Raw genomic sequence first — 144,179 nt, 5'->3', positions numbered from 1 at the left:
CGAATAACCCGACAAAAAAAATGCTCAAGTGCTTTGATTTTTATTGCAAGGCAGCAGATTGGAAGAGAAGATGCTTGTTCCAAATAAGGTGCAGCAAGTACACCTGAAAGAAATATCAACTGCTTAAACAAAATTGATGGTAGAATCTTATTTAAAATGCTTTAAAAATGGAAGTAACGCCTGTAGTCCCCAACCAGGTTGTCCTCATGAAATAGCAGGGCCTGCTTCACGGATTTGCGTGAGGGTCGGTGATGTGTCTTCTTAATCTTCCATAAAGAGTGACTTCAAGCTGGCTTATATGGCTTGAAAGCCATTTAAAGCCATCTTTAAAAAACAGAAAGGTAAGCAGTGAGTATTTGCGTTTATTTAGCTCTCTATGAGCTTAAGGAGGTTTATAAATTGGTTTCATCTCATTTAGCATCTTCATTAATAAAATGGCAGAGCGTGTTGTAAACAACATGCTAATCACATCACATAATGCTAAAATAAGAGGCTCTGATGGCATTAGTGAGAATGGAGATAATACAAAAGACAGAGAGGATGGAAACACTATAAGAAAATACAATAACAAGCTTTGAAAATTATGACAGGGAGAGCACAGGCAAAGTCTGTGAAGGGAAGGCTGAGCTGGTGAGAGCAGGCGTGCCAGACCAGCCCTGCAGGTGACACTAGACAGCAGTTTGGAGGAGGTTTCACAATGTGTTGGAGTAGCACAAAAAGTACGTAAAATTCAGGCTGCTGCTGTGGCGTTTCTCTTCTAATACAGCAGAGAAAGCCACTTGAGCTAGCTAAATCTGGTTCAGTTTTCATTCCCAGAAGACATGCAGCACGCTGGCATAGATTGGAATGAACTGAAATGAAGGGTAGAAAGAGAGAAAAGGGCTTAAAGGTTGCAAAGAAAACATTAAACTGTTAAGAGGTTTTGAATTTTCCCTTTTACAAAAGTTACGAGAGCAAAAGTTTGGAAACATTAAATAAAACATGACGGAGAAAAATGAAGGAGGGGTTGGCAATGGGTGTATTTCTTGATGGAGTCAATTCATTCCGGCCAGAAACCATTCAGTCTCTTGCAGAAGAATGGTGGCAAATTAGAAATGAGTTGTGGTTCTCTCCACTAGTCCCAGGGAGACTGGCTTCCTTTTGCAAAGGCCTCCTGCCAAATGGTATCTCCATCAGTCGCAACAAAAGAGTCGAGGTCTGGAAGGAGAAGACAGGCAGCTTCCTTTCAGAAGCACGTGCTCTCAGTAATTCTCAAATTATATCATGAACAGTATTCATCATGAGAACCGGGGGCTCATTATCTACATTTTTCACAAGAATTCTGACCAATGTTTTAAAAATGTGTCAGTCAGAAAGCTGACACTCAAATCATGTTCAATCAGCTGAGGTGGAAAGCCACAAACTTCACTGTTCAGCAGAGAGCATCGCTGCCATTAGACTTCGTTACTTCCTCATCCCACCAAAGCTTCCTTTAAATCATGTTGTCCCTGACTCTATGTCAAGGCTTTCCAGCTCCTCTCTCTCAACCAGTGCTTAAGGTAATGGCTGCTACTGACAACTGCCTTGATGACGGACAGTTTCTAGCCTAGTTTCTAACAAATATAACAACAACTACTATAGCCCCAGTAGGGTCTGTGTGCACTTTTTCCTCACTGCTGCTGTTATTCTCTGAAACTTTGGAGTAGTCATGTTGTAATATGAACCACTCTGCTCTATGCAGAGTGAGAAATATAAAACTTCATTAATAACTGATTTTTTTTCCCCCTTTCTGAAGTGCTAAAACCAAAACAACATACTTCTCATTCTTAATTTTATGCACTCAGATTTGAAAAGGGTGAATCACAAGAATTAAAAGGCAATGCAACTCTGCCTTTTGAGCCAAGACAGAAAGCCTCGTACGCTCCATAAATCTTGGGATCCAAGTAGAAAACAAAGTAAAAGTGGGACTGGGCGTGCTCAATCCAGCCAGCACAGAAAACAGTATCAGAGAAGGTTCACCATCATATATCCAGGATCCCCCACTCCTTAAAGCCTCTTCCTCCGGCAGTTACCCATGGCATTTGGAATAAGCACATGTACTCGGCTCATCCTTGCATTGCAACCGGACTGCCTCTTGCATGGCACCTCCAGCTTTTGCTCGGCACCGAGTAGCGTGTCCAGAACCCCTCCCTGCCAGGCTGTAGCCCACAGGATTTCTTCTGTGCTCTGTTTTTGGACTGTGTCTAGCGGGTACAGCCCAAATACAGCAGTAGAAAAACCAGAGCCCCAGCGCCGTGGGCATCGGCGTGGTCCTCCGAGCCCGAAAGAGCGCAGAGGCCATGAGCCATCCCACCTGCGGTCGACTTCCTGAGAGCTGAGCACGCACCCAGGCGTTCACGCACCCGCGTGCATGCACACACGGTATGACAGCCGTTCAAAGCCACAAAAAGAGGTGATGCATGGGTGTTGCTGGTTCTGATTGCTTTCCTCTCAAAAAAAGGACCATTTTGTGCACTGTTCTAGGTACTACATCGACAGAATCGATGGTAAGATTCATCCTCTTTATAAATCGAAACAAGATTGTTTTCCTAATTACACTTACATCACTTTGGTTTTTAAATTTTCATCACAAACAGGGCACATATTCTGGAATGACATCAAGGACTCTCTGATGACGTAGAAAATAGGCAGATATTTTTGCTGCAATATTGACTTTTGTTGCTGGTGTGCAATAAAAAAAAAAAAAAAGCTGTTTTCATCACGCCTCTGAACATAGGAGATTCCAAAACACCCCAGGAAGCAACAAGAAATTGTTTATGAACTATAACTGCATATTCATAATCAGAAAAAAAAAGACAGAAAAGTAAATAAAATCCATTTTTAATTACTGATCTTTACTTTTCTTCCAAGCTTTTCTGACACTGGCTCAGCCTCCCCCACTCTGCCTCTCCTTGCACTGAATGCTGCCTGATCACATGGCCACAAGTCAAAATGAGACCAAATGACGCAGAAAACTAAAATTGAACTTTAACCCCACCTCCTCCCCCCAGTTATTCCCCCCCCCTGCACTGGCAGGAAAAAAAAAAAAAAGAAAAAAAAATCCAAATATGAAGCAGAAGTCATTCCCCCACAAATACTGAAGTCAAACAAAAAATGAAAAAAAAAAGTACGTTTAATTTGACACAAAGACTTTTCTTTTTGCAGAGTTCTGCCAGGCAGATTATCTGCAACTAGAAGAGCATTTAGAATGAAGAGCAGAAATAGAAATGTAGGGGTGGGGACTGCTAGCTCAGAAGAGCCTTTTGTCTGGCGATACTGTGACTAAAGATAATCTTTGTTTATCTTGTATGTTTAACTTGTGTCTTGTATATCCAAAGTGTTAGAAAAAAATGTGGAATTACAAGTGAGTAACTGAACAAACCCATAACACAGGGTATAATTTCTAGGAATGGCGAAGGCAGGAAAAACAAACTCAGCAGTTGTTATACCTTTTTTTTTTGCTTTATAATCTCTCCCAGACTTGTGATACAATAACATTACAATTAAAGTATACTTTGACTAACAATTTCACAGCAGAATGAAATTAAATTATGTCACATTACTAATACAGAAAAGCAGAGCTGCGATGCACCCTGGCTATGCAAGTACAGCTTAAAGACAAAACTTTACAGAGACGAAGGAGTAAGCTCAAGGCTGCTGAAAACTGAATAGGATTTAAGTATTTAGTGTCACCCAATCAGTGAAATATGATTAATGAGTCTGGAGGAGTACACTGCTTTTTAGTCTCCAAAGCAAGGCGGGCATGGGGGGAAATGTATTTGAGCTCTTCAGCAATAAAAGCCACAGCAAAATTCTGCACAGCTAAACTACACGTTCAATCGCAGCTGCTTATTTCTCCTCTGTGTGATTAGAGCCTCCCATTTCCCTCATTACAGGCTTGATATTATTGAAGCAAAGCCAACAGCAAGTTAGCAAACCAGCAGGGGAGCAAATTGATTATACAGTTAGCTGTAGAAAAACTGAAATTCTTTATTAAGGGGAAATGAAATACAGTTAATTTATGCTTCAGCTGAACCCCTCCCACACTACACTTACTCTGCTGGTACTCTGAATTTTCTCTGAAGCTACAAGACAGCCAAGAAATTATGGAAGCTTTATTGATATAAAAATAAGTCAGGCCTTCAGTATTTTTTTTTAAAGGATTTTTCTATTACTAATTACCATAACTCACTCACTGTATAGGACAACACGGCATTAAAGCTAGAAAGAAAGCAAGGTGGAAAGCATTTGGGTTTATGTAGACTAGAAGACTTTGCTATCTGTCTTTAACTGGTGTTATGGAGGCAGTCCACAAATAAATGTAAACATTGCCTTATCTGTAAAGCAGCAACTCAATTTTTGTGGTATTTCAATTATAAATCTCTTTCCCAAAATGAAGAAAATAATCCTTTAGGACCAGAAGTCATTTTCAGAGAGTAACAACAGGCCTGTTACTTTATTTCTGAGAACAGTAAGTTAAGCAGACTGTGAGATAAAGTTTGTTTCTAAAATAAGACCTTGAAGAAGACACCACCCGGCATCACACTTGCCCCATCCCAAGCGATTAGATCCAAGCAGTTCAGATCTTCCCTACAGAGCTGAGCAGCACTGAGAGCTCACGAGCAGAAAATTCCTCCTGCCCCGCAGCCTTTTGCTCTCCAACCCCAAATGCTTGCCCTTGGCAAAGCCCTGAAAAATAGGGCTCTGGCTGGGACCTCACTGAGGAACGTCCCCTCTCCAAAGGGCTGTCACCTCCCACTGCTCTCAGTGGGTCCCAGGCCACTGGCCGCCCTTCCCAAACACAGTCGCTGCTTCTTTTAATCTATTTTTCACCATCCCTTTCCATCCCCTGGCAGGACAAGGGATACATCCTTTTCAGAGGGCACCTTGGCTTCTGTCCCACAGGGCACGAAGGATGCAGTAAGTTGTGGAAGATAAGCACATCTTAACGCAAGAGAGCCCACACAAGAGGGAAACGCTTAATGATACTGCTCCACAGGAAGGGAAAATACCATACAGCATGTCTTTAATAAAAAGCGTGACTTAGGATTCACAACCTTAATCAACCTGCAAGGAGGAGCAGCCCTCTAATTGCTGGTGTGCCTCAGGTAGACCTTCCTGTGTTTCATTAGCCTTTCTTCTGCCTTCTCCGCATTTCTGATGCTTTGTTCCTGATGTAACATCCCTGTAATATATTTTTTCTCCCAATTACTTATGAGTGCTTTGGGATTTCTCCCTGGTTTTCAGACAAAACTTCTACCAATTTCTACACCTGTCAGTGTCTTTTTGGCTGAAAACATTGTCCTGATTTTGGCTGGGGTACAGTTAATTTTCTTCACAGTAGCTGGTATGGGGCTATGTTTTGGATTTGTGCTGAAAACAGCCTTGATAACACAGGGATGTTTTCGTTACTGCTGAGCAGTGCTTACACAGAGCCAAGGCCTTTTCTGCTTCTCACCCCACCCCACCAGCGAGGAGGCTGGGGGGGCACAAGATGTTGGGGGGGGACACAGCTGGGACAGCTGACCCCAACTGACCAAAGGGATATTCCAGACCATATGACGTCATGCCCAACATATACAGCTGGGGGAAGAAGGAGGAAAGGGGGGATGTTTGGAGTGATGGTGTTTGTCTTCCCAAGTCACCATTACGCGTGATGGAGCCCTGCTTTCCTGGAGATGGCTGAACACCTGCCTGCCGATGGGAAGTGGTGAATGAATTCCTTGTTTTGCTTTGCTTGCATGCGTGGCTTTTGCTTTACCTATTAAACTGTCTTTATCTCAGCCCTCGAGTTTTCTCGCTTTTACTCTTCTGATTCTCTTCCCCATCCCAACACGGGGGGAGTGAGTGAGCAGCTGGGTGGTGCTTAGTTGCCGCTTGGGGTTAAACCACGACAAACATTCAATGGTCTTATTAGAATAAAAGCAATCAAGCTTGATTTGCACTACCCACTTCAGCAACATTAATACTTAAAGAGAAACAAAAATACATGTTATGCTTTTATTTCCTGTTACCCTCCTCCCCCAAGAATTGGAGGAAATGTCTTCTTTTTCACTTGCTGCTATAATATCCACTGACTAATCCAAGGAAGTGATAATAAATGCAAGTGAAAGTTTGCACAAAACTTAAAATGCAGAAGAGCTTATTTCACTGAAGAGTGGTTGTTTACCAGGAAACGAGATGTGCGCAAATTGCCCTTGTGACTGCTTGAGACATATACTCATTAAAGATACCATTGAAGTAATATGGAGGAGGAAATAAATTGTTTGAAAGGATAGTGCCAAGACTGGCAAATCTAAAATTTACTACACAGTCATATGGTAGCTATTTTGGGAGCCACAATCACCTCTTGGAAAAATAAACACATTTCCACAGAACAGCAATTCCGTATGTTGCACTTGGCCATCTTGACTGAAGCCAATGGGGTAATGACTTTACAAGTGGCAAAAAACAGTGCCTTGGCAAAAGCGATCCCTAGCCTCATGAAATATGGTACTATTTCGTTCAAGGAAAAAAAAAGTTATTGAAATGTGTTTTACCTAAATCTATACCTAAACATCTATACATGCATCCATTGCTTATAAGAAAGTTTCTACAGGAGAAGGACAGTAAATCTACAGTACACAAACTCTGACATAATCACTGACATAAAAATGCTGCTTTTGTGGTGATAGGTGGTTTTCAAAAAGAAATCAAACCTAACTGCTTCACAAAAAATTGAGACAGATTTCCAAGAAATTCTCAACGTCATTCTGAACAAATTCTTTCCTGATTTATAGCAGCTATCTACTTTAAACAGTATCGTTCATATATGATGCAAAAGCAGCATAAAGAAACTAAACAACCTAAATGCACAGAATACATCGTAGCTGTGACCAGAATGTATCCAGAAAGCATCCAGAAAGCCATGTGTGTATGGGTATACACATACACGCACAGAGTCTTTTGATAGACTTTTCGCCAACATTTTGTTGTGTTTCCTTTTGCTTTTAATTTGTTTTGTGGCTGTTTTTAACATTTATTTATATACATATTAAAATTAAGTTTTTTACAGAAGCTTTCCATTTTGCAAAAGGAGTATGGCAAGGGACTGTAGAAGAGCTATGGCTCTTCTCAGTAATCTAAGGTAAGAGCCATGGAAAATTCCTGTTGTGAAAATTAGCTCTCACATGGCTATGTAGGCTCTTTAGCCAAGCGGTACCATCTTAAGGAGAGGGCTTGGTGGAATCTAGAGCCTGTGCACCAATTTGGAGAGCCCCCACGAGTTGCAGTAGAGCTGGAAGACGTAGCAAATACTACATGATTTCATGGTATATGACCAAAAAAACCCAAACATGGCACGCGAAAAGCACAGGGGACAGAGCTTTTCTGTTAGGAGCACATTGTTTTTCTGGGGATAGGGCTGGATACACATAAGAGAATTGCATTATAAAATGGATCTGTCCATGTGCAACAACTCTTGACACTGGACTCCCTGTGAACAGTGTGAATCTTCATCTTCAGTATGATGAAGACAACCTGATCCACTCACAGTGCACTTGCCATTTAACCATCTGTAGATACCCCCAGACTGTGATCAAGAATTTGGAGGTCCAAGGTCTGTAAAGTCCTTTGGGTGACCCCATTACTGGTCTTAAATATGAAATAAAGTGCAGTTCTCATACCTTGAAGGTGGGAAAAATCTCTTTTGTACAGTAGGCAACAAAGAAAGGTGGATGACAGCATATAACGAGTGAATGGCACAGCTAGAGCCTCTGTCCTAGCCAAATGCTTTGTGTGTTACACAATATCGTTTCCTAATATTCTCACAGTTGCTTCTAATGCTTTTCTGCTAATGAGCTCCAAATGCTTCACAAAGTTTCAGACATTTCAAAAAATCATTACTGTTTTTGAGTGTATTTTTCTGTGAACCCAAGTTGAAATCCTAAAAGGAGCATTTAAGAAGTTGGCCTGGCAGTTAGTGCAACAGACAGGCATCTCAAAGGCAGCTGGCATCAAGAAGAGCAACAAAAATGAAGGCATGCAAAAGTCCTCAGCAAGTTTCAGAAATCTGTGGCCTGTGAGTCGCATTTCCTGCATCTTTAACAGATAACATGTCATCGTTCTGCATCAGGGAGCATCCGACTGCAGCTGGGAGCAACAGGCAGCACTGATACCAACTACTGCTTTGCCAGGTGTATGAACCCATAGTTAAATAATTTTATCGCTAGGTCATTCTCCAAGTCAGTTGCAGTGCAGGGGAGAGGTGCCTTTCTATCACCTTGCTGACAGCTAGGCCCTCATCAGATGCAAGGCACATGGGATTTCCTTACTGTGACAAAACTGGACCACCTTTTTTTCCCAGTTCACTACAGTTTGAAAGGTCCTATCAGTCTACTTTTCTGAATATTCTTAACATAATCTGGCCTGTAAGTTGATCACCACAAATTAAAAGCACTCTAAAATGAAAGAGAGAGATGGAGGATAATGCTTTACCATTGTAACAACATTTTATTAACATCACCTCTTGAGTGAGGCTGATACACTGCACAGGAATGTGGGCTGTTTTGCTATAAGTGGAAGGTTACCTAAGTAGGGTGTCTCTGCAGAGATGAAGGATGCAGCAAGGAGGTGGAGATTTAAAAAGCTAGATCTGGTTGTCAGAAAGAATCCAGCAATGTAAGAACAGGTATAGGAATTTGGAGACTTTTTTTAGCTTCACACTATGTGCTTTTAGCTGCTATGTTTTTTGTAGCTGTTATACCCTGTATAGAATCAACTCTTCAGCATTTAGAGCACTAGAAGACCTGGGAAACCTTAGACAACTGGAAAACTAAAAAAAAAAACAACCAACCAACTAAACAAACAAACAAACCCCCAACCCCCAACCAAAAAACCCCCCACACCACCTGAAGCAGTATGGCTATGTTGATTCACTTGGAATCCTAGGTAATAAATCCCATCAAATCTAAGATCTTATATGGGGACCCAAATTGGGACCCAATAAGGAAGCAAAGAAAGGTAAAAGGAAAGACAAGAGACATAAGGAAATTTAATGTAGTGATAAAACAAAGGTCTGTGTTAAATTCCCAGATCTACTCTGGGCAAGATGTATTTTGAGACACTATAGGTTCATCTGTGGAAGAGGTGTGATCTCCATGGGGACGTTATGAGGCTTAACACCAGTTTGTTCCATTGGTGTAACTGTACAAAGTAAGATTATATACTTGGGAACAAGGAAGACTCAAACAAAAAAAGCAAAACTATCAAACATCATACAATTTCTATAAGCTTTTGCTCGCCTAGAACTAGAGCCGAGGGCAACTCTGTTCAGTGTGCTTTTGAACAGCAACTGGAGATCAGCTAAGATAGTCACAGTAGTAAAGCAGATAAAAAATGAAGTGGGCAAATCATCCAGCTGACACTTGAACAACATGTCTAAAATGAGCATATCCAGAACTACCTAGTGGCTGGAGGAAAAAATTCCCTGCTTTTGCATTACAAGTCCTATTTTTAGATCACTGGTGTTTTAAAAAGGTTTTCAAGTAGAGCATTTTTAAAAAAACAGTCAGGATTTACAGAACGAGACCAAAACGTGAAGTGCTGGGTGACTTTGTGTGAAGGGAAAGGCTTTGGCACAGACGTCTCGGCAAGGCAGCCTAGCCCAGACTCCTGGCCAGGCTCCAGCTTTGGAAGCTGTCCTCAGCCTCCTCCGAGATGACTATTGGCTCCTCTTCCTGCTCGAAGCTGTTGAGCAATAAAGCTCTGAGTTGTCAAACTGATACTGCTCTTTCAAGCAGAAGTGGCTGTGATTCAGTCATTGGTGAAATAACCCTCCTGATACTAAAACTCCGTGAGCTCTACTGGAATTAAAAGTGCAATTAGAAATACAAAGAATTTGTTCTGCTAAGCTTTTCGGTGAATACTGGTGTGTTATTATCTTTATGTTTGTGATGTCTCATCAGTAACGACTGACCACACACCACTGGAAATCTTTCACTACAAACAGGAATAAGGTTGTGCGCTTCACAGCTGCATTTTAGTAGCATGATCAATATTATGAAATATGGTTTTATTCCTTCATCGTGCCATCTCACTAAAACAAGAGAAAAGACGATGTCCGAGCACAACAGAAGCACGTAACATCATGGGACTGGCAAAGCTGAACTTGAAAGATCCCTCCTCCCCCCACAGAAGCTCTGCGCTGACTGTGCTAACATTTCTTCTTCAGCATCCCTAAAAGTGAACCAGGATATCCTTCGAGTACGAAACTAACTCTCTCTTGCCAGTCACCCACTGTTTTTGTTTTGTTTTGTTTTGGGGTGGTTTTTTTGTGGCTGGTGGGGTTTTTCAGTTGTTTTGCTTTGTTTTTTTAGTTTGTTTGTTTTCCAGGGGGCCCAAAACGTTGCACCTATAATGTTTTATTTTCCAAACCAAATTCAAACTTCTGGTCACCAGCACCTGTACCTCAGCACTGATTTCTTCTGGCTGTCTTTCTTGACTATTCCACTAGAAAGAGTTGCCCCTCCATAACATTTCCAAAATTGCTAAAACATTTCTACAACAGCATTACTCCTTTCCACATTCTCCAGGTGATGCTGTCAGGAACTTTCTAATGGTGTGTTTGTGAATCAAAGCTAGTATTTTATAGAGAAAAACAAACAGTGAAGGACTAGCTTGCCTCTGTCTTTTTAGAAACAAGCATATTCATACAATGAACATGACTATAACAGGACATGTGCTCCTATTCTCTTTTTTTCTTCTCACCACTGCCCTCACTATGAGAATGAAAGCCACACTATGATGCCTGCCACAGTATCAAAGCGACCGAGGACACAGCTCACCGGGTCCAGTGGTGCTGGAGGGGATCCATGTTTTCAGAAAAAATGTGAGGTATTACAAACTACCATGATAATTTAGTTTCCTACAAATGGATTGTAAAAAGAGAGAATAGCAACTGAACTAACCATGTATCTGTTACTGAAGTAAACACATACCTTTTAAGCAACCAAGCTTCCATGAGAAATGAGACAGAGAAAAATAATTAATCAGCAAAACAGCTAGAAGATATAAAAACTAGCTTTCGTACAAAGGATTTTCTGACTAAGGCCAAGTTTCTCTACTATATCTATGTAAAGAAAAGCAGATCAAAACTGCCCAGTCTTTCTGGCCTAAAGCATATTTCTGGCTGGATTACAAAACAGCCTTCTTCAGGATACACCCAGCAGGAAGTTCCAACATTTTTGGTGATGTTGGCTGTCAAATATGCACATAGAGCTTTGTTCATAGGAAGGACCATTTTCTGTTTCTAGGCTCAGACTCTTACTATAGCTTAGATCAAACCCTGTAATAAAACAGTCTAACAGTCGCCAATTCTATCATACGCAAATACTTAAACTTCTACTGAATCCCCGAGCCTAACTGACCATCCACAGCCCTACTTACCCTGAGAACTTTGCCACAGGTGCATTTGTTCCTCATCATTTCATATTTTAGGCATGGCCAAAGTGTAAAATCCAGTTGTCGTGTTCATCTTACAGCAGCAAAAGAACTGCCTTAACATCACAAGCTCACAAGCAACAAATTCAGATATGTTGTTATTAGTTTAAAACCCAGTTTTCAGACAACAGACCTACACGGTTTTGTTAGACGACGCCTGTGAAATCTTGGAAAGAGCATGGAGCACTGCTAGGTGCCCTTGTAAGAACCCAGAAAACAAAACCCCATAGACCAAGCTGCCCGTGGCCCTTCCCTTTACCCCCCCAAAAAAGACACAAGCTCCTCCGGAGGGAGAGGACACTGCTGGGTGTCCGGAGGCTGCACCAGGCTAGCAGGAGCTGCTGCAGCTATGCTGCTGCAAATACATGTCATTTCTCATTTTTGCCAGAGAAGAGAACCCATGAACAGTGACAAGGCTGCTATTAAGAGAGCAATGTCTAAGTATTACAGACCAGCTCTCTAGCCTGCAAACAACAGGAAGATACATCAAAAAAACCCACAAGTGAGAGCCACTGCATGAAAACAAAATGCTAAATCACATGTAAAGAAAAATGACACACGAGAATGGCAGTGTCCTTCATTTGTAACACCACTTTTAAACTTTACTTAAGCCTTATTCATTTGGTAAGTCAAGAAAGCACATGTAAGTCTTTAGGTAGAGCTGGGAGTAATACATAATGACAATATGAGGTTTCTGTTAAACCATATCGCTATCTGCTGCCAGATCACCGAGATTTTTTTATTAAGGGGCTAAATACGGGGGCAGCAGATGGTCATCTAACCCAGACCTGTATCCACCATGTGGATACATATAGCAGCCATTCGGTCATACCTACAAGATCTGAGGATTTTTAGGACTGGCTTGAGGCCACTTCCCAGTCTCAGGCTCACCAGCCCTTACACCTCTTCTCCTCCGGAGAGCCAGTTCCTTCCCTGCAGCAGCCGGGGACGCCAGCCCTCCCTACCACGTTCTCACCACAGGACCTCAAGCTGAACAGCAGAAGACTTCTCCTTCCCATCCCTTAGCAGTTCCCTGACCAGCTGCCAAGTCTCCTTGTTCCTCACCCCTCCTTGCCACACTGCTGTTGCTTTTCTTTTTCAAGCTTTTTATCTCCAATATCTCCCCACAGCAACTAACTGCTTTCCACCTGCCCCCCTGTTTTGCTTTGTTTTATGACTGCTATTGTACAACTGGATGCATGTTCGTTAGCCTGTAGATGGTGGAGGTAACCCAGACGCCCTTCTTAGCCCTTTCGGCTTCCCCCCTGCAGGTGTTTGTACCCCAGCTCAAGAATCACATAGTAAGGTGGCCAGTCTCAAGGACTTAAACTTTTTAATAGATTAACTAGAATATTTTAGGTGTAAAAAAAAAAAAAAACCAAACAAAAAACCCCAAAAAACCCCCACAACCCAAAACCAAATGGAAAAAATGTACCAGCAGCCTGCAGCAGTAAAAGACAGTCGTTTGCTTTCTGAACTCATTTGCTGTCAAGTAAATTATGAAATAAAATTATACTTCCAATTGCTGCCTCCAAGGGAACAGAAGCGAATTGGAGAGAAAAGCATAGCTCTGGAGAATCAGGAGATGCAGCTACAATTGTCAACTCTGCTAGAGAAATCCTCTGACACAAGCAGTATCTCACCCAGGCTGTAGGTTCAGCCCTAATTAACCAGGGTACAGTGGATAAACTCTGTTCAAAACCACTTCGCAATTTTCAGGTGAAAGTTGATGCAGTTGGAGGTTTGTAATCAACTATGTTGCACTTTACGCCTTTTACTTAACGTTCTCTTTATCACGTGCTTCGCCTAGAGATGTAGAAAAACGAAGACAGAAGAGCGATAAGAACGGAAAATAAAGACTTCTAACCTTGTAAATAAGTGCTAAGCCTTTCTAGTGAGAGCAATGGTCCCAGTGACGATAAACATCGCTCCCTCTTGTGGCTAAAACTAACTATTGCTAACTTAGCGGTACTTCAAATCTTTTCATGAAAATTCAGTGACGAAAGGATTATTCGCCTAAATTTGCATCTCAATGCGCAGTCACATACATATTCGCACACGCAAAAGTATGACTATAATAATACACCATGCACAGAGTTCATATTGCATATACATTTTCACCTAGTGTCTCTGTATTAAAAGGCTAAAAAAAAAACCAAAAAAAGAACCCTCCCTCAAAAGGCTGATAAAACCAGAAAAAAAAAACCCCAAACTTACCAGTGATCTGATATACAGAAATCTACAACTCCATACAAAAGAGGCTGTAAGTGATCGAGTTTTTCCACATACAAACACTGACTGAACTGTTGCCCCCTAGATAGTGAAGAGTTAAACTCACAGACTAGCTTGGAAATTAAAGATGTGAAACTACTGGATTCCTTCACAGGATTAACACACACCCTTAAATCTCTTCTCAGGGTGTGCAGAATCCTATACAAGACTTCCTGTGAGCATTTCAAGACTTTGGTGGGTCCAGAGACTTCAACAATTTATTTAATTCACCTGAATGGCCATTATAAGTTGAACGTACAGTGTAATGACACAGTCCCTTACCATGTGTAAGTATATACGAGATGTATTATTAATGCTGTTTAACAGAGCTGTACCAATGCACTCGAATGGCTTGAAGGCCCCTCCCTCGCCCTGGTTTCCAATTTGATAGCAAAACAGAGGGTGCCTCTCATTTTGTCTCAAAGCGGTGGACCCTTCTTTATGCAGATTTGCATAATAAACTTTCAAAAACAGGTCCCCAAAGGCAAAAAATAAAATAAACAGTACTACTTCCAGTCAGGCTGCAATTTAATCAACAGAACAATGGATTATTTTCTATGCTTTCATCGCTAACAAATCACAATTTATATAAAAAGCCAAGTATATTAGAATTTTTATATGAAATATCATTGTACAATAAATTCCTTCCCCAAAACACTGCAGTATGAAGATGGGAATAGAAGACTATGGAGTTACTGAAATTTGTGTTCTCTCAATAGCAAGTTATTTGTACATGAAAGCATTATTTCAATATATGAGTAATATGCTTATTCACAGGAGTAACAGCTAACTCGGGCATTTCCAGCTGATAACAGGAAACGTTCAAATTTATCTAAAATACATAGCTACTGTTATTTGTTGCAAAGAATGGTCCGAGGCCAAGAATTAAAATACCTTGAACATAGGACAGACAATGTCATTTAATCCCAGACAAAAAAGCAAATGTGCACTCTGGGATTTTTCCACCCCACCTTCTGTAAATCTCTTTCAAAATGTTTGTTGCATTCAAGGTGCGAATGTCCTTGAAAGAGAAAAAGAAAGAGAGCATAAAGGTGATATTTTGTGAGCAAACTGCAACTATGTATGTCCACGCTTTCCAGGAACTTGCAGCTGCTCTTTTTCCTCAGTAGTGGCTGCAGCTGATCTCGTTCTTTTAAGAAAACTAGACCCGTCCCTACAGGAGTTTCCCCTCAAACAGCCTCCCCACCCTCCCCCATCATTAAGGAACTGTAACTCAACCTTAAATACTTTGGAAAGAAATTCATTTTCCTGCAGCAAAAGAAGACTGATGCACAAACATTAGAGCAATCTAATTTTAGATCATTCAGACAATACGCTGGATCCTTACGTGCATTTATTTAGGGCTATTTATAGACCTCCAGACAGTGCTGGAAGTATAGTCATCCATTGTGGAGCCACTCCGCTGTACTCCGGTTTGGGAGGGAGGGAGGGAGGCAGGGAAGGAGGAGGCAATCAAGAGTCTGATTGTTCTGGGGAACACAGGTATGGAGGTGTTAGATGAAATGTTCATTTACAGTCTGAACGGAGATCAAAAGGTTCAGCCGCTTAGCAACTTCGCTGCTGCCAAAAACCGTAAGGGCACTGTAGAACTTGGAAGTCCCAAACTGCACCAAATTACAGGCCCAGATACAAACGTTGCTCATAGCTGCAGGCATGGAAAAGGGACCGTGTGCCAGAGTGGGGAAAAAAACCCTGAAAAAGTTTTCAATGCCCTGGGGATGCTTCTGGAGCTGTATAAATGGCTATACTGTACCTCTCAGCCGGAGCGTTGAAGTCAGCAGCTCCCTCATAGGCATGTGACTTCCAGAACAAAGTTGTTCTTCTTGTAGGCGCTTCGCAAGCTCGTCTAAACGTTGGCACTCCACAGTCTCGAGGGCTGGGTTATCAGAAGGCCTCTCAAATCCCAGCCTTTCTTCAGTTCTTTTATTTAACAAATATAAAAATCAACACAACTTCTAGCTTCAGATGAATTTTAACAATGCATCTAGGGCAGTACTTCCAATGCATACATCCAGCAGTTGAACTGTAATTCAGGCTTGGTTCCCCATGGTACCACAGAAGCCTTTGGACCATCAGCTCCAGTTCTCCTGCTCTAAGATGAGAACATATTGCTTCTCCAGTTCTCCTTGTCTGATACACAGATCACCTTTTATCACATTTAGATGCAAGTCCTGCGGCCGTTAGCTATTCTAGAGCAGACATGCTATTTTAACTCATAGTGTCATTCAGATACCCAGGTCAAAGGACTCTGAGTTGAAAGTATGGAAAATCCAAAGTGCTACAGTACAGCATCTTGTTTTCATCACAGTGTGTCTTCAGTAGGAAAATCTTCTTTTGAAGTTATTGGTGATTTTTGACAACCTTTCCCATGAAGCTGAATCACCTGGCCATGCAGAACCCAATGCATTACCAATTTTCTTTAAAGGAGCAACTGCAAGGCACAGCAAATTAAATGTATTTGTAGGTCACAGATCCTTAAGTCAGTGTCCTAGTATCTATGTGAGCTAAACATGATCCACTATTTAAAGACAAACAGGTAGAAAGCTTAAAATAATTAGTCCAAGGTTCACAAAAAGACCGATACAGATTCAGAAACAGAATTTAACTCATCATGGTTTTCAAGTTAACGTCTTAACCATACTATGCAGCAACTCAGTTTGGTATCAGACCTAAATCTGCCCTTGGAAGTATTAGCAGGCTGATGTTGGGGTGATCAAACCATACTGCTCTGAACTCCAAAATATAGCTCCTCACTGGAAGAGAACAACTTCACACTTTATGAAATTGCCATGAACAAAGGTAAGTAACTAATAAAATGGGAAAAGGACAAAACAAACTGGTGCAACAACTAATAAGGTAGCTCTATCTTGAAGATTTTTGTTTCTAAAAGTATGTCCTGTGATTAGTTATGACCCTTTAAGGACTAGCTCGTCTCCAGTGAAAGAAATACTCCCAGCAATGAGGGCAGGCCAGCAACACTCCTGCCAAAAGGGGTTAATTTGTTCCGCTGCCTTTTTTCAAGACCTCATGATCCCAGACCTTTGAAACGTCTAGTGTTTGCTGTTAAAATACTGCAGAACTAAGGTATTATGGCCAGTTCAGGCCATACGCTTCCATACAAATGCTACTGTTGGAAAGCTTTTTCCTGAATCATTTGAAAAATGTTTTAATAGCATCAGCAGGAACAACAACAGAGAACAACCACTCCACGGGCACTAGGTTACAAACAAACCCAACAGGCCACTAGAGAGTGAGCACGGCCAAGGAAGACCAGGCTGTGTTCAAGATAAAGACTTTTGCTTCCATGTTGGCAAGTTACTGTTTATTTTCCTTGTAAGGAACTATTGTATCACTGATCAATGTCCTAAAATTAATAACTCAATATCTCACTCTTCTGGGAATAAAGTTATGCAACTCAACTAACAGGTAAACACATGCAGCAAAACCAGCTAAGACAACATGAAATGCATAACAGAAAAATGCAGTTTAAGATTAAAAAAAAAATCAGATCTTGAAGTCAATGAACTGTTAGCAGCTACTTCCCAATAAACTTAAAATAACATAGAAGCTCAAAGATGAAGCATTTCAGTGAACTAGAAAAGGTACATACAAGATAGCACAGACAATCAGATGTACAGAACAGTTTCTGCACAAGAAAATACTAAATAGACTGGGAACCCTCAGGCTTGAAAGAGAGAGGTCTATGAGAGAGATGAAGAGGGAATGATTATTCACTGCTTGAGACTCACACAAGGAAATCATCAGGTTTATAACACAAGCCAAAGGAAATACTTTTTCCAAACAAGGCATACTTAAATTGTGTAACTTATTGAGTGTTGAGGATGCCAAGTATTTAAATGGGTTCAAGAGGGATTATACAAATGCATGTAGAATACTTCCATTGGGGGCTATAAAAAAAAAAAAAACAAAACCAAAAAACAAAAAAACCAACCAACAAAAGTTTTGATGCAACCAGATGCTTCAGAAGTCCCTAAACTGATGACTGCCAGAAACTGGGTGGATGAAACAGGATGACACTTCTCTCAGTCTCGCGTCCTTTCCCTAAAGAGCCACGAAGGCAAGACACAGGAGCATGTGGTCTTCTGGGTTTGCCCAGGACAGCAGCTCTTTGCATAGGAGCCTTACAGTGGCAGAGACAAGAAGTCTGCCGGGCTCCTCTGTAAGAGGAACCTCCAGGGTTAACCATCGTTTCTCTCAGCCTTCACTGCAGCTCATTTTCATGACTTCACTGACTTGTGGGGCAGAGAAGGGGAAGAGGAGAGAGCAGGAGCACAGAGGGTCAAGAGAACTATGGCACCATTCACACCGCATCTAGAAACTACACCACCGTTTCCTTCACCTTCTAAAAAATTTTCCTCTAGAAAGCTTCTGAGAGTTTTCTTGACAGCACAGACAGTTTACAATGTCTGAAAGTTTTTTTATGGCATGCTATGAACAAAATTTAAATACCAGTGCCAAGAATTAGAATGATTTACATCATTCTCTCCAGGGTGGGGCATACTCTATCCTCTATTCAGTTAGAGGCTCCTAATATTCCCCATGCTGCTGAGCTGCTTTTATCACTATAAATTAAAAGATTTCCACTTCAAATCTCCTAAGTTCTTGAAACAGGGCAGGCTTGGTGGTGGCAAAACAGGGGTACATATTTGAGTCCTGAGGGAATCAACTGCTCCCAGCACAACCACAGCTCCTAGCTCCTGCTGCGTTCCTGCAGGTCTCAGGGCAGCTGTTCACCTCAAAAGCAATAGCCGGAGCAAGAGAAGAGTGCTCGACATCGTACCTTCTCAGTGTAAGTGCTGCAAGTCCTGTGACCTGTTTTCAAATGCATTTCCATAGACGTGGAGTCACACAAATTGACTTTTTGCACAACGTCCGTCTTGGAGGTCAGCGTAGCAATACTGAGCCAGTGATCAGGCCAGTCAGACGCTCAACCTGTCGCCGGCAATTTCATGAATTACAAATCAAAGTACATTCACAGCTCATAACATGATTCAGCTAGTTTACCATCTCTTACCAGGACCACCCAAATCCAGATGTTCAGGAAAATTTTGCCCACACTCCACCAAAGTCCCAAGACATTCCTGAAGGAGAGCCACATTTCTTATTATTCTTCCAAAGCTAGATTACCCTGCACTGCAATGCCTTCCAGCAGCAAAAGCAATCCTACTGGGGCCCAGAACAGCTAAAGCCAGTGCACGATGTTTTTTTTTTTCTAGGCAGACCAGGGTAAAATTACCCCAAAGACAACAACAAAAATTAGCATATCACACTGTTTTCCACTGTCACCCTCAAACTTTCTTCTATATAAAAGGGGGCATATGCTAAAGGAACAAGACATTTCCTTACTGAAGACAAAATCTATAAGCTACAAATTTTAATTTATATTTTCTGAGAAGTTGCTTTAACTGCTGCAGGTAGTTTTCATACAGCTCCTGCAGCATCTAAAGGGAGATGTCCACAAGCAATTCTCCCACAAAATAAGGGTGTCCTATCGGCAGATAAAAGCTGCAATTTCTTTTCAGTGCAGGAAACAATTTTATAAGCTTCTCTAACAATAACTTTGTTTTGAAAGCATTGAAAAATTGGTGGAAATACAGAGAGATTTTCTGTACTTCCCCCTGCCCCAAGGATTAAGCAAAGAAATCAGCATCTGCCACAGCACTGCGTACTTGCCTACAAAACGGAACACAGCCAGTAGATGTAATCTGAGGCTTACTTTGCATTCTCAACGCTGTTTTTAATCCAAGATGTTGTTGCACTTTTGCATTAAGCTAAAGCTTTAATACTGGAAGTCTATATCCTGCTCTCTCAACCAGAAGCGAGGAAGTAGCTTCTGGCCAAATAAGTACATCTTCCAAGGCCCGCAGAATACAACATGGGTTTTATTACTATGCTACCACCAAGATCCAAAACTACAAGTTGTGTCTAATTTAATTCAATGCTCTGTTTTCTGAGTTACAGCAGAGATGCTACTTAAAAGGAAACAAGTCATTTTTGCTGAAAGTGCAGCAAAAACATGGGCCTCTGGATATTTTTTTGCTGGCTACCAGACACTCAAATTCAAACACAGCTGACGCAGACTGTGATGGCCTCTAGTGGCTGTTTTTTTCAACATCCCAAACTCATCACATGATTTGGCTCGTAAGACTGCAATCTGCTCCACTTCCCATCAGTATTTGCTAATCATTCTGAAAGTGGCAGCAGGGCGAGATGATGATTTTGAGAGGTGCAGCAGAAAGATAAGGCAGGACTTGTTACAATCGTCCTAGATGCCACTTATGTATCAGTATCTGCCTGTCCTCACCAGCTATGGTTAAGTCACCTGACAGGTATACCCATTGGTAAGGTAGCTCTGGTTCTTAAAATTATGTGTTTTCCATTGATTTTCTAACCCAATTTCTTTTTAAGCTACAGTTTAAGCTACGTTGTGTAACAACAAAGCCAAGAACTAGATGCGTCTTCATGGAAGACTAATCTTCACTTAACATTTTCTTTCAATTAATTTGAGGATTTACAAGTTACAAGTGCAGGTTTTAAGAATGGTTAAGTAGTTCAATAGTTCCTCAAAAGCAACAAATCTGATGTATCTTGAGCTGAACTGAATACCGAGATCCTTGGATCTCTAGTCAACCTCTCTGCCATGCAGCAAATCAACCCATCGGAAGGTAACATTCATGGCAAAAGTTTCCCCAAAACAGTCTAACTTTCCCTAACTCAGGTGACTGTCCCCAGTTCCCTACCATCTTGCCTAGATCACTGATGGATCAGTGTAGTTGTTTAATTTCAAATTAGATGAAATTTTACTCTTCCATATCAGTGAAGCTGAAGCCTATGAAGGCTTTAAAAGGTGCTTAGCTGAAGAGAGTGGAGACACTTAAATTTGAATAGTAAGCTCCCAGGCCATACCAGACACTGCCCAGTGCAGTTTTTGGTATTCTCCAAGTTCGTGGTTACCTTCTCAAGCTTGAAAGCGCTACTCAAAGTATACAAAACACTGTACAAGCATTACAGCAAACAAGCCCCACCTTCCCGAGAAGGAGGACCCATGCAGTTTCTCAAGTTGACAGAAGGCGAGAAACTCAGAATTCCTGATAATTTTGTGCAAGCTCCAGCTCCAGCTTGAGTTACAAGGCATTGCTCTTCAGTGTAAGATTTCCTGGCTCTGTGTTTACTGGTTCAAGTGAATATCCCCAAACAAAACACTGTATTTGTCTTTGACCAGTATCTCCTGCTAGTGATGCTGCTGGACTGTAAGCAAGGCCAGATGCAATTTACATGCCTCCATTTTTGTAACAGACTATTCAAGCACAGTTTTAATTTGATGCTCTTTATTATGATATCCAGGAAAACAATAACAAGGTGATTGCTTATTACAGCTTCCACAGACTGGGGCTCCAGGCCTAATTGTCCTGGGTACACGCACGCATGCGCGCGCACACACACACACACACACAGACAGAGAAGACAACCCTTGCCACAAAGAACTTACAATCTAAATAAAGAAAACAAAGATAATGATTAATCAAGAAACAAACAGGAGGAATCACCTGTGTGAGAACACAGGATAGTCTTGAACTCCAGACTAGAAGTCAAGCCACGAGTTGAAATTCCTACCCCATTACAGTATTCTTATCTCCACGGGCTGAATTTTCATCTGTTAATCACAACGCAAGATACATTCTTCAACATTTATAACCGACATAAGGAGACACAAAGCTGAAGTTCTAGACCATAATTTGTCAAGTTGTATACAGCAAAACTACAGTCTAGAGATTCAGAGATCTTAAGTGCCCAGTTTCCTAAATGAGAAAGGCAGTAATAGTGAACTGCAATATGGAAAACAAAACCATCCAGGAACACAAATTTCTGCTAAACCAGTCAACACTTACTAATACATTTTTTCACTTCAGTATATCAAATTGCCTAACATGCTTGCATTTGGAATGAAGAAGTGACAACTGTGTTGTGCTGCATGACAATGCCTGACCTTTAATGTTAACCACAATAAATAAGGAGAAAGAATGAATACTGAAAAAGCTATCAAATTATAAAGCTACACTTCAGCTGTTCTGATTCTGCAAAAAGTTTCAAACACAAAAAAAGAAGGAGTTGTCATTTCTGGCACTTGCATCACAGATTTGCCATTCTTGAGTCAGATAAAAGTAATTTGCGGAAACCTAAAATAAAAGTGACAGGACACATAGAAAGAGATCAAGAGCAAGTGTACTGGATTCAAAACTAGGTAGCATGTTTTATTTTTTTTAAACCTGAAATAAGAGTTGTTGCCCTTTGTCTTGTCAACATCAAAAGAACTTCTCTAAAAGGCAGAAAGAAGCCATTGCAGCTGCAGCCCAGCACTCCTCATCAATCATTCACAGAAGGGGAACGGATGGTTGTAGATGCTAATAGCTGTTCCATTTCACCGACAGAAAGGCACCTGCTCTCTGGATGTGAGCTATATCCAAACACTACATTGCAATACGAGTTGTATCGTAACGTATTCATCCTAGAGCTTCAGTTCCCATTAAGTAGGTTCTGATGACACCTGGCATATGGATGCACTTACTTCTTGCATGTCTGATCCAGAAACACTCCAACACTACTTCTATTTTAGTTCTGAAGAGCATGCCAAATTCCTCAATGTGTACAGAACTAGGCTTATCAGATCCTGAACTGAGTAGTTCGGGGAGCAACGAGAAGAGGGGATAACCATCAGACACCCACCACAACAACCTACAGTATAAAAAAAAAACCAAACAAAAACCAAGCAAGGGCTAATCAGTGCTCTAAAGATAATCCACAACTAACAACATGAGAAATTCAGATATGATGAACAGATGATAACCAACGTCAGTCCTTTGAAGAGTCTTATTCTTTTTAAAGGATCTCCTGAATTTTCCCCAAGACTTAATTCTGTAGGACATTCTTACACTCTGCACAAAAAGTAACCCAAGTATTTGCATACCAAGATGACTAATACTACAGCCTCCAGGCATTAAACCACAGTCCCCTGGAATGCAGTATCTCTGCATGCAGGCTCTCATTGGCCTGTAAACGTTACAAATATCACGACCGTCTCTACTTCATGTTCAAGTCCCTTCAATACTGACATTTTCCACAGAGAACAATTAGAACAGCAATGACCAACACTGCATAGGGAGCCTATTGAAGCTGCCAGTCTCCATCTTCTACAACACAGGCCCAAAGGGCTGAGTCACAAATGGAACCAAACCCAAATATGACCTAGTCATCAGCTGGTGAACTTCCTGAAAACAGAAAAACAAAATAAGAGAAACCAAGCAACCCTCTCCTCCACGTACCTAGACAGGCATACAGTGCAATTCTTACAAAGCTCTCTGGAAGACCTACTTCAACACATAAAGGGGTTGTGTGGAAAAAAAAAAAAAAGTCACACCAAAAAAGCCGTAGTTTCTTGGCTGTTAAGGAAAGTAATCTTGGTTTTTTGATCCAAGAGAAACTACATTTTCAGAATTCCTATTTCTACAACATCAGTATCATCTTGCACTGCTCGGAAACCCCAAAACTATGACTGATAAAAGGTATCTCAGTACAGTAAAGCACATTCAGTATTTCCCCTTCCCCAACAATATCTGACAAAAATCCATTAACACTTAAACAGTTTGGCATGTAGGAGCTATCAGAGAGACCAGCTCCCTTCTAGTATTGATGACTGGAAGCCCTTCAATGGTCTCCCAGCTCATACTGTAATCTAGTGTAATTTTCAACCAAATGCGCAGTTGAAAGGGGTAGCTGCCTTAGAGCTTAATTCACCTTTCCCCGTCCATCTTTTCTTCTCGCTTATACATAAATACTCGTGTACCTCCAGGATTACTCTTGGGCAACTAATCCAGCAGAAAAACAAGTAAGCAAACAAGCTAGTTTTCAGCTGCACCAGCTCCTTGAACTAGCTCACCATGCAACCAAAAAGGCTTGTGCTAGACAAGGCAAGGGACAGAACCCCAATTTTGGCAGCAACCTACATTACTTTCAGCTTAGCATGACCATAAACATGCTCTCTTCCCTTTAATATCAAGTTTTTCCCCCCAAAAAAATCACCTCAGGTGCAGTTAGTCAGAAATCTGCAAGGAACAAAAGGACTGCAGATGTCTATTAACCCTTTTAACAGAAGTCCGATGACTTGTACCAAAGCACCACACTGCTTATTACAATTCTGGGCAATGTAACTCCATAAACACAACTAAAATTTTCAAAGAAAAAAGTATTTAGAAAAATATCAAATGCTTACCAGTAACTACTGATTCTTCTGAATGTGTTATCCCAACACATTTATTTACTTTCAGCATATTCTCATGTCAGCAGAAATAGCCCATGCATTTTCTCTGCACAGCAAATCCCTTGATCATTCCTAAGTTTCAGCATGGCATCACCCAAAAAGCAGTATTTCCAAAGAGCCACAGTCATGAGTAATTCACGCAGCAGAAATCAATCTTTGCAACTAGTCAAAAGGAGAAAGTGTCCAGATAAAAACAAAAACTCTGAAAATTAATTTCAGCTGCTCTGCATTCCTTGTTTGTACTTTAAAGTTACATATAATTACTTAGTAAGAGTAAAATACTGGTTTTGATAGTAGATTCTGGCACATAAACCAAACATAGATGGGGCGGAGAAAGGCTTGAAATCATCTGTTGTAAGTCTTGAAAAGTTCTGACAAGATGGGGCAGGGAAGAGGGGTTTTAAGAAAAAAAACAAACCCAACAAACCTTACCCACAGTCTGTATGAATTACTCAATTCGAATCCATCTACACAGACAAAGCCTTCTCTTTTTGGGACCTGGTAACTGACCAGGATAAATTACTACAGCCTAAACAAAAATTATTTTATTAGGCATAGGAATACAGCAATGAGCTCTTCAGTCATTTCCATTTCTGATTTTCCTGCTTCCATAATTAAGAAAACATGATTAGACAACTAATCTTCTTCCAGCTTACTGAATCGCAGATTACAAACAAAGAGCCAAAATGCAGTAACATTTGAAAATCAGTTTTAACCAATTCAAAAGAAGTTATCCAGGCAAACAATAATCTTATGCCAAAACAAGTAATATCAAACTGGAAATAGAAGTCTCAAAATCTTCTAAATTCATGGGGGTTTCCACCCCAAGGCAGAAAAATAACAAATTACTGCTTTTGCCTCATTCAAAATGATAAATATGTATTTTTACTTATGACACAAGAAACAAAAGATACTGGCTTCCAATACTCTATCCAAATGCTAGAACAATTGAAATTATTCTCTATTACTTGGCAGAAAGCAACAACTCCTATAAGGCAAGGATGAAGATTAAGCCATTGTGAAAACAAAAGTGGTTTTTTAAAAGTCCAAAGGCGAAGAATGTCCATAAGGCCAAAAGGGGACAAAAAGCAATGTTAGTTATTTTACTGACATTAGCAAGCAAGAATATACTCTTTTGAAGTTTTTGGAAGTGAACCTGAAGTTTACATTTCAAGACTACTGCACCAAAGAATGAGGTTTACAAGACAGTGTTTGCCTTGGGGAACAACTATTACAATCCTCAGACTCCCGTAAGTCTTAAAGATCTCAAGAAGTACCTTAAATGTCCCCTTCATAATTTGTTCCTCCACCCCTTATGATTTTGACAGCCCCAGTACAACCAGGTATCACAAACAAACTGATTTAGAGTCAAAGTACCAGACTAGAAACTTTAAAAATTTGTCCCTTTTGGCTTAAGGTACAACTTGAGAGCAAGGCACACAGAATCTGTGAAGGTTTTTCTAGAAACATCAGACGTGAAACATGATTTTGTGCAGCGAGTATTCAATGCATGCAATTCCCTCAAAATTTCTGAGTTCCAATTTTCCAGTTTCATGGTCAGATCAGATAGATTCACAGTTTCACCACTTGAGTTTTATTCCTTCAAATCAAGACATGGTATAGCTACTTCCACTGAAGCAGACATGGCATATTACAGGGCATGCTGCCCCAGAGTACTCGAAAGTCAAGCACGTTCAAGTTTGTCAAGTCCACTTCAGGAGCTGTGAAGCAAGTACAGGAACTGTGACTGAAATTAGCTGAAACATATAATAAATTATACTGCAATAACTCTAAATAGCACTAAACGATTGAAGAATGGATAGTTACTTGTAGTCAAGATTTTTGTACTAGAAACGTTTATTCTGTATAGTAAGCAACCGAACTGTAGAAGATACAGAATGCAGATTTATTATTTTGTTGGGTATAAACTCAACTATAATAACAGTTTTTAATTAAAACTATTTTATTTATCAGCTTGATTGCTCATAATTACTCCTCTCAATCAATAAGCAGTCCAATACTTGAGTTAACTTGAAAGACTAATTTAGCAATTTCTTATTAAGACTGAATTAAATCTCTAACTCATTCTCTCAAGTGAAATGGCTTGAATTATACCCATTACAAAAGGGTACAGAGGAAACATTAACTGCATATTAAACTGGAAAATTAACTGGACAAAGCTTCACATTTAATACAATTATGAAAGACAGATAATGGAAAAAATCTTAAACTAAGATTTTTCCAGTTGTGGCAAAGGGCACAATAAATCAATTTTAAGAAGTTGTAGCTTTAAATATTTTTTCATAAAAATATATATAGGAGAAATCAAACTATTTCCTAACAGAGGTGAAACAAAGCAAAACAGTTAAAGGAATGTTTCTCATAACTTGATCCACTTATCTAACAAATTCCCTCTTCACGGAGCATTAATGCCTCCTAAAACAATCACAACAACACATTGTAAGAACCTCCACCCTCTAAAATCAGACAGATAAATTTTCAAAGGTCCAACGCACACTAATTCGCCAAGAAACATACACTTTAAAAGCACAGACAGGAGTTAACAGTGCTACTCAAATCAACTCTTCCTATGACCATACACGCTCCCTTCTAATTTTCAAGTGCTAAAGCTACATCTCAAAAAGGTTTTTTGTTCCTTGTAAGAGATTTCTAACCAACAAACAATAAGACTCTGCAACATTTCCAATTAGTTCAGTTTTGTTTTAATGATATGGGGCAATTCTTAGAGCAGACATTGTGTAGCTATTAACTACAAAATAAGAGGTTTATTGGTGTGGCCTCACAATCCCAATTTGAACTGTAAATTTGAATCAAGGTAATTAACTGAAAAGCCAGAGTATCTGAAAATGCATACTAAGTTTTTACTTCAATTTTGCAAGACTTCTTGAAGAACTTGGAAAAAGTAAAGTTGGTAGAACAGTATATATCACCAAGATTACAAAAACTGGAAAGAAATAATACATTGCAACAGTGATCCTCATTAAGTGAGGTTATTTCATCACAATAAATGTTTAAAAAAGTGTCAATGTTATTTAAAAAGTGTTGTATCTCCCCCCCGCCCAAGTATTTGAAGACAGATAAACCTTTTTCCTAGTCAAAATGGCTTTTAAAAAAAGTTTGTCAAAACAACAGCAATAATCAAAAACCATTAATTGTATTTTCTTTAATCCACAACATCTCTAGTGCTGAAGGGCCATCCATGTAAAAAGCAGATTCTTTGGGGACATTAGTCAATTAACTTAATAAAACCCAGTTTTACGAGGATTTATCCTTCCTGCTACGAGGCGAGTCTGCTCCATTTGAGGTCACTGTTCCATTTATTCCATTTTCTAGAAAAAAGAAGAAAACATTTTTCAAACACAATGAGATGCTTTATATTTTATTACATTTTTGTAGGTCCTATACAAACAGACTTTTAACTTCTTTTCTGATGTATCTTCTTTGTTAAACCTCATAATTATCATTCATAATGCAACAGTATAATGAAGTTTTTAGAAAGTGCAAAATTTAAAGTTTGCTATGATAAAGTCCAGTTTCCTGACATGGCCAGACACTGAAATGTGTGCATTATATATACATCTACACTGAAAATCAGACCAGCTATGAAATTTTAGAAGATACTCTCTTAAAAAGTAAATACTCAACCTGTAGATGAGACTGCCCTGTGAAATTTTGGAGATACACAGTACATACACAATTCCCTGGTACAGGTCTTTTTTGTTTATCCCACCTATTTCATATTTTAATTCTTGCTAAAATTACACTCCTTCACTTACCTTTACAAGCTTTTCATATATATAGGAAACCTTTATATACACATACATTTTTTAAGTATATACTTTAAGATACAGATTTCATTTATGTTCTGATGAAGATATTTACATAGATAAAATGGACAGAAGTAAAACACTAGTTAGATTTGAGATGAGTATGTGTAGATGGAAAGAGTTCAAGCACAAGACCAGGCACCAATCTAAGAATACAAAGCAAGAACATGTTACCAGCTGCAACTCTCTACTTCTATCCCACTTCTGGGCCAACTTAGAGGTCTCAAGAGTTTTAATCTGCACAGGTACCACAGTAACTATTTGATAGCAAAAGTTTGCCCTAGAACAATGACCCACAATCTATGGATTTATAATGCACACAACTTACAGTAAAATGGAGCAGCATGATGCCACTGTGAATTAGAAGTATCCCCTTTATCAGTGTCACCACAACACAAGGAAGCAGAGATGCTGCCTGACAATAACCATATTTATAAAACAGATTGAAGAGCAGAGTGTATAGCCAGCTATAATGCTTGCCGCTTAACATCTCTGCTCTGACATACAGTATCATTGTGACTTCAAGCAACCATTGTGGTTTTTTGTACAAATAACTGGTTAAATTAATGTTTTCCATCTGCAGATGTGCTGCAGATCACCACAGTGTGGCCAATCCACAAAAACAACTGTTGATCTCCCTCTCTCCGCCACTACACCCAAATATGCTCCCATTTATGCAAACAAGCAACTAAAAGAAAAGAAAAATCAGAAACACACATGAGGATGAGACCAGACACGGGCCCAATTAGTCACACAAGAACAGTCATAGTCTATCCAACATATTTGGTTGTAAATGACACCACCATTTTAAGCCTACATAAGGTGGTCTTTGGATACTTTTCAAAACGTTTGTATTATTCGTAAAATCAAGAAGCTTACAAACAATGAGCTAGATCCAAGCCAGCTAATTGCAATTGTATTTTCTTAAACAGTTAAGTCAAAACAAATATAAGTCAAACAAAGAACAAGAATCAGCATGTGCCTGGGCACCCCACCTACATCACCAGTAGGATTTTTCCACTGCCATTTCTTGCTTTTGGCATAATCTAAAAGTAACACATTTTATCGTACCCTCTCTCCCCCAAATCCATCCAACCACAAAAAAAGAAAGAAAAGAAAAGAAAAAAAAAGACTGTTTTCAACAGTTTAATTGCATGTATTACTCTTTCAAATACACTATCTTGCTGCATCCTGTGCAAGTGTTCTGAACAGATAACATTACAGGAATCTTCAAAACAGAAGAATCTGAAATGCCACTAACCTTTCAGATTTTACAGTTCTTTTCTTTCCATTTAAAATAAGGTATAAAATTCTCCAGTCTAAGACAGGCATAGCTCAATTATTTTGTGAATTAAACCACAATTCCAGTTAACTGACTTTTTCACCATTCGTTTACTACTTGCAAGTCTCCACTGAAGTTGGGTAAAACCCAGCAAATTCACCAAATCACATGAATTAAATAGTTTAAGTTACAATTAAAGTTAAGTTAAAAAGCTACTACATTTTTGACTCAGAGATTAAAATGCCATTTAAGTTTATGCTTTAAAAATATCTGTCATAGAAGATTTAAATTAATTCCACAAAAACCATAGTCAGACACAATGAACACGAAGCTCTGATTAAGTAGGACACCTACATAGGAAACTACCTTCACTCAATTTTAAAAAGTCCAACTGGATTTTCTGACAAAAACAAAAAAAACCAACACCACACAAAAGCCAAGTTGTGACAATTACAAATCATCAAAAGGGAGTACAGAAATACTCCTAACCCCATGATTTTAATAAAAAGAGAAACTTGGAAAAAAACCCAAACCCACTGAATTGATCTCTGACCACAAATCTCAGTTCTCGGTGCAAACAGTATTCACACGTTACGTGCAATATATCAAGAAGTGGAACAGGTTGGCAATACGTGATTGGTAGCAAAGGATCATGCTGAAATAAGGTTTTGAAATGACTGAAGCAGTTTCAAAAAAGTGCAGAAGTTACTCAAGCTAGCAACTGAATACACAGAAGTTTAACTGTTGGTACAACAGAAATACTGAAGTGTGGGGATTTTTTTTTTTTTTTTTTTTTTTAAATGGAGGACATTATTTTCCTTGGAGGAAAAAGCATTCAGTACATGCCCTTTCCATAAAAAGAGTGTGACATAATCAATAAGTCAAACCTGGAGTCATTAGTTCATTTCCAAATGCTACACAGGTTTAGAGTAGTAAGTAGTTATTATCTCCCCTTAAAAGAAGTATCAAAATTCTATTTTTAGTAACAACAGTCCAACATAAGCCTATTTACTGGATGGATCATCAAACCGTCTCCTTGCCCTAAAACCTCAGAATTCAGTGGCAATGAAAAACAACCTTGAAATTCATTGCAAGGAGAATTTAGAAGTAATTGATTATAACAGATCTAAAAATGTGTCTGTTCCCCATTTATAAGGGAACAAAACATAAGCATGACACATTTTGCTCAAGTAATAAAATTAAACATAATAAAAATCTCATGTTGCATTAACTAAAGAAATGGTAATTCCTTCATTCAGTCAATCAGAAGAGAAAAAACAAACAACTAATATATAGCAATTTTTTAAAATTACCCCCCCACCCCTAACATTATTCACCAATACTGTCTTCTGTAACCGAGTCATCTCACTTGCAAGTTAAACAAAATGTTTCTTTAGCAATTATATTAAAAAAAAGGCTCTCCATTACCTGGAGTAGTTTTTGAGAAGTCAAGGTAACAGAAAAACTGAAAATACAAACCTCTTTCTTTTCTGGAGTTCTTTCCTTTAGCTGTTACAAACTTCTTTTTCACTGACTGAGGCTGAGAAGAAGAATGCTCTCTCCACCTCCGAAGCTGGAAATTAATGAACTTCCACATCATAAATGCTTGAGCCATGCAGATGGAAGCCAGAACACTGATTCTATAAACAAAACACAGGAAAAGGTTTATCAGTAAGTTTATCTCATTATTCACATTGAAAAAGAAAGCAGAACATCACCTCAGAGAGTTCTTTGTATGTCATAAACTGCCTTTTTATTCAGGTTCCTCAAACACAACAGAGTGATTCCTTCTAGAGAACATGAATTTATAAAAGTTCAGTTTTGTTTGGTGGGTGGGTGGGTGAGAGAGAGAGAGAGAGAGAGAGAGAGAGAGAGAGAGAGAGAGAGAGAGTTCCCCCCCCCGCCGCCTCCTAGTAACATCCATTTTCTAAGCCATGCAAATGTTAGCTCACACAGGGCAACTGGGCTTGGCACAGCTGAACAAAACTAGATATACAGTGAGAGTGAAGTCTTTGCCCCTCCATCAAAACTGGGAAGTACTAGATTTCTTTCCTGTTTTCTCCTTTCTTGGTATTACTCTCAAGGTACCACATATTAACAGCTGAAAATGGTTTAAGAGAGTCTTGCAGTTCCGAATATCAATTCTGCAGGGTAATGCTGATATTGTCTATGTTTTAATAACTTTCTTTTCTGGATTTAATTCATAAAAAGTCCAGGCGGTTGGCTGAACATTCTGCATCACACAGCAGCAACAGGAGCCATAATAAAGGCAGAGAAAGAGGTAGGAATCTTCAACCAGGAAGAAAGATGCTCTGGGCATAACGCTTTGACCTCTATAGATAACCTCACTGCAATTATATCTAGAATTCAATTCACTTACTCTATAACATTTTAAAGTAATCTCTGTAATTGGATATCCCTTTTAATTTTTTTTTTTCTGACAAAAACCCCCAAGTAACCAATTACAGATTTCTCAGCTGTAGACTGTAAATTCCTCAATTAATTTCACTGTGCCTTACAAGTTTGTTATAGAAGCTATTCTTACTGATCCCATTGGTTGCATGAAAACACCTAACCATTCAGAATTACTAGCATTAACACCACACCACTTATACAGTGTATTTAACACAGGTTTACAGCTCATGCTTAAGAACTGTTCCAAGTTTACTATACCTAACAGCCAGGATATTAAAGTTTCCAGTACTGAAATTCAGCTGCTGATCTTCTGCTCTTGCCAGTCCAAAGCCAAAAGTGAGGACTGAGAGAATCAAGGTGAGAAGCCTTCCCAAAACAAAAAGAACTGCCCACAGTGAAAATCTACAAAGAAAAACGCCACAAAGTAAATTTTCTGTTCACAACATAGTACTAACAATGCAAATGGTTACTCTTCATCATGTGAATTAGTATGAAATTTAAGAACTTACCTAAACTCATTATTTTGCACCTATCCTAAACTAGTCTTGTATTTCTAGGACTCAGAGAAGACAAAACCAAAAAAAAAGCCCTGCCTCACAAACTTTTTTTACAAACCAAAAGTATGTTCTGAAAACTAATTTCAGGTCAAAGAAAAATACTTTCCATTACTATTAGAACATAAGCATGTTATTAGTTTCTATAGAACTGGCTATATTAGCAACCTATGCTGCTCCTTTCTCTACAAAATTTTTTTAAATATTAGTACATAGTGTAATATTTTATTTCATTTTACACTACTACTAACATTTACTTAAATAGGCGAATAAGGTAAAAAAATAGTTGTTTTAGAGATATAAATACTAAAACTAGTCTGGAGAACTGTGGCTTCTAAGGAAACACTGTCTGAACTTCCTTGTAATTTTGGTTTCTGGTTAGTTAAATGCACAAGGCTTTGAGACAGAAATCACATGAATTTAAAAGATAAAGACTACTTACCCTTTCTGGTATCTTTCATCACTGAAGTAGAAAAGACGAGATATGTGGAAAAGAAATTCAACGAAGTAATGCAATACCAGAAGAACAAGTCCGAGATGGGTCAGACTATCAAAACAAATAAAACAAATATTTCAGACATTTTGTCAGATGTTTAAGACAGAGAATGAAGCCAGCAAAAGTTTACCATTTACTTACTTCAGGAGATAGGCTCCAGCAATATGAAAAAGATAAAGTCCAATATAGATGATCTGGCGAAAGATATCTTCCTATTAGGAAGAAAAAAGTAATTATGCGTTATACACAATGTTATACGTTATTGCAAACTATTCCCTAGTCTTGGAAATTCTTCTTGGTTTATCAGCTACCTTAACATGGCACCGAATTACTCAGCCTAGATCATCTAATTCCTCACATAACTTAGTGCTTACTTACCACTAATATTCGGTATCTTACACATAAGCTGTTGTGAGAAAATGCATCAATCGTCAAAAAGATGCTTTTTAAAAGGGCCTGGGTTTATTTGATATGACTACTGTGAATTTGTAATAGCTATTAAAATACTTATTTGGTATGTATTACTGTATCATCGGCTAACTTCCTACAGTTCCATGGTGTTTGCTGCCCATCAGATTCTGTCAGATTGCTACGGAAATAAAATAACAGTCTATGAACCAAAATGAAAAGGTTTCCAAGTGTTGACATCTATTTTAAAAATTCAAGATCATCCAAGATTCTGGCACACTGTTACTGCCAAATACAGAGAATAATGTTATTAACCAGTCATGCTAAGCTACATGGTCACCCTTCCAAGTTAGGTTTTAGCCAGCCCCATTAAATTGAACACTTCATAGAGACAAAATAATAAAGAGGAAGAGACATGAATTGAAGTATAGACACACAGCACATGGAAAGCAGAAGGTGCCATCTGTGATCAGAAGAATCACTAAAGTATGCTAGATCACAATAAAAATCTGTCTTGAAGTGGTGTGCAGAGTGCATTCAGTTATGCTTAAGAAACTCCTACTTTTCGGAAAGATTCCCTAAACTTCAAGCAAGGTGATTCAGCTTTATCTTGTATACATGTAATTTAAAAAAAGGCCTAAAAAATTATCTTGTAAGATCTATGCTATGTTATGCAATACTCCATCTCAAAGCCAACAAAAGCACAGAATCAAACACTTGTTGCAACAGCAAACACCACACACATACACAAAGAGCAAGAGAACAGATAGAGAGAGACCTACTCTAAATGATCTGAAAGAAAACAAAAAATTAGTTCTTTCAGACAAATTAGAGAATAGTCAGTACAAATGCTCAGTTTCTCCAAGTACTATCAGGATGAGCCTTTTGCACTTTATCTTCAGAACTGAGGTAATGTTTAAAGCCCATACTACCTGCTTAGACAAAACTGTGAAGAGACTGAAGGCCTACTGGAATAATGCAGGTGGAGGTATACACTACTATACAGAAAGCCGAGTTAAGAACTTCTTTTCTTGTTTACGTCAGCAGTACAGACAACTAGACCTGAGTAAAAGAAGCCAGTTCCTTCTCAAGAGAAGGAATAAGGCAGAGAAGGCAAGATGGCAGAGGTTAAACTGTGGTGAAAGAAATATCAACTATGAACTTGCTATCGTTCTTAAAAAATGCAAAAGTCAGAGGCCAAAATTCCAAGCAGTGACTGACCCAGTGTAACACTGCTATTCAATATACAGCACTTCTGCCACTTGTGACAGCTTTCTTGAAGTTATGTTAAAAAAACCTCCACGCTTGGATATGAAGTGAAATTCAAGAGATATCACTAGCACAATATGGGAACATCAGCTGCAGTGTAGCTGCAAAACATCAGTGTTTATACTGTGTCTCATCAGCATGAAAACAAAGTATCTCAACTATTTTCCCAAGCCTCTTCTAGGCTCTTGAACAAAGACCTACAGTTACATAACACGTACATTCATTCTTGAATAAAGCAGAACTTTGGCAGCAGAGACCAGTCTACTCATAGAGCAACAACAGAATCATAGAATGGTTTGGGTTGGAAGGGACCTTTATAGATCATCTAGTCCAATCCCCCTGCCATGGGCAGGGACATCTTTCACTAGATCAGGTTGCTCAAAGCCCCATCCAACCTGGCCTTGAACACTTCCAATGATGGGGCATCCATGGCTTCCCTGGGTAACCTGTTCCAGTGCCTCACCACCCTCATCATAAAGAATTTCCTCCCATCTAATCTAAATCTACCGTCTTTCAGATTAGAATCACTGCCCCTTGTCCTGTCACTACAGGCTCTGATAAAATGTCTTTCTCCATCTTTCTTATAAGCTACCTTCAAATACTGAGAAGCAGCAATAAGGTCTTCCCAAAGCCTTCTTTTCTGCAGGCTGAAAAACCCCAACTCTTTCAGCCTGTCTTAATAGGAGGGGTGTTCCAGCCCCCTGATCACTTTTGTGGCCCTCCTCTGGACCCGCTCCAACAGATCCATACCTTTTGTGTGCTGGGGACCCCAGAGATGGATTTAGTACTCCAGGTGGGGTCTCACCAGAGCAGAGTAGAGGGGCAAAATCACCTCCCTCAACCTGCTGGCCACGCTTCTTTTGATGGGGCCCAGGATACAGTTGGCTTTCTGGGCTGCGAGCCCACATTGCTGGCTCATGTCCAATTTTTCATCCTCCAGTACCCACAAGTACTTCTCTGCAGGGTTGCTCTCAACCCCTTCAATCCCCAGCCTGTACTGATGTTGGGGATGCCCATGACCCAGGTGCAGGACCTTGCACCTGGCCTTGTAGGACTTCATGAAGTTCACACAGGTCCAGTCCTCAAGCCTGTCAGGATCCCTCTGGATTGCATCCCTTTCCCCAAGCAAATAAACTGCACCACTCAGCTTGGTGTTACCTGCAAACCTGCTGAGGGTGTACTCAATTACTCAATTCTACTGTGTATGTCATTGATGAAGCTATTAAATAGAATTGGTCCCAGTACAGACCCTTGAAGAACACCACTTGCTACTGGTTTCCACTTGGATGTTGGGCCACTGACTGTAACTCTTTGGAAGCAGCCAGCCAGCCAGCCAGTTCCTTATCCATCTAACAGCCCATCCATCAAATTAATCTCTCGAAGTTAGAGGTAAGAATGCTGTGGGGGACCATATCAAAAGCCTTAACAGAAGTTCAGGTAGATGACATTAGTAGCTCTTCCCTCATCCACTGATGCAGTCACTCCACTGTAGAAGGCCACTAAATTAGTCAAGCATAATTTGCCCTTGGTGAAGCCATGAAGAGTTTAAAACAGAAAAGTTTAAGAAGGAAACTGCATATGCAAGATGAGCCTGAGCAAAAACATGCAAAGAGACTACTTAAATTGGTCCAGGAAGGCAAAAAAAGTGTGCTACAAAAAATCTACAGTAAACTCAGTGTTTTGAGAACCCCAACAGAGGGTTAGGGGGAAAAGGATGCTGTTAAAAATTGAGCACTGAAAAAAATCTCAACACACAACTAACCAGAACTTTTGCTGAGGACAGTAGCATTTAAATCAAATCCCAGAGTTTAATATTCCTTGGATTTATGAAATTATTCACTGCTTATATTCTACACCTGTATCATGATTCATGAAGCAATTGTGATTTCAGTGAGACTTATTCAGGCTACTAATTACAAGAAAAAAAAAAAGAGTTTGAAAAGAAAATCTCACATTCATTTGTTCAAGGGAAAATTCTTTTAGTAGATGAGAAACACAGATATATAGCAATTTTACTGCAATTAGAAACACAGGATTTAACTGAAAAGGGAAAAAAAAAAAAATCTATCTTCTCACATGGACATTTGAGCACCCAACATTCCATCAGGAAAAGTGGGTAACACAAGTAAGAACAGGGTAGGAAATCTAGGGTAATACGTTACTCTGGAAGTCCAAAAGAAATTCACTATTCCATTGTTCAAGTTGCTTGCTTTAGAGTTCTTTCAATTTACATTTTGAACTTACTTTTTTAGTTTTCTGGAAGTACAATTCTGGAAAAGCATGAAACCAGTATGCCAACTGTAAGATGTAGAAAAACTTCATTTGAAACCTGTACAATACAACAAGAATTGAAGAATATTAGTTTTCATTAATGAACTTAAAACATTTCAGAAGCTTTCTAGTGAACACATTTAATCACTGTCTCCAAAGAAAGAAAAACATGGATCCTTCCTGCCAGCCAACTCAAAAGTAAGAATTTTTTAAAAACCAAAATCATTAAGATAAAGCTTGCAAAAACTTAATTCTTTAAATAACAGACTACAGAGAGAGAAGTATGTGTGCTACAAATTGATAGAGAATCAAGTTCCTCCATAAATATGAGCAAAAATACAGTAATGACCAATATAGTTTTACAGGCTACTTATTCTACAGATTGTACGTGACACACCCTAAGTTTAAAACACTCCCTCCTCTTCCCAACAATCCTCTAAGGAAGAGGCCTTACGGAATCAGAGTGTGCGGATAGTCCCTCCACAGAGAGGTTGGATCTGATATATAGTTCTCCTAAAAAACAAACAAACAAAAAACCACAATAAACCCTCAGAGATGTTACTTCCTAGTCAGACATAATGAATGAAGATATATACATACACGTATTTAAGTATATGCACATGTGTACATACAAACATGCACACATCTATACACACAGGTGAAAGCTGCAGATCAATATATTTCCTTTCAAAAACCCAAACAAACCGCAAAACCAAAAGACAGCTGTATTGGCTTAGAAAAATAAAAAGCAACCAAACAAACCAAGTGCTTATTCAAGACAGAGTGTCCTTATGAGATGGAGGTTATTTCAGCATCACTACAGCCATAAGTCTTCCCTTGTAAACTGCTGACAAGCTTTGAGCTTAACTAAGAGAAGGGAAGTTTTTTCAGGAGTCATTATGTTAAGGAGAAAAAAAACAAACAAACAAAAAAAAATCATACTCTTCCCGTTTTTTGAAACTAAGCTCATACACATACAGCCACTAGCAAAGAGCATGTCACCTGAAAGCACACACTTACCTGTTCCTACAGCAATCTGTCCACACACTCATTCTCTAGGCTGCCAAAATGCTATGTATGGTGCTTTTAAAACATTTATTTTATGCTAATAAGCCAACACAGAAAACTACAGAAAATGAAGTACCATAATAGAGTTTAAAAGTTTTACCTTATTCAGTTGACAATAAATCAACTCAGACTGAGCAACAGTAACACTATTGGACTTTATACTCAGTTATGACTACAACCTACACAGAATCCATAAACTTGTCCCCATTTTAATATTAAAACCAGCTAAAACCAGAAAAATAAGCCGAAAATGTATTTAACATCATCATAAATAAGTTTTTGAAATCTCACAACATAAACAGAAAAGAAAACATACTTACAGAGACAAGAATACTTGTTCCCCAAACACAGGAGAAAAGGTAGAATGCACTAAGTTGCCCAGACTCATTGAACTTGCTATGCTTTGTTTTTGAAAAGTGCATTTTCCTGTTAATTTTCTGAAATGAAAGTCCATTGTTATTTATATGCTGTAGTACTTAACATTCACCTGTTAACTGCATTAGAACATCTAAAAGTTTCAATGCATGTTTTAACAGTTAAAAGTAAACTTTTGCATTAAAGCTTTTAAGTTAACAGTCTTAAAGTCTAGTTAAAACCTGACAATTTTCTTGATGAAAGGAATTAATGTTTTGTACTTACATCCAGTACGTATTCCTGAATTATAGCATGTATGATTATTGCTACAAGCATGTAAAAGAAAATTGTAGCCAAATCTTTGATGCCATAGTGATAGAGAGAGATTGTTTCTGCAGATTGTTCTTCTAAAAGACAAACAGAATTAACTGTTAGGCACCAATACAGTTTAATGGCTAATAAGTTTGTTACTCGAAGTGAAACCTTTCAGACAGAAGTAGTTTGTAGTCAGCTGAACAAATAGAATTCAAATTAAACTGCCATCATGAGCTAGGTCACTAGATTGTTTACAGTCATCTTCTCCATCACATCACAAACTAAATTTGATTCTGGAAAGATGTACTATAAAAATGAAAACTTAAGTGCACTTAAGAAGCTTACCCAAATGCACTAAAAGGGGACAATAAGTTATGTTAAACTATCACCCTGCTTTGACTAGTAAAGACTGTCACTTACAAAACCAGAGTAAGAATTAATGTGAACTTATCTACCAGTCAGATGGTGTTTTAGCACTAATGATGAATCCAGCAGAACAGAAACATAGTCCCTAACCTAATTAATTAAACCGGAGTTTTACTAAAAATGAAGTCCTTGAAATTTTCTTATTATCTATTCAAATTGACAAATTCACTTACCCTCAGCCTAGAAAGTACAGCATACTAATAATGTCTGAATACACTGTCTCATAACTAACCTCCTGCAAGATACATACCTGTGGCAGGAATGGTAACATTATACTGAAGTGTAACAAAAATGACAGCTGCTTTTGCTGTAATCTGAAAGACAAAAACCAGAAGTGCTATAAATTCTCACCGAAATAAACTATATTAAACTGAAAACATTTGCCCATAGTTTTAGCACGCTTCCCCAGCACGTTTGTCCCCTCCCATAAAACTGATCAACTCGCCTTATCACACCACTTCATTTGACTTTCCAAAGGCAGAACACATTGCGCGATCTCTATAGGTTTGTTTACAGAATACCCAATCTCCTGAATGAAATCTCCTTGAAAATGCTACTTACAAATAGCCTTTTCTACAACATTAAAATGAAAACACATGCGGCAATTCTTTCTCCTGTTCATACTATATTATTACATTAAGAGAATGTAAAATACCATGTAATCCCTAGACCACGACACATGCAGCAATGGCTGAGAATAAACTTCATTTAAAACTACTTTTTAATTTGACAAAATTTGAAGGTCAATATCATATTCATAAATCTGTGGGTGATTTGGAAAATGTGGACAGGAAAGGAGAAAAGGCATAAAGAATGGAGAACCATTTCAGGCCAACTGCATACCAACTCAATACAATTAGCATTCTTTTGACCCCGGGGATCCTTTGGCAAGAAGTGCAAAACAAAAGAAATGAAATTTAGCAGTAGTGGTACTACTGCTTTATGATGGACAGTAAGAAAATGCAGAATGAATAAGGGTTGGGGGGAAGTTTGTTCTAAAGGCTTATTTTTTGGGGGTGGTGGTGGTGATACTATAAAACCCCCAATAAATAAGCAAATAAAAGGAGCACAAGTTCTTATCTGTCAATAAGCATACATTAATTTTCAACTTTAACCCATCTCTGTTGAATCCCAACGTGAATCAACGTGTCTTAACAGAGAGGGAAAAATAACCATGCTTTGCAGTATTTATCATCTGATTGTTTCTCATTGCTGTAAAAAACTAGCACCCCTGTTGCATTTATAGGACCGACAAAAAAAACAAACCCAAACAACCCCCCCCCCCCCCCCAACCAAACTCCTGTTTGAATCTTGGAAGGATATTTTGAGTATCTGAAGATAATGATTAGGTTACCACCAGCATTTATTATCACGCACAAGAAATAAGATTTATTTATTTTTAAAACTAGCGCTTTGTAAACAAGCCCTAGATTTTCTAGGGAACCCTGAATACACAATGGACTGTTCACTCCATGTAACTCCAGAGAATCCAATTAGTTTGCCTGAATTAGTGAAGTTGCCTAGGGCTCCCTATTCATCAAGGGAGCCTTCAGAGGACAATTCAAAACTAATGAATTCTGAACTGCCCTTTGAAGGCTCTGTCAGCTACTCACAGTCCTAATTCAGTTGCACAAGTCAGGCAGTATAAACACCTTACCACACCAGCATTAACCACAGCAGGTGATTTCCAAGACCAATCAAAGCATTTAAAAAAGTGCAACAATCTTCTCAGCCATACCACATCTGTACCAAAGGTGGATGGCCCTTCTACGCTGGGGTAGAAAACACCCTGGATTAAAAAAACTGGAAACAAAAGACTTCAGCACATCCAATCCCTCCAAAATTTCCAACCCTACCAGTAATACTGCTAATACAGTAAGCCAGAAGTAGACATAAAAGGTAATGATTTAAGTCCATCTATTTAACCTCAATCCCCAGAAAACCACCATATAAGGACTGTCTTGGTGATTTTTGATAGTAAACCCAAACATAACAGCTTTCTTGGTCTGCCCCGTTTTTCCTTTTCTTATATATATATTTTTTTTTTTCTTTTTCTCCTAACTCCACTGGCCTCTAGTGCTGAGCAGTGTCAACAGCTGGATGAAGTTATTCTGAAAGCCATCCATATAATAAAAAGGCCCACAACTCTGAACAAATGGCTAAAATACCGAAAGCCAGGAACATTTAGCCAACAAAAATGGAAGTGTCTTACTTTGACGGGACACCACTAAGAACATTTTGGAAGTCACACAGGTAAATTACCTTTCCGGTTCTCTCAGAAGGTAACCGAGAAAAGCCAAAAAGGCACATTTTAGATCATCTGCCTCCAACGTGGGGGCCTAACGAGAGCGCCTGGCCTACAAGCGCGGCCGAGCAGCAGGGCTTTGCCCTCGGCCAGGCCCGAGAGGCCGAAGGGAGAAGCTCCCTCCGGCCGCTGTCAAACCCGGCCCCATCTCCGACCGAGAGAGGAGGAGGAGGAGGCGGCGGCGGGGGGTAACGTCGGCGCCAGCCGAGACACCCGGATCGACCCCCTGTGGGCTAACGGCTCCTCACACCGCCGTCGCGCCGGGAGGCGACGCGCGGCCTCGGGCCCCGCGGACGGCGGCGGCGGGGTCCGGGGGGTGGGAAGGGGAACCCGCCGTGCGCCCCCGCCGCCCCGAGCGGGGGCTGCAGCTACACGTCACCGCTTGTTTCCCTTCCCCGCCGCGCCGCCTGACGGGAGCCGTAGTGCCGGCGGGGCCCAGCTGGGCCGCGCACACAAAGAGCGGGGGATCGTCTGTCGCGGCTGGGCCTCGCCCGCCCCTCCCCGCCTCCCCCGGCCGCCGCGCTCCGACTGCCACGTAACCCCGCCGCCAGCAGGAACTCCCCCCCGCCGCCGCCGCGGGAGGAGGCGCGACGCCCCGCTCCCCGTCCCTTCACGGCGGCGCCGCGCTGTGCGGGAGCGGGGGGGGGCTGCGGGGCACGGCCTCCCCTCCCGGGCGGCGAGTGGAGCCGGGAGCCGGGTCCTGGCGGCAGCCGCGGGCTGCGCCTCCCCGGGCCGAGACGGGGAGAGAGGGCGTTCCCCGAGGGGCCGGGCCCGGCGCCGCGAGGGTGAGCCGCGGGGAGGGCGGCCGCCTTGGCTCCTCCGGCCGTGTGGCGGGGCGGGGGGTCGGCCGGCTCCTCTCCCCGCGCACAGCGGGGGCGGGAGGGCCGGGGGCCGCGCGGCCCGGGGAGGGCGTGGGCTGGCGGGCAGGTGCGCCGGGAGGGACCCCCGCTGGCCGAGGGGCAGCGGCGGCCACCCGCCGACCAGCCTCCCCCGGCGCATCGGGACCCCCCCCCCGCGCCCTCCTCGCCCAGCAGCACCGAGAGCCCCCGGCGGGGGAGGGGGAGAAGCGGGACGAAGCCCTCCCTCCCCCCCTCCCCCTCCCCGGGGCGGGGGCGCCGGTGCCGCCTCACCTCGAACATGAGCCCCAGCAGGAAGATCATGGCCATGCAGGACACGATGTCCGCATGGTTCTGCACGATGAACTCGTGGCTCAGCACCGGCGGGTTCTTGTTGCTCTTCTTGCGGATGGCCATGGCGGGCAGGGAGCTGGGCGACGCCGCCGCCGCCTCCCCGCTGCCAGCACAGCTCCTCTCGCCGCGGCCAGGAAGAGGCGGAGGGGGAGGAGGCGGCCGCGCAGCCGAGGAATGGCAGCCGCCGCTTCGCTTCACCCCGCCCCGGCCGCAGGGAGCAGCCCCGGCCGCCGCCAGCAGCGCCCCTGCCGGCCGGCGGGCCGCCACCCCACCCGCCCGCGGGGGCGGTGAGGGGCAGCGCCCGGCAGTTCAAACCGACCAACGGCGGCGGGCCTGGCGCTTCCCCGCCCCCGGGAGGCCGCCGCGGGTGGCGGTGTGGGCCGGGGCCTGTCAGCCGCGCCGAGCCCAGCCGAGCCGCCTTGGGCAGAGCCGGCCGGCTACTCGCTGGCGGTAGCCTGGAGCCCGCTTCGGGCACCGGCTCAGCTTCCCTCTCCCGAAGCGCCGACAGAAGACGGCCGTGGGTCCCGGCAGGGTCGCGGAGGAGGCGGCCGCGCTCTGGGGCAAGCGGGGCCCGCGCCCTCCCGGGCAGCGGCCGGTCAGAGCGGGCTGGTCCCGCTGCGGTCTGTGCCCGTAGGGCCGGGCCAGGCTCCGCTCCCGCCCGGCACCCCCCGCCATCCAGGTGCAGCCTTGATTTCCTTCTGCCCCCCCCTAAGTTTTGTTGTCGCCAGACCTCGGCCGACGGGACGCTGGGCACCCGCAGGACGGAGTGAGGAAGCCGCGCTCCCTGGGCTCGGTGCGGTTACAGCTGAGGCGCAGCCCCAAGGTACAGCTTGCCCCGTGCTGGCAGCAGGCCCCTGCCATCCCGTCTGCTTACATTATACTGTATAGCCAGAAATAACGTATGTTATCCAAGTAACAGCGAACAAGGAGTCCAGTGACAACGAAGCAGAAGGGAGGAAAAGCTAACCGGCAAGTATAGAAGGAAGAGACGTTAAAAGGGAGGCTAGATGTGGATTAAAAAACCGACCCAATCACAGAAGGCTGTTGCCAGGCTAAAACAGATGAAGAGGTCTGAGAAATCAACACTGATCCAGAAAACATCCAGGCCGAATCGAGCTGTCCTTCAAACCCCCCCCCCCCAAATTCATGCTGTTTTTATTTATTAAAGTTTCTGGCTGACAGATACTCCCAGTGGATGTATGGAGAAGAAGGATCAAGAAAACGAGTAATTTATGGCTGAAGTTTAGCATTGTCAGAACAGCTTTTGCTGCCAGCAGCTGATGAATACAGGGTAGGAGATTAAGATGCAACTATTCGGTATGGCTTTGCCTTGCCAGAATTGAGAGTGTGCACCAAATACATTGTATGAACTGTTTTTAATAGGTTGGTTTCTTCCTACTATATGGAGCAGTGACTGACTCAGGGAGCAGACCGATTACTGTATGACCAGGTTTTTCAACTACAGAACACCTTCATCAGCTGTGAAATGCTCAGAACTTTTGTATGAATGTTGTTGTTTAACCCCAGCCAGCAACTAAGCACCACGCAGCCGCTTGCTCACTTTCCCCCCTCCCAGTGGGATGGGGGAGAGAATTGGAAGGAAAAAGGTAAAACTCATCAGTTGAGATAAAGACAGTTTAATAGAACAGAAAGGAGGAAACTAGTAATGATAGTAATAACAATAATAAAATGACAATACTAATAAAAGGATTGCAATATACAAAACAAGTGATGCACAATGCAATTGCTCACCACTCACCGACCGATGCCCAGTTAGTTCCTGAGCAGCGATCCCCCCCCCCAGGCTAACTCCCCCCAGTTTATATACCGGACATGACGTCACATGGTATGGAATACCCCTTTGGCCAGTTGGGGTCAGCTGTCCTGGCTGTGTCCCCTTCCAACTCCTTGTGCCCCTCCAGCCTTCTTGCTGGCTGGGCATCAGAAGCTGAAAAATCCTTTGACTTGTTGCTCAGTTGTGTTTATACTAACTGAAAACATCAGTGTGTTGTGTTATCAACATTGTTCTCCTACTGAACCCAAAACATAGCACTATAGCAGGTACTGGAAAGAAAATTAACTCTATCCCAGTTGAAACCAGGACAATATCCAGCCCTTATTCTATACCATTTATGTTGTGCTCAGGTCACATACTTTCCAATACATCCTAATCAATCACCATCACCTTTTCCATCCTTTGAGATATATATATATATGTATATGTATACACACACAGAGATATCATTCCCTTAGTCTATGGGCCATCTCTATAAAATGTTCGTCGAGTTAATTTAGTCTCTGAATTTGGGCTCCATCTATCATAGCAGTCTTTCTGGGCAGGAGGGATGGTGCGAAGTCCGCTCAGTCGGCAGAGCAGGAACGGGCTTCAGTGCGGTGTGGCGAGTGGGTGACATTGGGCACAGCAGGAGGATGGTGTGCACTGTTGCATTGTTGCATGCCAAAGTCAGTTCTGGTTCCATTGCTACTGTGCTTCGCTCAGTTTTATCAAAGTTCATTCTTGCTTGATCTAAGTGATTCTTACTGTAATACCATTGATAAAGCATATAACAATTGTAGTAATGATAACATACAATGGCAGGGTTATATAGCAACTAACGTCGTACAATTTAATTCATTGGCTATTCTCACCTAAAATCAAATCCCCTTGAGGCACATAGCGGACTTCGCCATCTTTTTGCATCACCCACCATGTGCACCCAGGTCCTTGAGCAAAAGCAATCCCACAAATGGGTTCGCCTTTGCCTGAGGCAGGAGTAACCCAGACTGTCTTCCCTAACATATTTTTTATGTGTGCTATAGGGACTTTATCCCCTTCTACAGTACGTAAAAATTCTGACTGGGCAGGGCCACCCTGAGTGGCAGATCCTCTGGTGTTGACTAACCAGGTGGCTTTTGCTAAATGTGTATCCCAATGTTTGAAGGTGCCAGCACCCATCGCTCTCAGTGTAGTCTTTAACAGTCCATTGTATTGTTCAATTTTCCTGGAGGCTGGTGCATGATAGGGGATGTGATATACCCACTCAATGCCATGTTCTTTGGCTCAGGTGTCTCTGAGGTTGTTTCAGAAATGAGTCCCGTTGTCTGACTCAGTTCTTTCTGGGGTGCCATGATGCCACAAGACTCGGTTTTCAAGGCCCAGGATAGAGTTCCAGGCGCTGGCATGGGGCACAGGATATGTTTCCAGCCACCTGGTGGTTGCTTCCACCATTGTAAGCACATGGCGCTTGCCTTGGCGAGTGAGTGGGAGTGTGATATAGTCAATCTGCCAGGCCTCCCCATATTTATATTTCAGCCATCACCCTCCATACCACAGGGACTTTAACCGCTTGGCTTGCTTAATTGCAGCACATGTTTCACATTCATGGATAACTTGTGCAGTAGTATCCATGGTCAAGTCCACTCCTTGATCATGAGCCCATCTATATGTTGCATCTCTTCCCTGATGACCTGAGGTGTCATGGGCCCACCGAGCCATATATAACTCACCCTTATGTTGCCAGGTGGATCCACCCGAGCCACTTGGCGGCCTGATCGACCTGCTGGTTGTTTTGATGTTCTTCAGTGGCCTGGCTCTTGGGTGTGTGAGCATCTACGTGACATACTTTTACAACCAGATTCTCTAGCCAGGACACAATATCTTGCCACAGTGCGGCAGCCCAAATGCGTTTACCACTGTGCTGCCAGTTGCTCTGCTTCCATTGCTGTAACCACCCCCACAGGGCATTTGCCACCATCCATGAGTCAGTATAGAGATAGAGCACTGGCCACTTCTCTCTTTCAGCAATGTCTAACGCTAGCTGGATGGCTTTCACCTCTGCAGACTGACTTGATTCACATTCTTCAGCAGTTTCTGCGACTTGTCATACAGGACTCCATACAGCAGCCTTCCACCTCCGATGTTTCCCCACAATGTGACAGGACCCATCAGTGAACAGGGCATATTGCCTCTCATTTTCTGACAGTTTATTATACAGTGGGGCCTCTTCAGCCCGTGTCACCTCCTCCTCTGGCGACATTCAAAAATCTTTGCCTTCTGGCCAGTCCGTGATCACTTCCAAAATTCCTGGGCGACTGGGGTTTCCTGTGTGAGCTCGTTGTGTGGTCAGTGCGACCCACTGACTCCACATGGCATCAGCTGCATGATGTGTAGAGGAGACCCTCCCTTTGAACATCCAGCCCAGCACTGGCAGTAGGGGTGCTAAGAGGAGCTGTGTTTCAGTACCAACCACTTCTGAGGCAGCTCAAACTCCTTCATATGCTGCCAATATCTCTTTTTCAGTTGGAGTATAGCGGGCCTCGGATCCTCTGTATCCCTGACTCCAAAACCCCAGGGGTCGGCCTCGGGTCTCCCCAGGTGCTTTCTGCCAGAGACTCCAGGTAGGGCCATTCTCCCTGGCTGTGTTACAGAGCCCATTTTTAACATCTTGCCCTGCCTGGACTGGCCCAAGGGCTACTGCATGAACAATCTCCCATTTAATTTGTTCAAAGGCTTGTTGTTGCTCAGGGCCCCATTTAAAATCATTCTTCTTCTGGGTCACTTGATAGAGAGGGCTTACAATCAGACTGTAACTTGGAATATGCATTCTCCAAACCCCCACAACACATAAGGACTGTGTTTCCCTTTTATTAGTTGGTGAGGACTTAGATGCTCTTTTGTTGATCGCATTCATTGGGATCTGACGACATCCATCTTGCCATTTTATTCCTAAAAACTCAATCTCCTGTGCAGGTCCCTTGATCTTACTTTCTTTTATGGCAAAACTGGCTTTCAGAAGGATTTGGATTATTTTCTTCCCTTTCTCAAAAACTTCTTCTGCTGTGTTGCCCCATACGATGATGTCATCAATGTATTGCAGGTGTTCTGGAGCTTCACTCTGCTCCAGTGCAGTCTGGATCAGTCCATGGCAAATGGTGGGGCTGTGTTTCCACCCCTGGGGCAGTCAATTCCAGGTGTACTGGATGCCCCTCCAAGTAAAAGCAAACTGTGGACGGCACACTGCTGCCAGAGGGATTGAGAAAAACGCATGAACAATGTCAATGTTGGCGTACCATTTGGCTGCCTTTGACTCTAGTTCATATTGAAGTTCCCAGCATATCCGGCACAGCAGCACTCAGCAGCCGTTGGACTTCATTCTGGCCACAATAGTCAACTGTTAGTTTCCACTCTCCATTAGACTTTTGCATGGGCCATATGGACTATTAAAGGGTGAACGAGTTTTGCTGATCACTCCTTGCCTCTCTAGTCAATGAATCAACTTGTGGATGGGAATCAGGGAGTCTTGGTTGGTATGATATTGCTGCCGGTGCACCTCTGTGGTAGGAATTGGCACTTGTTTTTCTTCAACCCTCAGCAACCCCACAATCGAAGGGTCTTGAGAGAGACCAGTCAAAGTAGACAGCTGTTTAGTTCCCTCCGTCTCCAAGGCAGCTATACCAGAAGCCCACCGATACCTCTTTGGGTCCTTAAAATACCCTCTGCTGAGGTAGTCTATGCCAAGGATGCACGGAGCCTCTGGGCAGTCACAATGGGGCGTTTCTGCCATTCGTTCCCAGTTAGGCTTACTTCAGCCTCTAATACAGTTAACTGTTGGGATCCCCCTGTCACACCAGAAATACAGATGGGTTCTCCCCCTTTATAACTTGATGGCATTAGAGTATACTGTGCACTGGTGTCTACTAGAGCGTTGCACTCCTGTGGGTCTAACGTGCCAGGCCATTGAATCCACACAGTCCAATAGACCCAGTTATCCCCTTTCCTCCACCTGGCTGGAGGCAGGGCCCCTCTAATTCTGGTCAGAGTGTCCATTACTCGCTTTTTGTAAAATTGACTTAGAAGTCCCTTCAAGAGGATCAGAAGTAAGATCAGCTCTTCTACTCTGTTTGGAAACTAGGGCAGCATTTTTCCTGGAAGAATCCCCTTCTGTGGTGGTTTTTCCTTGCAACTCACGTACCTGTGCATCTAGGACTGAGGCAGGTTTTCCATCCCATTTCCTCATGTCCTCTCTGTGGTCACATAGGTAAAACCACAGGGCTCCTCGTGGTGTGTACCTTCTATATTCTCTCTCTTGGGCAGAAGAACGCTCACTCCCAATAGCTGAGATACTGGTCTGTACAGGTGGGGAGTAGGACATACCCTCTTTGAATTGCTGGAAATCCTGGGACAGCTTCTCCACAGCCAAAATGCAGGCTTCTAGGGAGGAAGAGAGATTTTCTTTGTATTGCTGGAGTTGGTGAGCCACTTCATCCACTGTCGGTACCTCTTCGTCTTTCCAGGTCAGTATTGTCAGTGGGTTGGCATAGGACGATGGTGCGCTCCATACAAACTTCGGCCACATGGGTCGGATGCATGGGACTTCATCTGGATCTTTGAGTAATTGTCCGTTGTCCAGGTCATAATAAATCGTCTCTAGCACGGCTAATTCCCTCAGATATTGGATACCTCTCTCCATAGTGGTCCACTTGCCTGATTGACATATAGCATCTTCCTTGAGGGGGAACCTTTCCTTCATGCTTGACAGAAGTTGCCTCCAGAGGCTGAGGGCTTGTGTCCCTTTTCCAATTGCCTTGTCAATGCCACCTTCCCACCTTCTCTGGAAAGAAATCCCAGCTGCTTGCTTCTCTACCTTCTAATTCCAGGCTACCAGCCCATTGTCCCAGCATCAGAGCAGCCAGGTGATAATGGGCTCACCTGGACAACGGCTGAAATCTTTTTGCATATCCTGCAGCTCACTCAGGGATAGAGGTCGGGTGATTACCTCTGGTTCTGCTTCTTCCTCCTGTTCTTGTGATGACCCTGGTTCATCTTCATCCTTCGCTAAGTGAACTAAATTTTTTGTATATTTCTTCTTCTGTATGGGGGCAACTGATACTGGTGCAGGTTGGTTCGCTGGTTCAGCTGCAGTCCCTGTCACGGCGGTTGGAGTGGCCGCAGTACCTGTCACCTTGTTGTTAGATCCAGAGACCTTCTCTTCCCCTTGAGGGTACTGAGTGGTGTTGAACAGGGCTTGATAGGCATGGGCCAGGCCCAAGCGCGTTGCAGTAATTTGTGTCTCCCTGGAATTGTCGGGGTGACAGCATACTTTTTCCAAATGTTCTGCTAGTTTTTCAGGATTCTGCACTTGTTCAAGGGTGAAGTACCAAAACACTGGAGGTGCTCACCGCCCTAGGCATTTGCCCATACTACGCCCAACACCCTGCCACTCATAATTATCCAGCCTTGGGGCAGATCTCTGAGTGATCTTCTTAAATAGTTGTTTAACCCTAAACAAGACCTGAACCACATTCAGGAACATGCTAGTTCCTAGCACTAGGACCATGCTGGTTCAACATCCCAAGGGTATTCAAATTTTTCAAAATTCTCAAATGCCACTCTAATTAGAGTGGAGGAGAAGGGAAAGGGGAAGAAAGGTGTCTCGCCCATAGATTGGCTCCCCGAGGAGGAAAGGTAAATGGGGTAATTATTAATAGTTTCCCACAGATGGCTCCCGAAGTATAGAGCTGACAACAATGCTGAGTGCAAATACCGGATTAGTCCCACGACCGATAACTTCATCATACCATAAACCAGTATTACACAATACATCAAAGTGAAAACCTTAATCCACCTCCCACGGATGATAAGCAGCAGCACAGGGACTATATACAGCAAGTGAGGTAATACATAACAGAACTCTAAAAATGAGCGCCACAACTCTAAGCTCATAAATTGACATTGTGACCAGTGACTATTAAACTAATATAATGAATGCTTGTAACAAATTAGTTTTAACACACTCTGGTCAGATCTGTTGTTATATCAACCCTTCGTGCCCCACGTTGGGCGCCAAAATGGACTGTCGTGGTTTAACCCCAGCCAGCAACTAAGCACCACGCAGCCGCTTGCTCACTTTCCCCCCTCCCAGTGGGATGGGGGAGAGAATTGGAAGGAAAAAGGTAAAACTCATCAGTTGAGATAAAGACAGTTTAATAGAACAGAAAGGAAGAAACTAGTAATGATAGTAATAACAATAATAAAATGACAATACTAATAAAAGGATTGCAATATACAAAACAAGTGATGCACAATGCAATTGCTCACCACTCACCGACCGATGCCCAGTTAGTTCCTGAGCAGCGATTCCCCCCCCCCAGGCTAACCCCCCCCCCCGGCTAACTCCCCCAAGTTTATATACTGGGCATGACGTCACATGGTATGGAATACCCCTTTGGCCAGTTTGGGCCAGCTGTCCTGTCTGTGTCCCCTCCCAACGTCTTGTGCCCCTCCAGCCTTCTTGCTGGCTGGGCATGAGAAGCTGAAAAATCCTTAGTGTAAGCAACACTTAGCAACAACTGAAAACATCAGTGTGTTATCAACATTGTTCTCCTACTGAACCCAAAACATAGCACTATACCAGCTACTAGGAAGAAAATTAACTCTATCCCAGCCGAAACCAGCACAATGAATTTATTAAATTGGGAGACAGGAATACTTGGTATCTGGAGATGATCTGGGTTACTTAAAAATACAGAAAAGGCTACAGAAATTTTTGCTTTCACACCTGGAGTTTTTTTTTTTAAATATAAATAGCAGTCATATTTCAGTCCCAAGTTGGTTTATATCATAGGAATCTCTTCATCCCCTGGCCACACCAGTATTTTGAGACTCTAAAGTAAGCAGAATGTTATTTCAACAATAACAATTTGAAAGTATATCCCTGATGGCATACCGTGTAGTCAGGGATGTAACATACTGCACCCAGAAAGTACATTGGGCTACGATAAAAATTAGAATCCTTTCTGCAAGGTAGTCTTGCATCTATTTCCCACCTCAGCCTTTAAAAGAAATCAGGTCATCTCATCTCCACAGAACATAACAAACAGGACTCAACTGGGACAAGACATCCTTTCCTCAAGCTATAATCAGCGAGTGCCCTGAGCATCTGGCTCGACGTCCTCTCGTACAGGGACAGAGCTCCTTGGTTTCCACTTGGTTTTGTGTCTGTCCTGATGATATAGTGCAAACTACTATACTGAAATGGAAAACAAGGCAACCTGTTGCCTCATCGGAACAGTTTCCACACCTTCCTTTTATTGGAGTTTTCCCTTCTGCTGCATCATGTTTCTTAGGGCTCTTCAGGCAAAGCAGGGTAATATAACACACCCGAAACTGCAGCCCTCAGTCTGCTGTTTGCCAATGGGTTGCTGGCCCATGTTTGCCAGGTTTCTTTCCAGATGTCCACATTTTGAAATACTAGGCTTCAAAATGATTGTGTCATTTAGGAAGGAAGTTGCCAAGTCTGAAATGAGGGAAGCTTCTGGCATCTTCTCACAGAAGCCAGCCCGGTGGCCCCCCTGCTACCAAAACCTTGCCATGCAAACCCAATACACCGTTTCACATGGCAAGACTGTGGAGGATTTGGTAGGAAGCATGTTATTGCACCTGCAGTAACAGATGCAAACAGAACAATGCCCTTCCTACTTGGGAGCCTTTCCTGAATTCACTCGTCATCAAACATGCTTAAAGATATAACCAAAAATGACATTTTAAATGCAGTGTAAGTAAGGAAGTTAGCAAGAAACAGAATAAAAACCCCCAAAAGGTTATAATTGCCATCAAACTTCTTTCCTAGGTCTTAAACCTAATAAATGATGCTGCCTCTTAGGACAGGATCTTCAAATTAGCTGGCAATAAGGCTGGCAACACAATTTGTCCTCAGCTGTTTAAAAAGTTAATGCATCAAATGACATTTGCCATTCTAGCTTGATGAGACAGAAATTGCCCCTTCTCTTGTTTTTATTCTTAACTTTTAATGCATTCTGCACAGATGAATGTATTCAATACAACGGACGTAAACAGGCTAATCCCTCTTTTCATACATACATGGCATATAGCTTACATTACCACTCTTTTTAAATAAACACTCCTTCTGACTTATAATCTCACCATCAACAAGGAGTCTTTAGACTTTTGCAACATGTCATAGCAGATATAAGTATCCTTTATTGTATATACATTTTAGTAACAGTGCAACCTCTGCTTTTAATATTCCAGAGACACCATACACAATCATTAATCACAAGTCTGGTTAAACTGCAATCTCCCTCACTTTTTTTGAGAATGTCAGGCATCTGCTGCAGCACAGCACGGTGCACAGAATTCTCTGATTTGTATCTTCTTGCTTTCTTTGCTGCCTGCAAGTTCCAATGATACCTGAACTGAATTCTAAAGCCATTTCCATATATTTAAAAATGAAGTGTAGTAAACCAGAAGAAAATGCTTCAGTGACATTTTGCCTGACAGGAGATTTCTTATTTGGCTCAGAAAGGTAATGAGACATCACCTCTTCATATGAGTTTCCTGCTGGCTTACGTTCTCAGACCTCATGACAGAAAACTGTGCCATTTCACTGATCTTTCTATTTTCCTGAAGCAAAATGACATCATTCAGAGCATGTGAATTAAGGTTTTTTAAAAGAAAACACTGATAATTATATCTTCATTCCTAACAATGGAAAAGGTAACTATAAATTCATGAAATAGCTACAGGAAAACAATAATTATTAATGGCAAGAAGTCCACGTGAAAGCTTCTGAGTAATTATGGAAAGACCTCAAAATGGCACTGCACATAAAGTTAAAAGTGAGCAAGAGTCATGACGTGGCCAAAAATCAGATAAATGAAGTTCACAAAAAGCATCATTTTAATAGAGCAGAAAGTTATTATTTCCACTCTTCAGGTGTCTGGTTACTACTTCAGAATATGATTTCAGTTTTGGATTGCTGTTCCTTGAAGTACTTTTGTACTGGATTTGGCTCAGCTGATTAGAAGAAATGCCATCAACTTCATAAAATAATGATAATTATTAAGACATGCCTTAAATACCCAAACATATGCATGTTTCACAAATGAAGGTACAGGACTGAATGGTGAAAGGTTTTCAAGGATTTTCAGGGACATATAGTTGTCTTTGGTAGTTTGGGTTGGTTTTGTTTTGTTTTGTTTTTTTTAAGGTTGAGCCAGCATTAAGAAGTGTATATATCATAAAAACTTGAATGCAAGTAATGCAAATATTTATACACTACTCTGAAAGTTTAAGCTACACAGAGAAATGAACTTGCAGTTCAATCTTCAAATGTTATATTTTAATACACTATACAGTATCTTACCACCAAATACAACCTTTAGTTAAAATATTTGTAGTTTAAATGGATTTAATAGCAAAACTTGAAGCTTGTTAGTTATAAAGTGATAGACAAACTTAACTTCATGTGGTGTGTAATACATATCTCAATTTATACAGCTTTTTAATCACATTCTTGCAGAATCCTGTAAGATAAAGAATGCAAGCGTCTGCTCCGACTCTGTGCATTGACACTGATTAGTTAGAATTAATGAATCCTTTGAAAGAATTCCACATTTCCAGAGAAGTCTGGAATTACTTTCAGTGTTTGCTAAATCCTATTGCAGTGAGCAACCACCAAAGATGTGCACAGGCAGCTAAAATAGAAAAGGAATACAAACCCCAGTATTTACATCTGTTAACAAAAATAACTTGGTTTTTAGAATGTACAGATAACTTACTAGAAAATAACTTTTTGGGAAGCACAAGCAAATGAAAACAGGTTTAGAATAACATCTTTTCAATTTTTTTTTACTAGAGATTTTTTTATATGTCTGATTCATTAAGTTTATAAGACCTTGCTATTTGTTTTCTCCCACCGCGATGATAAAGCTGGGTCTTTTATAGCAGAGGTAACATTCAGTTCTTCACACTAATTCCATTTTATTAACTCAGTACCTATCAGGTAATTTTTAAAATTCCCATAAAGAAAAATATGAAAAACATTAGTTAACCGACTGTGACATTGCTTTAAAATTGTGTTACCAATTTAAAAAAAGGAAGAATTAGTTTTTATTTTACATATTGTCTGAGATCATAATTTTATTTTCTCATGCTGTAATGTGCAGATTAAAAATATTCTTGAGCAATCTTGCATAGCTTATAAATTGTTTCTCCATCTGAAGCTGGAAGATGCCTCATGTACTGTTAAGAAAAAAAAGACCAAATTAATCACAAGCTAACACTTAGATGCTATATATAAACACTAGACTATCTCAAACTTAACCTGTACATGCATATGTATGTCTATACATGTCATATTTTTATTAAAACTATTGGAATACTTTGCTTCAGGCCAGTGTTGAGCTTTAATGGAAGGTGATAAAGATTAACTGTTTCACAATGTAACCTAGCAATATAAAGAATGATTACTAAAAAAGGGTTTAATAATCCTATAGTTAAAGCTCAGAATATTAAAATTTCTAGATATTAAGAAATTTGAGTTAGAGTACTTGTCACATTTTCTGAAATGTATGAACTTTAGAGAAAAAAATCTGTGCTGCTGAATTAAGAACAGTCAAATTGTTTTTATCTCTTCATCAGCTGTGTTTTAAAAATGTGAAACAATGACAAAGATATTTATATCCAAACAAGGGAGAAAGCTTATATGCGCATATTGTGCCATGCTCCTCTACACAAGACATTATTTTTCTGTTGCAAGTGAGAAAAATCAAATCTGTAAAGGCAGTATCACACCTAATTGAAGTTATGAAACTTATGTACCACCATAAACTGCAATCCCTAGAATGAAGTGGTGAATTAATGACTGCAGCAGACAGCATATGGCCATAATTTGCATTGAGTAACTCTCTTGCAAGGTTGTAATATGCCTGTCACATTCATTACCGATACTGACAACATCTTTCTTTGGAAAAGAACTTTGTGAAAATTAAGCAGGGAGTGTTATGACTGCAACTCAAGTCTTCCATAATGAGAACAAAACTTGAAATACTGCAACTCAGACTATGGGGAAAGGACATCAATCATATCAAAACCAAATGAACAAGTACAATGAGTACTCAAGCACTTGTATGCTACATGCTCAGAACTAACAGAATCAATTTTATTTAACAGATGTCCTTAATTTGAACTGAAAAACGGACAAAGGTCACATGATGTTAAGTGTTTATCATAGATCTGGATCTAAGCTTGCCCTTAAAAATTTAGCAACTGTTTCCACACTGCAGAGATCAGCACAGAAAAACCCCAAGTGTTCTGATGAGGTTGCTTTCGTCTCCGTGAGCACAAACTGAAGATTAAAACCCAAACCAAACCAAAAAACTTTAAAGGGCACTTCTTGTGCTTCGTGGAAAGCAGGAGCACACAGCTGAAACTAGGACCTCCAACTGGATTAGAAAACTCACAGCAATTCTTCTGAATCATATCTCCTCTAATAATTTCAAGCAGTTGCTACTTTGTGAACAGATACCTGAGTGAAGCTCCCTATTTGCTGTCTCTTCAAAATTCAAAGGTGATTTCTCAGGAAAACTGAGCTATTTTTGTCCAGTAGGCATGAAAAGGGTATTTGGGTAAACAAAACAAAAACCCCCAACCAAAAAAACCCCAAAAAACTGGCTTAAGAAATGAAAGTCACTAGCTCACTCAAACAAATTAATTCCTGGACATTTAAGATGCACACACACAGTCTTTTGTAGGTAAGACTGCAAGTCTACCTTTTGAAGAGAAAGTTAATTTATCCACTACTTCATCTAAACAGAAAATGCTGTTGCTTGAGTTACTTTGGCAGTCAAGGGAAGGGACAAATAGTCAACAGCATCTGAGACCCCAGAGGAATCTTGTGGAGCCAAACTGGAGAAATGTGTAGATCAATAATATATGTTAATAACCAAGAATTGAGATCACATTTAAAAGCTGGTGCAGCAAGCATCACACTGGTAAGCTTCCATGGCATTCTGCAAAATACATGCTTAAAGACATCATTTTCTGAACTTCAGTAATGACTGTATTCATGCGACTCTAGTCTATTTTCTTTGAATAAAAAGCAGGTCATTATTATTACAAAAATTAAGTCTCAATTGTTCAAACAATTAGTACCTAGCAGCTGATTTATCATTAAATAAACAGAAGGTCTAAGCTGGAAAACATACACTTATTTCATGTTGTTATTCAGGTGGGTAAATGCTGAAAATTTGAAACAGTTGTAAATATTTGTGTAATTATTTACTTGTAAGTAGACAGTCCTGGGTGCAGTTACATAATGTACAGAAAGTATTTTCCTTAGCTGCTGGCTGAATAACATTTCCACATGCGCATGCCATTACAGAAATAGAATACCTCACCTTGTTCACTAAAAGTAAAGGCACAATGTAAAAACAGTAAACTAAATATAGTTGCTCTACTTAAGTATTGTACTAATCAGAAATTGTAAAAATTTACACTGAGTGATTTTAACCATCTCTAGAACACATACATACAACAATGTGCATTTTCGAAAGGCAGAAATGTAAAGTGTAATCCCATAAAACGCTATGTACATGCATATTTAGGTATGAATTTCAGAAAATACACAAAGGTATAAACACTAGCATTAGGAATGTATTCCATGGTATGTTTTAAATAAAAATTTAAAGGTATATGCATTGCAGTAATGTGTGGTCTAAGCATGTCACAAATACTTTATAAAATATTTTCTAAAAGTTTGGAAATACTGTATAACCATAGGCTTTTTGTATATAATTCTGCTTCAAATTGTCCAAAGGACAGCTACTGCAACTAACTGCAGGTTTTGGGGTTTTTGTTTGTTTGTTTTTTCCCAGGAAATAATGCACTAAAATATAATGAGAAACAGTACATAGAAAATCAAAATGAAAATGACGCTCCTTCTACCCCTCTATCCACAACTTACACACTTTGCCTTCTTTTTCCAACTTCTTCAAGTGGACTAGGAGGTTATGTTCTGCTGCTCGAAGTAAATTTTCAGGGATGTCCTAAAGGAAACACAAATACGCATTTTGTATTTGTTTAAATATCTCCCAATTATTTTCAATATACAGAACTCATGGTTTATTAACATAGATTTTCCTCTTCTCAATTGCTCTGTTGAACATTCAGTTAGTTATATAATAACAACAAACTGAAATGAATAAATCAATTTTACACCAGTTAAACTAGTAGCCTAATAACACATTTTTGTTTATGGTGCTTATTTTTTGCATTATCCATTTGTATTATGCAAACTTTGGCCAACACTAAGAAGACTGTGCTCTTCTGAGCTTGGTCTGCACTGGGTTGTCAGTGTAGCTGAGCATTTTTAAAGACAAATTTGAAGATGCATTTCTCCACAGATACCTATCATTTCTATTCCATGACAATATTTGCATGGGTTTAAATATCTTTTAACAATCCGTATCTGTAAATGAGTAAACAATTTAAAAATACAACAGCTTCAGGAGGACGAAATGTCTCTTAAAATTTTCCAATGCTCATTAGGTAAAAACCAATAGCATTTCTCAAAATCCCCCTCTCCAGCTCTATCATCCTAAAAGTAAAGCCTTCTTTTTGAAAATGAAAAAGTTCTTCTCCCAGTAACACAAGTCTGGCAAAAAAATTCGCTAGAAAACTAGCTCAATAAATTGTGAATCTTCAAAAAGCTTTGAAAGATTAAATTTTTTTTCATAATATGAAAGCTTTAGTAGTACTGAAAAATTCTTATCATATAGTGACAGGACAAGTGGTTTGTGATTTACACAAACATGTGAATGGCTGTATACTTAAAAACTGTAATCGTTCAGGCAGGAAAACTGCAGGAGCTAAACAGCCACAGGTAATGGAACATCAGCATTGCAAAATGTTCAGCATGACATAGCCATTCTTTTGGAAACTGGAGATCAGCACAACCATGAGAAATGAGTTGTGAAGCTGTTACAGACCTGTTCACAAACCACAGCCACTGGCAACTTTGACATCTTCCTCTGAAGCAAATGCTGCATCTCTTTTATCTCTACTTGTGAGGAGGGGTAACCCTCATACCACGTGTACAAATTACCGAGGTTACATGAAGAATGATGAAGTAGCGAAAAAGTACACTTACGCCTGTCTAATAACACACGCAAGCTACCCAACTTCTAAGCGCAATATCCACCTCTGTGGAACTGCAGTTCATTTGCACCCTCCTGCAGACTTATAAATCAGGAACTAGAAGTTTTAACCCATCTTTCAGGAGACTCCAAACACACTTTGACAAATCAACAATTAACAGTCATCTCATACTTTTCACTTAGAACCAAGCACTACAACTTTATTTTTGCTTGGCCCTATGAAACTGTGCTTAGGACCGTCTAGATAGTGAAATAAAAAGTTTGTAAGAATCACCTGGGCCCCACTCCAATGAAGTGCTTAAACAATACAATTTAAATGCACAGTCATATATGAATTCTGAACAAGCAGAATTTTTTTTTTTCTCTTTTAAAAAGCCACCATGGTCTTCACTCAAATACTTAAACTGTTACATACAATTTTATGAACATAACCTCAATTTTCTTTACTTTGATCTAAAAAATTTTAATCAACAGTTACCTTGTATACTAGCTTTACAAGCTCTGAGGATGTATATGATTTTCCAGCATTCGTCTGGAAAACATTTAGAATTTGCTGTTCACGGGCAATTCGGTGAGAAATGTAGCCTTGGATTCTAGTATTTGCATCACGTACTACTGGGCCATGACCTAAATCAAAACACATGTACCAGAGCACTATTACTTAAATTTGAAATTAAGTATGCTGTTGAATAATTGAATCATTCTTATATAAACTCTAGTAGACTTAAAAGTCATAAGAAAGGAGTAGCACCTGTATGTACCACCCTGTCAGAGTATCCTTGATGTTAAATTGTAGGATGCTCTTTGCATGTTTTTTGGTTGGTTGCAGGTTTTTTTTGGTTTGGGTTGGGGTTCTTCTTGCGCATGAATAGGCCAAAATTAAGTTTGCATGTCTGCATCACAGTCTGCAATTAAAAAGCATTAAGATGGAAAGGAAGAATTAGGATCTGAGACGTCTGAATGGGGAAAGGAAATACTTCAGATGGAATAAGGAAAGCAAGGGAAGACTACTTTAGGCCATTAAAAAATGGAAAAGAGTTCACTGCTGAACGGATTTTAAAGATGAGATTCAGATTATTACCTCTATCTGCCTGTCTCACTCTCCCCAAAGGATATTGATATCAATGATTTAAACCAATACTGGTCTTTGAACAGTAGTAGCTGAGGCAAAGGACACATGTAGTACTGTCCTGTTGTGGGGCTATCTAGCAAACACAGGTGAGGGACGTAACATCTTTAGTTGTGACAGACATACTGTACTTTATTCCCTTAAGAACATGCTTTCATAAATATGATGAAAAAATTAATAGAAGACAAATCAGCGAGCCAACTGGAATGTGTCAGGGCAGGAATAAGCAATGCGCAAGGAAGGTTATATGTAGATCATTTTATGTCTGGCTGGTTAATAAACAAAACACATGGTTTTTTTCTGGACTTAGTGTGGCAGATCAGAAATGTTCAACTTACTGAGAGGTCTTTGAATCAAATCAGAAAAAGGCTTAATTGGTAAAGCACTAATTGTAGAAAAATCAAATGCTGCCTCATGATACACTAAAATGACAGAAGAAATGAAAATATTTTTCAGACATGAGAGTTACATGCATAGAAATTAAACTTAATATTTTACCTATAGAGAAATCTACTTGCATGAATATCTGTCACATGCTTTTTATAGCAAGGTTTCCTGTCTCTTTGCCTGTATACCTCACCTGAAGTAGCAGCAGCAACTTCCAGCTCTGCCAGTCTAAACTCCAAGTAATTTATAAAATGAGTAGAACAGATACTACTGTAAAAAAGCCTAGCTTTCTTTTAGAAGTTATGGGGTATAATCCAAATCAGACAGTTTCTTTTGAGGTTCTCTGACTATTTTAAAAAAAATCATCATATTCTTGGCTTGTGCTTTTGGGTTAACTGACTAAATGGGTTTTTAGTTTTAAGGCTTTTTAAATTAGAGCTTATTTTGCCTGAGAACAGGCAGCTTATAGAAAAAGAGCAACTGATTTTTCACGATTTGAATATTTGTGAAATAAAAAAGTGTCAAAAGAATCTATCCTTCAGCAAGTCAAAATATTTATGCATACCTCAACTTACACACTCACTTCAGCAGATTTGAAATTACTAAACATATTGAAGCTTGCCTTGTGTAAAGACAGTATTATAAATAAAAGATACGTAACATGTAAATATAAAACCATACTGTCATATACACATATATTTAATGATTTCAAATATATTTAATCTGAAGCTATTGGTCCTTACAAAATAAATTACAAATGTAACAGTATCTCTAGTAAATATGTTACCATTTATAAAAACAAAAGTTTAAATTTAGAAAAAACACATTAAGATACACAGAGCAGAGACTGTAATGTAACTGTCCATTCTCTTGCATTGTCTAATGACAAAAGTCACATTAAAGTATTCAAAATTAAGGCCCACACATGGAATCACAAGGCAGTCTTAAAACCCGTCTCTGCTCTTCCAAGTGATTTAATTGACTTAGACTACAAGACCAATGTCAGTACCTGCAGTGGAACCCACATTTTGCAAAGTTAAAGGCATTTCATATCCATTACATCATCTGATCCATAGCCATTGTGTATGCATATACATACATTAAAATGATGTCAGAAACCTTGGGACTAAATCCAGATGCGAACCTTTCCCATTCATAATTTTTCAGGGACAGCAACACACTTAACTTCACCAATAAATAAATTAGTATCTGCATAAATGTAAAGTGTTTCTGAGCACGTGAAATAGATCTTTCAAAACATGACCCTTTTTCCAGTAATTTAGACTTTGTATCAGACAGCTTCGTATTATTGCAGACCTCTGTACAGCCCAGATGATCAGAAACAGCTTTGATTCTCGTAACACCCTGTGAAGTAATATAGATTTTCCTACTTTACAGTAAATTAAAGCACAAAGGATAAAATTGAAGAAAATAATTGGCTCATGAAATCTTGCAGAGATTCCTAACTCCAGTACCATTTTTTTCTGTATTATCAAGGATCATCGTTTATTATTACAGGATGGGGAGCCCTCTGGTGACGAAAATGCCCTTTTCTGGTCCCAAGGATTCTCATTAACTATCGGCTGCAAATAGATTGTCATGAGTATTGTGCCTGAAATAATTTCCACATTAAATTAAAAAAGAAATGTGGAAGGGGAAGAATTAGCAAAATTCAGCTACTCACACCTAGCCAGCAGTCTCAGCTTGTTACAAAAATTCTTGCTCCCTGTCTAATTCTGAGGCTGCAATGTGAGTGCTAAAGCATGGATGGGGAACAGAGAAACAGTTCAAGAATTATGAAGACCTAAAACTGCAATAAAGTCAAAGTACTGAGCTTATATAGAATTTATTGGTAAAGCAAACTACCTTCTGCTATAGTTACCATTTTACTGTAGTACATACCAATAGTATAAACAATTGTTCTGATTGGGCAATAGTTATCTTTGACACAATTGCACGTACATTTTGTGATGCAAGGATAAAAAAAGAAAGTTGGTTCCAAACCATCTCAATACATAGCTACTCATCATTGAAAACGCATAATACCCAACTGGCTTCCTAATTGCAAGTACAGCATGAACATACTTAGAACAGAGTAGCAAACAGTTACAGATAAATGGCACAAATATTCAACCTTGGTGAATATGTAATCTAGATAAATAATGATTAAGGAGAGAGTGAAATACAACAGATAAAATTGGTCAACCTGATAGAATTTGGGATATATGGGGTTTTGGAAGGCAGAAATTCAATCAGAGGAACAGACCGTGTTTTGTAGGTATGTAAGAAAGAAAGTAGAACAGTTGATTGATCAACAGACTGAGATTCTGGAAGCTAAAATATTCTTAGTTTTACCAGTAGTTAAGTCAATAACCATGAGCAAGTCACTACTTCTGTCTATATCAGCCTCCACATCCATGGAATATCTATAATGATATTTTCTTACACAGCAGTTTAATGCTTACATCTTAAAGCACTTAAAGAACACCTCCTTCAAAAGAAGCATATTTTAAGAATGAGCACAAAAGAGATTTGGTAATGCAGGCTAAACATAGATGGTTAATGGAGGAAGACAGAACTGAGAATGCAGACACCGTTGCTCAGATTGACAAGTTGAAGAAGATGAAACAGAAAAAGTCAGAAAAAATCCTGAGATGTAGCTCTGAAAAAGCAAATGAGCTTAAACCTTAGTTACATAACTAATTCTTAAAATCCAGTCGTGTCAAATAGACACATGGTTTATATGAAAAGTAAATGCATTCCCAAGGTTTGGGGGAGATAGAGGAAAAAAATTAAAGCAAAGTCATAGACTGAATGACTTGGCAACTTTCAGAACATGATATTGGCCTCTTGGCTTTTGTTCAGATTTAAGCTAAGTCATTAACTAAGACAACCATTTGACAGTTCTGCAGCTTCCCAAAATGAATTTGTGATTAATCTGTGCTGCAAAGGACAGATACCTCTCTTAAAAAACATTACTAGGTTACTCACACTGGCAGTGTACGTGGGGATGCAAAGGACCAAAAGAACAACTATTATTTTTTCTTCCAGGGTAACATTAAGGTGCATGGATAGAGTAATATAAGAAAACCAAATTTGCTTATGATTCCAACAGTGAAAGATTCTGGCCTCTGCAGGCTTCGGGCACAGAAGCACAAGATTCACCCTCAAATGGAGAAATCTCAGGAAAGAAAGATATCTATCACTGAAAAATTTTCAAGTCTTGCAAACCACTGTGCTATAAAGTCATCTTAGCTTAGCAGTGGACATATATTAAGTAACAAACTTGAACTGTTACATTAGTAATGGTGTTTGATTGTATTAAGAGTTCTCAAATTCTTAGAGATATTTAAAAATTATATAGTAAAACAGAACAGTTAAAAATAGAACCACTTACCTGGATATATTAAATCTAGTTTCATTTGTAACAACCTTTTCAGAGTTTTCATGTAATCATACAGGTCTTCAATTATTGTTGTTCCTTCCCCTAAAATACAGTCACCAGAAAACACAGCATTTTCTTCTTCTAGATGTAAAGCCATATGATCATCAGTGTGTCCAGGTGTATATAAAACTCTGTTTAAAGAACAACAACAAAAAAGCGTAAGTTTTTCATACAGCATATATGCTTCATTTTCAGAAGCTAGGAACAAAGAATGATAAAAATCACTTAGAAAGTAGCTCACAAGAACCAGAAAAAAATAGACAAAAAAGGCTGAAATGTTGACGTAAACAGGGTATCACTTTGTCTAATCCCAGTTGATTTTCTTATACCATGTAGAGAACACAGATCATCATCTCTAACATGCTTTTACTTAGATGACACATCATAATAGAAGTGCACTAAGGGAGCTGGCTAGTCATGTAGAACTTGTGTTATAGAGGGCTTTACTCTGAAGCTTTAAAGAAGAAAAATTGACACGTTATTTCCAGATTGAAATGTGTGAAGTTCTTGACATACACCTTGCACTTAGCAAAAAAGGGTAAGGATGATGTTGCCAATTCTTTTGGAAATTATAAGCTTCTGGATCCAACCCAGATAAAGTTCTGTCTCCTGAAATTTATTTTTCCCTGAAAGCCCCATGACACAGTGGAGTGGAGCTGTCAAATACAACAAGGATTCATGGTCTTTTAGCTGTTCTATATGCAGGTCATTAAACATCTGAATGGTAAGGATTTAGTACCCCACAGCTTGAATGAGTATTGCTTTAGAATGCAGCAAAGGGTGAATGGACAGTTGATATGTCTATAGTAACCTGAGATGCTAAGGAGCTGCACTGCAGTGTCATTTCACTACAGTTTTTGAAAGGCAGAAGGCCTCATGCTGAGGCTGATTCAAACAAAGTAACACAACTCAGACCAGCATCACTGCTGAAATTCATCAGAATCTTCTTATTAATGGCAGATGCATCAAAGCAGTGATCATGAACTGGCAGAGCTGGCGCCAAGCACCGTCTACAGGCCAATGTACTGCACCCAGCCATGTCACTGCAGGGCTGGGAGGCCAGAAGCACAGCACCATCTGATGCAATGACTTCCAGCTCTTACTGAATACTGAGTTCAGCAGAAAGCAGGTCAGCCATTGTCCTGTGGAGGCAACATAAAAATCAAGTTGATGGGTTGCATCTTGCCTTTGTAGGAAGTGGTATCCTCCAGTTCTTGATGAAACTTTACCAGAAAGCTTAACCACTAACATGGAAAAACAAAGGAAAAAGAACCCAACACTGCCTGGCACACCTTGAAAACTTGAAGGTTGCTAACTAAAATTTAACATGCAGATACTGCTATTTTGGAACCAGTGGTGGATCTAAAAGTATCCTTTAAGTGCTTACTGAATTAACCAGGTGAGAACACCTGCTTTTAACCAAGCATAAAGTTTGGCTGCATTACCCCAAACTTCAAAATGTGCCACCCCTATCTTACTTGGATTCAAATTTAACAAGTTGTTTTCCATCTCTAAATTGCTGTTGTCCAAACATGGGCCACTTAGGGTAGTGATAGGTCTTCAATATTCAATATAATACTCTCCATGTTTTCGTTGTTTTTTTTTTTTTTTTTTTTTAACACTAACAAAATTAAATGCTTTTGGTCAAATATATTTTTTATTTTTACATTTTTTCTTCCAATCAGCCATCTGGCACATTCTACAAGTGGGATATAATTCACATTGAAGCTGAGGAGAACAAGCAGAATTTGTCCTTAGAAGAGTAATGCTTTGTTAACGAATAAACTCTGGAAACAGAATGGTCAGATCTTTTTAGTGTGTGCATGTTTGTTTGAGGCAGGGTTGCTTTCTGCTTCAGACTCATTCAAGCTAGCAAGACAGGCAATATGCCCTCTGGGAAGAACCCCCCCCAAATCGGCACCCTACAAGAACCTGACAGGTTAAAGATTTAAAATTTAACATTTTAAGTATTAAATGTTTTAGTGTTTCCTTGGGAAATACTTTTGAAGTAAAAAGAAAGGCATGCTAAATAATCCATCCAGACTACCATAAACTTCCCCCAAAGTGTCATTTTTAATAGTAATTACTTAGATAAGAGTAATGAGAAAGAATGTAAAATCCTATTTGGTTTCCCAGAGGAAATATTTTTCCAGGGAAATATTCTTAATTTCTCTGCTGAGGCTGAAAACCAAAGGCTAATTCCTGATAATCCTCATTCATAAAACAATTTCTTCACATAAACATAACCTGCTGGATCATGATAGCAAGTCTTACATGCGTAAGTGTTGAAAAGATTAGATGTATGGATTGCCAATCATTAGAAGTTAGGATACATATATGTGTCAGAATTCTGAAGAAAAAAAGTGATTCAGCAAACTTGCAGAAATCAGTCTTTACCTGAGTGTGGCTCCTTCTGTCTGTATCACATCTCCCTCTTTAAGATAAAAATATTCACGTCCTCCTTCTATTATTTCTTCACGGTGAGGGACACGAGGAAGCTTACAGATGCGATATTCAGAGTCTATTTAAAGAAAGCAAAGAAAATGATGTTTTGAATTTGTCACTAACAAAGCTAATTCCACAGAAAGGCTACTTTTTGAACAAGTACTATTAATTATTACACAGTATGAATACAAAACTAGACACAAGAAATTCTGTACAGTAACTTTATGTTTATAAAGCAACTTTATTCCAGAGCCACAAACACTGAATAGTGAAAGCCACTGAACCTGAATACCGTACTCTGTACCAGCAGTAGTTTTGAAGACAAAAAACCCACAAGTGAATTAATAACATCAGCAATTATTATATTTTACAAATGTTCCTTCTTGACTCATCAAGAGCCAAAACCCCCAAGTTTCTACAACACCACTAAGATTTCTGCGCTCAAGTTCTGCATGACGATTCATAGAAGCACCATTCAACATTTGCCTAACACTGGATGGAGGCTTTTTACCTGCAACTTCCCTCAGCACCTATCATTCTGAACCGTGCATGAACTGTGAATGCCTTGGCTGAACAGCTATGGATAGCAACCCAGAAAGGTATTTATATCCCTTGCTAGTCTTTACAACCAAGCTCATGGGTTGACAAGACCAAAACCCTCACAGACACCAATGTTGTTTTCAGTGCCCAGGCTTCTTTGCAGATAAGCACCTGGCAACTTTACAAAATCTGATAAAGCCTGTGACAAAGTTTGTGATGAAGTCCAACAACACTAAGAACCACATTACCCATACTGCTTATTCGCTTCCCAGATACTAAAGCAGAAATGTCCCTTACTGTTTATCAACATGAAATACATATTTTTAGATCAGAATTTACCTGCAGACTGCCCTACCCTCTTTCCCCTCATGATATGAGGCCTACGAATTTGTCACCAGTTACTAATGGTCTGTGTAAGGAATCTCAAAGTTATGCATGTTTCTTTTTCAGAAATTAAATTATTTATTGTTTTTACACAAGTGGTAATGGTCAATTTGTCATTACTGTCAATGTAGAACGGAAGGAGTTTCAAGTTTTTCTTTAATCTCTTAATATCATGTAAACTGCTGATGGTAATCCAGGTTCTTATTAATCACACATAAGAAAAATTGACTATGAAGATACGCACAGGTATTGAAGAAAAACTGTAGTCTACAACTCCAATATCAAGATTATTCGTCGCTCTCATTCTATGCACTGTAACAGTATCATGAAATTACATGTAGTTTATATGGAGGTTCCAGAAGAATAATCCAGCTGATTTGCATAGAAGCACTCCGTAAAAGTTTTTTCTTGCCACATATCTAACATTTTCAACAATATCTGAAATCTCTGGCCTACCATTAGAGATGTTTTTGCAGATATCAGGTATTCCACCACTATGATCATAATGCCAGTGAGTCACTAAAATGTCTTGAATTGAGATGCTGAACTCTGACAGTGCCTGCTTTAAACAGCCAATATATTCAGGAGTAGCTGGCTCCCCAGTGTCAATAAGGACTCTTCTACACATGGACGAAAAAAAACAAACAAACAACAGTGAGAGAATTTAGAGTGCTCATGTGACAGTTAAAGAGCGCTAAAGAAAGAACCCAACATTGCACAGGAATGTGGCAGTAATGGACGCCATCTCTTTTCCTCCGTGATACTCTACCCCCGAGACATAACAATTTACAAAGGAGGATAAATAATAAATTTAGCCCACACATTTGCAACTCCCGGACACGTCGCAGGAACCACCGTTTAGCACCGCCGGGGAGCTGCGAGGCCTGAGGCGAGGCCCCCACCCGCTTCCCTCACGGAATGCCGCGCCTCAGCCGATCAGTCCCCCGGCCGAGGCACACACCCCTCCTGCCCAAGCCGCCTCCGAGCGCCGGTCCCGAAAACCTAATGCTGTAATTCCCACCCCCACCTCCTCTTTTTTACCCAACTAAGGGATTTCGGAACAGCCCGGTAGCCACCTCTCGAGCCGGAGGCAGCGCCCAGGCCCCTTTCCCCGCCCCCGAGCAGAGTCGTTACCTGGGCCCGGTGCCCACCAGGTAGGTGTTGGTGCCCTGCAGCGTCATGGGCCCCGGGTTGCAGCCCAGCACCCGCACCACCCGCGACGAGAGCCGCTCGATGCGCGGCAGCAGCGACGCCATCGCTGCAGCGGCACCCCGCCAACTCCCGGCTCGGCTCGGCTCGGCTCGGCTCGGCTCGGCTCCGCTCCCCTCGCACCACCACCACCACCACCACCACCACCGACGGGCGACGGCGGGAAGGCGGAAGCCACTATTCCCCCTGCTCCGCCTCCCGCCGCCGGCCGCGCGGCTTTCCGCCCGGTTGTGAGGCGAACCGGCTGCGGGGCGGGCCGGCTGCCGCCCTCAGTGAGGCGGCTCCTCCCGGCCCACGGCCACGGTTTTCGCTTAAAGGAACACGGCGGGTTTTCGCTTAAAACTCGGCCTCTAGGAACAAACGCTGCGGTAATTCAGTGGAATAAAGGCGATGTTCTCCTTCGACGGGTCGGTGCCTCGCTGCTGCCCAGTGAGAGGCAGGTCCTGCTCTGCTGGCTTCTTCCTAAAGCCGGGAGGAATTTGTTGTAGCTACAGCTGCATATTCTGTCTATTCTGAGAACATGCCCACTTACAGCGTATGTAAGAGCTATATATGCTCCTGTATGGCATATAGGAGCTATCTAGGATTCGGCATTTTTAAGAAAATTGGGGAGCTACTGGAGAGTGTCCAGCGAAGGGCCACTAAAGTGATGAAGGGACTGAAGCATCTCTTCTGTGAGGAGAGGCAGAGGGAGCTGGGACTGTTCAGCCTGCAGAAGAGAAGGCTCAGGGGGTCTTATCAATGTATTTAAATACCTGAAGGGAGGATGCAAAGAGGACCGAGCCAGGCTGTTTTCAGTGGTGCCCAGTGACAGGACCAGAGGCAATGGGCACAAGCTGAAGCACAGGAGGTTCCCTCTGAACGTCAGGAAACACTTTTTCACTGTGAGGGTGATGGAGCACTGGCACAGGTTGCCCAAGGAGGCTGTGTAGTCTCCATCCTTGGAGATACTCAAAGTCATCTGGACACGGTCCCGGGCAGCCTGCTCTAGGTGGCCCTGCTTGAGCAGGGGGGTTGGACCAGATGACCTCCAGAGGTCCCTTCCAACGTCGACCATTCTGTGATTCTGTGAAATTTTGCCACTGGCATCCAAGCAGTAATACCATGGTTGTGAACAGCATTCATTCTAGAATCTGCAAGGTGCTGAAATTCACCTGTTTGGCTTTGCAGTGTCCCCTCTGAAATGCTTGGTTAATTGCCTTTCAACTGGCATTGTTAGAGAAATTAGAGCAGACTTGTTCTTTCCTTAAAGTACCTGTAAAGGAAGAGTAAAGATAATTTAACCTGAAATTAAAGGAAGTAATATTACTGTAGACAACTTTACCAATATTAGAATTTCAAATATTATCTGATTGTTTTATAGCTATATAAAATCCTATATATTACCTGTAACCATAAATGTAAATTTATAGGTTGATCATAGCAATACAAAGCACAAAAAAGTGTTTGGTGGTAGCATATTTTTTGCTTAGATGTTTTTTCATTATATGAAAATAGAGTTGCAATGCTTATATGTGATCTGAGGCCATTTCTAGGATTTACATGGGCAAACAGAACAGTTTCCCACTGTCTTCTGAAGGGGAAGAAATCCCCAAACATGATCTTGATACGCAAACTTCCAAAAGACTTGTTAGATACAAACAACTTGGACTACAGTGTGGAACTGAAAAACAAAACTTCGTGGCTTCGACAGAACTTTGTAACTTCATGAAACTTCAAAGTTTAAATTTTTTGGTTTGCTTAAACACTAATGTGGCCAAGTAATACATGCAATACATGCTGGGAGATGAGCTATTAAAGGCTTTGACATACTAACAAAGGTCTGCATCTTGCCATGCATGACACACTGGTGTTCTCCACTCTAACACTACGTCTCTTTCCTCCTTTCCCCATTGCTGGTTCTCAGTTTGCCACAGATCTACCTGATGCATTTGGCCTCCTGGGCAGCGTGAGGCAGAGGACCGCACGAGGCAGGGAGGCAGCTCTGAGGTAGGCCCTGCTACCTGCCTAGCCAAGCCGCACTTGCTAGTGTTGGCTCACAACTCCAGATTTGCATTTGGCCTCCAAGGTCAGAGAACAAATGGTGCCTTTCAGCTGCCTGGTCAGACAGCAGTGCTGCATCTTCGCTGTGCAGGGACCAACAGCGTGCTTGCCTCCAGGCTGCTTTATCAGTGCTAATTTAGGTATAGTTAGTACACTTAAAATGCTAGCTAACCCTTCAGCTACACAAACACACAAACAGTATGCATTACCTTGCAGTCACCCATTCAGCCAAACAGTTTGCTTTGTGGTGCACAAGAGGCTTGCTGGCAGTACATTGTGCAGGCCTATATTATGCAGCAATTAAAAAAATCTACTCCTGGGCATGGAATTCGATTGCAGCTGTTAATTGCCAGGCATCACAAAAGCCACAGACAGAAACTGCCACAGTACAGATACCGGCCATCCCTATATTTAGGCCTTCAAGCTGATTTCTTTGATTTATCTCTTAAGTCAAAACTTTACTCATTTGAGATATAAACCCTTTAAATTTATTTTTTATTTCCAAGCTCATCAAAGCATGAACTATAGACAACAGAAGGGATGTTTCGGGTCAAAGGAAAGAAGCCTTTTTGTGTGCAGGTATGCTGCTGAAGTAAGCAAGACACCCCTATACACAATATTCCAGTCTCTTCCTAGATCATTTTCCTGTATACTGTTTTATAAGAAACTGTGACTACACCTGAACTTACCTAATCATGAGGTACCCTATTATGCTGATTTTATAGCACACCTGCATACATATTTGGTGGTATGTTCAACCCATTTTCAGTCCTTAGGTAAAGTTTAGTTGCTGTGTCGTTAAAAGAAGGTACTAACTAAGCAAAGGCAAGTTGTGTATTATTTCAGTGGTTTCCTATTTCTAAGAAAATTCTGAAAAGTTAGAGAAGATTTCTGAAATGATTTACCTGAAACTTTACATGTCATTGATAACTCAGAAGTAGTAAGGTGCCAGTCATTTTTAACATCACAAGACTTTTTTTTTTCTAAATTAAGAATTGTTTGGGGAACTGTAGACCTGTTCCCCGGGGAATACTTATTACTAGTGTTACTGTCCTGTAGTAAAAGAATACATTTTCTGTTAGGCAGGAGTTGCGAATCTGTTTCGTCTGTAGGTGGCAGCAGTGGGTGCCTTTGGAGAACGAAGTGCAGGTTCTTATATCTTCATTTCCTGCACAAGCCCATCGGTTTTAAAAGTCTAGTGTTTCTCTTGTAATACAGAGGTTAATAGGCACGTAGTGAAAGTCTTGCTATTATACTCTCTAATGTGGTACAAGCAAATATGAGTGTATAGCCTCGAGTTCTTTTGGTTCACTGACTGTTTTATGTTGTTAAGACAAAATTTTGAGGGGAAAAATATTCTGAAGCAGGGAATGTTAGACTACCAGTAAAAAAAAAGAAAAGCTGAGTTTCAATAAACCTAAAGTGAGATTGCTGGTGATATACAATGTGATCTTTGATGGAGGATTAATTTTCTACAACTATGAGATACATAAAATGCAGTTTGGTATTTCTGAAAATCCCACAAGGTCACTGTTTGCATTTTTAGTACTCAGGAAACCTTTGAGTACTGGCACTTGGCTTTCTTCCCCATTTTCAGCATAAATGTTGAGTGTAAATGCCTCTCCACTGTGGCTATATAATAGCCTAATAGATCTAAGCACAAGCATGTAATTCTGTGGTAATTCGACAGAATCAGCTGCACAGTACATAGAAAATTTCTTGAGATACTTATCTTCATAGACATTGGTACGTGAAAGTCTTGTTGAAAGGACTTTTGGTTGGTAGGTTTTTGTGTTATTTTAATACAATTCTAGCTGCTATTTATAAAACATATTTAAAGTAAGATATGCACATATGTCTTGGTACTTGCAGAATTTATCTTTCAGCTTCATTATGTTTTTATGCTTGTTACCTGGTACAGAGATAAGTAAAGAGACCTTAAACCAAAAAGAAGTGAAGCAGATTTTGCAGAGGGAACATAGGCCACAAGATTCCTACATTAAGAGGCAGCATTGTGTAGAAAATGTAGAAAGCCAGATTAGCTGATTTGTAGGAGGGGATTAGGGGAGATGATGAAAGGACTGGAGCATCTCTTCTATGAGGAAAGGCTGAGAGAGCTGAGACTGTTCAGCCTGCAGAAGAGAAGGCTCAGGGGGTCTTATCAATGTATTTAAATACCTGAAGGGAGGATGCAAAGAGGACAGAGCCAGGCTGTTTTCAGTGGTGCCCAGTGACAGGACCAGAGGCAATGGGCACAAGCTGAAGCACAGGAGGTTCCCTCTGAACGTCAGGAAACACTTTTTCACTGTGAGGGTGATGGAGCACTGGCACAGGTTGCCCAGAGAGGCTGTGGAGTCTCCATCCTTGGAGATACTCAAAGTCATCTGGACACGGTCCCGGGCAGCCTGCTCTAGGTGGCCCTGCTTGAGCAGGGGGGTTGGACCAGATGACCTCCAGAGGTCCCTTCCAACCTCAGCTGTTCTGTGACTGTGAGATTCTCCTAAAAATCTGTATGTTAATGCTGCTCAGAGCATAAATACTCTATGTGAGTTCAACTTGTGGGTTCACTGGATGGGTGACCAGGGGTTCTCGTGTAGCAGGGTACCAGTAGCTCCACTAGTGGTGGTAGAAAACTGCTGACAGCTTGGACAAGTATATTGGAGAAATTCATGAAGAAGCAGGAGAATCTATTACACTGAGGTCAAGTCATTGGCCAATACACTCTTTCAAGCCATGCATTTTCTTCTGTAACTTCCATTAATACCAATGGCAAAAGCATCCATTGACTGCAAAGCTTAAGTATCAAAAGTAAAGACACACAACGAATCTTCAGAAATCCCAAAGTTTTTCAGGTTGGCATTTCGTCCTGTTTATTTCTATGCTAGTCCTAGGGAGGAGCTTAGTTTCTGATGTCTGGAATGAGTCGTCTCTTCCAAAGATAAAATATCCAATGTCCTGTTAACACTAATCAACACAGAGAAAAAAGGTTCTTCCTACCCCATTTGGAAGCAAATAACAAGATGTATACTGAATACCATAGGAATTTTGTCACATTTTAGAGATGTGCTTTCTTTGATGGCAAGTCTAACTAGAAAACGAATAAATCATCCAGCCGGTAATTTAGCTCATGAGCTGCTTGATTTACACTCCAGGAATCAGATACACAAACCTTGTCTCTCTCTCTGTGCTGTAGAGTTTTTGTCATTTTTTAATAATAATAAAGGTCACAGCAATGAGTTTGTGACTTGGCTGATTTAAGATGCCTTCCTTTGAAGTTGTAGGAGCTTAGTCACTATTTGGGCAAATATCTTGCAAAGCCTATTACAAACTTAAAAAAGCTGAGGTGGAGCTATAAGAATTTAAAACTATATATGAAATTCAATATATAATGTATTTATTGTTCTGCTGCTAAATTATGTATATTTTTATAATTCAGGAAGAACATATCTTGGATGACCAAAATTTTTCATACATAAAGAAATTATATTAATCATTGACTAAGATCAGTAGAGATTTTTTAGGATTTAAAAAACATCTGTGTTGTACTGGAGGGCAGTTGCTTTTCAGATCTGGCCCAGATCCATGGAGAGGGGCAGTCTTGTTAAAAGCTTCTAAATGTGGATAGTCTAGTCCACAGTCAGTTTGCCAGTCTTGTCTTGTCTGCATCTACTCTTGCAGTCTCATCCATCGAGGTCCCAGTGAAGTGAAGGCTGTGAAGAACCAGTGGTCCAGTCCATTCCAGTGGATTTTATGCAAGCGGAACAATCAAGTCAGGGGAATACAAGACAGGATGGGCATGATGAATCACTTTTGTTTTTCTCAGCAAATGTTATGGAGGTTTATGCTGCTATCAGATGTTTAATTTGCTGCAAAAGCACACAGTAGCTTAGTCCAATGTTGAAAGAAATATTGTCCACAAAAGCTATATTCTAACAGAGTGCTTGTATTCATCTGATCATTTATAGGACAGAACAGGTGTCATTGTAATTCCCGAGCTGCTGCTTCTCTGAAGTCACTGGGATTTTATTGTGGAGCAATATACAACTACATTTTTAAGTAGTGCATTCATGATGCTCATAGCCATTATGAAGAGCTTGTTGGCATGCACGCAGTAGGCCTGCTATCTTTGAATCATCACTGAGATGATTCTGCACAGGTAGAAAGGCCTCTGCTGCATTTATTCAGAAGGCTGTTACGGATAATGCTTTGCCCCACTGATGTCCTCAGGTGTTTTCCCAATGTGTTGAATTGCAAGAATGAACCATGTGCAATTGAACCAGGAATTCTGCAGTACTGCTTTGGATTCAGACACTGTTTTTTTAGCTTTGGAAAATTAACTTGATCCTTTGAGTCTGTTCTTCAAGTAATGACATGAAAATAGTGGTATTTCAAGCACTGCAAGAACTACTTAGGATTAGGATGTTTCTAACCTGTAAGGGGGAAGCAGGAAGGAGCACAAGAAAAGGCAAGCAGTGATACTATGTTTGCTGTGGTATTTCAAGCACTGCAAGAACTACTTAGGATTAGGATGTTTCTAACCTGTAAGGGGGAAGCAGGAAGGAGCACAAGAAAAGGCAAGCAGTGATACTATGTTTGCTATGAGGACACTGATAGGTTTGTATCTCCTGTCCTAAGTGCTAGAAAAGCTATAGACTGCTCTGGCTGAGGGTATGCATCATCCTGCGCAGCACAGTCATAGAGGCAGAATCACAACACCTGCTCCTTGTACCCCGCAGCTCTTTTAAACATGCAGAAAAATTTTATGTTGAGTGCCAATGGCTCAGCTGGAGCAGACTGTTGCAAACGCCTGTAGTTTTACCAGAGGAAAACAATTTTAATCACTTGTCCCTGGACACATGCAGTCTCTTCATGTATCATTGCACAGAAAAGATTTTGTATATATTTTAAAGTGCATTGTACTACAGTTTTCAACTATAGCCAAAAAGATTGTTCTTTTTTCATAAAACTTTGAGATATATAAATGTGTATGCAAATAAATAAATGAATATGTATGTATAAATACAAACATATACATATAAACAGACACATATATGCATATATGTTTCCATAAATATCTATTGGCTTTTGCTCAAGAGGTCTAACAAACTAAAGTCTAAGTTTGAACATGCATACACAGATATATAAATGTACAGAGGGAAAGTGGTACTTTTTTTTTCTTTACTTTTATGGAGCAAAGTGTGAAATTAATTTATTGAAAGGAATTTTATAATATATTAAACTTAGTATTAAATATAGACAGGGACTTCTAAACCAAATTTTTAGAATAGAATTTTTATATTATATTCATAAGAATGGCAGTTCTTGACCGGTAGCAAATCATTAACTGTGTCACATGGTTTCCATATGATTTTAGTTTCAGTTTGTGTTGTATCTGTAAGCCCTTTAACTCTTCTCTTCTTGGATTGCAAGTCTTGTAAAAGTATGGACGGGAAATCTGCAAATATGCAAATCTACAATTTTTTTAAAGTGAAAAATCTCTGTCCGTGGCCAGTATTAAGGTAAGTCTGCATTTTGTAATAGCATTTTAAATGTATTGTGAGAACTGAAGGCCTTGCTAACCACTTTTTATTGTTTCTGCTTTATCACAAAATGATTCTGTAAAAGTATGTTAGTTTTTAGAGCAGGCTTATATTTATGTTGGCTGACAGACACTTTACTCTTCTTGCTCCTGTCACATTAGATCTCATATGTTTAATAAGAGCAGGGACAATATAATTCTGAGTGATACAAGACACTCCTGTGGCACTTAATTGTACCCCACCTAGTACATGAGACCATGGTGCTGTTTGGAGTGCTATCATGCATAAAATATAGGGGATATTAAGGGCTGAGATCTTCAATGGAATTTCCATGTGCACTTGAGAGCAGGCATTAGTGCTTGGGCTTGGAATTAAGACATCGGACATTTGGGAATACAGATTGGTGAGTCTTTGATAGATTTTTTTTTTTAGGTTACCATGAGCAAAATGTAAACCCTGTGTTTTACCAGCCGTTCAAAGGCTCTTACAAGACTAGATTCCTTATTCAAGATAATTATGAGACTGTGAGCAAGCTGACATGCTTGATAATGTGTGGCTCCTCATTTATCTCAGCTTACCTGATGGCTTCATATACCACCAAGATGTCCAGACAGGTCTGCAGACTGCTGGCATGGCAGCAGTTTGGACAGTATGTGTGTCTGAAGTAGAAATCACCTGGCTCACAGCTACTCTTCATGCTGTTTTTTCAGAGGAGTCTGGACATAGCCTGTAAATCTTCCTTTTTATTAGGAATAATATGATAATGAGATAATTCCTCTTTGTGAAGTGCTCAGATACAAAAGGATAGGGAGGTTGTAAAGAGGGAGGAATCCAGTTACCGTGTTTACTCATTTCAGGTACAAAATTAGAGGCTACTCCTTGCCACTCAATGTCTAGTACAGTATTATTCATTAAATGTGAACCTTGGTATACTGCCTACTTCGGCCATAAATTGCCTATCCAAAGAACTTTCTGTTTGGATCCAGTTATTGACTTACCTTTCACTTTTGTGTTTCTTGCAACAGTCAAATAGTGAACTTGTTCAGTTTTTTTTTTTTTCATCTGTTCTAAAAACCACACATAATGTTCTTGTCACAAAAAAGAATACAGCTTGACGAAGGTGGTACCTCTCAAGTTGCAGAATGACATGATATTCTTACACAGAGTAAATACAGTTTCCTTTGGAATTTTTTTGAAAGAATCCTAGTAATAAACTCTTAAGTTTGTTCATACACAAGTTTTCATATATGAAACATGTAAACACAAAGGTCAGTTTATGCTGGACTTTGTACCAAAGTCCATTTCCCTGAATCTGACTATGAATTGGATATAAATTGCATTGATTTGAAAGAGATTAGTGGTATTTTATTGGAGAGGAGAGGAAAGAACATGAAAGGATTCCAGCTATCCCAGCTGTAAAATCCCCTGATCTTTCTGACCTCTTCTGGGCCAGGACATGAAACCTAAGTAGGAGATAGAACAAGAGGCTAGAAATAGCTGAGGCCTAGATCCAAAAAAATAATGTTTAAACACCCAGAACCTTTTTAGGCTGTTATGTTCCCACTTGTCTTCATTAGGAAATTAAGAGCTTAAGTTGTCTTTTTTTGGATTTGTACCTGGGTCACAGCATAGACTAGCCCAGTCAACACAAGCAAAGAATAGTCATTACCTTTCAAAAGCTTTGCTCATGGGATATTAACCAATTGTCTCATTTCGTTCCCCTGTGTCAGCGTGCCAAAATTCACAAAAATCCAAAGGAGACCTGCCTCCGCATGCCCTTCCCCTGCCCTGAGTTCCCTGGCGCAGCTGTTCCCCATGTATCGTCTGTTGCTGTTTGGCGGTGGCACCAGCCCAAACCCGGTGCTTTGGCATGTCCTGCATCCCATCCTCTGGGATTGCTGCCAGCAGCTTTTTCCTAAGATATGCAAATGAAATAAGGGACTTTGTAATTTTAATAATTATGGCGCTGCAGAGGTGGAAATGAATGAGAAAAGAATGTACTACCTTACAGCTCTTCTGTTTCACCTGACAAATACCACAGATCTACAGAGGAAAGATGTGTAAGGACTACTCAAAGAGGTCACAAGAATCCTTGCAATGTAAATGTAGTTCAGGCTGTGAATTAATTCTATTTGTAGTAGACAATGTGGTTAGGTCATCTATGTGTGGCTACTATTCATACAGCTTATGAGACATTTCCCAAAGAGGTGTAGACTGGTTCAGGTCTGGCTCCTTACAAGTGTCTTTAACAGGAGAGCTGCAATCCTACTCAGCCCTTTCTTGCTGCATATGGAAAAACAAGCAGAAATGATAAAACCACTAGACGTATGCACACAAATGCAGTAACACAGTTGGAAATGACATAATGATGTGTACTCTGATACAGCAGTGTGCTTCAAGGCAGGAGTTTTCTCAGTGTTTTGTGCTGTGCATAGTAAGGGAGAAGAGCTCAGAAGTTAAGTTCTGGGAAGGAATCAATCCTTTTTTTCCATAAACTGGTTTTAAAAACTAGTAGAGGTAAGCTTGTTTCTTGCAACTAGTAAGAATTATCTCAACAGGTGCTTGGTAAGTGGAGAGTCATTGTTGGGAGAGAGGGTGACCTCAGCAGGTTCAAAGGTTCAGCTTCTCTTGGGCTGATTGTTGACAGATATCTCAGTACATTCTGCATTTTGTACTTGCTTGTTTAAATGGTCATGTGAACTGCTGGATATACTTTAAAAGAAAATATTGTTACTGCTGTTCTTCCTTTTTTCTCTTCTTTTTAGGAACCAGTAATGAAGAATGACTCCATCAATTAAAAAGACAATTTACATTTATCTTTTCCAGAATAGACATGTATCAGTGTAGTTAATTTAATATTTAAATCAAGAATCCAGAAAAATGCAAGTCCCTTTGCCATAATAAAAATGCATAACCCAACTTTCCTTTGTATAAAGCACTATGAGCAGGTGGTATCATTAGGAAAAAGACTCCATTGTAGGAAAGCATTTAGATTAATTCTGACTTTCCTTTACATGAAGTGAGGAGAGAATGACAACAGTGACAGTCTAATGCATGATGAAATTTACTAAGCAGAATTTTATTTTTTTAGTTGGTGGAATTATAATTTATGTAGTTGATATTGGAGTGGACTTCTGGGTAGCTAGTAGATATTTCTGTCAAGGACAATATTGTTGGGGTATATTGCTACTGTGTTTTAGAGGTCTTTCATCATTAATAACTCAGGTATTCAGTTATGAGTGGTTTAAAAATGACTGGGAAGGTACCAATACCGGGAAGCTGAAATGGATTTTTCTAGTTCATCTCTTTCAGTGTGGAATTTTTATAAGGTAAGCATATTTTAACAATTATTTTAAAAAGAGAAATAATGTTGCTTTAAGACAGTTCATTAAGAAATGCTTAATATGGCTTCAGAGACAAAACCTATTCTAGCCTTAGCAATTGCTCCATGTAAGCAAACAGATTTTTGTCTGCTTATTCCAGGGGTAAATTATGTCAGGTTGTGATGGAAATGTAGATCTTCTTTCATTTTACCTGTAAGTAATAATTTTTATCATTCACAGCCTAAGTCTATTTGATTAATCAGCCTTTTTATAGGGCATATTTAATAAAAATGCTTGCTTTACAGAGTAATACTGTTGTAACTGATAAATACAAGATTTACACCAAGATTCAGAAGAGACATGAATAGTTGAATAGTTAGTAAGTATACTTGCAGCAGTACTTCCTGCAGGGACTGAGTTAATGGTGACAGGAACCTTTGCTTGCTGAAAGGCACATGTCCAGGAACAGTTAAAGATACCATATGCTTAACATTCTGTGGTGGCTTTTCTATAAAATTATCATTATTATAGACATCATTTATGCCAAGATTTTACCTCCATTTTAAAACTGAGGTGAAAGGTATTTCTGAAAAGTCCTGAACTTTAATTATTTTGGGTATGCAACATGTGAGAAACATGAGTGAATATAGACTTATCAGAGACACTTAATAAAATACTTATTTAAAATCCTCCTTTAACTTCCTATACTAATTTATGGACAGCAATGAAAAATATATTTATGCCAATGTAAAAATTCCCTTCACATGCATGTTTTATTCTTTTTTGTTTTATATATTATTATAACTTGATATTATCATGGATTAAGGAAAATGATGGAGCTTTTACATGTCATGATTAACTTTTGCCTCTCAATATTCTTTTTCCTTTTGTCCATCAGCTTTACTTTCCTTCTCCTCCTCCTCTTACAATCCCGAAGTTTTAGAATTCACAAAGGATTATTTACTGACAGGTTCAACTTTTCTGGTGTCAGGTATTAGAAAAACTTAGAAATACTACATTTTGAAGAAAAAGAAAATCCTTCTTCAATTTTTCTGGATGGTTTCTTATTCACTAACCAGATGCATGGCATGGGTTGTTTCACGTGAGATATACCAAGACCTGGCCACAGGGACTCTGCCAGGTTCTGCCTTTTAGAGGGGATGTCTCAGGGCCCAGTGTGGCACTCTCCTTTCTGTCTGTCCCCAAGGCTTTTAATCTGCAGGTATGTTTGGGAGTGCCATTCTTGTGCTCGTGACTTATAAACCTGCCCCTCTGAGTTTGTTTCTTCCAAAGGAAATTAAAGCCATGGCCTCTCTTTCTGATAACTGATGATAAATGTTAAGCCAGTAACCACGGTGTAGAATGGCAGAAGCTGCTCTTTCAATGTCTGGCAGAAAACCACCCTTCTTCCCCTTTCTATTCCATGACCTCATTCTCTGTAATCTGTTCAGGACTGTAATTCTGGTTTCACCTTTGGCTTGGTTTTACACTCCCAGGTTGCCCCTAAATTTTCCTGCTGATTACTGCCTATCTCTAAGACCTCACCTTTCAACACAGACTTTCAGAATTCAGATCCAAGCTCCGACTGTCTACAACTCTAGATACTGTAATCTTGACTCAGCGCTTGTATCTATTAAAAATGCTGCTTTTATGGGCAAATCTTCATGGATTACCTTAACTCTAAAGTAATCCATTAAACTCTTGGATTTACCTGAACTCATACCCTTTTCAGTGAATACCTCTTACCATGAGTTTCTATAATTTTTGAAGCTTCCTTCCTAGAATTAGCCCCATCTTCTCTGAGTGGCTTATTATCTAGTAAACATAATTTTGCCCTTTGCACTGACAGTGTTGTCAACTTGGTCACCTGTTCTCTATTGCACAAATGATACTTTCTTCTATGCTGCCACTTATGCTTGGAAAAAGTTTCCAAGTTGGTATGTATAAATTACAAAGTTCTTTCAGCCACTCCTCAAAATTCAGCAGTGTGATAATGCATACTGTAAAATATAAACTGATAACAGCAAGCTGACATCTGTGCTTGTACCTTTGTGATTAACTATTATATACTTCCTATTATATGTGTTTTCTTAGGTGTATCCATGTACAACTCCCTCCTGTCCTCCTTCTTAGTCATCTGATTTATCCAGTTAATTTAGACAGTGAGTCTCTCAGGCTTATTTCTATAGTCGATGGACAAAAATAGATTTTGTCAGGAGTCGGGTCATACTTGTTAAGGCGAGCTTCTCCAGAAGGTCATTTGGGGCAGGAACCTATATTCTGCATTCACTACAGAGGAAAATAGGGGCCTAGCCAGTAACTACGACTTGAAATATACCTGAAATTATAAGACATGAATACACCTTGCTGAACTTTCTTCCTTCATTTCTTCCTTTCTTGCTTCCCTTCTTCCCTCTCTCATATGTCTTTTACACCTCTTGCTCCATCTTAGAAACAGCGAACTTCATTATGTTATGTTTGTACAGTGCACAGCACAATGGGAATCAGTCTGGTCATGTTATCACACCGCCAATACTAAGTAATAAATATGGAACTAGTATGTGTGTATACACGTACATATACACTTATGTACATATATATTAAAAATAGAGAAAAAATGAAATTAAAATTATTTCATATCTAATAAGGCTTTATTTTATTGGAAAAAATCTAGAGCTGTAATTATATTTCATATGAAATGTTATTCTCTGCAAGGAGGAAAATTAAGTTGGTAAAGTATGTATTAGCTATGCTGACTAAAACAATTTTCAGCCTGACCCATTTAAATGAGTCACACAGATGTTGGTAGAATTGAGAACAGACTGCCGTACAACAGTAAACATTAAGACAATAACACAGTCAGTGACTGTGGAAAAACGGGACGTTTCCCTGGGGCACCATATGAATTCTGGAGTCCACTGACATGTAGCAGTTTGCAGCATCAGTCAAGGACACCTGAGAAAGACTAGATTTTAGCAATTAATAACCTTCACTGTCAGAATAGAAGGCCATACAGGCAGCAGCCATTGTGGTACTGGCAGCTGCTGTTGTGTCTCTTGATGCTTAAAGGTAGGCTCAAGATGCACTGCATCTTTGAACAGAAGCGGATGAAAAAGATTTTTTTGCAAAGATGAATTATAAATCCATGAGACATCAGAGTAAATGTGAGTGCTTTGCTAAACCTGGGATTATTTCATTACACATTTTTAAAAGGCGATGAGAAAAATTCAGTCAAGATAGGTGATGTTCAGTTTATACTGGTAAGAATTTAGCACCTGTTAAGTCACACCCAAACCAAGAATGGGTCAAAGGTGAGGACTGAAGCTGGTAACATGCCTCCAGCAATTTATGTGTATAACATGAAGTTCCACAGGACAAAATAAATAGAAAGGTATTTAAGATACAAAGTCAGTGAGGTACAGAGAGTCAATTAAAAGTGGAAAGTTTGTAATGCTACTTTAAGTGAGTTAGATGTTACATAATAATAAGTGCTTGATCACCTTTTCTTAATATAAATTTACTGTCCTAAGTATTGACTTCGTTGTATCAGTTTCATGGACTTAATCCAAGCCTTTTGATACTTAGAAGATTAAGCTTAACATGCAGCAGAGAATAATTTTCCTTTGATTAAGGATTTATAGGATGCTGCAAACTGTGACTGCATGACTAGAATTTAGAAGGGACAGTCACTGCTGCCAGGTCTCTCTCAGACCCTCCCTGCATGAATTTCTAAATGGCACCCAAATCTTTATCAGTGTAGTTTGATGAGATGGGATGTGAAGTGTAGTACTGGGATTGTGGTGGAAAGTCCTCAGTGGAAATCTGAGGGGAAGCAGGTGGCATGGAAGCACGGGCAAGGCAGTTTGCCTGTGACATGTGAAGGCTGTGAAGCAACAAAACCAAGTAGCTGTCACCTCTGTGAATTCCCAGTCATGCTTGGAGAGCCAAAGCCTTCCTAATTTTACAGGAGGCCAGTAGCAAACTTTATCCCTTCTGAAAGGATGATGAAAACGTAGGAGCGTCTCAAGAACAGAGAGGCAGTGGAGCTGTGTTTCAATGAGTGTGTGTAACATGCAGGAGTCCTATCATCTGCATTCTCCGCAAAGCAACACTACAAAGGCAGAAACCTTTTGTTTTCCTATCAAAGTGAATATGATATTTAGGAACACTGATAACTCTTTACTGCTCACATATGACAATTCCAGTTGTAAAGAAATTATGGTTTTTTACACTGTTGGCTTCGAAGTAGCTTACATACCTTGGATTAATGAAAAAAGGATCCTCTTTAATGAGTTTAGAGGGAGAAAAAGTAAATGGCAACCCTGCATTTGTCTGTATCAATGACACACTACCCATACCCATGTCACCTTCAGTTTAAGATGTACATCTACTTAAAATACATAACCAATCCAATACTTTTAATTAATGTATTTTTAGTCTAGTTGAAGTAGATTTTTAAGAGCCTTTTTTTCAGTGTATGGAGATTAAAACATGGAGCTGCTACGGCAATAGATATTAATATAGGAATATAATTATGATTGATAGGTTCATAGCAGGCACAGTGTTTAGGTGAGCCATAGGCATGATAAAGGAGAAAATTTGAGTCTGATCTATCCCTTAGTACAGACTGATCTTTGCCCTTGGCTGTAAACGCAGTTAGGCCTAAAAGTTGGCTATGGGCCCTTCCTAAAATGTCCAAATATTGGATGCCAAATGGGCAGATGGGAACAGGAGTGTAAGCTCAAAATACTCTTAAAGGATAAAAGATTTGTCACAGTGAACTACAGTAAATGACATAGGCGTGTGGAGCTCAGGGAATACCACCTCACTTAATACATAGTCAAAGAGCAATGGAAGTATTTGGACTTTTCTAGAAAAAAACCAATGTATTTTATACAGTATTCAAAGTCAGAAGTGGACTAACTGAAATTGCTACAACTAGTGAAAAATACTATAGCATACCATCTTATAAAAATATAAACCTAGTATACCATACTCAGAAGGAATATGCTTTGGAAAACTGACAAGTGATTTCAGGTGCCATCGAGCTGAAATATTCCTTTTACAACATGTCTGGTTCTTGCCTCGTGTATCATCTGCCTTGTCAGCTGTGAGCTCTGCAGCTTGAAAGTTGCGCAGCTGGTTTCCACTTCTTGCTGCTTGGACAAACACAGGCTCTGGTGAATGAGTCCATGGACAACTAACAGATTGGTCTACCCAATTGTTTTTTCTTGAAAACACTGCAAACTCTCCAGATGTTTACATCTTGGATGCAAGAACCAAATATTTTGGAATACTAATTGTTTTATAAACTCAAAAAGCTACAGATGCCTTGCCAAACAGTTCAGTTCTTTGCTTATGAGTGATTATTCAGAGAACAGTAAGATAAATACACAAAAACATAAAAGTAGAGAAGTTTCCTTTGGCAGTAAATAATGGATCTAGAGCCAGCTCACAGAATCAATGTATGGCCTGAATGGCAGGGCTGCAGTCTATGAATCTCTGCAAGGAGAAAAGCAAAGGATCTTCCCCTAAGGCTCTTCAGCAGTAACATAGCTGCTCCACACCTACTACTGATGCTTCCAGGTTGCAATTCTCACTTGTATGGTCTGCATTCTTTAACATGCCAGGGAGTAAGCCATGATTCCTCTAGCACGCACTTAACCCAGGGCCTGCAAATCCCATCTGTCTTGCTTGTAGCTATGGAAGAGCCCCTGACGCTGTCTCCCCTGCGGTCAAAGGCTTTGGTCTTTAGAGGTGGTGAAGGTGTTAAACTTTTAACACCTGGAGGAGTCAGGAATTCTTCCTAGTTCCCTTTGTAAGCAGAGGGGGACTGTGCTCCAATGTTATATTGGGACGAGATGATCCTGTGAGACCTGGGTGTCTAATGATCTGCTGCCCCCCATTTTCTACATAAAGGAAATGCAACTGCAGGGGTTTCACAGGGTCCGTAGTGCGTATGATCCTGTGGACGATCAGGGAATTGGGAACCTGCGGCACTTCAGCATGAATCTTGAAATCGTCTCAGATGCAGCCTTAGGGAATGGAAGTAGGAGGCAAGCTAAGGCATAGGACCTTGCCTTTCTCAGCCTGCACGTTAGCAGGCTTGTACAACTGTGTAAGATCACCAAGTGATGGTCTGTGGTGTTCTGCTTGATTTCTCAGGAAAATAGATCTGAATGAATGGTGTAATCTTCATAATCCAGATGACTAAATTTTTCTGTTGAGGGGGAAGGCCTTTAGCAATGTTTATAATGCTAGAAAAATTGGCTGAATAACAGTTAGTTTTCTTGGAAAAGGACTGCTTTTGCTGTCCTTGCCTGTCAGTTATAGTTAAAATGGGTTCACCGGAGAAGAATATTGGAAGCTCAAGACATCTGGGAACTGAATAGGCAGAAACAGGCTTGAAAGTGATGTCTGAAGGCTGTTATGCTCAAAATCCTGTTTATGAGCAAACACACGGGATTTATATACCTATAAAGCCAAGAACTTAGTACAAGTGAAATTGTAACAGTTGATTCCAAGAATCATTATTAGTCTAGATTTATGTATTACAGGAAAAGAAAGAATACTTCTATGGATAAAAAGTTTCAGTAATAATAATACGGTTACAATTGTTAGACACTTATTTCTTAGTTGCTATCCCTTTTCCTTGTGTTCTGCTCACCTCTCCTCTGCTCCTCTGGGTCTTAAGGTCAACAGTTCCATTCTGGTGCATGGGGGGGATTACGGCTGTTGCCAGTGTGTGTGCTGTGGAAGGTGGCAAAGCCGAGCTACAGGAGCGCGCGGATCACACCTGAACGAGACGTAAGCAGCACGTGGCAATAATGGGATAAGACTGTGAGCCTATGATAGCAGAGCAATGTATATAAATTATAGAGGTTGTTATTATGTTTTGGAGGGCTTTAAGGACTTTGTTCAGCTGCTTAAAAGTAGTCCTTCATGATAAAGCAGAACTCATAGCTCGCTTAATGCTTTTGCTTCTTTGGTCTATTCTGTGATTGGAGGAATAAGAAGATTTGGAAAGCCTCAGAGCCAGTTTCAAGCAGGAAAAGGAGACATAGTAACAACTAGCCTGAAAAACAGGAAAGAGAAAGAACCTGCCTAGAGGTGAGAAAAAGGACCCAATGAGAGAGAAGACAACCCCAGACCTGAATATTACTATTGGATCAGACTATGGTGTGAGGGGCAGGAATTTCAACTGTAACAGTATACTTGCCCAGGGATTGTAGTGTTTGGGGTCCCTCTCTGGAGGCACCTGTAAGTCTGTGCACCGCAGATAGAATAAATTACGCTTTTTATTTTGAAGGCCTTGATTAGAGAATCTGCTTCGGGGAACCTAGGGTCGAGCCTGAGAGAAGAAGAAGCGCCCGAGGGTGAGTGTGTGCGTGTGAGGAATCGCAAGGGGCACCCGTCGGCTCACCGGAGTCGCCCGCTGCGAAGGGACTCTGCTCCGAGCAGTTCAAGTCTTGGGTGGTGTGTGTGTGTGCATGACTCCTTGATTGCTGTGTGAATGCTCGGGCAGCGGCTTCTCCCTTAACATCTAGAGTCTTGCTGGGAGAAACATGACTGATGTTCATGTCGATGATTGCTTCTTCACCCTTAGGATCCACTTTGGGTCTTTTTTGTATGTTCGCTAACACATTTTGCTTTTTCTTAATTTCTCTGCAGCTTCACGTTACATCCAAACTTAGTATCTGTGCTGCCTTTTACACATGTTAGATCCTATTTCTTTTTTCTCTGTTACCCCTAAAACTGGTTCCATCCAGCTCCAGGTCCTCATTTCTATAACTGACCATTGGCAATTTGGTTATAGCTGTGGAGTCTCCAGTGTCAAGCCATCACTTAACATCCTATGCATCCTCTTCCGCACTGCCTCTGGTGTCTCCGCATCTCAGGACCTCTGCTATCATACCAGGACTATATTTCCCTATTCTAGGTCATCATGTCTGTCAGAAATACCTCATTCAATATAGAATATCTGCTTGTTACTGTTACCTATATAAAACTATGGCTGTGCCACACAAAAATAAACAAAAGTAAACCAAATTACCCACCTCGTCACTTGGAAGAAAGCACCAATTTTTCTGCAGAAAATCCAAGCTAAACCAAGCAAAGTCACAGGCAGGTCATGAAAAATGAGAGCAAGCCTGACAAGCATCTGTCCTGAGGCCTTGCAAAGCTTATGCCATGTTACTAGCAATGACAGTGCTTATTACGATGCTGCAGAGTAAGAAGGCTTAGTCTACAATCTGCATGGCCAATGCTACTGATCGCTTGAAATCAAGCAAACAGCAGAAGGGAGCAAGCATTGCTTTGCTTCAAGATAGGATTTACATGCATACTTATGAGGATACTTCTCCCTGCTTTCGTTTGTTAACTAGTTCCAAAAGACTGCTGCTGAACAGTTCAACTGGAAAGAGGTCTTTAGCTGTGAAAACCCATTCTTCTGGAATTGCCCCATTTCATCTATTACAGCATTACCTACCTTGCTTGGCTTCCAAAGAACTACTGCAATGAGCCAGATCATTCACCAGGGCTGTATGTGTTTGTGCGAGTTCATTAGGGACAGTGGAAAAAACTGTAATTTCCAGCAGCTGGAGCTTTGGTCCTACACCAGTCAGGTTGTAGCCATCACCCTGTTTTCCTAAACACAGCCATAAAGATTACCAGGTACAATAGCTGGTTCCTCCCTTCATTATCAAAATAGTTTGTTTGATAAAAACTTAAGCATTCTCTCCCCTCTGAGGTGCTATGTTCACATCCAGGCCTGAAGCAAAAGTCTTGAAAATGGGAATAAGAGCTAGGTTTTATTTATCTCTAAGCAAAGCATTAGAGATATCCTGAACAGAAAAGGTTCTTTACCACACAATGTACACTAGTCATGACTAATTCCATGTAGCTTTGCATTCACTGCTCTTTAGAGCAAGTGTTCATTTAGGCTTAATTGAAAATAAACCAGAACTGTTCTGAAGTCATTCAGGTGCACTCATTTGCCAAGGCAAATGGCTTCTTCATGTAAAACCACTCAGATTATTAATAGAATCTGTCAACCCAGGCATCCATGTGTCTCGAAAATAATTTTCTGAAATGAAAGTCTTCCTGAGTATTTAGAAAATAACACTGTAGTGATTTTTTTTTTTTTTTTAAGTCTGTTGTATGTTTGCAATTCATCAGATATCCTTGGGGCTTATGGATCTATATTATATGTACATAGATGTGGATATTCACAGCTGGATGTTCACTAATACCCTTAAAAGCATACAAAGAAAGTGAATGAGTATCTCAAAGAGAGACTGAGGAGAGATGCTAAGGGAATTTTCAGAAATGTGGTACTCTTAAAGAAATAAGAACCTAACAAAATAAAGCTTGTAATCTTTATTCAGGCAAGGCTCATTCTGTTCTAGTAGTTTTTACATTGCATCAGTATCGCTGGACTTAAATGATTATCTGATATCACTGATACCAGACAGATACTGGACAAAATTTTATCTTAGTAGGAGGTGCTGGATTACATTCAAAGATAAAATGTGAATGGAGAATGAAATGGGGAAAATCATTGTTAGGCTATATCATTTTATTGAGTTGCACTTCCAAAAAACAGTCTAATCAAGTCTCCTTTTTTTATAGGTATTGGTTTGCTTTGAAGTATGGCTGCCAAGCTGCATTTAAACAAAAAAGCAGCAGAGATGCATCAGAAACAGACCCTCCCAACTTCATTCAAAAACAAGCTGTTGATGCAGTGACTGATATTAACATGCTCAGGGTATTCAAGACTTTTCTTGAGACCACACCACAGCTTTTTGTCCAGATTTACATCCTCATGGAACATGAGAAAAATAATTTCTGTCAATGTGAGTCTGTCTTTCTCCTTAATTTGCAAGTTGAGTATCTTACCTAAAACGGTAACTTATGTGATTGGATAACATTTTAAACATACCTTGGAAAACATACAGTCCACTGTATTATTACTCTGCATTTAGTTAGAATTTCTGTCTAGTAGATGGTCTGTTCTGCTAAATCCATGAGAAGGAAGATTTCACTATAACAAGTCATAATATCTAATAGAAACATAATGATACATCACTTGAAAATGAGGTATTGAGTACAATTAGTATATGATTTGCAGAGCAGTTTGTTTTGTTGCTTTTGCTTACAGTTTCTTTTAAAACTGCTAACTGGGCATCTTGAAATCACTAATGTATTTAGAGCAGCCCTGTGAACTGTCACTACCATCACTCACGTTACAGATGAGGGACAGAGTCAGAAAAAAACTAAGGATGTGTCAGCATTGCAGAATGCAGTATGATGAAGAGATACTGGTTCAACTTTCAGAAGCAAGACAGCAGCTCCACCATTTCCAGCTCTAAAACTAGCAGGATTATTGGCAAGACATTGACTTACTTAAGGCTGGATTTTATCTAAACAAGACCTGCACTGCTGTCTAGTGTTCCTTCATAATCCATGGAGTTAATAGGTACTCAGACAAAATGGTCAGACGAATCTCATCTTAAATATCACCATGTGAAGGGTCAAGTCTTAGTTATAGATTTTGACATTATAGACACCCCAGAGTCAATATCAGTTGCTGAAGCTTAAGGTTTTATGGGCTATTTGCAATACTTGGGGAATTTCTAAGTCATCTGTGTATGAAGATGGCAAATATGACACACAACTTAGGCAAGACCATTAATGGCCAGAGGCCGGGCAGGATAACATAGGCATACCAAACAGCTTTAGATGCCTAGATTTAGATAACTAAACTGAGCCTTAAAATTAAGGTGACTTGTTCAGGAGCACAGAGTAAATATAAAATTGGTATAAAGAAAGTGTTAAGAAAGCACAAACTTGTCCAAAAGTTCATTCAGAAATTATGATGTAAAATAAGTATCTTTTTCTTCAGTCTGACATTTTTCTTTGTGTTTTTTTTAGATGCTGCCATTATTTCGTCTTTTTGTGGTATCTCCTTTTCAATGGTTGATTATCAGATATCATTACGAAAATCTCTGCCTGATAAAGATGAATTTCGTGTGCTTCCCAAGTTAGTGTATCTCCTCTATAAACTGCTTACCATCACTTCTTGGATACTCAGTATTTCACTGATCACTCTACTAAGTGTTAGAAGTTCTGTAATTCTGCTGCTATTTCTTTGGATCTGTGGCTTCACCTGGACTTTGAAACAACATACGACATTTTGCAAATCTAGGAAGATGGAATATCTGTACAGAACTGTTGTTGGAATCATTCTAATTTTTACCTTTTTTAACATAAAGGGGAAAAAAACAAAAGTCTGCATTTCTATTTATTATGCTACTCACACTGTTGTAACTCTAGGTATTTTGTTTGTATATATGTTCTGGAAAACTTCCATTATCAAGGAAATACATTTTACAATTGTAAGCATCCTAACTATTCTTAGTCTGGTGTTAGGTATTATTTTTCTTGTTGTTTATTATAGGCATTTTCATCCCACTGCTTATTGCAGACCACAGGCATGTTCAGATGAAGTTGATGGAGAGGCAGGACAAAAAGATAGAGTGAAAATTGGTAGATTTCAAAACTTCATAATGCAATGAACAGTATAGATTTTTTTGTGTGGACTTCAAAGCAAATACTTGCTGGATAGTCTGTCATTGTTTCTCATGTATCATCACTGAGTAGTACATAATGGACCAGAGTTACTGGCTCTGAATAACTATTGTTTTCTGTGATGCTGTACAAAGCCTTTATAACATAAATATTTCTCTATGTGCTGGTAAAAGTTACTTTTGAAAAAGAAGAAGTTTAATCAATCCATCCAACACAATCCACTGTCAGCTTTTAGCAATGCAAATAAAACATAGGAAAAGCTAAAAGTTAATCAAATGAAAGCTAGCATTAAACCATAGTCTATTCATTTATGTTGACTCTGTTGAAAACAAGACTTGTTTTTCTTTTCTTGCTGGAAGGAAAGAGGAGTGCATTTGAAATAATTGAGGGCAGTGATCAGTTATCAGCTTCTCCCCATTAGTGTAAGAGCTGCAGTTCTTCAGATGAGCATAGTTACAAACCATACTGCCTTCTCCCTAAATATCCCCTGAAGAAAAATAGCTTTGATTTATGGCTCAATCACTGTCTTGCCACAAGGAAATTTGGGGAGATATATTCAGGCATTTTCTCTTCTAGGTGTTTTAATGACTCCTTTATTGTTTTTGTTCTGCTAAACTTTCACACAACCTTCTGTATTTAGGGGTGATGCCAGCTTGTTGTTTGGGATTATAATAGCAGCTTGAGTGATTTATGGATGGCAACAGGAGTCTTGCATATAAAGGAAGAACTATCTTCCTTGAAGCTTTCCTCTCATTTGAGCTATAAGATGTAATACTTTAAATGCTGGTTTCCACTGAAATAGGAGGCTATGCAAGGTATGCAGTGGTGCAGCTTCTTTTGTCTTTGTCACTGGAGAGAAGAGAAGCAACTGTTCTGATGCATTGCACTCACAGGGGCTGGGAAACCATGGAATAACCAGCTTGTCCCTCAAGATTTTTTTGGCAGAAGGCAGAGTGAAATTAGACAACATTTCAGTCCTGTGTTCAAATGCTAAATCAACAACAAAGGAAATAAGGTTGGTAGGCACAGCTTCTTCAGAAATAAAATCTAAGGGGAAGTCTTTCAGAGCTGCTGTGTTTTAAATCTGAATTATGAAAAGTGGGCTCTTCCTCTCCCCTCCTTCCCCCTTCCAATAATTCACATTTGCAGTTAGAGTAGCCACAGGCAAAGGGAGGAAACCGAGTTTGAGAAAAGAGACTGGAGATAAGAAAAACTGATAAACTTTGCCAGGAACCAAATCTGTTTGCATTATTGATCAACAGCAAACTTCCCTGAAACTTTGGGGGAAGGGCTGATGCTTTGGTTGATAATTAGGGTGCTGAAGAGCTGTGTCTTGTGCCTTTTGTGTCAAGTCCTTGGACTGCAGACTGCCTTTTTCTTGTTACCCTTCCAGCCTTAGCAGAGCTCAGGAAAGTTTCTAAGTGTGTTTCTTTCCCGTTCCATTTCCATAGTTCTTTTTACTAGGCCAACCACTTACATCTCCTTAATCCTATTCAAGGAAATTAATTTCTAGGTGCGTAGCTTGGACTGAATGGTCTGCCTTTCTGAGGATACACATGAAAAAGCAGTGTAGTAAGAAGAGTTTAATTCTACAATCCCTCATTTCCACTTAGGGCTGACTAGAATGTGGGTCCAGAAGTTAAGACATAAAAAAGCACAATCCATGAGACTTAAGCAATAGTTTTCCTAAAATGAATACATAAAACAGTACTTTCACTTCCCTCTACTCTGGAAAAGAGATTTCCAGATTTATTTGCCCTGGAATGGCTGCTTAGGCAAGAGGAAAAGCCCAAGGCTCCATCCTGCTTCATGTACCATGATTGCCCTAAGTTGTGTCTCCGTTATCTACAGAGTATTTATTACTGGTGATGGTACCCTCGGCAGCAGAATGCATGCCTGGTTTTAGGTTCAATGTACTCTTATTTTGCTATGAAAAAATAGGATCCTAAATAGTGAAGACTATCCCTATATTGCTTCCCAGACTTCTATTGTTTGTTCATCTGAAATCCTGAGAAGGGACTAGGGTAAGGTAGGGTGGAAAAGGGAGAATATTATCTCATCTTGCAGAAAATTACAAAATTTTGTCTAACCATTATTTGGAAGACGACCTCAAACTTTGTACATTATCTGAGAAGCAGATCTCTGGGGAAATATGAGCTTCTGAGAAGTCCTAGTGCGAGCTTCAGCCCTGGGGCCTCCAGGTTGTCTGCTTGCTGCCAGATGCCAGAAATCTGGAGCCTGAGTTGCTCTGGAGGAAGGTTAGTTTCTGGTGAAACAAAAAATATTGTCTTGGTGGTTTTTTTTTTCCTTTCAGTGAACTGACAAATTTCAAATAAAAGTATTTCATTGCCATTTCTCTGGCCAACTCCTAACACTGATTTTCTTTCATGGGAGAGAAGGCGAATGTTGTACTGCCTTCTGTTGTTCTCCTTATGTCTCCCCGTTCCCTCTTCTGTGCTACTGAGAAGGATGTTACACTGAAGTTGAGTTAGTAAGAAAGGCATCTAGGTGGCTATTTATATCACACTAATTCAAATATACACCAAACCCAACTACTTAAGTTTCAATCCCTATTTTATGCTTGTAAGTCGTAGTGGATATAAATTTAGCCATATCCTAAAACTGGGAAATGATCCTTTTGGGAAATCATGCAGATTCTTTTCATAAAGCTTTAACAGTTCTTTGGTATCCTGCCACAGATACTGTAAATGTCTCCATTTTGCTGTCATCAGTCAGAGGGCCTCAAGAGATGGGGATTCCTGTTAGCTTGTCCTCTGTAGACTTTTATTTATTTACTTTCAACTTTAACCTCCTCCCTTTCTTCTTGACCTTAAGTTGAAGATTTTCACTTGATTCCCTTCATTTTCATACTTACGAAAATGGCTTCTCATTCATTTGGTCATTCTAACTCTGAATCACTGTAGCAGGGAGGACAAGGAAGCACACAAATTGACTCTAGACACATTTCATATCACCAGTGACCACTTCAGACAAAACAAACAAAGCCCCACTTCACCTAGGTGTAAAGTTCAAACAATAGACTTCATACATATCCTTTCTGTTCCCCAACTACTCTTAAAATTCAGCTGCCACTCAGTTCATGCATTGTGCCTGACCTTGTCATTTTAATCTAACTGCAAATTGAAAACAAATGTTTTTTTTTCTTTTTCATTCAGTATGTCCATTACATCTTACAAGAAGTATTTTAATAAGTTAAATAAAAATAATAAACAATTTCTTCCTGTTTTGACTACTGTCAGACCTGGGTAAAAGGGACAACATTCAACAGAATTGTTTTAATTATCCTACTAATATTCAACATGCCATTTGATGGCATGGGTGAGCTCACCTGATGTACCACAGATAGCACTGATTTATGAAGCCATAATTGAGTTTCCAATAAACATTTGTCAAAATAATGTATTCATTCAAACCAAAGCCTTCTTTATTTATTCATATAAAAGAGCACTTAACTTTCAACAAAGAATTGCCTGCCATCAAAAACACTCCATAAATGGGGGAAATTTATGAAGACACAGTACCAGAGGGTGATCGGTGGAAGACTAAAGTTCACTTTAACCCTTCAGAGTGCTGAGTTCCACCTCTTGCTTGTTACTGGTACTATACGTATTTCTTTCTAAAAGCCCCAAGCCCAAACATTAACCTTTGTATATTTAGACATTAAAGTACCAGCTCTTTTTTCTACCAGAAAGTCTTACATCTCAAAGATGGTTTCAAAACTAGCATCTCTCATTTTTATTATGCAGTGTAGAAGCATGCACACAGCTCAAAGGTATCTGTTTTTAGGCTTACCTGCATTCTGCCCAGTTTTCACCATGTGTATATTCTTCCAAAAAAAGATAAGCTTTGAGAGGTTAAGCAACTTATCTTGTCTGAACCTGAGGCAATACATGTACTTGTCATTCATTCCAGCTGAAGAATTTTCCTGTTCTACCTCTTTGTGCCCTTCTCTACTTCCTAGCACTTTAGTTTCATTTTACAGATTTGTAATAGAATAGCATGGTAGATGGGCTGTACAATCAGTATTTGAATGGAGTGCAGATAACCCCCTGGAATCCACCTCCATAAAAAAATTTTCTTCTTTTACCTCCAATTAGCTAACATATAACAAATAGAAGTCACACTGAAGATTCCCACTATGCAAGTCTTACTCAGTAAAATGTAGACCTTGGTGGGATAGGAAGTGATGCTACAAGTTTACCTTAGCCTGCTAACACCTGTTGAAACTATAAACTGCATTGGCCTTCCTATGATTGTGTGTGGGTTTCCATATATGTTCCTATTTTTAGCATACTGGTTTTATTTCGAACAGTGAACACAGCTGTAAATAACAGAGCAGAATGAGAAAGGGTAGGAAGTTTTCAAGTGCACATTCATACCTCAGAAACTCTAGTGTGATTTTGCTAATCTCAATACAAAATCATCATCATCATTACCATTATTGTTACTACTACTGGCACTTTGTCCAGGTGTCTAGGATGACAATACTTAGAAGAATACGTATCTGTTGCAACTGGAATGCAACAAAAAGTTGGTAGTAAAGTTCTGTCATGCTTTGGCTGCTCAGCACTTATAAGTGATCTTAAGTCTCTCTGATTAAACACAGGTATTTTTTAATGGCAGCTTACAAACCTCTTGGAAAAGAGATGGTTACCCATTTTGTTCTCTGTGGAGTAGGTCAACTTCTGCAAATCAAGGGCTAAATGTCCCTGGACAGTTCCTGGCTGCTGTGAGAAAGTAAACAACAAAGCTACATGTTTGAAAGTCACTTGCAAAGATGAAGGTAAGGAGAGGAAGGCATAGCGAACAGAGACAGTGGGAGCTGGTGTTTTTCAGCCCTTTTCAAAGTAGCATACTCTACACATTTGGTCAAACTTGAAGTGTGTTATACTGTAGTAGAGCAGAAAGGGACCTCAAACATAATTTTGTAGCTTGTCCGGCAGCAGGACCACTGTGCTTGTGCCATTCCTGGCAGAAGGTTTCTAACTGGTTCTAGAAAACACAATGTCTCAACTAATCTCCCCCAGATCTATATACAGTCTTGTCAGTCAGAAGCCTCCTGTGTCCAGCCTCATTACTGCAGTCTGAGCCCCTTGTTGTCTTCCCTGCCTTGCAGAGCAGATGGTTTCCTTCTTCTGTGAAGCACTATTTTACATATTTAAATATAATTATTATGTTCTCAGACTTCTCTGCGTGCCAAACACATGAAACCACTTAATCATGTATGTCTTGTCTTCTAGACTGATGATCCTTCCTGCTGCTTTCTCTTCCAGTTGACCATGTCCTCCTTGAAGTATAGGACAAATATCTTTATGCAGTACTCTAGGTACTGCTGACCGTATCAGATGGATTACTTCTTGTGTCCACAGGCTATAATCCTATTTTTATATCATAATTACAGTTTTTGTCTTTTTTTATGACATCGTGACTTTCAGTGACTCATGTTCAATGCACTGTAGCACAAATATTTTTGTGCAGAAGCATTGCCTTATCTGTTCTTTCCCCTTTGGGTGTTTGGTTTTAACTGTAAGATGAAGTTCAGCTCCTGCCTTCTTTAGGGCCTGGCTTCCTTCAGAGATTTGTTTCCATGAATATTCAGCCCATGGTCTAGAAAACAGCTTCTCCTCTTCAATGGCAAATGTTTAGTGATTGGAGTTTAGCTGGGTGTTCACATAAAAGTTTGAGAGACTTGAGGAAAAGTCCATTGGCTTTTTATAATTCTGCTATGCCTATATTTGTGGTTTTCCAAAACTATGTCCTACATGAAAATGTACATCTTCAGTGGACATTGCATTATTCAGCTGAGAAAAGAAATGCATTTGCCTGGCTGAAGTTACACTGTGTGGGGATATGTGCCACTGCCATGACTGAGACTGCACGCTGTTGATGGTTTTGTAAACTATCAGGTCTTTGTAACACTGTTTGAACTGGATGAAAAGGCAGAGTGAGAAGAAAGTGTTTTTGTAATCTGAGCTCTGGAAAATGGTGTCATACAATACGTACAACAATGCAAAAGATTACATACTACAGGTCTCTTCCAAGCCGTTTTGGGCTGTGTTTTCCGGAGCTATAGTCATTCCTAAACTTAGATTTAAAAGGATAAGTCTTAGTCACCTGTCAGTTGCTTTTGTCAGCACTCCAAAGCAGCAAAACAGTACCTCATATAGCTCTGTGCTTCTTTGCCACAGTCACTAATGTGTGGCAGCGTTATCAGAGTGGTGTTGGTACCCTTACTTGTAGGTTCGTATTTATCTCAGTTTTCTGCCATACACAATTAATTCCAATTGGATGGTAAGTTGTATAGGGTCCTCTACAATCAACAGAGGGGGAAAAAAAAAAAAAAAAATCACACCCAGAGGACTGTCATCCTTCTACCCTGCCACCTATTTAGGATGTGATGAATCTTCCTTTAGAGGTACCCTTTTCCATTGAGTACAGAAGGAACATCGACAGGATGCAGTTTAGGTAGGTAAAATTAGGTGATATAACTGACCCTTTGGATAGTAATTCTATCACATGTAGCAGAACCCCAGTCAGTTATCAGCAAGAATCTTTCTTCAGATTGTCTATATAGGGATATTAGTTGGCTATTTCAACCATTGAAAAAGCTAAAACCTGAATGGTGGGAATGCATCTTCTTTCTCCCATACACATGGACTTCTCTGGGATGCTGAGATCCTTTGAATCTCATTTGCTTCTTCTGCATAATGGCTTACATTTAGAATTTCAGACTGCCTTATTAAAGCCTTTGGACCATTTCTGAACAGCATGTTGAAATAAGTAAACTTCCTCTGAAACTTAGTATTAGCGCCTTCATTGTAGTAAGCAACCACTTTAAGTATTTTAAAGTTAAATGCATATCAACTTGTATTAGGTTTTGCTTAGGTGCAACTTGCTGATATGACCCTATAACACTTGAGAAGAAAAGTGGAAGGAACTCACCCTGGTGAATTCTCCCTGGGTTCTCTACCATGGCATCAACAACAGGATCTTAACCAACTGTGACCTTATAGTCTGCAAAGCTGAATGGCACAGTTATATAAACACGAGGGAAAACAGGCTAGGCCATATAACATGGAAGAAGTCCCTTCTAAACAACTTCTTAAATTACAGTATCAGAATTTGCATAGGCTAATGAGCTTGTGCTTTGGCAAACAGTTATCATAATCAACAGCTTTTTAAAAAGCATAATATAAGCAAATTTATTTTTCAAGTTGCATGTCCATTTCTACTGTGTTCCATTAAACATCTGGGGAATTTTATAAAAAGAAATAAGCATGGCAGTTTCAAACAAGAATGACTATTGTGTGAAAAAATGAATATAAAATCATAATTAGTGATTTAATGTCTATAATTATAATCAGACTTGAACAGCTATTGTAAATATCAGTAATGAATTTATGCCTTTCTTTGAAAAAAAGAAATTAAAACCCCCAAAGCCTTCTCTCACTTATGTTCTCCCAGCCAAAGAAATAATGTTTACATGTATGTATTTAGAAATATAATTAAAGCAGCTGGGTGTGGCCTTCTTTAGTCAGAAAGAAAAACAAAACGCAAAAGCCCAAGGGGTTTTTTTGCTAATGAGGGATTGTGCATGGGAGAATATAAACAAATAACTTGCAAGCCTTGTCATGGGCAGTTATTTTTTTCACCCCACCAAAGTGGGCTGGACCTCTGAGGTTCAGCAGTTACCAAACTCCACATGTAAAGTGGGTGGCTCCTTGTTCACTGGTTAATGGCTACTTACACTTGGGTGTTTTGAGAAAGGATGGAGTGAGTTTTCAGCTCAACCACTTAGGAAGAAAGCAACAGAATCCCACTAAAACACTAAGTCTTCCACTTCCAGTTTCCATTTATCAATAAAATGTGCAAAAGGGTGACTGTCAAAGCAACAATTTATTTACTGCTTACAAAAGTCCCAACAATATTGTGTCAGTTGTATCTTATGTATGTGTTAGACAGCCATAAATCATGTAGAATTCTTGGTTTGGTGTAAGACCTTCATCTGAGTTTTTGTTTTTAAAAAAGGGTTTTCTCAGCAGTATATTAGAAAGAATCTGTGGTTACTGATACGGTTTACTGTAGCTGATCTCAGGAAGTTGACGGGTGTTGCCTAGGGGAATAAACCCATTCAATATGGTACCATGCTAAAAAAAAAAAAAGTCTCTTTCATAAATTTTAGATGCCTGGATTCTCCTACTGCCTACTGAGCTCTAGAAGCAGGTTCTCAGCAAGTGCAAGGAACTTTTTTCTAGTGTCTTTTCCACCTATTCTTACTATCTAAGGCAGTCTGTCGATGTCCCATTTCAACCATTTTACTGCTTCTGTGCACTCATCCTCATTTTCCCAGGTCTTGTCCTGCTCCTTCATGCTTTTATGTGCTTTCTCAACCCTCCAATGCCTACACCACTGACATAGCTGTACTTCTGGCCCAGACATGATTTTGTTACTCACTTACGACTTCTTCTCTTTCTGTCCAGCTCTGTCACAATCACAGAACAGCTGAGGTTAGAAGGGACTGCTGGAGGTCATCTGGTCTGCTTGCTCAAGCAGGGACACCTAGAGCCAGCTGGGGTTTTTGTAAGATAAGATAAGATAAGAAGACATACTATGTTGGAACATGCTAGTTAGTTCTGCTGACCATTCTTTGATCTATAATCAATTGCAAATGTGTTTGAATTAGTGGCTTATCTGAACAGATGCAAAGGTCTTAATTTCTCCTTCCACCTTCTTTCATATCCATCCAAATTTCCCCCAGCTAAAAGGGGTTGTCCTCTGTCATGTGGACTTCAGGGCACAGTCAGCTGCAACATTCAGAAGTTAGTATACTACATCTGGGCAGACAGAAGTGGTGTCAAGTCATCTGCAGGTCAGCAACCAAGACAAAACTAGGAACATTTAAAAAAACCCCTAATTTTCACAGTGATAATCTTGAAAGGGTACTGGGAATAAGTGAAGAGGAAATATTTTCAGACAGCAATGTGGCTTCCAAGCCAGGAACATTGCTGTATGTTGCAGCTGTAACAGGACTGCAGTTGGGGAATTTCTGTAACTATAGAAAAGCAGCAATCAGAAGTCTTTGGAAAAAAAATCATTCCTATCACATAATATTTTGAATAACCAGTGAAAGTGAGGTAAGGAAATGCAATTCCTGTCTAAATTTCATTATTGCTGGAGGTTATCACATGAAAATATAGTTATAGTTTGGAATTTTGGGCTGCAAAAACCTGAAAAAGGAAGCACACCATGAAAAGACCCCAGATCCTGAAATAGCATTGCAATATATGAGCATGCCACAGTACTCAGGGTTTCTAGGTAAAATTTGGAAACATGACATGGACCCAATTGCCAGAAAGAGTTGTAGCTTTTACAAGGCTCTCAACACCTAAATATTAATAGAAAAGCCTGATGTAGTCTTCCTTATTTATATGGTTTGTGAAAAATCTCAGCCTACATATTTTAACAATACCATAGGACCCTTCCTAAGATTGCTGTTCCCATAACTTCCTATAGAGTGAGGCTGAAGAGTCACATCTTCATTGTGGGTGTCCACACGAGCTGCAGACTGACCATGCTGCGAAGGCAAGGGCACGGGGACCGGCTCTAAAGCCCTTGTGAAGGGAGGCACCAAGAAGCATACTGCAGAGAGCTGCTTAGTGAGCATCTTGGGCACAGAGAGTTTGTTAGCGCAGATATGGTGCTGTGTGAGTAAGGGCCTCTGGGCTTCAGCCAAAATATCCCCACAGTGCTTCGCTGATCCATGCGGATGGACTGGCTTGGGTCAGTAACTCCAGGACTTCAGAGTCTGATATCTCTTCTTTTTAACTTATGTTCCTATAGCCTGGCTTATATATGTCTGTATAATCTGCATTTGTTTCATCTTAAGTATTTTACCCCTATTACTCTAGGCAACACAGCTGACTGCAAAAAGAGCATCTCTGCCAGTGATGTCTTCTGGTATAACAAACAGAGCAAACATGATACTAACAAAAATAGCAAGAAGCACTACAAAACATTTGCATATATAATGAAAACAGATAGTTGTTGCTGTGCTGGGAGAGGCACTATTGTTTACTGTTTGAGCAACCACAAGTGTGGGGGCTGCTTTTCATTTTCCTAATCCTTCTTTGACATCCTTGGTCTGTTACCTACCAACTAATCTACTTCATGCATAAACTATTAATCAGCAGCTCTAGCATTCATCATGCAGTCGACTGTCTTTATCTAGGCACTATTTTTATTTGGAAAACAGTTTCCATTAGAAACACATTCTTTGCAGAATTACTAAAAAGACTTCGCAATCTTTCAAATAGGCATCAGGGCATGGTATGATGATTTCCTTGCACAATATGTCAGAATTGCAGTTTGTGAAGAACGCATTCTCCATTTCGGAAATTTAATTGCCTAAGTGATTATCAAAGAAAGGAATGTAATACAGGGACAAAAATAATTTCACAGACTAAATTTTTTTAGCAACATTTTGTATCACTCCATTTTACTCCCTACTCCCCCTCTATCTGTCAAGGTTTTGTTTTTCCCTTGGCTTACAAAGTTGGGAGGTTGACAATGCCAGCAGTAGAATTTCTCTTTTTATGCAGAAAAATTTACAACACAGGTAATGGCATGTTTTCAACCCACTCTGTCCTATCAAGTCAGGCTCTATGTTTAACCAGTGTCAGCCTGAAAAAGGTCAGGTAGCAGGAACTTGAACATTAACATTTTTTGGAAAAGTTGCCACCTGGAAGAAGTGGCATCGGTGTTACTTATGTCAGTTAGAGTGTGGGATAAGGAATTGTTAGCTTCTTTTGTTTTGATTCTGTGATTAAATTGCCCCAGTTCCCCCAGATGAGAACTTCAGTGGAGCTAGCAAGTAGTCAGAGAAGATCTAGTGAGGTACTCAACTCGTGGGCTTGAGCACCTCCATAGCTAAGCAGTGAAGGTTAGGTACATAAATACAGGCTGAGGGTTTGGATTTGCCTGAAGAATTATAATTATCCTAGGATTATGTAGGAATCTCTGGATTATTAGAGAAGACTATTTCAATCCCCTATTACCCAAGCCTTGGTCCAACAGATCAAGGGTTGATCGGTTGTTTAATTGAATGGGATAATAATTTAAGTGATTGCAGTTTAAGTTGTTTAAAATTCCTTGTGTTACTGAGTCAGTCACTTGTCTTTGTAGATGAACTGTAGGCCTGGCCTCTCTTTAAGCCAGAAGAGCTGCAGTTGAACTCCAAACTGAGATAACATCTTGTTTCTCAACACTTTTGTGAAGGGATTGTTTTTACAGCAGTATTATGCCACTCTACAACTCCACAACATGCTGACTGCAAATACTGTATGCAATTCTTATTTTGCCATCTCAGAAGAAGAACATATGATTACAAAAGATACCTATAAGGAGACAAGCATGATTAAAGCTATTTCACAACTTTCACAGAAAAAAATAGATTATATCAAAACTTCAGACTAGAGTGAACCAGAAGGTGATATACTACAGGCCTACAAAATTGCTATTGACACAGAAAAGGAAATAATCACTCCCTATTTACATAGTGATATAAGAACAAGGAATCAAGTAAAACAGATGTGCCATTTTCAAAACAAAAGGAGAGACTTTTATATGCTATGAAAGCTTTTGCCATAGATGCAGCGGATGTTAAGAGATTGTGTGAGTTTACTCAGCCACTAGGGGGGAGGAGGGGAACAAACAACCACCACCACCACCACCCCCAAATAAAAATTATTTGAGGGCTATTAAATATAGACACAATTTTAACACAAGTTTGTCCCAGTTCCTTACCACCAGTCTAAAAGATGCTTGCCTCCAGTCTAGTACAAGCAAAGGTGATGGGAGAACAAGACCTGGAGTCGGAGTACTGCCACTGGTAGTAGGTTTTTCATATAACACAGCTATCAGAATTTATCATCCAGAATCTTTGATATGCTGTTAGTGTTGCAGTGTGACAGGAAACTGCATATGCAGAGATCCACATCTTAACAAGCATCCAGGTCTAATTTGTTAATGATTACTTTAAACTTCTAATAAGAATAGATTTCTAGCAGCGCACTAGCTACATTAAGGACGGATGAGTAACCACCTACCACACTGGAAGTGTAAAAATGACAAAACAAAAACCAAATGGGAAACACAGCGGTTTGAACGCTTTAGTTGCAATTGTTGAACCTAACTTTCTGGGTATCGTATTAGGGAGACAGACACTAAACAGAGCAGCAAAGGAGCAATGATGACTACTCTTGCTCTCCCTAGAAAACTGGCCACAATTGTCATTTGTTACACGTGTAACCAAGCCACGGTCCCACAGTGCCTGAACAGGGTCGTGCTGCTGCAGCTAGCTTCAGCGGACAGTCTCTGACAAGCCAAAGGAATGATTTAGGTCCAAAGTCCAGCCAGGGACACCGGTCAGGAACAGGCTACTGCCCAGGTCTGATGTCCGTCCAGGAGCTGCAGCTAGAAATAGGGTTGGAGAGAAAGCTGTCTGCCACACAGGCCCAGTATGCATCCAGAAAAGCCAGTCCACAGCTTAGGGCCAGACTGAGATGGGCTCCTGTGGGCAGAAGGTGTGGTGGGTGTCCCCCGTGAGGCTGGTCAGGGCAATTAAAGCCAGTTTGTGCAGTCAGGGCCCTGACAGACACAACAGGGAAGCACACACAACAGGGACGAGCTACGCCAATGTTTTGGATTTGACAGCCTCTGTTTTGTGCAGGAAATCAGAGGGAGATTTCTCAGTCTCACTGAAATCTCTGCCCATCTTGTGATATTTATATGCTCAAAACATGCAGGCACTCTTTTAAACTTAGGAAAAAGTCAAGTTTTGTCCTACTGAGGTCAGTAATAAAATTCCCATTGATTTCATGGGGGTCAAGGCTTTACCTCGCTGTTTCTTTTCCTGAGCTGCTGTTTTGAAGTCCAACATGGTAATAAAAATAATTAGAGGAAGTGCCACAGACTCTCTTTTTCCAAGCCTTTTCTGGAAATCATGTGGATCCCTCCTATATCAGTGCATTTTATACTCCCTACTTTGACCCTTGTGTCAGGCTAATGGCTTTCTGATTAAGAGTCAGATAAACCTGCTCCAGAGTGCATCAATATCACTCCCTTTCGGCCAGAGGTCTGGGTCAGCGACGTGAGCATGAAATATGCCTTTCCTCCTGACCTGCTGATGGAAAAATGTTGTGCTACTGTAGGGCTTGCTGGTCTGAGTTAAAGACAGCCTAGCAAATGAACCAGGAGTGGGGTCCTTCCCGTGGTAACTCTTTATCCCCAAATTGTTTGACCAACTTTACCATGAACTTTTACCGCCCATACTTTTACCCCATCTGTTTCTGGAAATAGATGAATACTATTAGTGTCTTCTTGTCATAGACCTGAGGATTTGTGGTTGTTTATTTTTGTTTGAGAAGAATAAATAAACTGGGACAGTGTGACTAGTTACATGCCAAGACTTTCAACACATGAAATGTGTAAGCTAGTGCTTTCAATGTTTTTCTTCTCTGAGGGTCATCATTGTCCAGTGTTCAGCAAGTAACTGCTCCCAAGATTATCCTCTGCTCTGCTCTCAGTGTCCCATGTACTCAGGCAGTCAGAAGTATGTGGCCATCCATCTTGTAGTTAGGAACTATGGAACTGACACAATACTTGGTATTTAGGTGTCTACCTAAAATTAGCAGTGAATGCATATGTGCACTATCTGTCTAGTGCATAAACTTAGAGCTCCTTAGGGAGCTCTTCAACTGACTATCCAGTGCAGATGGGATTCGGTTCCCTAATCATGTGTGTCTAGTGACCTTTTTGATGCGCCAGGATATTTCACCTGGCAAACATTTGCTGATCTTGAAGGGCAAAGATTTTCTGTAGGTCTTGTGCTCAGCCTCCCCTGGTTATGTCCCAAGCATCCTAGAGCATCTCAAACAGCTCTAGACATCTCTCTTTAGGAGAGCAAATGCCTCTTTTGTTCATTTGTCTTAGGATAAGGTGAATTTCTCTCTTGGCTTCATTGACTGTATTGGCTAGGTCTCCATTGATTACTCTGGAAGTTTAAGATGACCTTGGCTCACAGTACGACACTTAAATTCTGGTGACTTTCTGTCTGAAGCCTGCTCCTTGTGCCCCTGCAGAAGAGCTCCTGAATCTTCAGGATCACAATTAGTATTTCTCAACATGCCCCGGGTTAAGGACTACTTATTTGGGTCAGTTTGTCCCTCTAATCACAGCATATAGTGGTGCTGATGTTCTCACATGGGACTTTAAAAGGGATTTAAGATGTGGAGGAACTTGCACTGACAAAACACAACAGAGATTGATTTCATCTCTCATGAGATTTCCTTTAAAACAAACTTACTGATCCAGGAGGTGTTGTTCATGCATTTGGAAACTTGCTCAACAGTAGCATGTGGAAGACCTGCTGTGCCACAGAAGAAAATATTTTTTTCTAATTGGGATTCTCTTAATTCAATCATTACCTTTGCTTATAAATGCCAAAACCTCACTGAGCCTTAATTTTGCTAGAAGAGCTTTCTATTATGATACGATATTATACTATAATATCTAATATAATATTATTCACATTGTATACAGTATTTTGCAGTGTCTCCACAGTAGCAGCCATTGCTGCTAAAATCACCGTAGATGGTTCCACTGCTGCCTCCCCCAAATGCATGTTAATAGAAATTATTACTGCTTCAAAGTTGTATAACTCTGTCAGTGTGTTGCTCTGTATAGTTTATTTGTGCTAATTTGTGAAGTGCTGAGGAATTAGTGCTAGTTGCACAGTCTTTGTAGGTATCAGATGGTGTTCAGCTCTGAGACTCTTGAGGAGTTAATGATTTGGGGTAGAACAAAGGAAAGACTCATCTCCTGCTTTCCACTGAGAAGACGTGAAACTGCTCCCTGACCACAAAAAGGAGACAGAATTGCATTAATAATCTCCTCTTCAGACTAGCTAATATCTCTGTTAACGAATAACAAGCTAGATTTATATTTATATACTATTTTTACTCTACAAATCAACAGAGCTTTGCAGTCTTGCAGAGGAGACCTCAGCTTTTAGGTTTTATCTTTATTTCGTTTTTCCATTCCAAAGAGATTTGACACACAGGCAGCAAGACTTCATTGTATACGTGTTTATATATGTGAATTAAGTTTTTAAAAAAGATGTATGCTACTGCACTTTATTGTTTGGAAAATGACATATGATATTAATATCAAAGATCTCACAGCAGTGCACGTACCCAGGGGACAGAGTCTAAGCTTCAGTGTGTAAATTTAATTTGATCATTTCCTGACTTGTGCTTGGCTGATGCTAACCCATTCGCTTTCTCATAAAGTTAGTATTTATAGAGAGCATGTACAAACAGAGACATATTTCATTCAATTTTTGGTTTAGTTATTTTGTATTCTAGTGCATCTGTTTCTACTGAAATCCTTCTTAATAACTGATTTGTGTTAAAAAAAAATTAAATATCTTATTTTTCTTTATCCATTAAGAAATCTAATCTTTGCTTATACCCTTCAGACTTACTAAACTGGAGCAAAGAATGGCATTTCAATGGCTGCAGGAAAGCTGCTTGTTTGCATGCATTTGGGGGAGGCAGCAGTGGAACCATCTACGGTGATTTTAGCAAGACAGCCTTTTGGTAACAGTCTTTTAAAACTAAAATAGACTTGATTTTCAAAAAAGACAGACACTGTTAGTTGCTTTTGGTACAGTATGACACCTGGAATGTTTTGTATGTTTTTGACCAATTTTACATCCCATTTCTGCTTGTTGAGCAATGAGTCAGAACCACTCCTACCATTTTAATGCTGCAATAGCTATTGGAACGGTTATTGCATGACCTCTGCTCCCTCCTTCAGCTCCAGGAGGGAATTTCTAGTAGAAATGAAAGATCAGGCTTCATTTTCTACCCTTTTTCTCTGCTTTGTCTGCTTCCTTTTTATACAGGACTAACTCTACTTGAGCTTTCAGCCAACTGTCTGATAGAGGATATTGGACACTCCTATAGTTCTATGAGTAAAAGGTTTCTAGTTGTTTTCCTGTGCAATTCATGAGAACAGCTGAAGTAGGACACACCCCCCTAGCATCCAAACAAGGCCTGTAACATAATTCTACAAGATCTGAAATAACCCCCTAACTTCACTGGAGTTCAGCCCACTAAGCAAAACTTAGCCTTTTGGTGGCCAAATTCTCCCTTTGGAGGTACATCTAGTTTCTTCTTAACTTCTTAGAGAAATCACTTGCAAGCTTATGACAGCTAATTCTAACCCTAATATTTTTTCTTAGAACTTTGGACAGCAATTGTGAAGGAATAATATCAAAAGCTATGATTCAGATGGTAAGGCTTAGTTCCTGCATATGGTTGAAGGAGAAGAGCAAGGCAGAAGTAAATGTTTTCCTTTTGGATAATAGTAGCATGCATGACTCCCTTCCTAGCATTCAGCCTCTCCTATCTTTTAAACTGATGTTCTTTCTTAATTCCATACATAAGCATGTACTTTGCTAAGTTGAGCAATAGATTTAAATGCTCAGTGACACTGCAATCTAAAAGAGCAACTTATCTTCTACATGCATTAAAAAAAAATTGCCTGATTTGTTTCAAAGCAGAAATGGTTAACTGCAAAAACACAGCCCAGCACCACAGGCTCTCTATGTGCAAGTGCTTTAATGACCCCCAACTTTTAAAAATTTGTCAGACATAAAAGCAGTACTAATCTGATTAGTAACTGTGATTGAGTAAATCTACTGTAAAAATGGACCGTGCCCTGTTTTGAACATGATACCATGCTGGTCACTTGAGAACTGCCACTGTGAAACATAAAAGTCTCTTTGATGGAATATTTATTTCATGAGTTAAAAAAAGGGGATAATATAGTATTGTTTGTTTTCAAAATCACTTGTAAAATTTTATTAGCCAAGGAGCCAATATTCAAAACAGTCAAGAAAAGACTTGTGCTGTGCAGTAAGAAAGAGATGAAAGCTCATCAGAGAGGAAATCCAGTGGTTAAGTCCAAGAATTGCTCGCTCTACCCTTTTAGCTGCAGCACCCCATAGGAATAAAAGGAAGACAAGTATTTTGGAAAACTGTATTTGCTAAGTTGAAAAAGTCAGCACTCTGTTGTGTGGCCTTGGAAACTCTCATTGAGCTTTCTATCTGCCCTCCAGAATATTTCTGCATGTCACTTTGGCAGTCACAGCTACTAATTTTAAAGCAGAGAAGCGTCTTCATTCCTTGGGGCTCACATGCACTGCAATTAGTCTTATTATAAAATGCCAAAAAATCTCTGGCAGCTAAAATGAAGTCCAGGGAAACGTCCACACCACTGATGAATGAGTTCCTTGAAAAGAAGTAGGGGTGGGCACGAGCCACGACATTTCGATCTTGATCCAGGTCTGGAAAACCTGAGGACTGTGTTTTGGCTAGGTCCACTATATATAGAAGGAGATCAGCAGCGGCATTTGTGTCCAGATTTCATTAACTATTTATGTTAAGTGCATGCACATGTATGCATGCTCATGGTTTACAATTGTTATCCAAACTTCAAATAGAACAATAAATAATACTGCATATAAAACATCTCATTTTTCATTCGCCCACATGTAGCAGTATTTCCTTTCTGGTCAGAGTGTCTAAGAGGTTGTCTTGAGTCAGGAATGCTTGACCAGCCCCTCTTGCTCTAACACTAATGTTCTATTTACCTAATTAAATATTAGCTCAAGCTGTTTGCATGGTGGAACATGCCAGTAGTGAGAGAGAAAAACACCACTTTCCTAAGCCAGGAAGTGCATTTTTCAGACATGAGATGCAATTTATCACTGTAGCTGAAAAGGTTTTAATTTTTTAAGGAAAAATGAATTTGGCTTGTAATGAAGGACTTTCATTTTGTTCACCAAAGTAAAAAAAAAAAAAAAAAAGGAAAGCTTCATTTGTCCTGCAACAAGTCTCTCGTTTCACATTCATTTTGTCCGCATTTTTGTACAGAAGGAAACGTTTTAGACCGTATGTGGAAGAGGCCGTCAGGACATCACTCCTGATTTCCCTCTGTGCCAGAGCATTCGCAGTTGCAGAGGACTGGAGCCCAGACCTCCCTCTGCTCCCATGGTCCTGGACTTGCATCCTTCGGTGCCCAGGGAAGTTTCCAAACTACTGCGATGCGATATGGTAATTCCCGTTGGGAAGCGAGGATGAGCCCTGCTCCTTACGTGGAGCCATGGAGGAGCCGTGGTGATGCCGAGGGACCTGTGCCAGCAGGGCAGCTGGGGGACCCACACACGGCGGGTGACCAAGGGGCACGGGGCAGGAGCAGCCACGGACCCCAGCGCCCACAGCCGTGCTGCTGCGCTCTCTCTTTGGGAAGCCAGCTTCAAATTGTGCCGGTGCCTGCAAGATCTCGCCATAAACCGATTTGCTCCTGGATCCAGACAGCTATTGAGCGCGTGTGAGAGTAACCCCGGGTGCAAAGTCCTGACATGTTGGGAAGGGGACCAGGGGAAGCCCTGAGCGCTGCTGGTGTTCACAAGTGAGGCTGTGGCACAACCCTCTGCAACGAGTTTTGCTGAACACTCGCTATTAAATCTGCATGTCTTTGAACAAAGTTCCTGAACTTAAAAATGGTTCAAACAACAGACGATTTAAAATTTCCCCTCCATAGGCATTTTCAACCATTTTCACCTATGGTTCAAGCTCTTCATATTTGTACATATGTACGTGTGTATGAGCATGTATAGATACATACATATATTTTAAAGGTCTTTTCAAAGAGCATGCCTACTAATAAAGACAGATCTGTGAAAGTTAAATAGGAGGCTAAAGGATATTTTATCTCGGCTGGGGTAAACTTTCTAAAGGGTAAATACCGGTTGTCTTTGTTCCAGCGCCATGGTCCCAAGCCCAACAACCTGCATTTGTGGCATATAATTGTTCTAGTTTGAATCTTAACTGAATTTTTGCCAACAGTTCAACAGGTGCAAACTCTAAAGACAAAAATAACTGCGTCACCAGAATGGTTTATTTTGATAATTTTCCTCATCAGATCCTGCTGTAATAGAGGCACTGTGGAGATGCTCAGCTTATGAAGTAAGATAAAAAGTCACTTCCTAGGACTGAAAGAATGGGTCATAAAAAGACAGATTAGTGCCTGGAAGGGTTTGCGTGCTCCTCAAGACCACAGAAAAAAATCTAGTACAATGACTTTCTTTTAAATATCATATGATTCACTCTGTATAAAAAACCAAAGGAAACAGTGACCCTGGTATACACCCGTTGAAATTCTAAAATGAATCTTTGCTCTTCAGATAGTTAATTTATGACATAAATTCTCTATCAAGCAATTATACACAGCACAAGGACATGGACTAATAAATATATAGTATTTTAATGCATGGTAACTACAGCGGAGTCAAGCCTGGAAATCTGAAGAAGACTGCAAAATAGTCCCAGTAATTTCTGATATCCATGAAACATTATGTCCTAAAAAAAAAAGGGGCACAAATCAGGCCTGTTAAAACACAGTATAGATTTTCTCACCAACATTTTACTTCCTGACACAAACTGAACTTGACCCACTATCCTTTTACACTTCCAGCATATTCTATTCCAGTACATTTCAAAATCAGACTATTTGCTAGAAAAAGCCCTGTTTGTATTGAAACAGGAATTATATATTTTCATCCTTCTGAACGAGGAAGTCCCAAATGTAGGGTGTCCCAGGCTGGTTGTTAGGGATGATGGTGTGTGCAGAGTGAGCCGTGAACATCTCTTTGTTTCATTTCCAAACAGTTTTATAAATGGAGCTCACTTACAATCTCATAAACTTCATTCTATCCCGAGGCCTTTCTGCATAGCTTCATTTACACGTGCACAAATTGAGCATTTAAGAGGTTTACTTTAGTTTGATAATGATCTATTAGGACTGATTATAAAATAATAATAAAAAAAATCAGGTATCTAGTACAAATATTCTTTCACATAAACAACACATCACCTCATTTCGCTGCGGTCTCATTTCTGGATGGGGTATCAAATTCATAACATTATTCTAGGGCAAAGGGACTTACTTTTGTAACAGTTGTGTTTTGGAGCTTGTACCCTTTCAAAAATATAGAGCGCCAGATCTTGAGCTTTTTTGGGGAAGATCCTTCTCAACAGAGGCCATAGTTGTAAACCAGATGAGATTTTACATGTAGGTATGTACATGTGCGTGTGTGTGGGAACAGAGGTATTAGTAGTGGGGACTTACACCATCCTGGTAATTTAAAAACTGCATTCAGCATGTCACTGGTTATTATTTAGGCTTATTTGTTTCCAAGTTGTAATATATCTCGGACAGCAATTCCTGATCCCTTGCCCACATTCTTTTCTTTTAAATTCCTTCCTAGGCTTCTGTCTCACAAAACGTTATGCATCTCCCTAACCTTACCCGTGAAGCAAATGGCATTCCCTCCAGCGTGACCCTGGCTTCATGACCGCAGCTTGGAGGGTGCCCTGCGCGGAGCAGTGGAGGGAGTCGTTGTGACCACTGCCACAGCCTTGCTGTTCACCAGCAAGGCAAGGTGGGTTGGGGGGAGAAATTGGGAATGAATAGATTGAGGACAATTCTGGTTGCTGCCTTACACCAGCATCTGAGGTTATCCAGCAGAGTCAGCGAGGGGGAGGCGAGAGGAACATTCCAAATGGGACTAAGGATATCCCAGACACTTCATCTGCTGTCACTGCCAGTGCTGCCACCCAGAAAAGGGCTGTCATAGTGGTGGTGGCATAAAGTGGCTGGAAGGAGTCCAAGGGAGGCAGGGAAATTTACTGGGGAAGAGAAGCAGTGCTGCAAGAAGAAAGGACTTCTGGAAAATCTCTCTCTCCTGCCAAATATGCCAAATACCACTTTATTGCTCTGTTCCTGTATTAGTTTTCTGCTAAACTTCTCTGTGATCAGTATCCCAAAGCTATTCTTCAGCAAAGGAACAAAAGGAAAGTCCGGTCACCCACCAGTGTCACAGTGCACCCTCCAGGCACTGAGCAGGTGGTGGAACTGGACTATGCTTAACCCATAGCATGATAGACTAAGGATGTTAAGTGAGGCTCAGTACGTAGAGAGAGGCAATAACTTGATATTATATCTCTTCATGTTATCAAGAAGAGGAAAAATGAGGTCCACAAATTCTTTTTCGTATCTGAAGAAGTGCTTACATGCTGGAAAGTTTGTTGCTTCATTTGCCAATTCTGTCAACCAGTCTAATAGTGAAAATACTGACCTCTCTTTAAACTGTGCCTCAATTATTTAATATAGACTAACAGTCCAATATCAGCAACACCTGAAGTGCCAAAAAAGATAAATGCCATATTATATCCTCTCACATAAAAAATACAAATGAGCGTGTAACCGTTTTACTCATCTCTCTGTGATTGTTAGCAGAACAGACCCCAATGGCTGGTTTTCCTCTGCAGAGTCCATGAGACCAACTACGTAACTGAAATAACTGGAGACAACACAGACGCAACAATTTTAGTTTTCATGCCAAATCCGGATTATTTTTAAAGCTCCAACTAACTTTTTTTTTTTTTTTACACTAAGCTTTCTGCTCGCAATTTCTTTCAGGTACAACACTGCAGTTTTCCTGTGCTGCAAGGAATCTGCAAAAGTATTACCCCGATTGGGTTCATCCATGGATAGGTGGTTGTATGTATTTAAAACCAGCACAAATAATTATGGCTGAGAATATGCAGGCAGAAAAAGTAAAAAAGAAGGGTAAAAATAAGTCTAGATTAACTTCTTTTTTTCTTCTGAAGAACTTTATTTCCAGACTGGCATTCCCAGAGAAGGCTGCAATGGTTTACTGTTAAATGCCTGATTCTTTGTTAGCTGTTTGCCATTGATGAGATCTACCATATCCTTACATGCAACATCAAAGACTGAGTCAGTCCCTGCATTCGGTTTGTTCTCACACTTGAAATGAATACTTTCTGAAGAAAGTTATATTTCAACGCTGCCAGAGGAGCCAGCCCACTAGTACAGCAACGGGACTCCACTGCGGATAAATATGCGGTTGAGCCCCAACATTGTTTTCTGATTAATCTACAGTGATCGTTAGCTCTAAATAACACTAAGTATTATCTATCCTAAATATCTCCTGATTTCTTATTTGCTGGAATCCAAGTTAGTTGATCATCAGTTCAAGCACAGGAAAGTCTTTTGATCATCAGCTCAAGCACAGGAGTCTTTCTCACAGCGTTCTTTTTGCAGGAGGGGAAGGATGGAAGAAATTTGGGAAGTTTTTAGGTTTTGTTCTGTTTTTGGGTAGTAACCACTTTTTTTTTTGTCATTGTGTATTTTGCAAGGACTGTATAACTGCTTGGAGTACTGAAAAGACATTTTAGCAAGGGGGGGATAAAATAACAAAGATGAAAACTGTAAATCGACCAACACCGAAGTTGAAGAGGTCTCCTCAGTGCTTTACACCGAGACTATAAATGACAAAAGCATGTACGTAAACCCAGGTATTGACCTTATTTTCTGATTCCACTCTGTAAATTCATCCCTGTTAGTCAGTCGGAGCGTCAGTTCATAACCCAGCCCTATCTTAATTTCTGCGCTGATCCAGCCGATTTGGTCTCACGCATTTCCCTCTCGGAGGCCGCGTCTCACCCTCAGTTTACCCCACGCGTCCCGTTTCCTTTATTTACACCCCGAGCCAACGGGCAGCTCTGCTAAGCCACGCAGCCCTACAAAAGCACCGAGTCTGCAGAGACCCCCCCCCGGACGCTCCGGCACGGGAATTTCCTCATTCGGGGCTGCCGAAGCCTCGGGGGCTTTTACCCACCCGTTTGCTCTTCAGCTTTGACACCCACTCAGCCATGGGGGAGCTGCTGGCCCTGCAGCCACAGGCGGAATTCGAGAGAGGCTCACTGTGTTTCGAACGCAGGTGACACTTCGGGGGGGGGGGGGGTCCGTCCCGTCCCGTCCCGTCCCGTCCCGTCCCCCGCTCCCCCAGCGCCTCCCCCGACGCCGCCCGGGGGCCGCTTCCGCCGGCAGGTGGCGCTGCCCCCCCACGGAACCCTCCCGGGCTGCCGGTCCGTCCGTCCGTCCGTCACTCCGTCCGTCCGTCCGTCCGTCAGTCACTCCGTCCGTCCGTCCGTCCGTCCGTCACTCCTTCCGTCAGTCCGTCCGCGCTTCCCCAGGTGACCCCGGTGGTACCAGCCGGGGGCACCTGCCTGCGTTTTCCCTTTAAGCGTTTATTAACGGCCAATGTCCGCACACACCTCGCCGGAGTCCAGCACTAGGCATTAGGCTGATTTTTTTTTTTTTTTTTTTTTTAAGGAATGTATTTTATGCTTTAGCGGTTAATGCAGCTGTTCAGATATCAGACTGCATCTGACAAAGTTGATGCAACAAAGGGTTGGTTTTTTTTTTTTTTTCTTTTAGAGGATGTGTAGACATCATTTACAAAAATGCCTGCTATGTAGAAGTGAGAAAATAACAACAGACTGGGACTCGGTTTTTTTACAGAAATAATGTCTAGTATGGCAACATTTTCATATTTCTGGAAACTGCTACCTGATGATTTAAAGATATATATATATAAAAAAAAGACCAGTAATTCTGAGATATTCCAATTTTCAGAATCAAGATATTCAGCATTTTCTGAAAATTAAGCATATGGTGTCTCAAACGAAGAACCCCAGATTACTGGTTACTTTTGAAAAACTAAGCCTACAAGTGCTGAACCTCTCACTGCCACTGTATTCACTGATAAAGTAGCTCATATTGCCATCTGAAATATTTTGGCCTTGGGAACAGACACAATTATGCTGTCTCATGAGATCATAGCCAAGTCAACAGTATTTGTTCAAGCCTTTGTTTTTTGCTGGCCAAGCCTCAAAAGATCTGTATTTAGGTTCAAGTGTGAACAACCACCCAACTGGAGAACGATGTAAGAAGCGATGTTCAGACTTGGTTTCAGATTCAAACATCTTCAGAGCTCAAGGAGGAAGAAGAAAAGAAAGGTGATTTGGACACGGTTTTGATTCATCCCTTTGTACATATGGGGCCCACAGAGCTTTTTGGATCTGCATCCAAGTGTCTATGAAATGCAGGAACTTTCAGATCCAGGCTCTTGGTTTGGTTTGGATCTACCGCTCTGCTTTGAACTGTTTGGGTGTTTACTTGAAGCTTGTCCAACCTGTCCACATTTTTTTGAATTTGGAAAACTGAGCTGGAAATGTGACCAACTGCCTTTTTTTTGTGGTATTTGACAATTCCAATTCTCAACTGAAACTGGCATGTTTCAAAACTTCTAGCACTTCAGCTGATAATTAGTGTTGTACGGTAACAAGGGCAAAGAGGCGCAGATGCGAACATGCCTGAATGGTTACGGGTGTCTCCTCGCTTCTTCCTTCTTACACTCAGAGTATCAATAGTGTGAAATGTTCTTATATGAAAAATTATTTTAGAAGGGGCCATGTTAAGACAGCATGTCCCCTTAGATGCTTCAGTAAGAAACAGACTTTCCTACTCCTTGATTTGCATATCATTTCCTGTATGTGCCAGGTGAGTGTATAGAACCGTAGGCGCATGCGGGGGGGCAATGACACATACAGATGTTACTTGTAGTCATGGTAGTCCGTCATTTTTCAGGTGTACATGTTCAATAGCGGCATACAAAGTTAATTTTAAAAAAGCGTCCCTAAGTTAAAGCTGTGTAGCAAATGTCTGCAGATAGCAAACTGCACTTTCTGATGTCAAAGAGCAGGTAGCTGAGCATCTTTCTTTTCGACTTGCAGAGTAAGTACTGAAAAGCTTTCTGGGAACTTTTCCATGTTACCAATGCTACATGCCTCTCACAAAGTGGTTGAATGATGACTACAATAAGTCAAAGATAGTAGCTAGAAATACAAGAAACAGGGTCACAGCTTATTTCTCTTCTAAAACAGAATAAATTGCTTGACGCTTCAGGGTGAAGAGCTTTAAATTTGCAGAGTGGATTTGCTCGAGCTGACAGTCTTTGAAGAGCTTGACCTGTAACTTGTATGCTCCTGTTCCACTGCCAGCCCAGCCCCATAACTCACCCAGAGAGAGAGTGACAGCCTCACCTATAAAATTATGTCCTCTCCTCACTGCCGAGCTCAGGATTAGTCTCCCTGAAAATGCTAACCAAGGCTTGAAGGTATCACATGGCTGCTTGGGACAGCAGTGGTGATGTTTGTGGAACCATTCACTGTCTCAGGGCTAATCTCCGGGATAATTTAGATTAACCTTACAGATCTCTGGAAACCCCATTCCCCATGATGGACTATCCCTATTATATCCAGTCTCAGTCTTAAAGGTTTAACCCAAGCTGACATCACAATGTAATATCAAAAGCTTTAAACTGATATATATCTAAATAACCCTCTAACTTTCCTCAATTAGACTTTACCTTTTGCTTTAAAGTCTTTTCACCCCCTCATGAAAACACCATATCTACTGTGAATAATGCTAACCAGAGAAAGCAGGACATCTTGACATCTTCTTGTGTTTACTTTGTCACAAGACAGATCGCTGTGGCAAATAGATGGGATGTATCAAAGAGCTCCCCCTCCTCATGTTTGGGAAGGTTTTGAAATCGATCAGCCCGGGGTGGGACAGGAGTGGGGTTTTTTACCTTAGCAAAGGTATCTCAGGGGCAGGCTCTGGCTTCTGGCATGGGAAGCCAAATTATTCTCTGTTAGTAAAAGTATTTATAGCCATCATTACAACTTTGACTGTGGAGTACATGGCCAAAGGCCACTAGAAGCATAGAGAAACATGAACTAAAAGCGTAATTCCAGTCTGAAGCTGGAGTAAAAGAAATAAATCATGCTATGTAGAATTATTAAAAAAAAATTGGCCTGTCAAAAATTATGCAAACAGCTTTTCTTCTTCTTTTTTTTTTTTTTTTTTTTTTAAAAGGTGCTCTGCTGCAGGGAGAAAAGTGTTTATGTCTCAGGGATTTTTGCACAGCAGCCAGAGTAATTCTCAAGATGCACCTCCTGCCGAGGCGGCTGCCACCCGTTGCACTGACCAGCCCTCAGGTCCCTCCCCAGCACAAGGGATGGCAGAAGGACCCTGCAGTGAAGAAGGCCAGCAAGGGCTCAGCCTGTACCGATCCTGCAGGGTCTGGGGCCAGGGGAGCCTCTTCTTACCTATAGACTTATTTCTAATGGCTCACCTGACCTGACCTGCACCACCTGAGCCTTCTCACTTCCCCCTGAGTGTTCACCACCAACAGACTCAGGACAAAGAAGTCTGGGCAGAGTCATCCAGCTGCTTTCTGTTACGTATATGGAAAATGTCAGCTTAAATAAAATTCCTTGAGGGGGAGGAAAGTGACTGGGTGCGGCGTAATCATCTTTTTAGGCAGGCAAAGGAGGTGCCCCCCTCCCCTTTTCTGTGCATGTGTTAGACTGGAGGACACTGTAGAAAAGATGATATCCCTCTGAAAACAAAAGATTACCCAACTCCTTGGCACTGTTCAAACTGTTCCTGCTCTCCATGGGTCATGGCAGATAAGATTTTACTTTTTGGTAATTTTGAACAGGTTTGTCGTGGTTTAACCCCAGCCAGCAGCTAAGCACCACGAAGCCGCTTGCTCCCCGCCCCCCCCCCCCCCCCCCAGTGGGATGGGGGGGAGGACAAGGTTGAAGACCAGTTATAGAATAAAGAAAAAATTAAGAACCTGAGAAAGGCAGGACAACCACCATTTTTTTCAGCAACTCTGAAAGTTTTAATTCCAGCCTGCATTTCCAGTTCTAGTGTCAATGATGGAGCAATAAAAGCAGCTGCAAAATGATGCAGAGAGGCCATGTGTCTTATGGTTTATGTACAAGACAGAAGCTGACAGAACATTGAAGGCTATAACTGTCTGGGAGGCACCAGCCTTGGGAGAACATTTTTTTTCTGTTTCCATGTTGGTTATGCCCTGGGGAGTACTTATGGGTTTGTTTCTCTGGTCTCTATGATTTCACAATTATGCAATCTACCTCCAGGGATACGATCTCTTGACTCAAAAATAAAACAAAGATCTTAATAAAAATGAGTACAAAGGTGCAGTAGGAAAATGGATTTAAGGAGAAAACATGGAAATTTCCAAGCATTCCTACAGACGTGGCTAAACTAAGCCACACATTCCTTCTACGAAAATATAGAGCAAAAGGTGAAGTAGAGAGTGATGTGACCCCTAGTCCTTGTAAAGCTCTTCTCGTGGAGGATTTCTGGGGGAAAAATCATCCAATGTAGGGATCATCAATGAGCACTGATCTGTGGTATATTGGATCTAGGAATCCTCCAAGTCGTAAAACTTTCCTGCGATACTCTCCTTAGACATGCCTACTGTGCCTAGCACCATAAGACTTTGACTGTGGTAATATGACCTAGGAAGAGAGCCCATGTGTTAGCCCATTAAATAAGTCCATCTTGCTGATAGGCTCAAAGAGGAATAGGTGCAAGTCCATGTCAAAAGAAGTGGTTTGGATGGTTGGCTTAATTTTTATAACCCAGAGATTTGCTAGATGCGGTGTGTGACCATACACTCTACATCTAGCTGGCTCATTCTCCACTTTGTCCTGTCACCATCCGTTCCCAGAAACAAACCGTCGATGAACAACTTCCCCGTGCTCACCAGGGTACTGCATCTGCGCTGGTGTTAGCTGTAGCTGCCTTATCTTCCCGTGCCAAGGCAAAACAGCTGGCAAACTGCTCTAAGAATGCAGCTACGGATTCCTTCATGTAAGTTGCTCTGAAGTTTTGTGGTTTTGGCCTGCTGGTAGCTCATGATCTGAAGAGCAGGAAGTTACATCTGCCCCTGCTCTCGGCTCTTGCACCTAAGCAGATGCTTTCAGGGCAAATGGAGATTGAAATTCTCCCTCCATCTAATGTATGTGGAAGACTGCTGTCTAATCAGATGTGAACTGTTTGAGGGACTGGGTGGCCTGCTCCTTCATTCAGACACCAGGTGACTTAATGGTCCTAAATAAAAGGCCCTTTCGAAGTTAAAATCACTTCGGTGCACATGTTTCATAAAGCCACAGAATATTCTGAAAGCAATGAACACAAAAAAATCACACGGCATTTTCTCTCTCATGTGCATCCCAGATAATGTAAAACAATATGAAGTCTTTCAGTGTGAAATGGCATGGGAAGAGATTGTAGCAGAGTCTTTCTCAGTGTTTTTTTTTTGTTTTTTCCACATCAAAAGGGGAGGTTTTCCCCAAAGGTATGACGTACAACTGGCAAGAATCAGGTGAGACCCCAGGATCTGAGCAAGATGAATGATCTAGACAGATAATGAGGTTGTTTCCCTCTGCTTTTTTACAAAAATAGCCTTATTTCAGGAAGTGCCAACCACTTTTCTTTCCCCGTGATTCAAATTCAGCTCTCAACAATACAGGTACTAAAAATCAACTAGCCGCTTCAAAAAAGAAGTCTATTTAGTCTAGGTGTGGTTGTAAATAAAGTGATAAATTTGACAGTCAGTATAACTGACTTTGTTTCTAACTGCATTTACAAGCATCCTTCCCACTGCCTGCCCCAGGGATCCTCACTGCCGTGCAAGTGATCTCACAAGCATTTCCTTCAGTCTGTGGTGGATTTGGCCTAAATTTCAACTACATTTCTGTTTTTTGTTCTGGAGTCACTAATAGTGAGTCAAGGAATCCGTTCAAATGCCGTGATTTATGTGAGAGTTAAATGCCACCGAAAGGCAGAGTAACTGCTTCTCAAGACGGATTGCTGTTGCAATGTTTGGTGTTTTTCTTAAAAGTCCCAGGGAGAGTTTCATGAGAATCCAGTTACTTTAAATTTAAACTAAAACCCAACAAGTTTATGGGTCCTCAAAAATTGTGAAGGAAACATTAAAAGAGAGGCTTTTTAATGGCTTAGAAGCCAAAGAACCAAATATTTAAGACAAAGAACTGAATATTGAGCATTTGAACGAGGATTTAAAAACCATTGCTGGTTTTAAGATAATGATTTATGAATGATTGCTTTGGTGATGCTGAACAAAGCCCTGGGCCCTCAGGCTGTATATCCTCTGTGCTTGCTTTGGCCTTCAGGAAACATGGTTTTTACTCAAGAGTTTAGAGACTGGGAATGGCTTCATCTCATCTGACTTTGGCGATTAGATAGATGTCTATGTCTACCATAGATGTCCCCATTGTAGTAGTCAAGCTGCATAATTACTGAGTGACTGCAGCCTACTGCCGGGTGGGAAGAGCTGTTGGAAAAGTGTCCTCACGGTGTACAAGAGGAAAGAGCTCATAACAACCACGTCCCTGCAAGCTGAAGCCCTGGCACAAGGACAGAAAGCAGTTAAGGTAGGATGCTCAAGGAATAGGGTCGATAGGGCTGTCAGGAAGAATGGCTTGGGCACTGTGGCTACAAACTTCCAAGGTGGGCACACGGCTTATAGGGGCATCCTGGGGGCAAACTGTGGCCATCGCAGGTGCTAAGAGGGTGTGTTTGGGGTGGCCGTGATCCCGAGGGCAGCCTGTGACAGGGCTTGCAGTTGATCTAGGAGACTCCCTGCCTGCACTGACAGCACAACTGCTCTGGGGAACAGGCCCTTGAAACATTGCAAAGCCGGATCCCTTGAGTCAAAGGCAGGAAGAACCAAAGCTGGCAAGGGTGGGGAAAGGACAGGCAACTCCAAGCGGGATGCGGTAACACGAAGGAGCTGGGGCTCCTAAAGAGCAATTTAGTAGCTGCTGGGGCAAAAAGGAGTAGCTTGCTTTGCGTTGGTTTCATAAAGCAGGCACCAGGAGGGAGATTCCTGTGTTGAGTCACCTGTTGTGTGGTGTGCGAGTACCTCTGGGGCTCATCAGAGGGAAATCCAAGGCATGGCCGCAGGTGCTGCCTGGGGCAGGAGCGATGCACCGCCAACACTCATACACCAGCAGTTAGAGGAGTGTGGTTCTCCAACAGGACTTTTGTGTTTCTTAAACTTAGGCTGCTTGTGCAGCCTCTCTTCACTAGATGAGAAGCAAGGAGAAACAGCTCAGATCAACTGCAGTCAAGGCCATGCATTTACTGTCTGCCATTAACAGCTTAGAGTAAATGAAAAATTTGTTTTGTAAGAAACACGTTTTATGTTTTGACCCAAGTCACATAAAATAGATATGGCTGTACAGTATGAAACAGTCCAAGCTAAAGTGGTGAATCCAGCTAACTGTTATTTGCAGGTCATGTCACCCATGTGTTTTGAGTGCTCAGACAGCGTAAAAGGCTGTAACTCTCCAAACTAAAGCATTTCACCATAATTGATTAATTTTTTGGCACAGACCTTTTAAAGTGGTTTATTCTCTGGGTGCTATTTTTCACATTTTGTCTCCTTATTAAAAGCTGCAGTCATCCAATCAGCTCTCAGAAACAATGACCTATGACTCATGTAACCATTGACAGACTGTTTTGGAACAACTCACAAAAAGCTGAAATGCATTAAACTATTCAGCTAATACATAAATAGAATACAGGGTCAGTTTGCAAGCCATTTGTTAATAGACTAAAGGGCTCCCTTCCCACAAAAATAATTTAAAACATGATTTATCCAGCTTCTTCCAGAACAATTCATTCTTTCCAGAGGCTCCTCGATGTGAGTTACAGATGTAAAGGCTAGCCTGGCTATAGCTGTCAAAGACAACCTTTTTGCAGGTTTTGGATCATTTCTGGTTCCTTATATATTGGCACAAGCCTAGCTGGCTATGGTAATCTGGCCTGTGGTCAAATTTCAAGAGTCTTCTTTATTCTTTCTATCAGTTCAGCAATGGAGCCCCCTTAATGTTGAAGTGTTGGGCTTTTTCTGTCTACTATACAGGTTGTTCTGAAGAGTTGTGGTGATCCTGGTTGAGCAAGCTGATAGAGAGGAATTTCTTCACCTAAATAGGCCAAATGCTGAGGCTGTGATCAAGAACTTGGCCAGAGGATTGGATTTGACTGGAAGAGAATTGGAAATTAATTTCTCCACATTTGTTTATGTTGGCTACGTTTTGTTGTTCTGAATAGATGCCAGGTCTCATTGTAGAAAGGTGGAAATGCCAACTAACCACTAAACTAGTTGCTCCCCCTTTTTCCCTCTAGTGCAATTAAGAATAATAGATACCAAGCTGTACAGCAGCAGATTAGAAGTTAATCTAGTCCAGTATTGTGCTTTCAGTAGTGTCCAATGGCAGATGCTTACAGAAATGTAAAAGAATAGAGCAGATAGATAGTGATAAGTCCAGTAAACTCTCCCAGTGACTGTTTGCAGCTCACGGTCTTCCTCACCTAGACATACTATCTCGTTTTCTGATAGCCCTCAGTGGAGTTATTTTCTGTGAGCTTGTACAGTCAGTCCTTAAACCCGTGTAACCTCTTAGTGTCCATTATGTTCTAGAGTTTTACTAGGGATAGGGTTAAGCTTCTTCTGTTCATTTTGAACATAATTCCGCATAATTCCAACTAATGCCACCTACTTTTAGTATACTGTGTGACAGCAAACAGTTGCTCTCCCCATTCAACTTCATACCACACAAGATTTTACAGATTGCCATCTTTACTGCCTTGATTGCCTCTTCTTCAGACTAACTATTTTAGTCTATGCTAAAGACACCTGATCAGCCTTATATATCTTTCCATCTCAAATTCTAATATAGACATTATGTCTCATTACTGGTGCATGTAGCTGAATGTGCCAAAAGACATTACTCTTTGTATGTTTGAGTTATTGGACTATCTGATAAAGCTGGCTGCCAAACCAAAAACCTACTTGTCAGGTTTCTGGATCTGCCTGTGGATCCCCAAGCCTGCAATGCTCCCAGCCTCTCCGCAGCAGCAGCGTCCTGCAATGCAGACCGGGCTGGTTCCCTCTGCACCAGGCTCTTACTGGTCACGCACATTGTACTGGCACTGTCCTGCTCGCTCATTTACCTCTCTTCATTCACTCTGCGGCACATTTTCCGCCAAAATGGGAGGCAAGCGTAACATTGCACCTGTCTGTCTGCAGTATGCAAATTCTTTTAACCATTACTGACCCCTCTCCTGCCCTGCCCTGGCAGCCACCGGGCTGGCAGAGAGCGTGGGCTCGGTCAGCCCTCCCTGACCGCTTGCTGGCGAGAAACCCCCTGTTCAGCAGCAGGCTAGGGCTCGGTCAGCTGTGTTGCCTTGTGGCTCCTCTTGAATCATTTCCATGCTGGTGAGAGCCATTGGGCTGCTGGCAGACACGGACTGGGGGGCTGTGGGTAATCCAAAGTGCCCATGTGGTTAGGTGCAAACTGCAGCACACTTTGTAGGGGATGGATGTGACCGGATGGGGGAATACACACATGGCGTTATGTCACTGAGTACAGCTGGGCTTGACTTGCTACGTGGTCATCATTTTGCATATAATTACATGAATTCTTTCTGGTCTTACAAGGCTTTTCTTCCAAAGGTCAGCCATGTTGTCCAGATAAGTTTTTCTAATGCTTTAATATTTAATTATGATATTACGGAACCATGAAGGGCATACTACTGGATTACCTATCAGCATCCATCCTAAATGATCCACATTGTATAAAGCAATATATTTTGAAATGAAATACAAGTCTAAAAAAAGCAAACAGCTTTTTAAATAAATACATCAACTTTTTGTTTTAAAAGGTAAAGGAAGTTATAAAGATTCATTATTTTTCACACATGGTTGTGCTTTAAAAGGCATCAGATGGACAGAGCTAAGTTTCACAGCCCGAAGAAAGTCACTGGCATCCTCTATAAATCAAGCTTTCCTTTCTTGTACTCTCTGGAGCTAGGTGCTCCAAAGGGTTACCAGCAGAAGTTAAATCTTTTCAATGGGGAAAAATAGCAGTACATACAAACGTGTAACTTGCAAAAAGAGAGAATAGGTAGAACTTTGTGCCTTTGAAAACATGTCAAACAAAACCAGAGTTAGTGCTTTTCTTACAAACTGTAAGCTATGAGTTTCCTGGGACCACAGAGATCACTTTGCAGATTCCTAGTGGAGACAGAGGATCTCTGAAAACTTCCTGAAAAGAAAGTAAGAAAAAAAGTGGAAGACCGGTAAAACTTAATTCATTAGTGAGATCGTCTGATCAGTGTGGATGTCAATGTGCATGCAGCTGTGCTCTCCTACAACACTCCTAAATTTGGTTGGTGTGAAATCTGGATGCAAAAAGGTACTGTCATTTCTCATCCCAGAGATATAACTTGCTATTTTTCAGCATATGAAAAAGTGCCAGTCACTTACCAATCATAAACATTACATATATCCTCAGTCCTAAAGAGTTATCTATTTAAGGTAAGATGGGGGAAGTAGGAGTACTAACTGTAGGTGTTTACAGGGAGAGTGACATTAGAAAGGCATTGGAGGCTACTTATGATTACATCTACATAAGTTTGATTATACATACTTGTAAATATACATATATTAAATGAATATATTTATTATGTCTACATATACCTATGTATAAAAATAAGTATCTTATAAAATATATCGAAACTTATATACCCACCAAACCCAACCCTAAATTCTAAGGATTATCAATTCTAAAAATCAAAGGTATCCCATCTGGTTTCATAAGTTAGGAAATGACACAGTCTAACAGAGGGGCTATAGTTAATCCTCTATTTGAATCTCTGAGTCCCGATGTGAGTCAAATCTCTTTCTAAACAAACTATGGAAGGAAAAGAAATGGGAGACATCTTCCTTATGGGAAAGCTTTAGGACAAGCTAGTAAACATGTCTCAGGGCTTGTTTAGATGATCCTCCTTTGAGTGGGAGGAAGGGGGCAGACTAAATAATGGCTTATAGTCATATCCAGCTCCAATTTTCTAACTCTATGAGAAGAACAGCAATACTGTGTTGGATACTCTTCCATAAAGTCTGGCTGCTCCTCCCCGAAACTGATATAACAGTACAGAGAAGGCAATAGATATGTTATGTACGACTGTAGGAAGTTCTGTCAGTTTTTGCTATGGTATTACACTGATGGAGAAGGTGAGGCACCAACATACTTTGGCTCTTTCTCGTCTTCAATGTAATTAGAGTTAATGTTTGTTTTAGTATTCCTTAATTAGTGGAGCACACAGATTTGTTATCATCAGTGTTCATTGGTCCTGAAACAACTGAAATGAAGTGTCCTACATAATCGTCAAAACCAACTTGCGTGTGACCTTTGAAATGAGGATGCAGTGGGTAGTCAGATGAGCAAAGGCATGGCAACCTGAAATGAATCCTGTTTTGATTTTGCCAGTTTTAATAAGGAACTGGACCAGACTATTTGTTTGTATTTTCTGATTACTTTTGATGACATGGGAAAACCATTGTAGATTTTATCTACCCATCTGCTTCTTTTATTGATGAATAGTTGGAGAAGGAAATTTTTTTGGGGGTCTGATCTAACCTACAAACCATACTGCCCATAATTTTGTTATACCAGCCAGGATACAGAAATTCTGCAGGCATTTTCTGAAAACAGAGTCTTCTGAAAGGATTCCCTGGCAGAAAATACAAGATCTTCATGGAACCCTTCACTGTGGGGCTGTTTAGAAGATAGGTGCCTGGGAACTCCTATCTAAGCTAAATCAGTGAGCCAGAATGGATCAAACAGCGGTGAAAATCCAATGCCTCTATTAACTTCTTTAGTCTGGTTTTGGGGGGAAGTTAATGTGTTGGAAGAAATATGCAGCGAATGGAGCAGATCCTCAGCTGAACATGTTGCAGTCATATGCTTATAAAAGTATGAAATAAAAGATCAGCCACTTTTATGTCAGCCCTGTAATGATACTATTCTCAAGAAATGCTTCAAAATCAGTTAAGAACTAGTTGCCTCAATGGTGACTGAAATGTATCTCATAGCCAGTCAAAATAGTCACTTTCATAATGTGAAATAGAAAGGGTTCCAAAACAATTCTTGAAGAAATTAGTGAAACACATAGAGCATTGGCTGTATTTTTGCATAAACAAGCCTCCCTCTGAGAAGACACAATTTTCACTTGAAATCCTGCTGTGAAAACAAACTTGCTGTAGAGATACAAACGCCATTTTATTGTTGCAAAAATAAATTGAAATTTAAAATAAGCAGAATACACCAATCTTATCAAACACCATAGAAACCTGCTATCCTCAAGCTGGTGTAACCTGGTGAAGGTAGAAACAGAATTACCCACCACAGCAGCCTGCGTCATCAGTTTCAGTGTCATGTTTTGTGGGGAGGTCATAAATTAGGTGTGTATAATTGTGTTAATGTTTTCTGTGGGAAAAGAGAGAAGAGGTGGCTAATTGGTTAGCTGATAGCATTATACATAAAGCTATGCTATGGCCCAAAAATTATTTTCAAACTATTGTTATTACCTGTAAGGAAATCTGCGGCACGGTTTGCTGGAGCTCAGTAGACACAGGGGAAACGTGTTTAACACTGAACCGTTACCAGGGTGTCATGAAGTGAAGCAACAGCAACTTCTTTATCTGCAAAAGCAATTAGATAACAGTCTTACAAATGAATTGGTTGCTGAGTGCTGCTCAGAGGAACACACTGCTTTCTCTTCACACCTGCCCTGTGTGGCATCTGACAAACAGTAGTGAGCTATTAGCAGTTATTGACATTTGTCAACTCTGGTTTTCTAGCAGGAAAACGGAAATGGCAGCAATCATGCCCAATTTAGTTTCTCATGATGTCAAGACTTCATGGACTCACACACACATCAAGAAGCGCCCAGAAAAGGTTTACAGATGTGCGGAAGGCAGTCAGCTATGACAGTGATGTTGCCAATGTTGCACATGGATCAACTAACGATTAAGATATCAAAAGCGATCACCGTAGCTTACTGACAGCGGGCTCAATTGTTTGCACCTGTTTCCCCTGCATTACACATGAGTCTGGAATGGATTACCCTGCCTTGTGCTAGACACATTTCACCTTTCCACACCACGATGTATTCCAGCAACATCTCTGCTATAGATCATGCAACTCACTTTACCATAAGGACCAGGAAAAAGAATGACACGATTTGCTGCCTGTTTTCTCTTTGGTGAAAGATTTCAGTTGCTACAGTGATTTAACAAGAACTTATTGGCTTAAACAAGAACTTACTGCTTCTCCTCTGCAGAATTCAGGTACTGACTGAAAGCCATAGAGTCAGACATCATCCTGACCACTTAAATCCAGAAACAGACCTGGGCTTGGTCTCCCATGCATTAAAATTACCTCTTCTTCCTACCACAGTATTTGTAAAGGAACTCTGAATACTTTGCAGTCAGACGTGTATCACAGGGGAGCTTCTGATTAACCACTTTTGATCAAACTAACTCTGGTACAGACAGAAGTAAAGATACAGCGGTCCAGATCTTCTCCTCGAGGGGAGCCCAGAGCCCCAGAAATTTCACAGCAGGACAATTTCCCTGGACTTGGCTTCCAGGGTTACCCAAACTAGTTAAATCTAAGCTGCCACTGGTATGTCTGGCCATGATGCCATCTGCCCCCTGTTGTAATATAGGCACAGGTTTCACATTGGACTGCGGGCAAACTGCTAGGATCAGGCAGCTGGACATGTGTACAGATTGTTTCAGAAATTACAGTGTGGAATTACCAGCCAGGAATTATGGCTGATTTGTCCAGAAGGTCTTATCAAAAGTACATTGTTGGTAGAGGGCTGGTGAGAAGACTGGGTTCAGTGGTCTAAATTATTGTTAAAACCATTCAGAAACCAGGCAGGTATCTTCAGACAAAGCCAGTGTCAATTCAGAAATGGTTTTCTATGAAAACAGGCTAAATTTGTAAAGAATATTCAGAACAAATAGTCCAGCTGTGTGTCATGTACCAAACGTAGGGGCTGACATTTGCCAGTTAGTAATACAGCTTTTGCATGAAGTCAGCAATGAAAAGACATAAACCAAGCCCAAAGCATCTCACAATGAATGGATCATAAGTATCACATTATTTTCTTGCATAACACCAAAGCAAGTTACTTAATGGAATTTCTAATAATTCACATTTTTTCTGCTACATGATGTTGCCACCAGTCACAGACTTGGACATGTGTATAATTAGTTATTTCTTCAGTTTAGGAGGTGTGATTTACCTAAATGAAATAATATAAAATTTCAGCCTTAGGGCATTGTTGTGGTTTAACCCCAGCCAGCAACTAAGCACCACGCAGCCACTCACTCACTCCCCCCCCGCCCCCGCACAGTGGTGTGGGGGAGAAAATTGGGAAGAGAAGTAAAACTCGTGGGTTGAGATAAGAACGGTTTAATAGAACAGAAAAGAAGAAACGAATAGTGATAATGATAACACTAATAAAATGACAACAGCAATGATAAAAGGATTGGAATGTACAAATGATGCGCAGTGTAATTGCTCACCACCCACTGACCGGCACCCAGCTAGTCCCCGAGCGGCGATTCCCCCTGTCCCCACTCCCCCCGGTTTATATACTAGATGTGACGTCCCATGGTATGGAATACCCCGTTGGCCACTTTGGGCCAGCTGTTCTGGCTGTGTCCTGTGCCAACTCCTTGTGCCCCTCCAGCTTTCTTGCTGGCTGGGCATAAGAAGCTGAAAAATCCTTGACTTTAGACTAAACACTACTTAGCAACAACTGAAATCATCAGTGTTATCAACATTCTTCTCATACTGAACTCAAAACATAGCACTGTATCAGCTACTAGGAAGACAATTAACTCTATCCCAGCTGAAACCAGGACAGGCATTTTAGGTTTTGCTTTATCAATACATTTAGCTTACTGTTATTAACACACATTTCTGTTCCATTTCTTTACTTTGCAATGTTTTGTCTTCATTTCCCATGTAAACTAATGTAGATTCTCAGTAAGAAATGATAGGACAACATAGGTATTTTCCCCAAATGAGAAAAGTCAGTATTCGTTAGATCATTTGGGCATATTTTACATATTATTATAGATATCACACTACTACTAAAGACTAAAACTATAAACATGTAAAAACTATAAACAATATGCAAGTGTTCAGTAATAATCTTAGATATATAGGTAGCATATTTCAGCCTGTTCGGCTTGTTTCATTGCGTTATTTTTGCAAAGAAGCTGAAGGAACTAAATAAACAAATATTTTCAACAGCTCATGGTTAAAATCCAACACTGGATCTGATGTTTTCTGAAGAAGCTTTGCAGTCACAACTCAATCCTGTTAGACGGAAAATTGTAGATCCCACAGGAAAGGGATGGGACGTCCAAATGACAGGACATTGTCCTAGTTTCAGCTGGGATAGAGTTAACTGTCTTCCTAGTAGCTGGTACGGTGCTATGTTTTGAGTTCAGTATGTGAAGAATGTTGATAACACTGATGTTTTCAGTTGCTGCTAGTAGTGTTTAGACTAATGTCAAGGATTTTTCAGCTTCTCATGCCCAGCCAGCGAGAAAGCTGGAGGGGCACAAGAAGTTGGCACAGGACACAGCCAGGGCACCTGACCCAAAGTGGCCAACGGGGTATTCCATACCATGGGACGTCACATCTAGTATAGGAACTGGGAGGTGGGCGCGGGGAATCGCCGCCTGGGGGGACTAGCTGGGTGCCGGTCGGCGGGTGGTGAGCAATTGCACTGCGCATCATTTGTACATTCCAATCCTTTCATTATTGCTGTTGTCATTTTATTAGTGTTATCATTATCATTATTCGTTTCTTCTTTTCTGTTCTATTAAACTGTTCTTATCTCAACCTGTGGGTTTTGCTTCTTTTTCCCGATTTTCTCCCCCATCCCACTGGGTGGGGGGGCAGTGAGTGAGTGGCTGCGTGGTGCTTAGTTGCTGGCTGGGGTTAAACCACGACAGACATTCAAATGAAAAACAAACTATTCTTCATTTGTGCTCTTATGGATTTCTAGTGCATAAATATCAGCACAGGCATTCTTTGAACACATAGGGAACACAATGGCAGCTTTGAAAACAGATCAGCTCTTTTTAGACTGAGCTTCATCTCTTGTTAGGCTGGTTTTTTTTCATCATTCATACTATAAATATCACTCTTAGCAAACACCATTCTCCATGGCTCTGGCTGGTGTTCACATCAGTTTGGCCTGATGGACAAGGCACTGCCCTTGGACTTGCAGTTGCTGGATGCTATTCCTGACTTTGCTGGAGACTGGCTGGTGTTTTATCACTATAGATTACTGTTTTCCAGCCTATAAATTGAAGATAAAACTATTAATGTACTAAATAAGAGGGGAAGAACTGATGAAAAGCCTTACAAAGGTCTGTAATTACTTCTGTCAACATTTACATGATCACAGGATGGTCGACGTTGGAAGGGACCTCTGGGGTCCATCTGGTCCAACCCTGCTGCTCAAGCAGGGCCACCTAGAGCAGGCTGCCCGGGACCGTGTCCAGATGACTTTGAGTATCTCCAAGGATGGAGACTCCACAGCCTCCCTGGGCAACATGTGCCAGTGCTCCGTCACCCTCACAGTGAAAAAGTGTTTCCTGACGTTCAGAGGGAACCTCCTGTGCTTCAGCTTGTGCCCGTTGCCTCTGCTCCTGACACTGGGCAGCACTGGAAAGAGCCTGGCTCTGTCCTCGTTGCACCCTCCCTTCAGGTATTCATGTACATTGATAAGATCTTCCTTGAGCCTTCTCTTTTCCAGGCTAAACAGATCCAGCTCTCTGTCTCCTCATAGGAGAGATGGTCCAGCCCCTTCATAATTTTTGTGGCCTTGTGGTGGACTCTCTCTGGTAAGTCTGCCTCTTTCTTGTACTGGTGAGCCCAGAACTGGAGCCAGCATGCCAGAGGACTCTCACCAGTGCTGAGCAGAGAGGAAGGGTCACCTCTCTTGACCTGCTGAGAACTTTCTGCCTAATGCATCTCAGGAGGCTTTTGGCTGCCTTTTCCATGAGGACATGCCACTGTCTCGTGCTGAATTTGGTGTCCACCAGGACCCCCAGGTCCTTTTCTGCCAAGCTGCTTTCTGGCCAGCTGGCCCCTGGCATGTACTGGTGCCTGGGGTTGTTCCTCCCCAGGTATAAGACTTTGCACTTCTCCTTGTCGAACTGCATGAGATTCCTCTCAGGCCAATTGCCTAGCCTGTCAGGGTCCCTCTGAATGGTGGCATCTGATTATTAGTTAATTTTTATGTTTTATTATTTATTGATCTTTTTCAAAATGAACTCAAGACTTCTTTTCTGCTCTATATAATGAAAGTTTGAACAAATTAGCAAAAAATTAAAAATTTAGCTTAGTCTATGTAACTCCTTATTCAGACACACTTGTCACAACATTTTCTCAAAAATTATTCCTCAGACATGAGAGTCTTTAAGGTAACCCTCTGTAATCAGTGGAGCACTGCAATTTTTGCGGAATAGAACAGTAGCTAATTAAGGTCAAAGCATATTCTGTAGATCATGTTGACAATCTAACATGTCCCTGAGTTTATTTTATTAAATTTTTAGTCCTATTTTTTTTTATTAGAAATCACCATGAATTAGAAAGAGATACCTTAAGGAACAAAAAAATACCCATTTTACTTGTGTTATAAGCTGTCTCTGGACTGGAAAGGTTTAATTCTGATGTCACATGTAGACTTCAAGTGCAGAAGTCTGCACATGCCATCTTGTGAAATCAACTACTATGTCTGAGTGAGCAAGAGGTATTTTACAAGATTCTCTGTCATGTGTAAAAATCATGAAACAGACCAATGTAGCTTATTTTCCCTTTAAGGCAAGTCATTTAGATATCTTTTAAATAATAATAATAATAATAAGCATTAAATATTCAGCATTTCCCATGGTTTTGTTAATGTTTTTATTTCTGTTTAACCTATAAGATGCTGGCCAGGGCCAGGATTGTCTGAAAGACAGACAACTGGACTGCAAAGGAGATGGCCAAGAAAGTCAACCATGTGTTCAGAGTTTCTGGCTGTGTGTTCCAGGCTCACATGGTTTAGAAGAACCAAGGATGTCACATGGAAAACTGAAGAATGGTCTCCTCAATTAAAACATCACAATAACAGTAATTAGACAGCATCAAAGTAGTATAGTAGCTTTTGTGCATTTTTGTATTTTCAAATCAAATCAAATAATATTTTGGTGTATTTTTTTCTGATCTATTTATTTTTGTATGTATTAAAACAAAGCCCATATTTTAAAGGACATTACAAAGGATGTCATTTAAAGATCTCTCAAACCCAAAACAAGTGCCTTTAGCATATATGGTATCACAACATCTAGCCCTTGACCCTTAGGAATAAAATAAGCCAATAGGAAACTTCTATAGGGTTTTCTTTTTTAAAAAAAAAAAGTCATTTATATGCAACTGCTGCTGATCCTTACCTAAAGTCATTATTTTACAAACATTAGTAAAGTAAGTGGGTCACAGAAATGGGACAGACATTAACTGAAGTACATGGTCAGATTACACAGATAAAGTGACATGTAAGAAGGCCTCAGACTATTGGGCTGTAGTTCTAGGAAATATTTTTTTACAATTTAGAAAGATGAACCCACTATTAGTGTATAAAGAATTCCCTTTATGCCACGCCACAGGTAAAGCAGAAAGAAGAATGCACTATCCAAGCTGAAGTACATTTATTTGTATGCTAAGTATTAGACTACAATCTGGGCCACTAGCTTTCATACAGGCAAAATTAGTGGTTAAGTCAATGACTTTAAAGAGATTTAAGAGAGTAAAAGCTATATATTTTTTAATTGCATATATATATATTAAAAAAGAGTGAAAAATGGATGACTCTCCTCACAGAGAAATGCATTGTACAGCATCAGAGAAAGGAAAACATTAATAGTGTCCCTTACAAATGTGTCCTACAGATCATTTTCTTACAGTGATAGGGGAAGGGATTATGCAGATCTGACAAGAACAAATAATTTTTTAAGAGCTGATGTGGACAGTTTAGCAGATCAAAGTTTTGCAATGCATAAAGCTTTTATTGGTCCTTTATATTCAGAAATTCAATGCCATTTACTATCATTATTATTAATAATTAGCAGAATCAAGCTCTTCCCCATTAATTTAATTTTTGAGGTGAAACAGAAGGTACCACACCATGCTAGCAAACTGGTATGGCTCAGCAGTGCAGCTAACAGCTAAAGCATAATCTAACATAATTACATAAAACCTAGCAGAACGGGAAAAGAAAACCAAGAAACTGTTACAAATATTTTGTGAGATCTGTGCAAGAGACCCTGGGGTTCAAGGGCCTCACTTAAATCCTGGGTTAGCTCTTACCTTTCATTACATGCGGTAGGAGGGAGTTCCAAAGTTTAGCTATTGTGCTTGTACACCTATATACCTTTTGTCTGCTTTAAACCTGCCACCTACTAATTTTGTCTGATGCCTCTTAGACTGTGGTTAGGAAGAGACAACGAGTAGTTGATTTGTATCTGTCGTGCCACTCTTCATTTTGCAGACCTCTATCACAGTCTCCCTCAGATGTCTTTTCCAGGCTGAAGAGTCCTTGCCGTTTCCTGCCTGAGCACTTCCCTGTCCCTTTGATCATCCCTGTTGCTTTTCTCTGAATCTTTTTCCGTTCTACGATATCCTTTGTGAGAAGGGGGGTCTGAGCTGCACAACCCCGAGGACGTGGGCAGGCTCTCCGTGCAGCTGTGTGGGGGTGAGCAGACCTCGCTGCCCCGCGTCCGCGAGTACACCGAGTGACACCTGCCTCTGTACAGAGCCCTGGGAGCGACCCTGGTGACTGACTTTGCTGCCAAAGTGACTTTTTAGTCCTAACTTCTGCCTCTGTTACTTATGCAAATGTTTGGTCACTCATTCAAAGTGCTGTGATAGTTTCCTGAGCCATGACTTCCCCTTACAAAAGCTGTGCTCACTCTGCTCTCATACCGCTCATCCCAGGATTTTCTGATGCTGATTGAGCACAGAAAGCGGTAGGTGACACCTCCCAGGAACGTGCCCAAAAGCATCCTGGCACAGATGCAGAATATTTGCATCTTAAACGGGCAAAGCTGGAGGTGAGTTTTAGCTCTCTGCAGAAGGTAAGATTTGAAAGAAATGTAAAAAGACAAATTTTCCAAAAAAGGCTGTTGCCATATTTACTGTATAAGGACATTTAGTTTATATAGATTACACTTTAGATATACAGCAGTTGCAACACTCACAAACATTTGTTTATATATGCACACTATCTAAAGAGTATATGAAAAAAAAGTCAACCGGGTCTACAAACCCCGTGTCTTACAAGTAGTTGTGGAAGTGTAGCTGAAACCATGGTCCTGCAAAATCTATACTTTCCTTTTGAACCCCCAAACCCTTGGACTTTGTATTTGTTTCCACTTATTTTCTGTAAGTTTTCTAAAATGAGATCCAGACTATATGAATGAAGTTTCCCTTGCTATAGCTGGATATCTATTTCATACATGGGAAACTGAGGCAGAAAAAGAGCAAATGGATTACTGAAGGTCACACAGGCCATGCAGAGCAGCAGGCGTGGAAGAGGGTTCACATTTTCAGGCTCAGGTTAATGCTAAGCACAGGACCATGCCACTTCCCCAAGTTAGGGCTAATTTCATCTATAATATCGGTAACAAAGGGGACAAAGACATTTCAAAAGGGTGATTATTTCTCTCCAGTCCTATTCAAACTAGCTTTGTGAGTACAATCTCGTGATTGTGAACATTCACAGTACTTCACTGCTGCTGAGGAAAAAAATGTTGTTTACCTCGGGGCTATTTGAGCAGAAAGAGAAATGTCTCATAGTGTTAGGAAACACTCTTAGTCAAATGAATCACTCATATACGGCCATAAGCAGTACAGATGTGTTGTAATCACTGCTTAATAATTGCTTTCAGATCAAATAATGTTCAAGAGATTACCACATCTGTAAGATGCTCTAAATAAAAGTACAGGACATTTTGTACAGACTGACTTAGAAAAGCAGGCTGTTATTTATAGGGACAGCAACTTTGTGTCATATTACTGATGCACAGCGAGGCAGAATCTACATTTTAAGCACAAGAGGAATATAAATCATCTCAGTGCTCTCATGATTGTAATCTTATTAGCTAAGCCTTCCTTCAACATGGTCTTTGATTTAGAAAGCACCTGTAAAGCTGTTTGTGCCTTTTGTGGATCCTCCTCCGTTCCTCCTGGATGATGTTTATCATTCTGCACATGTGTGCTATGAGCATCAGTTGAATTATTTCCCCTGATTATCTGAAAGCGTCTCATCATAGTCCAGAATCAAATTAAGCACACTGCATATGCTCATTTCTGTGAGACTCATGTTGAGTTTGGGGACTAACCAGCTACAAAAACATCCACATAATAACCAGAGGATCAGCAAGTTTCAGCTCTGTGATGGGCTGGTTCGGTTTGTTTTTCTTCCCGTCTCTCCCCCTGCTCTTTAGAAACAGGTGGTATTTATCTAAGCAGCCTGCACTGGGCAGCTGGCTGATGGGTTCCTCCAGCTGGACATCTTCTCTACATTTAGTTCAACCACACCTGCTTCAGATAGCAAACAAGAAGTGTTTTTATCTTCTGTATCTGGAGGGGAAAAAAAAGGGGGGGGGGGGGGGTGGGCAGGCTATGTGAGATGAGATGAGGTGGGGGGGGAGGAAGAGGAGGATGAAAAATCCCGGACCAATCACACCTCTTTCAGCTGTAATATTTTGTGGTGTTTGCAGAGCCCATCTGGTCTTGTACCAGAAAAAAAAGTGAAGTTCAAGGGCTTTTTCTTTTGCTCTGTTACACTACTCTCTTTAACACAGTTATTTCATTATCTCTTGCTATCATTTGATCAGATTTATCTTCCATTAAAACTTCCTTTCCCTTGAAGTAGACAGTGACATGAGAATGCATGCCTTTCCAAGCTTTTATTGTTCTGAATTAAGAAATGGTAGAATAGTCTCATGAAAGATTAATGACTTCCCGTAAGCATCTTTGTACCTGAGGACAAGCAATTACAAAAATATGTCCAAAAGAAAAAAAAGAAAGGATATTAGACTGTATCGGCCAGGTATTTCTTGGCAGACAGCAAGCTTAGCTTGTTATACTGCCAGCATATTTAGAGCTAAGGCAACTTCTGTCTTGACCCCATGTATCATATTTTGTTTTGTACACTAGTGACAATGTTGTCCTTGCAAGAAAAACTGACGCTCTACAGGTATTTTCCTTGATGCTTCATTGTACTTAAGTTCCCATTTCTGTGCTAGTACCTGTTTCTGAGAGGTAGCTCTCTGCTCAAAACCAATGCTTAAGGACTGAGAAGATATATATATTTTCAGAAGCTATTTCATGCTTATAGATTCTTGTTTTCTTTCCTATCTTTTTTTTTTTTTCTTGTGAAGGGATTTTTCATAAAGTTTGCTTTGGGCTCACAAAGAGAGTTTAAGGCAAGAATCTTTAAGATTGCCTCAATCTTAAATAGTCTCTAATACTCTGAATACTGAAGTGAACATTCACCATTTGATAGGCTTTCTGTCGCAGTCTTTGAGGGAGATTGGAAACCAAAGAGCCTCCCGTTTCTCTAAAAAGAAACTGATTGCCACTTCTCTGTTTATCCCACTAGGATGTTGCAATTAAATGGAAATACTGATGACAAAACATTGTGGAGGATCAGAGTTAAATCTATAAAAGCCAGCAGAGTGGAAACTCTTCACCACATTCTGAACTTGGCCCACCATTTTGGGAAGGGCAGTGCAGATGCCCATGGCATCACCGCTGTGTCCAACAGGTAAAGCATCTGGTGTGCACAGCCTTCACGTCTTGCTTTGTTGGAACTGGTGGACTGTAGAGACTCCTGTAAAATCCCCACTGGAGGGTCAGCTTGTAATTATGCTGGACCTACTTCCAAAAGATAAAGGGTGATCCTATAACCTGCCTAAATATGTGGGATTTGACTAGGTTTAGCCATGAAGCACTTGGTTTCCCTGTCTAGATCCTCAACGCTATGGTTATTTTAGCATAGATGGCTAATCTTTGTAAAATTACTGAATTTATTGCTTTTCCCAATAAAGCCAGTAAATTGGGATTTACTGATTCTGAGAGCTCAGCTGGGAACCTGGATAAGCACATTCCTTGGGGACCCAAAGTTTCATTAAGTCTGAGATTCTTCAGTGAACTGTACTATAAAATCTCTCCTTTGAAGAACATGCTATTTCATGCCTGCAGATGGGTGTAACATAGCCTATTGTAAATGTATAAGAATATGCTGTTCATATAGAACCAGTATAGTACAGCCTATTTTGACATCAAAGCAGTTTTAGTAGTGAGTGGACCAGATGCTAAAAGGCTGTAACTCAGGAGAGTGTAAAGGTGTGTTCTGATCACTTTTGTAATATCAGCATAACTAACCAAGATGAGTAAAAGCAGTACAAGGGCATTATTCATTTTCATTCAACTAGAGGTCCTTAAGTAAAAACATAACCTGTACTTAATGCACTCTAGAGGAACAAGCAACATTGGCAGTAAAACTATCTTTTGTTTCAATGGATGAGTTTTTTGTTTCAGCCAATTGCCCTGCAGTTGCACTGCTAAAATCGGAGACTGAAGGGTACATATCTTTGAAAATACAGCAGACGCTTGGGGATACATCAGCTTCTTAAATCCAAAAGAAGTAATAGCTATTCTGCTATGGTCACAAGAGGATGCTTACACTTCATCAAGAACTTCTTAGGAGATTTTCTCCTGACCTGTGAAGGCTACACTGGATGGGCTCACTGCAAGTTAAAAAAAAAAAAAAGAAAGAAAGAAAAAAGCATAAATATATTTTCATAAGTAAGTCACACCTTAGCTTACACTATTAAACCTGCCTAAAGCAGAAGAACTGGGTTAACCAGAGGGACTATTGTACACTGCTGAAAGTGACAGACCTACGCGAGGCAAAAAGAATAAATTACAATGAAATTAAACTAATGAGAAAAGGGGGGAAAGTTCTTATAAATGCTGAAATATGTGAAAATTAAACCACCATTTTGATCCTAGTAATAGACCAATTATTTTGACCAATAATAATTCCTACATAGGATGGCCTTAAAAAAACCTGCCATTGTGCCTAGCGGGGTTAGTCATGTTTCCCACCTCCAGTTTTCCGCAATGAAGTTATGTGAATAGGAACTTTTTTCTTTAGAATGTGATCATGCAGTCATTGCCCACAAGTGTCAGCACAGTAAGGCAGACATGCAGGAGACTACAAAATTAAGAGCAGTGAGCAGAGGATGGTGTAGTCAAGGCAGAAGCAACCCATGTACTCAAACATTCAGGTGGGAAAGCAATTGCAGGATATGAGACCTTGGCTAGCTTAGAGAATACACCCTTACGCAACAGTATATCGACTTCAGCATGCTGGATTTGTAGTTCTTGGTCTCTAACCTTATCTTGGTGGTCTGTGAAATATGCTGAGAGCTCATGGAGCGCCAGCTGCCCCAAAAGAGTGGGAGTGCTGCTGAAAGAAATTCCTGCTTCTCTAACTTCATATCATGTCTTTGTAAAATATGGATGGACTGAGTTCCTGCTAATCCTAATTTTTGAAGCAAAAAGGCAAACATTACTAAACGTTACAGTAGGTGAAGATCCCAGTTTTCAGGAGTCTGAGAAAACTCACAGATAATCTGTTCTTACGTAGTGCTTTTCTTTTTATGTGATCTTATTGCCTTCTGGTTTATTCTCAACTCCAGATAACTCACTTACTGTATTTTGTCTGGCAGTATCAAATCTGGTTGGTTTACTGCTACCTGTTCCTCATTGCCCTTATCATAATTTTCACAACTGTTTAGGTTTCAGTTTTTTTTTTTTTAAATATCTGTTACTGGCAGGAAAAACTCTAAGCCAAATCAATTCTCTTCCTCCTGAGTTCAAATCCTATTGCCTGAAGAACTATAATGACACTGGATAGGATAATTTTCCATATAGCTTTTGGTGTATCAAAAATGTTCTGTGAAAGTGAATGCAGAAGTGAACTGCGGTGTACACAGTAAACACAAGGAACTGCTCTTCTTTATGTGAGATCATTCCAAGAAAGCTGGGACAAGCCTGAGCCAGTTATTGTCTTATCCCTTTTGATGTCAGGTGAAAGGAAGATTAGCATGAACATACATACATTAAAAATGTGAATGTTTAAAGTTACTCTTTGCAGAGAAAGCATGAAAGTGTCTTCAGTTTCTAATTTCTACATGCATCATTCCTGCCATGGAAGCGAGGCACACTCCAGCCAGTAGCCCTGATTGATTGACTGAAATACTCATATTGAGCCTTGACTGACTGCATGTAGGTCTTTCAACAATGGGATTTAACATTCTGACCTAACATTTAATGTATTAATCCTAATTTTATGCTGATACTAAGACTCTCCGCTGTATTAAATCAACCTAGGTTAATTCCGAATTACGTCTCTCCCACCCACTATCAATGGGTCCACTGTTTGGTTCCCCAGAACTGACCACCCACTTTTATGAGAATCTGCAGTGAATTAGAAAATCTGTCATTGCTGGAAGAGCCGGACAGCTAGGATATGGCCTGTCATTCCTTCCATACAATACACACCCTTTGTCTGCTATCTCTTAAACTAACCTGACATAACTTAGCCTCCCGGTCAATGGTATCTTTATTCTCTCCCAAGGAATGCTTCGTTCACCAGCGTTATTAAGAAACTTCTGGACAATGTTTAGTGGCTGCGCAATCATCCAAGGTTCTATTAAAAAGCCATCTGGGTAATTAATAGCACATTTGTTCTCAGCCTCCTCCCAATTTGTCCATTAGTGGAATAAAAGCACAGGACAAAGGGTAATGTGGTTCGGTTATATTTTACAAGCATTCTTCAGGAAGTTGAAAACACATGATAGTTTTCCAAAGATACATATGTTTATGGGCACTCTACGAGAGCGGCAAAACTGCACAAGCCAAGGGCTCTTAATCAGGCTTCTCCCCTGTTGATAGAGGATTGAATATTAACTGCGTGCTGCCTTGCATTGACGCTCTCCAGCCAGAGATGGGGAGGGTGTGTGAATGGTCTCCTTCATCTCAGTTCAATTACAGTTGATAAAACCAATTCCAAGATCCATGTCAGGGCACCACATCAAAACCAGCACGAATGACTTTTATACTCTTTCACCTGATATTTGAAGGCTTTTCTGAGGCTTCTTTTTAATGTCTCCCCTTGAAAGTAGGATTACGGCCTCAGGCTGCAGTCTCTGAGGTTGTTTTATTCTTTGCCTTTCATTTGCTCTTTCTTTTTCTTCTCCCTTGAAAGCACCTGAAGAAGAAACACTTTAAGATTTCAGAAGTTTGTTGTTAAAATTAAGAAATACTCCACTTGAGCTTGGATTTTTAGTCCTTTTATTCTTTTTTTAACTCCTGTAAGGAGGACAGTTACTATTATTTTGTGCCTGGTGGCATAGAGAGAAGCCAAGTCTGCATCTTTTAAACTACTGTGAAATGAACGATTGCTAAATAGCTACGCTTCAGCAGCAGGGATCTCTCTTGTACCACAGACAATTAAAACTAATGTTTGTGTGTACTCAGTTATAATTGGGTGTAGGGCCTGAGCTGGTGTAAACTCAGTGATGAGCTCAGTAGGGCTGTGATGATTTACGCCATGAGTGGATCTGGCCTCTCAAGAAAATGAGCCTGAAATTCATCAGCCAGTTAGATTTTCATATAAACTACGTTGATGAAAAGTTGCATTGTGGATGAAATGTGATTTTTCTGCTTTCTGTGGAAATTTTTGTTTCTTGGGGTTGAAGAATGAAATTTCTGAAAACCAAGACTTATTTATTTGCCTATATTGCCTCAGAGACTCATGGAGATTATATTTCTGTTGTTTTATTTGTCTTAGTGGGCTGTGCACTGCAGGGAAAAATGCAGCTCCCCAACGAATCATGATATGACATTGTCATAGTTCACCACCTCATGGAGATCGCAGCGCAGATTCAGAGCCTGTCTAGACAGCATGTTGTGTCCATGCTTTACACATGCAGTCAGAGAACCATGACAGTGTTTCAGAAACCACCAGCCTCCAATTTTCTTGATTTTGATTTTAATTTTCTTGAGGTGAGGGTGCTGGTTTGGATTTTTTTTTCTTTTTTTTTTTTTATTTTAGCAGATTCCCTGGTAGGTACAGCCACTCCGTGTCATTTGAGCTTTCTTGGATCATGCTTTCCTTTCTTACTGGTTCTTTGTTTTCCACACTGACAGCAACTCTCCTTTGTCCTTTATTTTAGCAGATAATTATGGTTCAATAACAGGCAGTGTGTGAAATTACCATTTTCACCATATCTGGTGAATGGTTGCAGCTAATGGGATTTTCACCCGGGTGACAAGAAGTTGTTCTTTATAATTTTTTTCTCCAAACAGCAAAGAGAGCTTTTTATTAATATGATTTTGTTTGCAAAACAGTTTTCCATTGAAAAATGGAAAAAATTTCCTGTTTTCTCTTCAGCTCAGGACATAAAACACTAAGTCCCATAGACAACTTTTTCCCACCTTTGTGGAGAATGTTGCGATTTCAGCCTGGATTTCAGCCAAAGCAAAGAGAGTGTAGAGCACAAAAACAACACAACACACACACAGTGGGTTTTTAATTTACTTTGCACTCTAAAGCTTCCCCCCCCAGCTTGTGTGAAGGAGCTCTTTCCACAGCAGTATAAATATTTGTTGACACTTCACAGCCTCAAGTGCCTGTAAGAACATTGCGTTTATAGAGTAAGTGCTCTGTAAATACTCGAAGGACTTCAGGTTGGTATGTCTAACTGTGCAGCACCCATATTTAAATTTTGTTTGCATGTTGTAGGCCTACCAACTTAACTAGTGCTCTCAGTAAAGGTCACCAAAGCCCTTCAAGTTTTTCATTCTTAGAGTAATCTCATTAAAATTAACAATAAGCTTGTAATTCCGCAGATTCCAATGGACCTGCAGCTGCCTTGCTCTTGCCACACCAGCCAGCAGGCTTGCCAATGTTTTTTGGCACGGCATGGCTTCTCCTACACAAAATGTTCCTTAGTGTCTCAGTTCTGTACATCACACTGATACATTCCTTAGTGCCAAACTGGGTAACAGTGCCTCTCTGGGTAATATTTCTCTTGCCCGTGCTGTAGAAAGCATAGCAACTCACTCCACATATGGCTCTAGGAACCTGAGTGTATTTTCTGACTTCCTTGTATGAGAGCACAGAAATCAGGGAGCACGTACACGCTTCTTCATACATCCTAAATGAAAAGGGGCAAGAAGACCTTGTGGAGGAATAAAGGACAACTTTACCAATGAATTGGGTTAAAAGTCTAAAATCACTCAGGTGGAAAGCACATGTGGTAGAAAAATGGTTCAGAAAGATTTCCACCACAGTTGCCCAGCTCACAGCTTCCATAGATCCCAGCCATCATGTTCATCCTTCAGGGCAGTCCCTCCAAAGTTGCCAATGACACTTGATCATCAGTTGCACATGCCTCACTTTATGTCTAAGTTAGCCTGTACAGGAGATGCCTATCGTCTTAGAATAATACTGAGGTCTACCTTCATATATGCTATTGGTGTAAAAATCCCCTGAATCTCTGAATCCTGAAGTGATGCCTGTTGTACCTGGTGCTTACACAAAATGAATGAACCCATTTTGTCTAAAGTTTTACACAGTATTATTTTTGTTCACACTTTCCCTTTGGATTTTGCTTCTTCACTGGCTCTCATATGAAGGCTTCCCTGCAAAAGATTTACAAAAATGTTTCGTCATAGGGCTCAACTGAACTGCAAAAAAAATTTCAAGACCTGTTTTAGACCCCTGTGCAAAGTGTACTGATAATCAAACGTTAGATAACTTCTCCAGCTTGCTCTAGAAGCTCAGACATAAGACTTTTTAGAGAAACTGGCATTCTTCTGGGTCAGAGGCAAGGCAGGCTGTATTTCAGTGAGAAGAGTGAGGCATTTTTTGTATGTCTTGGCTGAGCCGCCTTGAAGAAATTGGCTTGCTTGCACCCAAGGTTTTAACTGAACTCAGGAACTTTTGATTGCATGGGTGCGTTAGGTACAAGACAAAAATGACTGATTTTGCAGGTCACATTGCAGGAAATTTTCATTCAGTGCCTGCTGCATTTTAGTTGCACCATCACAATAATATAGAACTTTGTGTTTGTTTTTGTTTGCGAGACTGTGTGTGTACTGGAAGAACACTGACTGACCCTAAACTGCTTACATAGGATATTTTTGTCCCAATGACTTTCTGACAAATGAAGGGTGCCTTCTATAAAACTTAAAAGCAGTGCAAGCTGAACTGTTTCTGACCTGTACTTGACCTATTCAGCTTCATCTGCTCCTGACAGACTTTTCAACAGTGAGCTCACAAAACTCTCTTTTTTTGCATCACTCTTGGATAAAGCCATTAGGCTATTTTTTTTCTTCACTGTTTGAGTTTCATTGGGCTCTGTGTGTCACTATTTTTGCTCGCTTTTTACTCCCCAAGTTCAACTTGTAAGAAAAGCACTTTATTTACTACTGGTATCAGAATGCATTTCCAAACTGTGTGAGTGTGCTGAGAGCTTTCTGCATGTGGAAGAATAGGACAATTTAGGAGAAAGCCTCCCAGTCACTTCATCGAGACATGTATTCTGGCTGAATATATGCAAATAAATCTGCACATGGTGAGCTTAAAATGCTTTCTGGGGTTCTCAGTCATGTGTTAGAGGTGGTCAAACTGAGAAGGAAAAAATCCCACAATTTCCTCTCTTACACTTTTCTCCTTATATCTCTCAAAACAAAGTGTTTCATGGTCAACATAATTTCATTTTAAGTAATTCCTTTTTTAGTATTTTGAGTCCAGTTTTCTGACATATTTTCTGACATATCTTGTGAGGCGCTGAATATATACTGAAAGCAGTGGGAGTAGGATTTGAACACGAAGCATTTCCTGGAAAGCTTTCCAGTGACAGAAGAAGTATAAGTAATGTTAAAGTCTTTTTTCTTCACTGTCCTGTTCACCAAAAAAGAACCATGTTAAGATGAGGTGATTAAGCTATTACTTTGGTTTACTTTCCATTGATTTTCAGTTCATGGGGTGAATAATAATTCATTTTTCTCAATAAGATGTGTCCTTTCCGTAGAAAAATATGAATGGAAATTTATCTATCTTCTGCTTTATACAGGTAATTAGAAATGAGGCCAAATATATTATATGAAGTCACCGAAGGAAATCCTGTACACTTCAGAACACTTCTATTTGCATGATAAGATAGTAGCAAAAATCACCATCCTGTACCAAACCACTGTAATAACTTCCAATGATTAAAGACAAAAATCTGCTATATAGAAATCAACGTAGTTTGTCCCTATTAAGGTAAACTCATTAGAAAACCCAGGATAGAAACATATGGACTACATTCAAAGAGATTATGGACTAAATTAACCTTATAGGTCTACATTGCCTTGGTCTATACTCATGAACTTTGGTGTTTGAATGTGATACACAAAGAAATCAAGAGATCTATGCATCTACAGCCTCAAGGAATTTCACCTGTTTTGATGAAGTCCGCTGCCCTGTAGTTCCTGCTTGTGCTTTACATGCTTTTCCTACTCTCTGTGGAAGAGGTGGACTCATCACAGGCAGTGAAATGACATCGAAGTAACATTTCTAAAGAATTCCATACAAAGGAGAGAGAAAAAAGGAAGGCCGATGCCTGCCTTGCTATTCTTTTGTGCTGCCTCAGACAATAAAACAGGTACTACGGTGTCCTGAAGCCTCTGTCCAGAGAAAGACTGTGAATCCATTCTAGGCACAAGGACAGCTTTTTTTCCTTAGGGATAAATGGTAGATTTGGTAATATAACTTCCTAATTTATCTTCAGTGGTTTTCTTGGAGATACAATGTCTCTCTTACAAAGTGATTCTAGAGCTACCAGTGCAACGAATATTATACTGCAACACAGCAT

General features: G+C 40.4%; 3 protein-coding genes across 11 annotated transcripts; 1 reads left to right on the top strand and 2 right to left on the bottom strand.

The window, feature by feature from the left end:
* Positions 1–26,831: 26,831 nt before the first annotated feature.
* Positions 26,832–42,555, bottom strand: TRAM1 (translocation associated membrane protein 1). 2 transcript variants are annotated; one of them, XM_030011494.2, is made up of 11 exons: positions 42,266–42,555; positions 39,081–39,144; positions 38,375–38,496; positions 38,056–38,172; positions 37,122–37,180; positions 36,641–36,725; positions 32,861–32,931; positions 32,666–32,770; positions 31,928–32,071; positions 30,734–30,894; positions 26,832–27,474 (listed from the first exon to the last, which is right to left on the bottom strand). In XM_030011494.2, the coding sequence occupies exons 1-11, from the start codon at positions 42,386–42,388 to the stop codon at positions 27,401–27,403; spliced, it is 1,125 nt and encodes a 374-aa protein (XP_029867354.1). In that variant the 5' UTR covers positions 42,389–42,555; the 3' UTR covers positions 26,832–27,400. The 2 variants fall into 2 exon arrangements, with proteins under 2 accessions (XP_029867354.1, XP_029867355.1); XM_030011495.2 differs by lacking the exon at positions 42,266–42,555 and adding an exon at positions 41,093–41,117.
* A 9,557-nt stretch (positions 42,556–52,112) lies between these two features.
* LACTB2 (lactamase beta 2) lies at positions 52,113–68,062 on the bottom strand. 2 transcript variants are annotated; one of them, XM_030012236.2, is made up of 8 exons: positions 67,931–68,062; positions 67,747–67,900; positions 67,069–67,232; positions 65,641–65,764; positions 63,196–63,374; positions 58,761–58,909; positions 57,091–57,172; positions 52,113–54,368 (listed from the first exon to the last, which is right to left on the bottom strand). In XM_030012236.2, exons 2-8 carry the CDS (start codon positions 67,866–67,868, stop codon positions 54,325–54,327), a joined length of 864 nt encoding a protein of 287 aa, XP_029868096.1. In that variant the 5' UTR covers positions 67,869–67,900; positions 67,931–68,062; the 3' UTR covers positions 52,113–54,324. The 2 variants fall into 2 exon arrangements, with proteins under 2 accessions (XP_029868096.1, XP_040979058.1); XM_041123124.1 differs by lacking the exon at positions 67,931–68,062 and having other exon boundaries at positions 67,747–67,911.
* Positions 68,063–70,375: 2,313 nt separating this feature from the next.
* XKR9 (XK related 9) lies at positions 70,376–93,735 on the top strand. 7 transcript variants are annotated; one of them, XM_030012790.2, is made up of 5 exons: positions 75,240–75,383; positions 78,630–78,733; positions 85,422–85,534; positions 88,358–88,581; positions 89,660–93,735. In XM_030012790.2, exons 2-5 carry the CDS (start codon positions 78,689–78,691, stop codon positions 90,301–90,303), a joined length of 1,026 nt encoding a protein of 341 aa, XP_029868650.1. In that variant the 5' UTR covers positions 75,240–75,383; positions 78,630–78,688; the 3' UTR covers positions 90,304–93,735. The 7 variants fall into 7 exon arrangements, with proteins under 7 accessions (XP_029868653.1, XP_029868650.1, XP_029868649.1 ...); XM_030012789.2 differs by lacking the exon at positions 85,422–85,534 and having other exon boundaries at positions 78,170–78,733; XM_030012792.2 differs by lacking the exons at positions 75,240–75,383; positions 78,630–78,733; positions 85,422–85,534 and adding exons at positions 78,855–78,940; positions 79,626–79,718.
* The last annotated feature ends 50,444 nt before the right edge of the window (positions 93,736–144,179 follow it).

This window comes from Aquila chrysaetos, chromosome 4 (genome assembly GCF_900496995.4).
Source record: "Aquila chrysaetos chrysaetos chromosome 4, bAquChr1.4, whole genome shotgun sequence".
NCBI lineage: Eukaryota > Metazoa > Chordata > Aves > Accipitriformes > Accipitridae > Aquila > Aquila chrysaetos.
This window is presented reverse-complemented; position numbering and strand designations above follow the sequence as displayed.

Bases quoted from the DNA above. Each gene is read 5' to 3' on its own strand.
- TRAM1 (XM_030011494.2), bottom strand. From the start codon at position 42,388: ATGGCCATCCGCAAGAAGAGCAACAAGAACCCGCCGGTGCTGAGCCAC. The intron at 38,497-39,080 runs GTATGTATCTTG...TTTGTCTTTTAG, and splicing joins TGTTACCATTCCTGCCACAG to AAGAACAATCTGCAGAAACA. The intron at 32,932-36,640 runs GTAAGTTCAAAA...TCTTCCTAATAG, and splicing joins ACTTCCAGAAAACTAAAAAA to GAAGATATCTTTCGCCAGAT.
- LACTB2 (XM_030012236.2), bottom strand. From the start codon at position 67,868: ATGGCGTCGCTGCTGCCGCGCATCGAGCGGCTCTCGTCGCGGGTGGTG. The intron at 67,233-67,746 runs GTAACGACTCTG...GTCCATGTGTAG, and splicing joins CTGGTGGGCACCGGGCCCAG to AAGAGTCCTTATTGACACTG. The intron at 54,369-57,090 runs GTAAGTTGTGGA...TTTTCTTAACAG, and splicing joins GGAAAAAGAAGGCAAAGTGT to TACATGAGGCATCTTCCAGC.
- XKR9 (XM_030012789.2), top strand. From the start codon at position 78,459: ATGATGAAATTTACTAAGCAGAATTTTATTTTTTTAGTTGGTGGAATT. The intron at 78,734-88,357 runs GTAAGCATATTT...CTTTTTTTATAG, and splicing joins CAGTGTGGAATTTTTATAAG to GTATTGGTTTGCTTTGAAGT. The intron at 88,582-89,659 runs GTGAGTCTGTCT...TGTTTTTTTTAG, and splicing joins GAAAAATAATTTCTGTCAAT to ATGCTGCCATTATTTCGTCT.